Source organism: Babylonia areolata, chromosome 16 (genome assembly GCF_041734735.1).
Source record: "Babylonia areolata isolate BAREFJ2019XMU chromosome 16, ASM4173473v1, whole genome shotgun sequence".
Lineage (NCBI taxonomy): Eukaryota > Metazoa > Mollusca > Gastropoda > Neogastropoda > Buccinidae > Babylonia > Babylonia areolata.
In genome coordinates, this window is record NC_134891.1 from 15,165,347 (window position 1) to 15,309,525 (window position 144,179).

General features: G+C 41.4%; 2 protein-coding genes across 3 annotated transcripts; one reads left to right on the forward strand and one right to left on the reverse strand.

Moving 5' to 3' along the window:
* Window positions 1-12,870: 12,870 nt before the first annotated feature.
* LOC143291190 (peflin-like) lies at window positions 12,871-53,042 on the reverse strand. The gene is made up of 5 exons (XM_076600918.1): window positions 52,979-53,042; window positions 44,848-44,980; window positions 28,484-28,648; window positions 26,521-26,664; window positions 12,871-22,374 (listed from the first exon to the last, which is right to left on the reverse strand). The coding sequence occupies exons 1-5, from the start codon at window positions 52,997-52,999 to the stop codon at window positions 22,148-22,150; spliced, it is 690 nt and encodes a 229-aa protein (XP_076457033.1). The 5' UTR covers window positions 53,000-53,042; the 3' UTR covers window positions 12,871-22,147.
* A 144-nt stretch (window positions 53,043-53,186) lies between these two features.
* LOC143291191 (squalene synthase-like) lies at window positions 53,187-99,465 on the forward strand. 2 transcript variants are annotated; one of them, XM_076600919.1, is made up of 8 exons: window positions 53,187-53,544; window positions 77,038-77,135; window positions 79,869-80,052; window positions 90,207-90,335; window positions 91,299-91,490; window positions 93,782-93,958; window positions 96,765-96,917; window positions 97,862-99,465. In XM_076600919.1, exons 1-8 carry the CDS (start codon window positions 53,446-53,448, stop codon window positions 98,066-98,068), a joined length of 1,239 nt encoding a protein of 412 aa, XP_076457034.1. In that variant the 5' UTR covers window positions 53,187-53,445; the 3' UTR covers window positions 98,069-99,465. The 2 variants fall into 2 exon arrangements, with proteins under 2 accessions (XP_076457034.1, XP_076457035.1); XM_076600920.1 differs by lacking the exon at window positions 97,862-99,465 and adding an exon at window positions 97,274-97,855.
* The last annotated feature ends 44,714 nt before the right edge of the window (window positions 99,466-144,179 follow it).

Consider the following 144,179-nt stretch of genomic DNA (forward strand, 5'->3'; position numbering starts at 1 on the left):
GGGAAAAACAAAACAAAATATTATTATTATTATTATTATTATTATTATTATTATTATTATTATTATATAATACCAATAATATAATAATAATCATCATCATCATAATAATCATAATAATGAAATAATAATCAAAATAATAATTATTATTATTAGATAATAATAAAATAATAATTCTTCTTATTATTATAATTATTATTATAATTATAATTACTATTACTACTATGTTCATATTATTATTATTATTGTTATTATTGTTATTATTATTATTATTATTATTATTAGATTATAATCATCATCGTCATCACTATTCTTAATGATAATAATAGTAGCAGTAGTAGTTCTAGTAGTATAATCTAAAAATGATGATGATAATAATAATAACAAGAGAGGCAAGGCGTTCAAGACTCACTTGTGATACACTTTAAAAAAAAAAAAACAAAAAAAAAACCAAGCTTTTTATGTATTGAGTATAATGCATTTACTGTTATATTTATATTTTTTGTATTCTCTAAACTTGGCACTTTGATCTGATATTCGACCCAACAAAAAATCTGTCATTATTATCATTTTTTGTCCAAACAGACACTTCTTTTGCTTATTTATATTGTTTGTATTCTCTGAACTTGGCACTTTGATCTGATATTCGACCCAACAAGAGAAGTCATAATTATCATTTTTTGTTCAAACAGGAACTTCTTTTGCTAAGCATGGAAGTTTTGTTTATTGCAAACGTTTTGGTGCAGACAGTAAAATAAGGGAAATTACTCTGTAATTAATGTTGGGGGACTTAGTTTGCTTTAAACTGATCTTTCTCATCTTAAACATTACATTTTGAAATTATACTCAATACATAAAAAGCTTGGATTTTTTTTTTAAAGTGCATCACAAGTGAGTCTTGAAGGCCTTGCCTCTCTTGTTTCAAAATGTAATGTTTAAGATGAGAAAGATCAGTTCCCCTAGCATTAATTAGAGAAATTTCCCTTTTTTACTATCTTCACCAAAACTTAGCAAAAGAAAATCCTAAGAAATTTATTATCATTATCATCTAATAAAAATAATAAATAAATAAAAATAAAAATAATAATAATGATCATGATGATGATTATTTTTATTTTTTGATTATTATCATGTAATGATAATACTCATAATAATAATAATGATAATAATAATAATAATAATAATAATTTGAAAATGATAATTATTAATGTAATAATAATAATAATACAAAAATAGTGATAATAATGATACTAACAATAATAATAATAATAATAATGATGATGATTCTTCTTCTTCTTCTTCTGATTATTATTATTATTATCATTATCATCTAATAAAAAATAAATAAATAAAAATAATAATAATGATCATGATGATGATTATTTTTTTTATTTTTTTTATTATCATGTAATAATAATAATAATAATAATAATAATACAAAAATAGTGATAATAATGATAATAATGATGATGATGATAATAATAATAATAATAATAATAATAATAATAATAATAATAATGATTCTTCTTCTTCTTCTTCTTCTTCTTCTTCTTATTATTATTATTATTATCATTATTATCATTATCATTATCATCTAATAAAATAAAATAATAATAATAATAATAATGATCATGATGATGATTATTTTTATTTTTTTGATTATTATCATGTAATAATAATTATAATTATAATAATTTGAAAATAATAATTATTAATGTAATAATAATAATAATAATAATAATAATAATAATAATACAAATATAGTGATAATAATGATAATAATGATGATGATGATGATGATAATAATAATAATTATCATAATAATAATAATGATAATTACAATAATAATAATAATAATTGTTATAATAATTTGAAAATAATAATTATTAATGTAATAATAATAATAATAATAATAATAATACAAAAATAGTGATAATAATAATAATAATAATGATGACAATGATAATAATCATGATGATTTGAAAATAACTGTTATTATTTTAATAATAATAAACTGTTATTATTTTAATAATAATAATGATGATGATGATGATGATGATTATTATTCTTATTATTATTACTATCATGATCTATTATATATGCTATTATAAATATTAATAATAATAATAATAATAATAATAATAATAATCTGTGAAGGGAGAAAGAATGGAACACAAAAAAAAAGGAAGGAAAAAAAAGGAGAGAGCGCCTATCAAAAAGTCGCAAGGCAAGAACATGTGACGGTTACGCAAACGCGTAAGGGGTCGCCAGAGGAAAGCGTTCAGCGCGGAACAGTGCAACTGCTGCCGCGCTGATGCTGATATGTGAGCAGGTCACTGCGGCAGACAACTGATTCTAAACAGAAAGCTTGGAACAGAGCTCTTTGGGGTCAAAAGGAAACAAACATTTTCAATCTTTATTTCGTCAAGTTGTCACGCCTCCTTCATGAGGGTAAAGCACTGTGTAGAAAGTTGAATCATTCTGATTATAATAATAATAATAATAATAATAATAATAATAATAAGAAGAAGAAGAAGAAGAAGAAGAAGAAGAAGATGAAGAAGAAGAAGAAGAAGAAGAAGAAGAAGAAGAAGAATGTGAAAATAATTATTAATTTAATAATAATAATAACAATAATAATAATAATCATGATCATAATAATAATAATAATAATAATAATAATGATTATTCTTATTATTATAACTATTATCTATTATATATACTATTATAAATAATAATAATAATAATAATAATAATAATAATAATAATAATGATAATAATAATAATAATAATCTGTGAAGGGAGAAAGAATGGAACAAAAAAAAAAAAAAAAAAAAGGAAGGAAAAAAAAGGAGAAAAGAAAGTAAGAAAAAAAAAAAAGAACAAGCAGAGAGACTGCTTGAGCGGTAGTTCAGATTATTTCTCGGTTTTTTTCAGTGTATATCATGTGTCATTTTCTTTACATGTGTATACATTTTTATTGTTTAGTGATATTTATTGTACATTATCTGATGTCCATTTTCCCAGGCCACAAATATGTGCATTTGTGGACCTACATAGTATACTGCTTTTGTTACCCAATGTTGTACCAATATCGCTTTAGTATAGTGGCTGTGAAAACAATGAAGGCATCACCATTGAGTCTTGTCAGTTAAAGAAAATATTAGCATTATATATGAAAATATCCTTACTGTGTAATTAAGCTGATTATTATCATACAACTATAATTAGCTAAATATGACAAACATAACGATATCGTCCCTGAATTGTCAGAGACTAGGAGATCTGAAGAAAAGAAGAGATGTGTTTCATTTCCTTAGAAATAAATCATACAATATCTACTGCTTACAAGATACACATTTTACTACAAAAACAGAAACATATATCAAATCAGAATGGGGATATGAATGCTTTTTTGCATCCTATAAATCAAATGCAAGGGGAGTGGCAATACTGTTGAATAACAATTTTGAATTTGAAATCAACAAAATAGAAAGAGGTACAAATGGAAACTTTATAATGATATCCCTAAAAACTATGGAAAAAGATATTTTGTTGGTAAACGTCTACGGTCCAAATAAAGATGATCCAAACTTTTATGAAATTTTAAAGGAAAAAATATTGACATATGACAATCATGCTACAATGTTCGTGGGTGACTGGAATTTGGTTCTTGATCCTTATCTAGATTACGACAATTATAGTAACATCAATAACCCAAAAGCAAAGAATAGTGTAGAAAACATGATTACAGAACTTAACTTAACAGATGTTTGGAGAGAAAATAACCCACAGCTTAAGCGTTTTACATTGGAGAAGAAGCTCACCTATAAAACAAAGTAGACTTGATTTTTTTCTTATATCAGAAGATATTTTGTATAATTTTGAAGACACAGATATTATACCAGGGTATAGAACAGACCACTCAATGATTATTTTGAAACTAAGATTTGGTGAAAATATAAAACGTAATACATTTTGGAAATTTAACTGTAGTTTACTCAGAGATAAGCAGTTTATACACGAAATTAATAAACTAATAGATGAAATTATATGCGAATATTCTACAGAACAGTACGATACGGAGACCCTTCACATAATTTCGTCTATGAACATTGAATTCATAGTCTCAGATAAGGTATTCATAGACTTCATGCTCATGAAAATAAGATCTAAAACTATAGCTTATGCCACAATGAAGAAAAAAAATGCAAAAGAAAAAGAAGAAGAAATATTAAAAGGAATTGATCTTTTGGGAAAAAAAAAGAAAACAGAACAGAAGAAGATATGAAATTATTAAAAGAAAAACATCAGGAATTAGTCTTTGAGAGAGAAAAAGATACAAGGCATTATATTGAGATCAAGAGCAAAATGGATAGCAGAAGGAGAAAAGGTAAGCAATTATTTTTGTAATTTAGAAAAAAGACATTATGTGAATAAGAGCATAAAAATAAAAATAATCATCATCATGATCATTTTTTTTAAATTAGATTATAATAATAATAATAATAATTAGTAGTATTATTATCATTATCATTATCATCTAATAATAATAATAATAATAATAACCATAATAATAATCATCATCATAATAATAATAATAATTGAAAAAAAAAATTAATGAAATAATAATAATAATAATAATAATAACAACAACAACAACAATAATAATAATAATAATAATTATTATTATTATAATGTGAAAATAATAATTATTATTATGATACTACTACTACTACTACTACTACTACTACTACTACTACTACTACTGTATTTAATAATCATAATAATAATAATGTGAAAATAATTATTAATCTAATAATAATAATAATAATGATAATAATGATAATAATGATAATAATGATGATGATTTCAAAATAACTATTATTATTTTAATAATAATAATAATAATAATAATAATGATTATTATTATTCTTATTACTATCATGATCATCTAATAATAATAATAATAATAGTAATAATAATAATAATGATCATGATGATGATGATTCTTCTTATTATTATAATTATCATTATCATCTAATACCAAAAAAAAGAGTAAATAATAATAATAATAATAAAAATAATAATAATGATCATGATGATGATTATTTTTATTTTTATTATTATCATCAAAATTTATTCCCAACATCCCTCTGGGAAGATTCGGTTCAAGTTTTATCATATATTATATAATATTACATCATATTATATCATATCATATTTTATTTCTGTTTGATTAATATGCATTGCCTGAATTTCATTGTTTGCTATTCATTCCAATGTTGAATTTGAGCTCGATACATTCCGATCAGGTCATGTTATATCATATGAAGTAATGTCATGTCATGTTATGTCAAATCAGATTATGGTGTTTAGAGCCTCGGCAATCACTGAGGCCATCTCAAGGCAATCGCCACGTTAATACCTACAAGTCAAGGGTTTAAAACAAATTACAATAAAAACTAGTCACTGCTTTAAGCTTTCCACTCAAAGTTTAAAAACCTTCCATAGTTTAAAACCTTCAAATCTGATTAAAAATGTTCACTTTTTTCAAGAAGTCCATCAGCGTCCACAGAAGGACATCACGAAACAGTCTTCAGAGAACCCGACGTGTAATGTCTGTGTCTAACGTCATGCAGATCCCAACAGTCAAGGAGCACGTGTTTCACGGCGAGAGGCTCATCACAGGGAATACATCGAGGGGCCTCATCCCCCTTCAACAAGTAAGAATGAGTAAAAAAAAAAAATAATAAATAAAAAATAAATTAAAAAAGTATGCCCCGAACGCAGTCTGCACAGCACAGACTCCTTTCTGTTCTTCACCACCGATGGGAGGGTCACTGGACGGATTTGGAACAGCTTGTTGTCCGTCTGGGTGATCCACTCCTCTTGCCCAAGATCCTTAATGTAAGTGTCCACCTTCTGCTTCAGGTACGAGGATCTAGATAATTCTTTCTTTGCAGCGTTCTTGGCCAGCTGGTTTGCCCTTTCGTTACCATGAATGCCAACATGTCCAGGAACCCAGGCCAACACAACTTCATATCCTTTCTTCGTTACGAGAATAAAAGCTTCATAGAATTCCAGCAGTATGGGATGAGTCGTATACTTATATCAATTCTGAATATGGGAAAGGATATTTCACATGCAATATGTTCGAGAAACTTTATTTCATATCCCTTTGATATACAGGACAGTTTATTTTCAATCATCGAGGAAAGGAGAAAAGGCTATTTTATATGTACCCTTTCTGGAAAGTCTTACTCGCTATGCTCTTTGTACGGGACAGGTTATCTAACATCCCCATGGTAAGGGAAAGATTATGGCACAAACGGAATATATATGCCAGATTGTTTCACACACTCGTCATAGGGGGAAGGTTCTTTCAAATCCCTGTTGTAAGGGAATGGTCATCTCACATCGAGAACGTGTGAAAATTCATCTCGTCGGTTAACGAGACAGTATCTTTCACTTCCCTGTGATAATGGACGAGTTATCTAACATTCATGGCATATTAAAAAGGACATTTCACATGCAGTATGTTCCAGAAAGCTTATTTCCTATCCTTGAGGTATACAGGACAGGTTATTTGCAATCATCTAGGTAAGGGACAGACTATTTGAAATGTAGCCTTTCTGGAAAATCTTACTTCCTATTCTCGTAATACTGGACAGGTTATCTAACATCGTCATGGTAAGGGAAAGGATATGACATGACCGGAATATGTGCCAGAGCTTTTTTGAAACCCTTGGTATACGTGGATGGTTGTTTCATATTCCTGTTGAAATGGAGAGGTCATCTCATCATCGAGGAAAGGAGACGTCTATTTCACATGTGCCCTTTCTGGAAAGTCTTGCTTGCTATGCTCGTTATGCAGGGCAGGTTATCTAACATCTCCATGGTAAGTGAAAGGTTATGGCACAACCGGAATATATGCCAGAGCTTGTTTCACACACTCGGTATGGTTGGGGGGTGGGGATGGGGGGTGCGGGGGGGTTATTTCAGATCCCTGTTGTAAGGGAAAAGTCATCTCACATCGAGAACGTGGGAAAAAGTTTATTTCATCGCCTCGGTTTATGGGACAGTTTCTTTCACATCCCTGTGATAATGGGCGAGTTATCTAACATCCAATAATTAGGGAAAGGACATTTTACATGCAATATGTTCAAGAAAGCTTATTTCATATCCCTCTGATACACATGACACCCTCGGTATACAATGAAGTTTATTTAAAATCCCTGTTGAAAGGGATGGTTATCTCGCATCGAGAACGTGTGGAAAAGCTTATTTCACATCCTCGGTTTACGGGACAGTTTATTTCACACACCCCTGTGGTAATGGACGAGTTATCTAACATCCATGGCCTATGGGAAAGGATATTTCACATACAATATGGCTGATAAAGCTTTCATATACCTGTGGTATACAGAACATGTTTGGCAATCATCGTGATAAGAGACAGGCTATTTCACATGTACCCTTTCTGGATAGACTTACTTCCTATCCTCGTAATAGGGGACAGGTTATCAAACATCTCCATGGTAAAAGAAAGGATATGACGTAACTAGAATATATACCATAGCATGTTTCACACAGTCGGTATATGGAGAATGTTATTTCAGATCCCTGTTGTCATGGAAAAGGTCATCTCACATCCAGAACGTGAGAAAAAGCTTATTTCGCATCCTCGGTTTACGGGACAGTTTATTTCACACCCCTGTGGTAATGGACGAGTTATCTAACATCCATGGCATATGCAATATGCAATATGGTTGAGAAAGCTTTCATATACCTGTGGTATACAGGACATGTTATTGGCAATCATTGTGGTAAGAGACAGGCTATTTCACATGTACCCTTTCTGGATAGACTTACTTCCTGTCCTCGTAATAGGGGACAGGTTATCAAACATCTCCATGGTAAAGAAAGGATATGACGTAACTAGAATATATACCATAGCATGTTTCACGCAGTCGGTATACGGAGAATGTTATTTCAGATCCCTGTTGTCATGGAAAAGGTCATCTCACATCCAGAACGTGAGAAAAAGCTTATTTCACATTCTCGGTTTACGGGACAGTTTATTTCACATCCCTTTGGTATTGGACATGTTATCTAACTTCCACAGAATATGGGAAAGGATATTTCACATGCAATATGTTCGAGAAACTTTATTTCATATCCCTTTGATATACAGGACAGTTTATTTTCAATCATCGAGGAAAGGAGAAAAGGCTATTTCATATGTACCCTTTCTGGAAAGTCTTACTAGCTATGCTCTTTGTACGGGACAGGTTATCTAACATCCTCATGGTAAGGGAAAGATTATGGCACAACCGCAATATATATGCCAGATTGTTTCACACAATCGTTATAGGGGGAAGGTTCTTTCCAATCCCTGTTGTAAGGGAATGGTCATCTCACATCGAGAACGTGTGAAAATTCATCTCGTCGGTTAACGAGACAGTATCTTTCACTTCCCTGTGATAATGGACGAGTTATCTAACATTCATGGCATATTAAAAAGGACATTTCACATGCAGTATGTTCCAGAAAGCTTATTTCCTATCCTTGAGGTATACAGGACAGGTTATTTGCAATCATCTAGGTAAGGGACAGACTATTTGAAATGTAGCCTTTCTGGAAAATCTTACTTCCTATTCTCGTAATACTGGACAGGTTATCTAACATCGTCATGGTAAGGGAAAGGATATGACATGACCGGAATATGTGCCAGAGCTTTTTTGAAACCCTTGGTATACGTGGATGGTTGTTTCATATTCCTGTTGAAATGGAGAGGTCATCTCATCATCGAGGAAAGGAGACGTCTATTTCACATGTGCCCTTTCTGGAAAGTCTTGCTTGCTATGCTCGTTATGCAGGGCAGGTTATCTAACATCTCCATGGTAAGTGAAAGGTTATGGCACAACCGGAATATATGCCAGAGCTTGTTTCACACACTCGGTATGGTTGGGGGGTGGGGATGGGGGGTGCGGGGGGGTTATTTCAGATCCCTGTTGTAAGGGAAAAGTCATCTCACATCGAGAACGTGGGAAAAAGTTTATTTCATCGCCTCGGTTTATGGGACAGTTTCTTTCACATCCCTGTGATAATGGGCGAGTTATCTAACATCCAATAATTAGGGAAAGGACATTTTACATGCAATATGTTCAAGAAAGCTTATTTCATATCCCTCTGATACACATGACACCCTCGGTATACAATGAAGTTTATTTAAAATCCCTGTTGAAAGGGATGGTTATCTCGCATCGAGAACGTGTGGAAAAGCTTATTTCACATCCTCGGTTTACGGGACAGTTTATTTCACACACCCCTGTGGTAATGGACGAGTTATCTAACATCCATGGCCTATGGGAAAGGATATTTCACATACAATATGGCTGATAAAGCTTTCATATACCTGTGGTATACAGAACATGTTTGGCAATCATCGTGATAAGAGACAGGCTATTTCACATGTACCCTTTCTGGATAGACTTACTTCCTATCCTCGTAATAGGGGACAGGTTATCAAACATCTCCATGGTAAAAGAAAGGATATGACGTAACTAGAATATATACCATAGCATGTTTCACACAGTCGGTATATGGAGAATGTTATTTCAGATCCCTGTTGTCATGGAAAAGGTCATCTCACATCCAGAACGTGAGAAAAAGCTTATTTCGCATCCTCGGTTTACGGGACAGTTTATTTCACACCCCTGTGGTAATGGACGAGTTATCTAACATCCATGGCATATGGGAAGGATATTTCACATGCAATATGGTTGAGAAAGCTTTCATATACCTGTGGTATACAGGACATGTTATTGGCAATCATTGTGGTAAGAGACAGGCTATTTCACATGTACCCTTTCTGGATAGACTTACTTCCTGTCCTCGTAATAGGGGACAGGTTATCAAACATCTCCATGGTAAAGAAAGGATATGACGTAACTAGAATATATACCATAGCATGTTTCACGCAGTCGGTATACGGAGAATGTTATTTCAGATCCCTGTTGTCATGGAAAAGGTCATCTCACATCCAGAACGTGAGAAAAAGCTTATTTCACATTCTCGGTTTACGGGACAGTTTATTTCACACCCCTTTGGTATTGGACATGTTATCTAACTTCCACAGAATATGGGAAAGGATATTTCACATGCAATATGTTCGAGAAACTTTATTTCATATCCCTTTGATATACAGGACAGTTTATTTTCAATCATCGAGGAAAGGAGAAAAGGCTATTTCATATGTACCCTTTCTGGAAAGTCTTACTAGCTATGCTCTTTGTACGGGACAGGTTATCTAACATCCTCATGGTAAGGGAAAGATTATGGCACAACCGCAATATATATGCCAGATTGTTTCACACAATCGTTATAGGGGGAAGGTTCTTTCAAATCCCTGTTGTAAGGGAATGGTCATCTCACATCGAGAACGTGTGAAAATTCATCTCCTCGGTTTACGGGACAGTTTCTTTCACTTCCCTGTGATAATGGATGAGTTATCTAACATTCATGGCATATTAAAAAGGACATTTCACATGCAATATGTTCCAGAAAGCTTATTTCATATCCCTGTGACATACAGGATATTTTATTTGCAATCATCAAGGAAAGGAAAAGGCTATTTCACATGTACCTTTTCTGGAAAGTCTTACTTGCTATGCTCGTTATACGGGACAGGTTATATAACATCCCCATGGTAAGAGAAAGGTTATATGACTTAACCGGAATATATGCCAGAACTTGTTTGACACCCTCGGTATCAGAGGAAGGTTATTTCAGATCCCTGTTGAAAGGGAAGGGTTATCTCGCATCGAGAAAGGCTTATTTCGAATCCTCGGTTTACGGGACAGTTTATTTCACATCCCTTTGGTAATGGATGAGTTATCTAACTTCCATGGCTTTTGGGAAAGGATATTTTACATGCAATGTGTTCGAGAAAGCTGATTTCATATCCCTGTTCTATACAGGACAGCTTATTTGCAGTCATTGGGGTAAGGGAAAGGCTTTTCACATGTACTCTTTTAAGCCTGGGAATTTAGTTTAAAATTTGCGTTAGGTCAAAATGTGTGGAACAAAACCGTTTTTTTGGGGGTTTTTTTTTTTACGATAAAATAGAATAAATCATACTGATCACACTGATATAAAGTTGACCACTGTAGGGGGGTGGGAACATAAGTAGATTTTGATTTTTAATGTCCAGAATCAAATGCTTTTATTACTTCTGCTTGTGTGAGAGCGCCTATCAAAAAGTCGCAAGGCAAGAACGTGACGGTTACGCAAACGCGTAAGGGGTCGCCAGAGTAAAGCGTTCAGCGCGGAACAGTACATGTGACAAACTGCTGCCGCGCTATGCTGATATGTGAGCAGGTCACTGCGGCAGACAACTGATTCTAAACAGAAAGCTTGGAACAGAGCTCTTTGGGGTCAAAAGGAAACAAACATTTTCAATCTTTATTTGGTCAAGTTGTCACGCCTCCTACATGAGGGTAAAGCACTGTGTAGAAAGTTGAATCATTCTGATTATATTCCCAACATCCCTCTGGGAAGATTCGGTTCAAGTCTTATATATTATATAATATTACATCATATTATATCATATCATATTTTATTTCTGTTTGATTAATATGCATTGCCTGAATTTCATTGTTTGCTATTCATTCCAATGTTGAATTTGAGCTCGATACATTCCGATCAGGTCATGTTATATCATATGAAGTAATGTCATGTCATGTCATGTCAAATCAAATTATGGTGCTTAGAGCCTCGCCAATCACTAAGGCCATCTCAAGGCAATCGCCACGTTAACACCTACAAGTCAAGGGTTAAAAAAAATTACAATAAAAACTAGTCACTGCTTTAAGCTTTCCACTCAAAGTTTAAAAACCTTCCATAGTTTAAAACCTTCAAATCTGATTAAAAATGTTCACTTTTTTCAAGAAGTCCATCAGCGTCCACAGAAGGACACCACGAAACAAAGTCTTCAGAGAAACCGCCGTGTAATGTCTGTGTCTACCGTCATGCAGATCCCAACAGTCAAGGAGCACGTGTTTCATGGCGAGAGGCCCATCACAGGGAATACATCGAGAGGCCTCATCCCCCTTCAACAAGAATGAGTAAAAAAAAAAAAAGTGTGCCCCGAACGCAGTCTGCACAGCACAGACTCCTTTCTGTTCTTCACCACCGATGGGAGGGTCACTGGACGGATTTGGAACAGCTTGTTGTCCATCTGGGTGATCCACTCCTCTTGCCCAAGATCCTTAATGTAAGTGTCCACCTTCTGCTTCATGTACGAAGGATCTCGATAATTCTTTCTCTACAGCGTTCTTGGCCAGCTGGTCTGCCCTTTCGTTACCATGAATGCCAACATGTCCAGGAACCCAGGCCAACACAACTTCATATCCTTTCTTCGTTACGAGAGTAAAAGCTTCGTAGAATTCCAGCTGTTTGGGACGAGTCATATACTTATGTCAGTTTTGTTAAGTTTTTTATTTTGTCAGTTAACAAGTCTGGTGTGACCCTCAATGTCAGGTGGCCAACAAACAATAGGACCAAAACAACTAATTTCTTGGCACAGATAATCTTTTCTTTTTCTGTTTTTTTTTTTAAATGAGTTTTTCAGCGTTAAGTGTGTGTGTTGTGCATGTGTGTCTGAGAGAATAAATATTTTCTTTCATTTTGATTTTTTTTTCTTCTGGTCAAGAGTCAAACACAAGACAAAAAAAGAATACAATCAATAATAAATCCATGAACCACCTTAACATATTTAAAAACAACAACAACAAATAAACAAACAAAAACAAACAATCATACACTGAAACAGCCTCCTGCTCACCTGTTGCACCACATGAAAATGAATGCAGTTATCAAACAAAAGTTTATTTGCTAAAAATTGGACTGCAGTCATATAACTAGGCACCCTCAATATAGGGAAGCACAATAGATACAACTATCAAACAATACAGTTTTCTTCTTTAATCTACACCCATGCCCACAGCAGCTGAAACTACCAGAAACGCTGATAAAAAAAAGTATAACGATCTTAACAACAATATGTTATTATAAACTATTATGTCAGTCTTGTAAAATGTCAAATATCTTATTCATTCTTATTCTTGTTGCTTATAGTCCAGCCGACCGCACAGGGCCAAATAAGGACTGTCAAACCATATGAATGCTCAACTGTGTCAACACAAAACTGTCACATTTACACAAAAACACTAAGACAAACCCATAAGACACAGTTCATGACAGTATCCCAACCATTTAGCTCCTAATTGCAAAAAAGACTAGGCCATGCTGAGGATGCCAGCCATTCCGATTAATTTATCATCCCCAGATTACAAAAAATCATAAAAAAGGGAAAAAAACAAAACAAAAAAAAACCCAACAACAATACTTCAAAGCCAAACAAAAAATACATAAAAAGGCCATATAGGCAAATAACACTGCAGAATGGACAGCTAGTGCCCATCCCAGTGTTTACATCTCATTACCTAATCGCCAGAGCAAAACAGCACAGATAGTACATCATACACTGCGGAAAAGAGAAAAAAGTGCCAAGGTTTGCTTGAAAAAAGAAAAGGGAATAGATGGAAAGGCAGAAAAAGGAGACAACAGTGAAGATAGAAAAAAGGCTGAAACAAAGAGTGACAGAAAAGAGGAAATTTCCAGCACAGAATTTCCAGAAGGCGGGTATGCTATTTATACTGAAAGACCCCCAGCATCCCCACGGGGGTGGGGTGGGGGGTCAAATATCTTAAATGTATTAATAATTGAAAGGTTACATCTTGGTAAGGTAACAATGCTTACTTTAAATAACATTATATGATCAAGACACATAATAAGGTTCACACATACATGCTCACACATACCCACACAGAAGGGAGGTGTAAAATGATCCAAGAAATCCATCAACACCAAACCCATGTGAGGAAATACACACACAAACTTGTGAATGCATACACATACATGCAAATGTGAAGATCAAACATACACATACAGAGTTGTAACGTAATCACACACAAAAACAATTCCAAGTGTGAATAAACATACACTTATGCATACATGTATACACATAACATGCAGACTCGTCTAATATAGCTCCATGGAGGAATTTGACAGTTTACATTGTTGCTTATAGTCTAGCTGAACACAGGACAATATAAAACTGTCCAACTAAATACACAATTCAACCACATATGAACATGTACCTGTCGTGTCTCGAAAAAAACAACAACTGCAAAACAAATCGGTCCATGACAAATCATCTTAACCATTAAAATCCTTAAGGTAAATAAGACTATGCTGTGCTAAAGAGTGTGGGGGTGGTGTGGGGGTGGGGAGGGGGTTTGAGATGGGGGTGGGAGAGAGAGAAAAAACAGATGGGGGTGGGAGAGAGAGAAAAAACAAAGTTTTCCTTACCTGTAGAAACTCGATAATGTGCATTTGAAAATCTTTTTGTTTAATCCACAAGGTGTAGATCTTGTTGCAAGCCGAGTTGCAAGGAAAATGGTGACAGTTTTGAGTGAGTTCTGTTCATGTCTCCAAGAAGCCAGAACTTTTAAGGTCAAGGTATTCGTATTGGGGTTATGCATCTCATCAGGGCCATAACTCTCTAACTTCATGTTCTCACGGTGAGCCGTGCAAGCTGTCAAATGAAACATGTATCTACTTTAATGTCTTCCTTGTTTTGCAGACACTTTTGTATTGTTATTGTCATTGTAATCTTAAATTGCCATGCTTGTTCAGTATTCACTCATTCTGGTGAAAAAGAGATGCATAGTTTAAAAACAACAACAAAAAAAACCCCTAAAAAATCCTAACAGATTGTTAAAACATTTCTTTAACCCCTAGGCTGCCTATATGATGAGATAACTCGTCATTGCAAGCATGTATGCTTCGCTGCCACAATGACGAGATAACTCATCATCAAAATATTCTGTTTTTTCCCTGGTTTGCATTCAGTTCTTTGACAAAAATACTGGCAGCTTTAGGTTGGGGAATCTTTCTAGATTCTATTCATAGCTAGAAACAACATCTACGTCATGAAGTAGTCCTTTATTTGAACGTTTTGGTTGGGTTACTGGCCGCAGTGTTTGCCTGACTCCTCTCCTCGCTCGCTCAACAAAATGTCGGACTGACGCTGTGCTCAAGATATGCGATCGTGGCGAACAAAATCAACCAAGATTGCTTTCTTCAGCTGATGCTCAGAAAGAATTGAAGCCTAAATTTGAAGAAGACAGTGATGAACATTTATAGGACTTTTTGATAGAAAAAAAGGGAGCAATCAAGACAGTGGCCAATACATGACTATCAGTAAGTGTCGCCAGCTGTGCAGATGTAGCAGATGACAGAAAGTGACCGAATTATTAGCAGGACACCGAGTGAGAGATTTTCTTGGCACTCAGCCAACGCGGTCTGATGAGAACTGGATAAATTGACCGTGTGAGAGGGTGAAGAGGACTGGGGTGGAGACTGAGGGGGCATGGCCTCACATCTATATTATCACTTGGAGAGGTCCCAATGCATTGTGTATCTGTCTCTTTAAAAAAAAAAAAAAATTATTGTGGTTGTTCTAGTATGATTTTGTATGTGCAGATATCCATTTGTCCAGAAAATATGATACTTTAGTGCAAATTACCTGACTAATGTTTGTAATGAACAAGTTGAAAATGTGACAAAAAAACAAAACACTGATTTCAAAACAACAGCATGTCACTGAAAATATATAAAATGGGAAAACATCACGTGTTTTGTATTCTTTATTCATTTACCTTTCAGAAAATATATACTTTCATGGGTCTTTCTCCAGTAACAAAGAGCACAGAATTTTTTTGAAAACTTATACCCGTTTTTTGTGAAAAAACCCTGGCAAACAGATTTCACTTAAATCTTATTTTCCTGGCAGCGAAAGGGTTAATAAGACTGTGAACACATCTATCACATGACTTGTATGTCCGTACTGCCTCAAGAAAAATGTCATTGCAAATATTGTCTGTTGGATGTTTCCATGACAATTTTCTTTTCTTGTTTCCTGTCCATTTGCAGGTAACCCTGTATAATGACCACAAAAGAAAGATGTTAATGAATGAATGCAGGATTTGCTGAATGGATGGGTGAGAGGAGGAATTAAAAGAGGATGTGAAAAAAAAAGACTACGCTGTGCTGAGGACATCAGCCCTATCACTTTATTCATCATCCTCAGATTACAAAAAATATTGTAAAAGGTATCAGATACAAATTAGCTTAGTTTATTGTTGCATATAGTCTCGCCGTCAGTATGGCCATATCAGGACTGTCCAAATATACAAACGTTCAACTGCATTCAAACAAAACTGTCACATCTATAAAAAAAAAAATTTTTAAACACACAGTTCATGACACTTTATCTGAACCATTTAGCTTCTTAAGGCAGATAAGACTGCTGTGCTGAGGACATCAACCCTTCTGCTTAATTTATCATCCCCAGAGTACAAAAAATCATAAAAAGGAAAACCAACAAAAAAACTTCAAAGCCAAACAAACAATACATAAAAAGGCCATATAGGCAAACACAGCAGAACAGACAGCTAGTGCCCATCCCAGCATTTACAATCTCATAATCTAACTACTAGAGCAAACAGCACAGACAGTGCATCATAGACTGCGGAAAAGAGAAAAAAAGTGTCAAGGCTTGCTTGAAAAAAGAAAAGTGAATGGACTTGGAAGGCTGAAAAAGAGACAACTGTAAAGAAAGAAAAAAGGCAGAATTATTATTATTACTAATGATGCTTATAGTCCAGCCAGCCACACAGGGCCATATCAGGACTGCCCAACTACACAAATGTCCAAATGCAAAACTGTCACATAGAAAAAAAATCATTAAGATAAAAACCTACAAAACACAGTTTGTAACACTTTATACTAACTAGATGGTAAATAAGATTAGGCCGTGCTAAGGTTGTCAGCCCTTCCGCTAAATCTATCAAGAAGAAAAAATAACAACAAACTTCAAAGCCAAACAAAAAATACATAAAAAGGCCATAGAGGCAAATAACACTGCAGAATGGACAGCTAGTACCCATCCCAGAATTTTACAATTTCACTTCCTAATTGCCAGTGCAAAACAGCACATACAGTATATCATAGACAAGGCTTGCCCAAAAAACAAAAGGGGAATGCATTGGGAAGGCAGAAAATGGAGACAACAGTAAAATTTCTAGCACAGAATTTCCAGGTGAGAAGGATACAAATACTTCAAAGCCACAAAAATATACAAAAAAGGCCAGCATAAGGCAAATACCACTGCTGAATGGATAGCTAGTACCCATCCCAGCGTTAACAATTTCACAGACAGTACTTGGGCTTGCAGGAAAAAAGAAAGGGAAAAAGAGAAAAGAGAAAATTTCTAGAAAATAATTTCCAGAAGATGTAGATACTATTTATACTGAAAAAAAACAACATAAAACACTCTGCATTCCACAGGGAACTCTAATGAGGAACAGCAGTTACTTATGACAGCAGTTACCAATGACAAATTTGCTGGAAAAAACAAAAAACAAAAAAACTCTCTACACACAAAAAAGTTAAAATATATAAAGGTAAAAAATAAAAACAAGAAAGCTCAGGATATGAATCCCTTAATAAGATCTGAAATACACAATTACATCTTTTGTTTGCAACAAAAAAAAAGAAAAAAATATTGTAAAGGTATTAAAAAAAAACAAAAAAACACCTTAAAAAAAACCTTGTACAATGTTCCTTGCACCAATACTAAGGGTCACTTGACCACTGGGTCAAATGTCAAAGGGTCATTTCATGAAATCTGGTGGTCAACAGTGAAAAAAAAATCTTATAAATACACCGTGTTCTGGAAAGATGCATTGTTTTGAACCTCCAAGGGCTTGAAAGTCAAGTTTTGGAATTTGCTCTTCAGTTACCCCAGTTGTGCTTTATATAGAACACTGACTGTGGCAAACATGAAATACACTGATCTCAAATATGTGACCTCAAAATGAAGAAAGTCATCATTCTTTATACAAATTCATAAACAACCATTCATAGAGTAAACCCCCCCCCCCCACACACACACACACACGAAATAAACAAAAAACAGCAACAATTGAACACTAGTTTCTGTGTGTGTGTGTATGAATATGCATTTGTATGTCAAAGTGTGTGTATGTGTGTGGCTGAATATTTGTATTTCTTTTTTTCTTTTTTATATCACAACAGATTTCTCTGTGGGAAATTCGGGCTGCTCCCCCCAGGGAGAGCACATCGCTACACTAAAGCGCCATCCTTTTTTTTTTTTGCATTTTTTTCCTGCATGCAGTTTTATTTGTTTTTCCTATCGAAGTGGATTTTCCTACAGAATTTTGCCAGGAACAACCCTTTTGTTGCCATGGGTTCTTTTATGTGCGCTAAGTGCATGCTGCACACAGGACCTCGGTTTATCGCCTCATCCGTGGAGGGGGAGAAAATATCGGCAACTGAGCCATGATTCGAACCAGCCGCTCAGATTCTCTTGCTTCCTAGGTGGACGCGTTACCTCTAGGCCATCACTCCAAATGCCCACATTGCGCACATACTGGACTGTGTGTTTTATCATCATTCCTTCAAAATGGATCAGTTTATAAAAATAAAGAACCAACAAAACAATCCATTCTATTCAAATCCCCGAATTGATTTATCATGTGTATATTATTATGTATGCAAGAACTGTTAAGTTATAACATTTTTTTTAAAAACCTTACAGCTAATCAAAATTTGTCAACAAAACCCATCTAAATAAGTCTAAAAGACATTAATGCAAAGAATTCACTGACAGAAATATGGAAATGGAAAAATATCAGAAAACTTTTATCACAGAATAAGAAGTACATGCCATTCTAAACATAATCAGAAGACTCCCATTCCAATCAAATTCTTTGATAAACCTTCAGAACATGCAGCATAATGATCATCAGTACAAATGTGCAGAGTTTTCAGTCAAGAAGTATGCAGATATCAAACTGCAATTTGAAACAGAAACAAAAATATCCAGTTTTCCAGATTCCTGTGAACAATGAAAATGAAATAACCAAAGTAATATAAACTGCCTTCAGTATTTCCTTGATATAAACCAGTTGAAGGTCCCACACATGTTACACCGCTAGTGAGAAGACCTTCACACAAGATCCTGATCCTCTGAATATTCTCTCCCCCTATTGTTGAAATCAGATTCCATACCTCGTTACTCATTTGTGTAAGTCTGACCTGCTCTCTCTCTTTCTCTCTCCTGTTTTTCGTCTTTCACAACAAAAATGCATGCATGCATATGAACCCACACATACACACATGCACATGAACAAATACTAAGTTTTGTTGCTACTGCTATTTGTACAATGAGAAAACTCATTTCAATGGGAGAAGGTGGTGGGGAGGGTATGGGGCTGGAAATTAGGGGTGGCGGAGAGGGGAGAGAGACAGAGAGAGAGAGAGAGAGAGAGACAGAGAGTGAGAGAGAAAGAAAAAGATTTTTTTTTCAAATGAAATACATGTTGATTAGATATGCAATCAGATCAATAACAAATACAATAAATTTTGTTAAGAATAGTAACAGACTGCATATACTACTTGAATTTTTTTCTTTTAATCATACACAAGTCACCACATTCTGAAACAATGCTAAACATATACATTTACGTTATACATCAAATATCTTCTTTCCAGTTGTCATCTTTTTTCCTAACTATATTACAAAATATATTATAATTCATACCATTATCCATTTTAAAACTGTATTTATTATGGTCTTGATTACATTAAATCACTGAGGTATCTAACTGAAACGTAAATGTGCAAGTGTCTATGTAGAAGCATGAGAGAATACGTTTTATTATTGTGTCTGCATGTTATTCTGTTGTGTGCCTGTGGGGGAAAAGCTGGTCAGTATAGTTACAAGTGTGGGGGAAGATGTGTGCATTTGAACTGCAAGATGTGTTTGCAGTCCAGTTGAAGTATCTAATAATGTTGTTATTTGCTTTCAGGATGGGATCAGGGAAAGAAAATGCAGAAGAGAGAGAGAGAGAGAGAACAAGAACAAGAGAGAGAGAAATTCAGGAAGATTTTTCCACTGAAGTGGTAAGCGGATATTCTGATTTCTTGTAAATAAAAAAAGTAAATAACTGAACAAATGATAAAATATATTTTGAAATAATTTCAGGAAGAAGATATTTATTGACGATTCTGAGTCAGTTTTCCAAGTGGGGAGTTGCGTCTCAGCGGTAATAGGAAAACTGAAGAAGACAAAAAACTTTTATTTTTTAATGTCTCATTATTGGCTTGCCCTATATAAAAGGAAATAGTCTTTTCATACGAGCAATCAAGGAGAAAAGTTGACTGTTTATGATTGTGTATTTGTTGTTGACGGGTTAGAAGTGGAATCCTTGGTTGTTTTAGTAATGATTGTTTAAAAGTTTAAGGAAACCACTAAATGTGAATTCATATGGATTAAATTTCTTTAAATATGACTTATGAAATAATTATATTGTGATTTATAAAAGACTAAACGGTGATTTTCTGACTTATTACAATTTCGGGGGTGAAGTCAAATTGCAAAGTACAAGGGAGATGGTTTCAGTCAGAGTGGACTTTATGATGATGTGAGTCTGATGTTGTGGTTTATTGAGATTTTGGTGCCTTTATGAGTTTATGACAAAAGGAAAGATTAATGTATTAAAAGATATCTCGAAATATTCTTCTGAAAATTTTTTTGAAATAAATATTTATTTCAATGTAAATAAATAAATTCTATTTCAGCTTTTTTTTTATATATAATGTCAATTATAATGCTAGGATAGTGACTTTGTAATAACGTGACTGTATTCATGCTGTTCAGTCTTTGTAAATTAGGAAATGTAGGGGAAGTGAAATAACAAAGGAAATCAAAAACAGACAGAGAATATATCCTTTACAAAAACACAGGAGAACATTTACGTTATACAGGGATCAAGCCTTGAGTTAAGATGCAGATATGGAACATTGACGACCAGAGAGAGAAAGGAAGAAACAAAAAAAAAACAAGAAGAGGAAGAAGAAGAAAAAACAAAAAACAACGAAAATACTGGAACTTGGAGTGCTTCAGTGACAAATATTTTGCGTGTGTAAATAAAAGTTTGAAGTGGTTATTGTTGTACAAGTTTTTATTATTAGTAGTAGTAGTTCTTTTTTATGTATTTATCTATTATTATTATTTATTTAAAAAAATTTTTTTTCTAGGCCTGACTAAGCGCGTTGGGTTACACTGCCGGTCAGGCATCTGCTGGGCAGATGTGGTGTAGCGTATATGGATTTGTCCGAACGCAGTGACGCCTCCTTGAGCTACTGAAACTGAAACTTTCCCCAGATCGAACCCATGTGACAGAGAAAGCAACTGAGTTGTTTGTCTCTTTCTTCTTATCTGCCTACTTTTCTTTACATTGACCAAATCATTTTGTATGCCAAATACCTGCTTATGAATACTGATTCAACAGCATTAAACCTAACTTTTTCTTTCTTTTTTTTCAAATAGCAAATTACAGTAAAAACTATATATCTGAAAAATATGTACACAACAAGAAATAATGTACATAGCTCATAAAAAAATCTATCCATAAAATAGAAATTATTGATATCTATGTCTGTGGACTTGAATGTTTGAAGATGCTAATATTCATTTCAATAATGGTATGAAATACCATTGTAATTTCTATATGTTCAAAGCTGAATTATTTTTCAATTGTGAAATGTATTGAACAACTGTACCATATCTCTTCTTAAAAGTAAAATTATCAATTGAAAGGCCTGTATCAAGAGGTGTTTTTTTTAAAATTCTAATACTGATATACAAACCAAACATTTCAAACTTTTATTTTATTTTTTTTTAAAGGTGAACATACAATTCAACTGAAAAACAATAACAAGTAAGCAATTGTACAGAATAATACAATCAACACACTACACTGTTAATTTTATGCAAACATGAATCCATATACATGAACAGAAATTGGAAAGAAAAAAGTCTCATATTTTACTTGAGCATTAAAAATACCACTTCCAAGCATTACACTTAAATTGTGAATAACACAGCAGAACATGAAGCCAAACCAGACACTTTCACATCACCAGCGATTTATGGTTTGTACAGAACAGCCATGGTCAGGAAGTCTTCATATGCCATGTTGACAGTGCCCACATTGGCTGCATCCCGCTGCCTGAAGGCATCTGTCAAAGACTTGAGCATGACGCAAGACTGTATGAAATTGTCAAGGGTCAAAGAGCGCCTGCCAAAATGGTCAAACTTGTAGAGCACAGTCTGCACGAAGCGTGGGGAAACATTGAATCCCATCTGCTGGTATGCTAGAATGATACAAAAACAAATTTGTTAGATCATTAAAATGTACTATGAACAAATAAATGAAGAAGTGAACATACTCCTGAACAATAACCTTATAGTATCGAACATGAACCTACCGGTATATCTATGTATCAATTTATCGAGTTATACATTTACTGGGTGATCCTATCGCATGACAATAGAATGAAGAATTCTGATATTATGCACAAATAAAACAAAAAACACCAGCCGCCATGGCGAAGTGGTTAGGGTACGTTCACACTAGGCTGTAACCACGATCTAACCAAATGGTTACATTGAGGGATGTAACTACCATGAGACAAACTCTAGATTTTTCATACAGCATGTGTGAACGGAAAGCGTCTAACCACTGTCTAACTATTAGGCTCCGCCCCTTTTCCCGCGCGTTTTTTGACTGAGAGCAGCAGTTCTCGCTCGCTGGCTGGGTTTTGTTTTGCGCTGAAGTTAGACTGGTGGCATCTAACTACCGTTGTAACTTCGTTCTAACTTGAACAAGTTACAAGCCAAGTTACAGGGGTGCTGTGGCTGAGGCGTCATGTACAGATTGGGGTATACTTTTGTTTTCTGTGGTTCCCGTGGGTTTCCATGAGGTGGGGGGTCTTGAGGTTGTGCATCTCCACCAGCCTGCTGTGACCTGCTGCAACCTGTTGGAACTTGGGTCTTGTAACTCCCTTGTAACTCCCTTTGAAAGTATAAAACCCCCTTGTTTCAGGGGGGTCTCTTCATTCCGTCTTGACCTGTCATCATGAATCGTGGATTCGTGTAGACGCAGCAAGAAGAACGAAAAAAATGAGTCAGCCAGCTTAAATACATTCACACTGTGACTGATCAAGTTACAACACGCGTCGATGTAACTCACTATAACTGACCCCAACCATGCAAAGAAGGTTGCAATCACTTGCAGTCGGTTAGATGTGTCGGGCCAGACAATTTGCATACCGTACGCAGCGTGCGTGCAAGGCATGCTATTTTGTTTTGACGTCGGAGTTTTTTTTCAAACTCGGCTCCGCCTCTATTTTCTGCTCTAACTCACTGGAACCGACGGGGACTAGTGTGAATGCCTTTGTAACCGTTTATAACTTGATCGGGCGATGTAACCTCGAAAAATTTTTTATCTCCCGAGTCATATTTTTGGGGGCCATCTAACCACCTATCTAACCAAAAATCGGGTCTTCCCGAAAAATCGTCTAACCGATGGGAACCCACTGCAACCAAAAATTCGTGGTTCCAGTGAGTTAGAGAGCGATGTAACCATTTGGTTAGATTGTGGTTACAGCCTAGTGTGAACGTAGCATTAGCGTTGCAGACTGACGGCTGGGAGGACGCGGGTTCGAATCCCATCATCGTCATCCTCCTGCTCCTCCATCGTCATCAATATAAACAAAGTAGTCTCAAAGTCTGTGGCCTTTCATGCCCTGCTCTCATGGTGACCTCAGTTTCGATACCACTCCACTTCCGTGCTTGGGGTGAGTCCTGTCAATGTCGTCAGTGTTGGCAGATTCATGGGGGGCTGTTGTTTGAGGGACATGGTGGCGGTCTCCACTCTGGGAGGGACGCTCACTCAGTCTGGCTCCGCGACTAAGCCATTATTGTCGTTAGTAGAGGGCTTAGTAGGTGGTGTCCTAAGTACGTTAAAACAGAACAGGCACCACTGAACACACCTAAGTGACTCAGCAGCAGTGCAGGGTCTCCTCTGGTGTGTGGCCACCTGGCGACCTAACATTGATGGTTCCCTGTGGACTGCCGACGCTGGAACTGCAATGGACGAACCCGGGTGTGGCTGTGTATGGGGGAATCTAAATGAGCGGCGTGGGAGTAATGCCACTGAAACGGTGCAGATGATGGGGCAGGAAAAACCCCCACAAAAAACAAAAAACAACAACAACTAAAAACAGAATTAAATGGCTAAAAGGTGAAGCAAAGTATGAGAGACGGAGACCGAGAGAGAGGGTAAGACAGAAAGTAAAACAGAGAGAGTGAAAGAGTGAGTAAAAATGTGTGATACCAAACACACTCATGCTGATTTAGTCAACTTAACAAAAAAAACCATCCAGCCAGAGCAAATTTTGTGTCCTGTCATGGAATTTCATTGAAATGGCCTGCTATGATGAGAGCACTGTGAAGTCATAGACCATCGGAATGTGCATGGCCGAAACAAAACAAGGCACTATCATCTATTTACAACTCGTCAAAAAATGCTAAAAAAAAGTGTGTAGCAGATGGATGCACAGAAATGACAATGTAATGGGTTTCATTTCATCACCAAATGGCTATATTACTGGATCATTTCTTCTCCTGTGTTCATTCACTTGTATGTACATGAATGGGCTTTTACGTGTATGACTATTTTTCCCCGCCATGTAGGCAATCATACTCTGTTTTCAGAGGTGTGCATACTGGGTATGTTCTTGTTTAACTCACTGAACGTTGACATGGATTACAGGATCTTTAATGTGCGTATCTGATCTTCTGCTCAGGCACTAGCAGGTCTGCACATATGCTGACCTGGGAAAACAGAAAAATCTCCATCCTTTACCCACCAGGCACCGTTACGGAGATTCGAACCCAGGACCTCAGAGTGAAAGTCCAATGCTTTAACCACGCGGCTATTGTGTCCATCATTGGATCATTTGAATTTACTGCTATATTTTCTCAGTAATAAATCTATCATTCCTACCTGTCACTCACACACACTTTGAGATGGTTCAAGACATGTCAGGCATGTGTCTACGAGATGAGTCATTGAGTGCATGTGATTGTGTGTGCGTGCAGATAGAGAATGGCATCAGGGTATGTACATTCCTGGGTAAAGGGTGTCTATGCAAATCAGTGCATGTCTGTAATGTATGTATGTATATGTGTGCACGCATATGTGTGCATGCATGTGAGTAAGCAAAAGCTCCATTTTCTTTCTTATTTTAACTACTTGCCTTGTGCTTCTTTTTAATGTATTTTTATTCCTATTCATTTACCTGTTTGTTTACTTGTTTGTATAAGTATCTTTTATTTAGTCTGATTTATGCTTTTGCATGCACACACACACACATACATGAGTCAACGTCTTAATAAAGTGTAAAAGTGAAAGCACTCTCTCTCTCAATTGTGTGTGTGTGTGTGTTTACTCTTCTTTTTTATCCTTTTGTTTTTTCCCTTTCAGGACTGGGTGTACAACAACTACAAAAAAAGTAAGCTTGTTCCACTACCCTTGTGAAATGAGGTTGTGTGTCATTAATTTCAGACATATGTCTCTGGCAAACAGTGAAGCATTTTAGTGGATGTACGTAAGTGTCTTTGACAGTCAAAAGGTTAAATACTGAATCATAGGATGCCCACGTCTTGTTTTCAGAATCATGGCAACTGGTCAAGAGTATCACTGCTCACTAGCACATGAACAAATCAACTGTAGGTTATGCAACTGAATGTGCATGAGTATGGGAGTTTTTGTTTACTTCCATGTGGCGACCTCTAATCACTTTTCAGCTACACTTTTCAACACCCCAATACTAAATTATCCTGTTTTTCTTTATCAGTGTTATTTTTGTGAGCTTGTGCTATTCAATGCTATGTGAAAGATAAGTGCTGGCTTGTTCTGTTGCTGATTTTATCCAAGTATAATGCAAAGGGGTCAAGGCTGAGGAAAATACTGCCTTATGGTATGAGAGTCAGAGTAATCAGTCTAAAGTATAAGTAGTAAAATCAGTTGTTCAATTCTAGTATCTGAAAACAGATCAATCATTCATATTCACACCCTTATTTTTACTACAACAACACTTCACCCTCTTTTTCATTGTATTGTACTGCATTGTATTGTATTCTCTTGTCACAACAGATTTCTCTATTTCTCCCCAGGGAGAACATGTCTCTACAGTGAGAGCACTACCCATTTTTAGAGTGTTTTTTTTTCTGCCTGCAAATGTATTTGTTTTCCTACCAAAATAGATTTTTCTAAAGAATGTTGCTAGGGACAACCCTTTTATTGCCATGGGTTCTTTATGTGTGTTAAGTGCATACTGCATATGGAACCTTCATTCATCATCTAATTCAAATCACTGGCGTCTAGACCACTACTCAAGATTTAGTGGAGGGGTAGAAAATACTGGTGATTCATCTATCCACTGTGCCATTACCTGCTTGCAGTTCAGAGCCTTCAATAGAACCTGAGCGATTAGAGTCATATCGCTCAAAAGTACTCCTCCACTGCTGGATGTAGTGCCACAGCGACTGGAACTCGTTGATATCGATAGTACCACTCATGTCACGATCAAACATACCTGACAGACAGAAAGACACAGTAATTAAGTTGGCTTGGTCCTCACAGCATTTTCTCCCCATGATCTGCTGTTCTATTTGCTGCCTTATTTTGATGGATCAAAGGAGTAATGGATGGAGCCATGGATGGATGAACTGGTATGTGTAATGTATAGTGTGCGTGCGCATGCTTGTAGGTGTACTACACACACAAGCATGGAGCGAAAGCATCAAAATGTCTAAGAGAGGTTGACCTTGCTGGCAGAATATAAAAAAATCTTCACCCAGGTTAACCCATAGGATTTTCAACATATAAAACGCTGACCTCATATGTATACCTTTATTACAGTCCCACACTACATATGTCCATCAAACAGGACAAATGACAATATCAAGAAGAACTTTTAAGCAACTAATTCACACTCAAAGTGAATCAAACAAGAGGCAAAAACAAAAAAAGGGAAAAAAGGCTCACATGTGATTCCAAAAACAACAAGAACGAAAGCAAAAACACAGATGGAAGTGAAGGGGCAAGGGAGTGGTGAGGGGCTTTGAGGGCGTATCAATACTTCTAAAATGAAGACCATTGATCTAAATAATATTTTTGCTTACATAAGCCAAAAATCGGTTTGAGTCAGCTATCCACAGATAAAAAGGTAAAATTACTGAAACAAATGAAAGCTTCTGAGAAAGATTACAGCTGCAAATAATAATAATAATAATAATGTACACTAATTTTGTATAGTGCCCTTTCTTTCTAAGAGCTATGGTGCTTTACATGAAAGAAAAAAGTTAAACTACATGAATCATTCATGACCACTCTTACTCCATTTCCCCACCCCCCACTCTTCCTCTCTCATTCATCATGCATACAACGTGAACTGACAAGTATTGGGTGATGTTGGAGAAGAAGGACACAGACAGTGCTTATGGATAGGTTTTAAAAGAATGAGTTTTTTGTGAAGAGCGAAAGGCAGAGATAAAATCATGGATATGATGAGGAAGATGTTCTAGATATGAGGAGCAGCAAAAAGAAAAGAACATTCACCATAGGTTCTTGTACTGACATGAAGTTTCAGAAGGTAACAGCAGAGTTCATGAGGGAGCGTAAGCACTGATAATGTAAGCAACACTCCCAAAAACAAGTCCATGAAGTGGTATGGTTCCAGTCTTCCGGCTGAGTCCATTGCACAATCATATGTGGGTAGGACCCAACCACAGTGTGAAAATCCACTTCTGCTGGGACTCAAACCAACATTCTCCCAGATGCCAGTCCATGATTCTAAACAATTCATCCAGCTGCTGATTATCCTTGGAAAGTTTGTTTTTAAAAGCTAAGAATTCAGAGTGTATTCATATTTTTAGGCTTCTATATATATATTTTTTTTTGTAGCACTAATGAAGGCATGTCACTGATGCCAACACACTAATTGTTGACTGGTCACTTCACTTAACTAATTCAATCTGCAAATACATATATTATCCATCACCCTCTACCCATTTATTCTTTTAATTAACAGCTGGGGACAGGGGCAGCAATATGTACAGCTAAATAAAAATGCAAAATGAAAACAGAAATTGGTTCTTTCACTGCACAAAAAAACTGGAACTGGCTGCAATCCAGTTTGCACAACAATCCAACTGTGGTTAAAAAAATAGTCTTAAAACATACCTTTTTTTGCCAGGCACTGCCTAGTTCATTTGTATATGCTCTGTGTCAGCCCATATGTGCATGCGAAAGCATGTGTGTGTGATTGCATACCTGCACAACATGACTCCTCAATTTGCCTTTTTCCCCCACTAAGATCTCAGGACATAGTCAGCATAATGTACAGAAATTACCAATCATAAGACGGCAGGTTTCCTGATTGAACTGTGACCAGTTGGCATTGACCAGAGCTTGCTGCAGCTCCCTTGCTGTGATACGACCAGAGCGATCAGTGTCCACCGTCTGAAACCACTGTGCTACTTGTGGGTCAACTGCTCCAGGGGCACCTCCCCACTGACCTGGAAGAATCAAAGGCAACACTTTTACCATCCTATTACTGTACTTCAGAAAGCATAACTCTCTCCTTGTTCATTATTATTGTCAATTAAAAAAAAAAAAATCATTTTACTTCCAGAGGCAATGTGCATGCATGAGAGCTTCCTCATTAAATGCTAGTCAGCAGAGAGTACAGCTAGTATGGTGGTGATGTCATTTATTTGTCACACAATGTCATAAAATGAAGCTAATCAGCAAGCATAAAGACAATCATAGGATATTAAATATGGCCTAACTAGCCGCCACGGCGAAGTGGTTAGCGTCGCAGACTGATGCCTGGGAGGATGCGGGTTCGAATCCCAGCGGAGGTGGGTTTTTTGGCCCGTGGCCAGCTCCTACCCAGAGATGAGTGTGCTGTGGGCTTAAATGGGGAGACTGGGACCACACAGTCAGGTGTCATCCACCTCAAAGAAGCGACTTTGGGTGTGTTGCTCTAATTATCTGACCAACACTGCAAGTGTCTGTATCTCTCAGGCCTGGTTAACGCCAGGATATCATTTTGACAGGAAGCGTAGAGTACAGCCTTGTCAAGCCATCCCAAACCAAAATGGACCTCCATAGCAACATCGTCATCCTCATCCTCCATCATCATCAATATAAACAAAACAGTCTCAAAGTCTGTGGCCTTTCATGCCCTGCTCTCATGGTGACCTCAGTTTCGATACCCCTACACTTCTGTGCTTAGGGTGAGTCCTGTCATTGTCTTCAGTGTCTGCAGATTCATGGGGGGCTGTTGTTTGAGGGACATGGTGGCGGTCTCCACTCTGGGAGGGACGCTCACTCAGTCTGGCTCTGTGACTAAGCGATTATTGTTGTTAGTAGGGGGCTTAGTAGGTGGTGTCCTAAGGATGTTAAATCAGAACAGACGCCACTGAACACCACCTAAGTGACTCAGCAGCAGTGCAGGGTCTCCTCTGGTGTGTGGCCTGGTGACCTGACATTGATGGTTCCCTGTGGACTGCCGACGCCGGAACTGTGACAGACGAACCTGGGTGTGGCCATGTATGGGGGAATCAAAATGAGCGGCGTGGGAGTAATGCCACTGAAACGGTGCAGGTGATGGGACAGCAACAACAAAAAATAATTTTAAAATATGGCCTTTGTTTGATTAGTGTTTGTTTGTTTATATGACTTTTCTGCCAAAATGACACAGTCACTGACCACCTGACCTTTGCAGACGACCAATGTGCACCATCTCGGCCAGCACACTACTGATATTCATTATTAGACTGGTGCTGACCCACCATTCACAATGTCAAACATCACCATTTGCATAAAGACCACAAATTGTTTATGAAACAAAATCTATGTATCCTTCACTGTTAACCAGTTGAGTTCTTAAAAGACGTCAGCTGACATCCTGCAAAAAGTATTGCCATTGTGCCTATTGTGATATTGGGAATAGTTTTAAGGATTGTGATAGGGTTTTTGAATATTGTGCTGTAAAGGGCTATGCATGCAATAATTATGATAATAAAATGGCGGCTTATATAGCGCAGTACCCCCATCTCAGATTAAGACTGAATGATGTAAAATATGTACAAAGTCAATACAGTCTCGCTAAAATATACATATAAAACTAAGTGACTAAAAAAAAAATGCAAATCAACACAGGCACCATCAGTCTCAAATCACATAGACCCAAATCACAGCAAAACAAAGCACATCACAATCAGATTCACCATAGTCAAAAACAAACACCAAGGAACTTGGCATCACACGCATTCAAATCATCACAAATGTATACAAATCAACACAAAGAGCAACACATTCAGCAGTAAGATCACAGCAACTGAGCAAGCATGTGCAGACGTGAAAAGTTTCAGTGAGAAAAGTACAGTCTGAAAAGATACGTTCTGAGTGCTCATTTGAATGCGGTGTTGGGGGTGTAGCAGAGGCGTGAGGGTAATGAATTCCACTGTTTAGGTGCAATAAAAGAAAAGGAACGTTCACTATAAGTTTTTGTACAAATTTTTGGAATAGACAGTGTGTGCTTGTCATCTGAAGAACGGAGTTGTCTGGATGGTGATTAGACAGAAAGTAGATCTAAGATAGACAGGACAAGAATCAGTGAAGAAATTGTGACAGAGGACTAAGAGTGTGTATTGAATTCATGCTTGAATGGGGAGCCAGTGAAGGTATGCAAGTAGGGGAGTGACGTGGTAATGTTTCTTAGCTTTGAAAGTGAGTCGTGCTGCAGTGTTTTGAACTTTTTAAAGTTTGTCAACACAGTGTTTGGGCAGCTAGCAAGAAGAGCATTTCCATGATCTAATCTAGACAGAACAAAATAACAAACCAAAGTCTTAGTGGTTTCTGTGGTTAAATATTGGCGAATGGAGCTGATAATAATAATAATAATAATGGTACTTATATAGCGCTAAATCTTGTGCATAAACAAATCAAAGCACTTTCGCACCAGTCATTCTCACGCAAGCATAACTCTAAAACTGAAAAAAACTAAAAAGACAAGGAAGAGGCAGGGAAGGGAGGCTACTTTGGGAAGAGGTGGGTTTTAAGGCCAGACTTGAAAGAGCTGAGTGTGGAGACTTGACGAAGCGAAAGAGGAAGTTCATTCCAACTGCAAGGTCCAGAGACAGAGAAAGAACGGTGGCCAACAGTCGAGAGTTTGAATCTGGGTATATGTAAGTGGAGTGGATCCGAAGCTGATCGTAGTGAGCGAGATGGAGTGTAGAGGTGAAGGCAGCCACAGAGATAGGAAGGGGCTGATTTGTGAATACATTTGTAGCATAGAGTGCTGATCTTGTACTTTATTCGGTGTGAGACAGGGAGCCAGTGGAGATGTTGCAAAAGAGGAGTGGTGTGCTCAGATCTTTTCTTTCTGAGGACGAGTTGGGCAGCAGAATTTTGTATGCGCTGAAGGGACTGAATGGATGAAGCAGGCAAACCAGACAATAGAGAGTTACAGTAGTCAAGGCGAGAGAGAATGAGAGAAACGACAAGTCTAGATGTTGCGTCAGTGGACAGATATTTCCGGATGGAACTGATGCGCCGCAGTTGACAGTAGCAGGATTGACATGTCTGATTGATAAATGTTTGCATGGACAGTGTGTTGTCAAGGACAACACCAAGGTTCCTGACTGAAGTGGACAGAGGGATGGATTTACTGCCAAGTTTGATTGTATTAGTTGTAATGGAAGAGAGTTTTTGTTTAGTTCCTATGATCATTGCTTCAGTTTTGTCCGCGTTCAATTGTAACTTATTTAGAGTCATCCAATTTTGAATATCCAGGAAGCAGTTAGATGTTTCTTGCAAGAGCGACAACAGTTTTTCAGGTGTATCACTCTTCTGGAGTTGAGTGTCATCAGCATAAGAATGATGACTGACATTATGGCGGTTGATAATTTCAGCGAGAGGAGGAGTGTACAGTGTGAAGAGCACTGGGTCTAAAACAGATCCCTGTGGGACTCCATGTTCAATTTTAACGGGTTCAGACTGGAAATTATCAACAATGACAGACTGGAATCGATCAGTGAGATAAGATTTGAACCAGTTTAGAACAGTGCTCTGACAGAGTGCTGCACATGCTGACCTACAAATGTGGTTGATATGTATATCAAGTGTCATGTCATCTCAAAGCATAAACCCTAAACTGCCAGCAGATGCTGAGAAGGGTATGTCTGAGGTTCCTACCAGGATTGATGAAGGCTTAGGCAAGTCAGAAAAAGGAGTGCTTTGAGTGGATGAGAAGTGCCTCAGAAGAAACTGAATCAGCTGCTTGATTCGAACTGATCACAGATAATGCAGCAGTTGTCATACGATCAAGTTCTTGTCTGATGTCAGTGACTTTCTTTGAAAAATAATCTGAAAACACTTGACGTAACTGATGAGTGGGGTACAAAGTGGAAGAGGAGATTATTTCATATTACCAGTCAACTTTCCAGAAATATAAAACAATTTTCCAGCAGACGTACCACCACTGATCTGATAATCATAGCAAGCTGTTTTTGCTTGCTGGACAATGCGAGTGACATATTTCTTAGCTCTGATAAAAAACAGTAAGGCCAGTTGATACCCATTTCTTCTCAGCGATGTGTCTTTTAACCTTAGCTTCTTTTAATTCACTTTTAACATCACCATACCACAGAACTGACCGACGGGGGCATGCCTGTTAAGGACTTCACGCAAACTAATGTCCAGCTTGTCTACTGTAGAGCAGACAGTGGGGGATACATTGGTGTGCAAGTCCTGTCTAAAGGTTTCTCTGTTTAAAGATCGAAAGTTATGGACCTCTTTGTTCTCAGGTGATGGTAAAGGAGCGTCTATACGAAGGTCACACACTAAACAGAAATTATCAGAACTTAGCTCCTGCATCACTAAAGTAGACCTGATGATGTTGTCTTGAGGCCTATAAATAACCCCATCTAAAATATGTCCACGTATGTGAGTTGCTTGAGAAAATGACTGACCAAAACCAAATAAGGAGGAGGAATTTTTTGTTTAATGTCCCATCACACATATTGGTGACTGAAGACATTTTGTTAAAGTATTTATGAATATATTTGAGTATTTTGATTATCATTGAAAATTTTGATTATCATTTAAAAGTTTACACTGATGGCTCGGTCCTGGATGATAGCAGTGCAGGATCTGCTTTTGTCATTCCTGACCTAAAAACAGAAAAATCATATTATTTAGGTAAGGGACATTCAATTTTTACAGCTGAATTGGTGGCCATCCTTATGGCTTTAAATCATCTTGTTGATATACCAATCATAGTAAGTAATATCCTATTTTGTGTTGATTCTCAATCTGTCTTAAAAAGTTTGCTCCATTTTGAGAATAATCAAAGAGAAGATTTATTGTTTGAAATTAGGTATTTATTGCACTCCCTATTTGTGAAGGGTACAAATGTTGATTTTTGTTGGATACCATCCCACACTGGATTCCGTTATAATGACCAAGCAGACAGGACAGCAAAAAGGGGAGCAAAAAATCATATAGATAGTATAAAATTATATTGCCCATTGTCATACAAGGAAATAAGCAATATACTAGAAAGAGACTTTTATAGGTGCTTGAATTCAAGTCTAAAACCTCGTCAGTTGACTCTCTCAGACTTTGGTCCGATCGCAGACCAATTCTGAGTTTAGCTCTCAGACTATTATCAAATTCATTACGGACCAAGTATTGTTCTAATGTCAAGTGCATATGCTTTAGTAACCTGACAATTCAGCATATAATTTTTCACTGTAGTTTGATGAAGCCTTTTGTACACGAAAGTGTGTCTTCACAAGTGACTGAGAACGTTGATGTTTTTGACTTTTTGCATTCATTATCAGTTGTTTTGCTTGTCAGTTTAACGACTTCTCTTTTACGAAGGCCTTTAAGTAATTTCCTGTAACTGTATTTAGAGTTGTTTTGTTGTTTGTTTGTTTTTCTTCCAAATTTCACCCACATTTTTACCCTCATTTGCCCAGTTTCTCCCAACCCTCCATTCATCCACATCTCCCACCCCTTCTAACCGATAATACTCAGATGTATTCATAAATACTTTAACAAAATGTCTTCAGTCACCGATATGTGTGACGGGACATTAAACAAAATTCCTCCTCCACATTTGAGTATTATCGGTTAGAATGGGTGGGAGATGTGAATGAATGGAAAGTTGGGGGAAACTGGGCAAATGAGGGTGAAATGAGGGTGAAATTTGAAGAAAAAAAAGTCTAAATACAACTACAGGAAATTACCTAAAGGACTTCGTAAAAGAGAAGTCGTTAAACTGACAAGCAAAACAACTGATAATGAATGCAAAAAGTCAAAAACATCAACGTTCTCAGTCACCTGTGAAGACACACTTTCGTGTACATAAGGCTTCATCAAGCTACAGTCAAAAATTATATGCTTAATCGCCAGGTTACTGAAGCATATGCACTTGACATTAGAACAATACTTCGTCCGTAATGAATTTGATAATAGTCTGAGAGCTAAACTCAGAATTGGTCTGCGAATCAGACTAAAGACTGAGAGAGTCAACTGACGAGGTTTTAGACTTGAATTCAAGCACCTATAAAAGTCTCTTTCTAGTATATTGCTTATTTCCTTGTATGACAATGGGCAATATACTTTTATACTATCTGTATGATTCTTTGCTCCCCTTTTTGCTCCCCTGTCTGCTTGGTCATTATAAAAGAATCCAGTGTGGGATGGTATCCAACAAAAATCAACATTTGTACCCTTCACAAATAGGGAGTGCAATAAATAACTGATTTCAAACAATAAATCTTCTCTTTGATTATTCTCAAAAAGGAGCAAACTTTTTAAAACAGATTGAGAATCAACACAAAATAGGATATTACTTACTATAATTGGTATATCAACAAGATGATTTAAAGCCATAAGGATGGCCACCAATTCAGCTGTAAAAATTGAATGTCCCTTACCTAAATAATATGATTTTTCTGTTTTTAGGTCAGGAATGACAAAAGCAGATCCTGCATTGCTATCATCCAGGACAGAGCCATCGGTGTAAACTTTTAAATGATAATAAAAATTTTCTTCTAATTGAATTCTGACAGATGCTGCTATTACATGTGAAGATTCTCCTTTTGTTGTGTCAGAAGCACATATGTTGACCTTTGCTTTTGTTAACTCCCAATGAGGGGCAGGTGGTACCAGAACACGAGGTGCCATATCATGTAAATCAATGTCTGAAGAATTTAAAATATCTGACACATACGTGCGAATGGTTTGTAGATTTGAATTATTTTGTGCATTTTTTTGGAAAATCAATATCAGACCTAATATCTAATTCCTCAAAATCATCCACTGCTGTACATCTCACAATGTATTTAGCAGAACTTAATTTTCTGACTTCATCTAGTGGTAGAATACCCGCAAGCTTATAAGGCTTCTGAGGTCTTAGTATGCACAGGTACCCCTAAAGCCAGTTTTACAGCTTTACTGTCAATTATTAGCAGCTTCTTTAGAAACGTCGGCGGAGCAGAAAAGATGATTTCTTGACCATAGGTCAATCTTGATCTTATGAGAGATGCTGCTAAATGTAAAAGAATTTTGGAGTCTTGTCCCCAAGGAGAGTGACTTACAATTTTTAAGAACCAAATATTTTTAGCATATCATTCATTTTCACAGTACTGGGACAAGTTGGAACATCAAAGTGAAAGTTTGTGTCACCCAAAATGACTGAACTGCTGGTGGTAGTCTTATTGCACAGGTCGAGCAATTCAGGGAATTCCCCAAAGAACACACTGTCAGTAGTTTGTTTTTATCACTGGGACTGGTGCAGCAGATATTTCAAAAGTTGACACTACGGTGTTGTGATGAGACAGTTACTTGCACTGCTTCAAAAGACGTGTGTGGGAAATAAAAGTTCGTGTTAAAAGTGATTAAACTGGTCAAAGTGTTTATGAAAACCATGGCAAGGCCCCCACCGTGATGGGAGCAAGGGAACGACCTGGCAGTAAACCCTGATGGGGTCAGTTCAGCGCACTTTCCCTCTTCACCCTTTTCTTTGAACCACGTTTCCTGGATAAATAAAATGTCAATCTGATTGTCACTGATAAATTCATTCACTGCTAAACATTTGTCTTGGCAATGAGGGCCGAGTGACTGTGCGTTGAATGAAGCAATCTTAAGTTTCTTTGCAAGTATAGTGGGCTGTGTGTGGGAAACGTGAATGAGGTTACTTTGAGTCCCGCCATGGGGCTTACAGTGCGGCATACACACATCAACAGTCCATGGCTCATAACTTTTACTTGTTTCAGTGTAGTGTTTTAATGCATGTTTTAAACATCATTATTTACATTGTACAGTGCAACTGAGAATGTTTTATATGGAAAGGTTAAATTATCATCATCATTATTATTATAAGAAGTCCACTGATGTCCTGCATATGTTCAAATTTTGCCTTCGATGGAATTCGGTTCAATGCACATGAACAGACTCTGCACGGTTAGTTTGATGTGTTTGTATTATCAAAATACTACTCAAATGAGCATATGCCAGGAAGAAGTCCCCTTTCTTATCTACAATTTGTTAACTGGACCCCAGGGAACACACATGGAAATGGGGTTGCATCATACGCAATAAATACTGAATTAAAAACCTTGTCCAGTAAAGAAAGTGGTCCCAATCTGTAGATTCACACGGAAGCTGTGCTTATGATTAAGGACAACTATAATGATAGAGAAGAATCTCTTTTGACTGATGACTGGTTTGAACACGAAGGCTAATAACAACAGTGATGAAACTGACGTCCCATTTGATGTTAATTCAGTCCATCTATCCAGTCAGACAGCATTTTTGAGCAGGTGACTATGACAGTGTGGGTTTCGGGCAGGCAGATCTACCACTGGCATGGTATTCTCTGTAAGACAGCTGCAGGAGAAACGCTGAGAGCAAAATCAACCACTCTACCTTGCCTTCATTGACCTGACAAAGGCCTTTGATCAAATGAGCAGAAGCGGACTGTTCTCACTCATGAGAATGTTAGGCTGTCCCCCGAAATTACAGGCCATTGTCGAATCCTTTCACAAGGACATGTACAGCACGGTGTGCTACAATGGAGCAGTGTCTGACCCGTTCCAAATAAGCAGTGGTGTCAAGCAGGGTCGCGTGCTCGCCCCAACACTTTTTGGCATATTTTTCTCCATGCTTCTGTCATATACATTCGCAAACAATTCAAATTTTTCCCTCAAGCCAGAGATCAACTCAAGACTTGCGGGGGCTGCCGGGGTCATGTCCAAACTTCACAAAAGGATGTGGTCAAACAAAAATTTGACGGTGAACACCAAGATGCAGGTGTACAGAACTTGCATTCTAAGCACCCTACTCCACTCGAGTGAAACAGGGACCACATATTCCGCCCAAGAGAAGAAACTAAACGGTTTCCATCTCCGATGCCTCAGACGCATTCTTGGAATCAAATGGCAGGACAAGATACTAAACACTGAAGTGCTTGAGCGTGCATGCTTGCCAACTGTCTTAGCCCTTCTTGAGTCAATGCCAGCTTCGCTGGCTCAGTCATGTTTGCCAAATGGATGAAGGCCACATCACTAAAGATCTGCTGTACAGCCAACTATCAGAGGGATCTACGTCCCAAAGCCACCCACAACTAAGATTCAAATACACTTGCAAACAGGACCTGAAAAGTACAGGTACTGATGTGCTGTCCTGGGAAAGCCTTGCAGACTCAGGTGGACCCTGGAAATCTGCCATTCAAATAGGGGTGAAACAAGCTGAGAGAAGCCGCATTGACTCGCTGAGGAGAAAAAGAGCCAAATTCCGCAAACCAGACAGCATCAACCTATATCTGTCCACATGCAGTAGAGATTGCCACTCCAGCAACAGTCTACACAGCCACAGCAGAATGTGCAATGCCTGGCAGTGACTACATTTCTGGTGCAGCCATCGTCTCTCGAGATGGAAGGAGGTCAACGACAATGACGACTATGACTGACAGAATAGGTGCAGTGAGCATTGGAAGAGGGGGAGAAGAGGGACAGGAGTGATGTAAGACGATAGGTCGAATGCCAGCCAGAGGGTGAGGAAGTGGGCGTGGTAGTTGGACGTCAGTGAACTGTTATTCAATGCGTACTAAACTGCCAATGCTCCACGATTTTCATGAAACACACGGTTGAAAGCGCACTGGATGTTTTAGTGCTTTTTGTCACTGAATCAGATGGTTGACTTGTTTGAAGAGGATGCAAGCAGATGTACAGCAGACACTTGAATCGGCCCAGGTGCAACCTGGAGGGAGTGTCATCTGAGAACTTCACCTTCTAACTGGGGAAAACTCTCAGCTATCAAAAAGCTTGACTGCTCAGTTTATGGGAACAAGATTGACTTTTTATGTTGACTGCACCCAGGTTTGTCATTGTTGGGACAGTTATTCACTTACATGTCTACATGAGTTGTGAATTGTTTTTAAAAACTTGTTATAGCCTGTTTTTCTTTGTTCTGCAGGTATAATCTGACAATAGGCATGCTATTTCCAGCTGTATTTTGTTTTTCTTTATGGATGCCATTCTGTGGAGGTGGCAAGACTTTTTGTTGCACAAAAATTATCATCTTTACTTCAGATGACTGAACAGTTATCTACAATCAACCTGACTGGGGGAAAAAAAGCCCAGATTCAGAATCTACATTCATTTTCCTTCACAAAAACATTTACTTTCTTTCTGTATCTCCATAAGTTTTTTGTACTAGATCCCCCCCTCCCCCAATTTCATGGCAGTATGCGAACACAGCATGTAATCTTCTGATCAAAATGTCATGGTCTATTGTGTCAAATGCTGCAGGAAGGTCCAATAATGATAGAATGGATACCTTGCCTGCATCAGATGTTTGCAAAATGTCATTGTCCACATGCAATAGAGCTGTTTCCATGCTGTGTCCCTTTCTGCACACCAGCTGAACTGGCTCCAACAGATTAGTGGATCGCAAGGTGTTTCATCAGCTGGTTAAACACAATGCGCTCAAGAACTCTGGCTAGAAATAGGAGGTTTGAGAGTGGTATATAGTTTTTAAGGTTTTCTAGATCAAGACTGGTTTTCTTTAGAAGGGGACATACCAAGACATACTTGAAGGACTGTGGGACAACACCTGAGGTCAGCAATGTGTTCATGATATCAGTTATGGTAGGTAACAATTCATCTAAACACTGACAAAAAATAAAATGTTGGATAGGATCAAGACTGCAAGATTTCTCTGGCATCTTGAGAATCTCTAATGTGTTCATTTGTGACTGTCTGAAAAGTAGTGAAATATGTTACATTAAAAGTATCAATATCTTCAAAATCAGCAGGAGAAACTAAATCATATCTAATTGTTTCTATCTTACTGGCAAAATAATCGATAAGCTTATCACCTTGGTCATCAGATAGAATACTGCTGGGAAGAACAGCAGCTAGGGACCTGAAAGCACCTCAGTTCTGACCTGTAGGCATTCCAACCAGGCTTTCCAAACAACATTGGATAGGACTGGGAAGGGAGGAAAAGCACAAGCGAAGGTTGCTCCAGTCCAGACACAAGGCATCCACTGCCCAAGCTTCCAGGTCTGGAACCAGTGAGACAAAAATCGGGGGTCTTCTGTTGACCCTGTGGCAAAGAGGACCGCCATAAATGAAAACCACAAACACCACACCCCTTAAAGGGTGACCATGTCTAGGGTCCACTCCATGCAGACTGCTGACAGCATCTGCCCAAAGGTTGGCAATGGGCAATGGTGGCATTGCCTGCTGTGTGTCTCACTGAGAGTGCAATGCCCTTGTTGTGGCATGAACGAAGGAGAGCCATGGCCCGCAGTGTGAGGTTCTCAAAGTGTGCATCGCTCCCCCCAAGCCCCCCCTGCCCCCCACCTCCTTTTTTTTCACATAACATGCAACAGTTGTGTTCTCCATGACCAAATGGATAGTTTTGCTGGCGGCCTCCCCTGAGGAGTGAAGTAGAGCCTTGTGAACTGCTTGAAAATCCAGAAGATTGATGCTCCACTGAGAGCCACTTGAAGTGTAGAGGGCTATGGGCACTCCTTGAGCCAGAAGAGAGGAGAGAAACCATTCTGATGTCATTTTGAGGAGCCACTCTCTCAGACAGATGTGTGTGTCCTTGGGCTGAGTTCTCTTGGACCAGCATAGCCTCAGTGTTTTCTGAAGAGGGTGCTTGAGGACCTGACCCACAGGGATGATGGGTGCCAGTGACTTATCATGCCCAGAGGGAAAGACAGAGTGTGCATTGTTAGCTGGGAGGAACAGCGCCAGTGCAGGAGAAGATCTGCTAACCAGTTAAAGTGAACTTGTGTCAGCAAGACTGTCATGGACCACGTGTCAAATCTCATCCCTAACAAGCGCATTTATCCTTGTTGTGACAAACCCCAGTCAGACGCACAGATTCAGAATTCTGAACATGTGATTTGACACAGGGCCTGCGACTGGGCCAAGATTTGCCATATGTGCAGGTACACAAAGAGAGGAATGGACCCTGATCTGACCTTGGATACCAATTCCCTTCCCATCTTGAAGAAGAGGAAGGGGGTAAAAGACAAAAGGGGAGAGCAGAGAACTGGAACATCCTGTCCCTCCACCCAAACCTCAAGTTATGGCAGGATGCCGGATGAATGAGGATGTGGAAACACGCATACTTGAGGTCGATAGTGGTAGCCCCATCACTCTGGTGAATGGTCTCTCGAATGTGTGCCTGTGTGTTCATCTTGAATTTGACCCTGGGATAGGAACTGTTGAGGGGGACAAGTCTAGGGTTGGACGCCACCCTCCAAGGACCTTTGGAATCACAAACAGGCAACCACAAACCCCATGGCCTGGGTTCGTGAGTTCTGATATCACACCTTTGAGAAGCAGTTGTGATATCCCCATCTCTAAAATACTCTCCTGTTCCTCTGAGTTGGGTATGTAAAGAGGAAAAGTGAATCTTAGAGGAGGGTGGTTTTCCACCCAATGCAGCATGCACCTTTGAGTACCATGCTGCCCCTCTGTTGCACACACTGGGAGAGACTCCCTACTTGCAGGGGGTGAATGACTTGAGGTGCTAAATTGGGGCCGAGTCATTGGGGGTGCTGTTTTTTAGGCCTTGGCTCTCTCGGATTGACATGGACCAAAGAAGGAGTGCTGCTGGGTGGGAAGTGTGTTTGTTGTAGAGGTGGAGGACAGCATCCCTTCTGGTGAGCACGGAGTTGTAGTGCAGACTGGTACTTGTATCAGTCACAGCTGTCAGACCCAAAGCCACTCTGTTGCCAAATGTATTCAGTCTTTGGTAGCTGAAGAGTCACTGAGATTCGGAAGAAGAGTACCCCGAACCTTACAGAACCAGATGCTCTTCCCACAACTGATTGGTCTTGCAGAGGAAAGCATCGAAGGTGTACACTACGGAGACATGTTGCAGGCATTGAGGGATCAATTTGGCCCAATCAGCCAATAGGCCTAGTTTGCATCAGTATGACATGACACAGTACATGATGCCAAATGTGTTCATATACGTATGTTTTTATATGTATAATGTGTATGCATATGCATGTACATATGTAGGAATATATTATCCATGTGTGTGTACATATATATGTACCTGTCATTAATTGATTATGATACTGATAGTGACCATACGCTGTCTCTGGATGCAAAGTCGTTCCTATGCTCGGGGCTGGTTGTGGCGGTGGGGGAGGGGGATGAGAGAAAAAGAAAAAAAAAGATAACATTCCTGAAACCTGTCTCTGATGTTTTTCACAACACACATATAGGTGTGTACACGAACACACACACACAGTCCTGGACATAGCATAATCTTGAGGCCTGACTAATTGGAAACAGCGTTTTGTAACTGCAGTCTATATAGCAGCTCACTGTAATACAACTGAGTCCCACTCATACCTGAATATACTGATCATTCAATATTGCACTCCTTTTCTTCTTTCTTTTCATACATTTATGTACTAGCACCCCCACTCCCATCCTTTTTTCTCCCCTTATAATAGTGGAGTGATGGCCTAGAGGTGACGCATCTGTCTAGGTAGCGAGATAATCTGAGTGCACTGGTTCGAATCACGGCTCAGCTGCCGATATTTTCTCCCCTTCCACTAGACCTCGAGTGGTGGTCTTGACGCTGGTCATTCGGATGAGACGATAAACCGAGGCCCCGTGTGCATCATACACTTAGCGCATGTAAAAGAACCCATGGCAACAAAAGGGTTGTTCCTGGCAAAATTCTGTAGAAAAATCCACTGCGATAGGAAAAAACAAATAAAATTGCACGCAGGAAAAAATACAAAAAAAATGGGTGGCAGTGTAGTGTAGCAACGCGCTCTCCATGCGGAGAGCAGCCCAAATTTCACACAGAGAAATCTGTTCTGATAAAAAGAAATACAGAAAACCAAACTCCGCATCTTCAACTCCAATGTAAAGTCAATTCTGCTTTATGAATGCGAGACATGGCGGACAACACAGACGATGCAGCAGAAGATTCAGACATTCTTCAACACTTGTCTGAGGCGCATCTACAAGATCAGATGGCAGGAGAAGATCTGAAACGAAGATCTGTGGGAGTGAGCAGGACAGGAACCAGTGGCCAAGCAGATACTACGGAGGAAGTGGGGCTGGATCGGACACACCCTCAGGAAGCCAGCTGGAGGTGAGACACCGAGGCAGAGCTGAAGCAGCAAGCGACCAAATGGACTGGAATGGCCAGAACAGCCCAGAACAGAGTGCGATGGCGAGGGATCGTCTATGGCCTATGCTCCACCAGGAGCGATGGGCAAAATGAATGAATGAATGAAAAAAGAAATACAAATACAAATATGTCTGAATATCTTTATTATGTTTTTTCTGTGTGTGTGTTTTTGTTTTCAAAAAGAATCCAAATATTAAGCCTGAGAATGTGATTGCTTACTATGCCTTGGATTTGAATAAATAAGTTGGGTTTTTTTTTATCCTGCAGCAAAAACATAAAAAAGAAATATTTTGAAAAAATGAATGTAACAAAACTGGCAACGTCGGTTGAGGTGATGACCCACTGGGTGCAAAAGCCGAGTGATTGAAGCGTTAGACTTTCAATCTGAGGGTCCTCGAATCGAATCTCAATAATTGCACCTGGGGGTAAAGAGTGGAGATCTTTCTGATTTCCAAGGTCAACATATGTGCATATGATTGTCATTGTGTCCAGACCTGCTAACCCCCTTCGTGTGTATAAGCATGCAAAAGATCAAATAAATACATTAAAGATCCTGTAATCCATGTCAACATTCCATGGGTTATGGAAACAAGAACACACCCAGCATGCACACCCCTGAAAACAGAGTATGTCTGCTTACATGGTGGGGTAATCAAGAAATAGAGCTTGGTCTCCAACTGAGGATAGGGACTAAGTATCCATATCATTCATTCATAAACATCTGTATGGATCACTATACATTCTGGAGTGTGGAAAATGTCTTAAAAGTTTGCTTTATGATCAACCATCATCTCTCAAAGTTAATTATTTTCACTATCTCATTCATGAAGTTTTTAATGTCACATTCAGTCTGATCATTCTTTCCATCCACAAGTTATCTGCACCTGACCCAGCATGCAGGTCCATGTACTGTATGCAAGAAAAGTATGTAATCCTGATCATGCTTATTCATTTGTTTACTTATTTATCTGTTGCTTTTGGCCCAGCCAACCATACAGAGCCATTTCAGAGCTGAAAAACTGTCAATACTGGTCATACAGGATTTGAAACAACTAAATAAAAAATAACATCACCCCCTACCAAAATAGCAACAACAACAACAACAACAATTTGGCAAAGTAGTATCACATTCATGCACATAAATCTTGGACATGCAACTGATGTTGACCATTTTGTCAATTTTTCAAAGGAGGATTAAACAGACATAAACATATGGGTAATCATACACAATAAATGAAAATATGTATAGCAACAGGCATACAAAACAAGAGAATACAACAGAGAGCCCAATTATGAAGTCCAGAAAGACAACAAATATTTTAGACTTTCTAAAATAAATAGAGGTGAATGCAACAACAAATCAGAAAATAAGAAAGGGAGAGATGACAGAGAGAAAAAGCCAGAAACAGTGAGAGCAATAAAAAAAAAAAAATAAAAAGATGGAATTTCTTGTGCACAATTTCCAGAAGGTGGTGATACAATTCAAACTTTAAAAAAAAACTCCTGCAAGCCCATGGGGGACTGATCATACCTGTGCACACTGAGCTAGAGCACTTCTTGTGGACGATACACTAACTGATGTACATGCTGGAAGCTAAAGCCTTGAGCTGTGTTGTCAGAGTTGACCCCAAACTCTTGATCTGTGCCATAATGGAGCAGTTGGGTGCCAACAATTTTTATTCAAAAATAAAATTTTCAATACACAGGACGTTTAAACTGTGTGAGCTAACTTTTTAAGCACTGCACTGTGCTGCAGTAGTTTGAAAATTACAACAGGTTTTGTTGGTTTGAAGCCAAAGAAGCAATCATCTTTCCAGCTCTTAAACTCTGTTTTGTAAAACTGATGACTGCTGGTGTTAACAAAGTAAGCAAGCTGAAGGTAAACAGCCATCAGGTCAAGGCTTTCATCTCAACCCTTACCACTACTGATTAAAGAATTTTTTAAAGACATTGATTTAAATTAAACATTACTTCACCCCTATAAAATAAAGTAGAATAATTCAACACTCACCGGGGACACCTGCGTATCCAGCAGGTGGAGCCCCATAGCCTCCAGGGGCAGGAGCACCAGCATACCCTGCAGGATAAGCAGTTCCTGGGACACCTGGCTGAGGGTAACCAGGTGGGGCTCCATATCCAGGTTGCTGTTGTGTACATGTTAAGTCAGTCAAACAAGTGGTCTTTCAATGAGAAAATAGATTAGGAGAGAGGACAGCAAAGTATACAAATTCAATCACAGAGATGAAAGACAGACTTGACTGCCCCTGGCAGAGCATGTACACACGATATATGCACCATCCACATGGTGTGTGTGTGTGTATATATATATATATATATATATATATATATATATATATATATATATATATATATATATATATATATATATATGTATGTATTCCCCACACCCAGACATATATATTATATATATATATATATATGTTCAAACATGCCTTTAGGTGTGATGAAGCATAGCTCTGTCTGCACTATTCCTCCTTCCTACTCCACTTTACCCTCTACTGAAATCATCATGTAGTGTGTGTGTCGTGGGTGGGTGTTCACTCTTGTGTGTGTGCTCTGTGTGTGTGTGCATGTTCCATGTGCATGTGTAGGACATTTTTTGTGGTATGCGTGCGTGTGTGCATGCGTGTGTCTGTGTGTCTGTGTGTGTCTGAGTCTGTGTAGTCTTCAGTTTAACGTCTTCCACTTTAAGTGATATTAGACGGAGAAAAAAAAAAAAGGGGGGAGGGGGGTGTGCGTGGTGGAGGGAACAGTATTGGGCAGAGGGTGAAAAATGGTGTGTGTGTATGTGTGTGTGCGCGTGTGCGCACATGTGTGTGTGTGTGTGTGTGTGTGTGTGTGTGTGTGTGTGTGGTGGGGAAAGATACAGAGCATTGGAAAAAATAAAGCATTAAAACGGGAGACATAGGCACAATATAGAAGGAAACGCTAACATCAAACAACTGTAACAACTATAACAAATGTCCAATTGGACTATGCAGCAAACCTTCTGCAATAGCAGATAGCATCTTGAAATTATCAAAAATACATTCAAAAGAATTTTCCGAGAAGTTTGGTAAAAACGATTTCAGACTCTGACATTCAAAGAGTATGTATTTTCTAGAAATAGATTCTCCACATATGCATTTAACATCTCTGCTGAACTTTGTTATAAAAGCATTCAGCTTTATCCTGTTTGATAATGCCTGAATTTGCCTTAATCTGAATAAATTACTGAATGTACTTGATTGATTGATAGATTCCGGTTGTTGAATATTATTTATACTTTTATTTAAAACTTTGCCATTTTGCTGGTATACTTCCATGACTTTGCTCCATGATGCTTTTTCTAGTAAGCGGTACCCCTCTTGTACAGACAAAGGTGCATAAAGGTATGTGGCTCCCTGTTGGTGTTTTGCACCTTTTCTTGCAACCCTGTCAGCCCATTCATTATATAGGAGACCAAGGTGAGAAGGAACCCAACAAAAAGTTATACGTGTTCCTCTCAAATTCATAAGATGTACCATGTGACTTATTTCTATTATTATTTTGGACTTGTTCTTACAATTTGATGAGTTTAAAGCGTTTAATACAGATTTTGAATCAACACAAAATAAGACTTGTGGAAGGCAAACTGGAAGATCAAGAATATAATTTAAAGCCATAAGAACAGCGGTAAGTTCAGCTGTGAATATTGACCGATCTTTACCAATATAGTATGATCGTTCAGTTTTCAGTTTTGGTATAACGAAAGCTGAACCTGCTTGGCCATTGTCTAGGAGTGAGCCGTCTGTGTAAATATGTAAGTGGTCACGGTATCGATTCTGAAGGTGTAATCAGACTTCTGTTGCCATGATATTTGGATTTTCGTTTTTTGCAATGTCAGTATGATTGATATCAAACTGTGCTTTACTCATCCCCCAAATGGAGCATGGACTTAATGTTTTCTGCGTGTCTACATTATCAGGATTAATTTCGGACTTTTGGAAAAGGTTTGACACAAACGTGCTAATTGGTGTTAGATAAGATATCGTTTTAGCTCTTTTTGGGAAGTTGTTTTCAGATGTAATTCTTACTTCCTCCAATGTAAAATTTTCAGTTGTTGAGCTTCTCAATACATATTTAGCACATGCCAGGTTTCGGTATTCATCCAAAGGTAATTCTCCTATTTATTTATATGTTCCGAGGGTTGATGCGTGGAAAGGTATGCCAAGGGCAAGTCTATATGCTTTATAGTCAATGCTTTGAAGTTTCTTTAACAAATACTTTGGAGCATTGAAAAAGACTTCTTGTCCATACGATAGTTTGGATCGAATAAGTGATCATGATAAATGTTTCAATATCGTTGTATCTTGTCCCCACTACTCTTTACTTATAACTTTGAGCAAGTTTAAACATTTTCTTGCTTTTGTTATTATATATTCGATATTGGCATCCCAAGCTAGTTTTGAAGTAAGCATTAAGCCTAAAATTTTTTTCATATCTCTGTACTGAATGGGCTCGTTTTCAATTTTAAATGTTGGTAACTTTTCTGGATTATTACCATTGTTAAAAAGCATAATGTGAGTTTTTTCTGCTGATAATGTAAGACCATTGTCGACAATATACTTATTCAGTTTATCTATTTCTCTTTGGTATGTTTTCTTAATATAGTTTAATGCCCTTTTTGATGTATTTCTTTTCATAGTTACATTCATCCACATACATATATCATCTGTGTATTGCACTAGGATCACGTCTTTTAATAAATGTTGGGGTAAGTCGTTCAGCAAGATGTTGAATAGAACAGGGGCAATAACAGAACCTTGGGGTAATCCCATGTGAAGAGTCTTAGGATTTGAGTGCGTATTTCCAACTCGTACTTGTATACGTCTTTTAGTCAGGAAATCTTTGATATAATTATAGAGACACCCTGAAAAGCCAACGGATTTCAGTTTAAAGAGTAACTTTGCATGCCAAACTTGATCACAGGCTTTCTTTATATCAAAGAAAGTTGCAAGAACATTTTTTCTTCTACCAAATTGTTGTTTTACATGTGTTGTAAGTTTAACCAAATTATCAATTGCAGATCTACCTCTCTGAAAGCCTGCTTGATTAATTAGGATAATTCTATTTTTATGGCAATAGTACATCAGTCTTCTCAAAATTATTCTTTCCATCAGCTTACCAGTATGTGATGTTAGCGCAATTGGCCTGTAACTGTTCTTATCTGTTTTACATTTTCCTTGTTTATGAACTGGTATTACAATAGACTGTTTCCATTGTGCTGGCATTAAACCATCAATCCAGCACTTTTGAAAAAGCTCAAATAACAAAACAAAAAAATTTTCTGGTAAGTGTCTAAGCATCTCATTTGAGACCGCGTCAAGTCCTACAGATGTTTTCTTTTTAGGGAGGGATAGTAATGCGTCTTTAACCTCACTGAGTGTGAGTGGAGCATTGATGTATTGACTGTTAGTATTATCGGGACTTGGATCTGTATAATCACTTTTGCTCTCTTCTTCAGTTCTGTGTTTACTTTTTAGGCGATAGACCTTCCAATCGCATAGACTCTGAGAACATTTCCACAAATGTTTCTGCTTTCTCTCTTTGTCTTCTATCTTAATTGGGCAAGATGGCAAATTTATACCTTCTTTCATTTCATTGAATTTTGTCCAAAACTTTTTAGTATCTTTATGACTGGATATCTCATTATTACAGAATGAGGACCAATATTGTCTTTTAGCCTGTGCAATGATCATGTTACTATAATGGTTTGCCCTTTTTTTTCAATAAGATTTTCTTGTGACTAGTTTTTCATATAAATTATAAACTTCATTTTTTTATCGTTTACTGCTACTTCACAGGCTGGCGTCCACTAAATATTTCCTAAATGCTTGTTTGATTTAAGCGAATTACATTTTGGGATTGATATATTTGCGGCTTGTAATATGATGTCAGTAAAGAAAGAACAAAAATTATTATGAGTCTGTGTGTGTGTGTGTGTGTGTGTGTGTGTGTGTGTGTGTGTGTGTGTGTCTCTGTCTGTCTGTGTGTGTCTGTGTCTGTGTGTGTCTGTGTGTATGATTGTTCATATCTGCAATTTGTAGTATTGTCTTGGTGTATATAGATACGCATGTTATTTCATGTCCAGAGGCATCTTATTACGCACTCTTGAATATGTTTTGTTTTTTGTGAGGTGCTTAGAGCCCATTTCATGGAGAGTTTGCACCATGTAAGTACAGAGTACAATCTTATATATATGTGTGTGTGTGTGTGTGTGTGTGTGTGTGTGTGTGTGTGTGTGTTAATGTTATGTATCACAGTACCTATACAACATATAAAAATGCATCTCAGTATGTATGTAGGTAGGTAGGTAGGTATAATAATGAATCATTGTATACAAAAAAAATGCATCCATGCATGTATGTAAGTGGACAGGTTTATGTATACATAAGCATCCATGAGATAGGTACTATAATATAAGCATCCATGTATATGTATGTATGTTATGTACATGTCAGATACAGAAATGTGTGTGGTATGTATATGTGTTAATCTTCAGTCACAACAGATAGCTCTGTGTGAATTTTCTCCCATAGGAAAATGCATTCCCATAAATCCAGGGCCACATTTTTTTTCCTGCCCCATCATCAGCACCGTTTCAGTGGCATTACTCCCACACCGCTCATTTAGATTCCCCCATACACGGCCACACCCAGGTTCGTCCGTCACAGTTCCAGCATCGGCAGTCTGCAGGGAATCATCAATGTTAGGTCACCAAGAGGCCACACACCACAGGAGACCCTGCACTGCTGCTGAGTCACTTCGGTGGTGTTCAGTGGTGTCTGTTCTGATTTAATGTACTTAGGACACCACCTACTAAGCCCCCTACTAATGACAATAATGGCTTAGTCCCTCCCAGAGTGGAGACCACCACCACATTCCCCAAACAACAGCCCCCCAGGAATCTGCCATATTTTTGTCTGCATGTATACTAAAATGTATAGAGATAGATAGACAGACAGATAGATAGATATTATATATAGATATATATGTATATATATATATTTTTTTTTTAAATTTTATTCCATCTTTGGGCTCACAATTTTATCACAGTGATGTAAGAGGTCATCACTTAAGTGATTTTATACCACATTATTTTATATTCATTCTGAGATAATGTATAAAGATGGATTGTTCTTTTGTTATAGGATGCATACGTACATAAACTAAATCAAGACATACACAAAGCCAAACACATACAATCACACACACGCACACGCAAAAACACACACACACACACGCAAGTGTAGCATATCTGCACATGGGAAAACACTGATAGCACAAAAAAGGGGAAAAAAATTGTGGAATTTTTACCGCCTTTTCATGAAAAAAAACCAAAAAAACTTGTGCATACTGTTATATTTTGTGTTCAGCTGTGTATGGGGTTTTTAACGATTTGGTTAACATAGTTCTTCTAAGTCATGGTCAGTTCTTGTTTCATCTTTTAAGTTGTTTCTTTGTTTAACATGCACATCATCAAACAACGGTGTGTAGAGGAACCAATCTTGATAAATTTGTTATAATCTAAGTTAATTACGATAATGTGCTTTCCAGTATGAAACTGGGGTCTTAACCTATTCAGTGCCTATAAGACATCAGCTAATGTCCTGCACAAAGTTAAGTGTTGCAATAGAGTCTGTAAGGCATCCACTGATGTCCTGCATCTATTTCGAGTTTTCCTTGATCAGAGTTTGGTATGATGAACATAGATATACCTGGATACCCTGACTGGTTAGTTTAATGTGTCTAGATTATAAACATAATATTTATGTGAGCAATTGTCAGGTGGAAAAGAGCTTTCTTCTAAAATAATGATTTGCTAACAGGACCACTCGCAGCGCACATGTAAAGAGGGTTTGTCTCACATGCCAAAAAGGTGTCTGAAACTTTGTAAACTGAAGACAGTGGTCCCAGTCAGCGGATTTACACAACTTTGCAAGCTGTGCTGATGATCATGTATGAGTATAATGATGAGAGGTGGATCTGTCTTATGATTTGTTCAGACTCAAAGGTGATGACAATGACAAAACTGACAGCATCATATGACATTTTCTTCAGTCCATCTACCCAGTCAGACATTATTTCTAAGCAAGTGACCATGACTGATAGTGAAAGTGTGGTACTTTCACATAATTTGAGAAGAGGGGGAGGAGAGAAAGAAGAGTTGAGGAAGACAACAGGTCAAAGACCAGACAGAGGGCGAGGTAAGGAAGAGTGGCTCCAACCTATCATGTAACTGTCTTTTAACAGTGATCAGCAGTGGGAATGGTAAAAGCCAATAATCCACAATTTTCTTGAGACCCAGGCTTGACAAGATGATAGGAATCATGTGTTGTTTTTTTTACTTTTTGAAGCTTTTTACGACTGTCAGTTGACAGGGTTCTTTACAGAGGAGACAAACCAGACGCACAGCAGACACATTGTCAGATCAGTTACAACCAGGAGGAAGGGGATATCACAAAAGTGCTCTATTCTCAACAGGGGGATGTTCTTTGGTATAAGAAAAGCTTGACAGCTCAATATCTGAGAACATGATTGACTTTCTATCTTGACCAAACCCATGTATGTCGTTGGGACAGTTATTCGACTTCCCTTTTACAATTCCTGTCTGATCTTTGATTATGAGATATGGCAGTACTCATATTCTAGAAGCAATACAAGAACCATTTTTTTCAATAATGAGATGGGTTGCTAGTTTTTGATGTATTCTTTTCGTTTGCCTTCTTTTGGTATATATATCATGATACTTTCTTTTTGAGTAATTGGTAGTTCTTTTTCATTGAACTGACAATATAAAAACAACAACAACCCCATCTTAACTCTTTCTAATAAAAAAAAAATTTAATTTACAAAGAAATAATAATAATAATATTTACATAGCCTCCCTTGCATTGGGCGACTGCCTTGACGAACGTTTAAAGCAATTTCTCAGCAAGCTTTGGCTTGATTTTGATGCAGTGTTTTGCATTTTCTAAAGTGAAAAGCTATTGAGCATGTCAACATGGCTGCCAGAACGTACAGTACAAAACAGGTGGCTAGAATTTTGTTTGCTTTTCTCCACAACATCAACAATAGCAACAACGAAAACGTGATATACAACATAAGTAATGTTGTTGTTGATCAACTGACATGATTCTGGTAATCCTGATGATGATTACATGCATCAAGGTACATCAACAGGAAGAAGGCGGAATCATGTCAGAAGTGGGAAAAGTAAAAACCCAGTATTTTAGCATGAAACCTTCATTTTCGGGTTTTCATCTACTATGAAACTCTCCAGATTAAAGCTTCCAGCCGAAATATTGCTTACAGTGAGTTTTTGTGTTGTAATATTGTGTGATTGTATTTGTGGTTGTCTGGGTGGGAGGGCGTGGATGTGGGTGTATGTGAATGGTGATGTACTGTGTTGTTTAAAACAACATGATTGTGCAGGAAGCAACATAACTGCACTTGGTTGTTGTTTCTAATACATTTGCTAATATTTTAGCACTATTTCCACCCATAAAATGAACAAACTTGAATTTTCTTCTTCTTTTTTTCAAATATCCTGGGTATCTTTTTTTTCTAAAAATCCGAGTTATCTTCCCCTGATTGCGAGTTATCTCATTCTGTCAACACTGAAATTATGATAATTATATTTTCCATTCATTTTCCTTCAAGTAAACATATACTTTTAGTTTTACATACTTTTGAGCAAAAATTTAAATTTGTGATTAAAAAAAAATTATAGGTTGGTTATTATTTTGCAAAAATCACAAATAGTTCCGGAAGTGAAAGCTCCGAAATGTTGCTCCTTTCTTCAGACCTCTGTTCGAAACATTATTTCAATTTCATCTGCCAGTATCTCAGTGCCATTATGTCAATGAAGCGTAGAAAAATGAGTTGAATGACGACAGGAATAACCGGAAACTCATTCTTCTTCTTTGACAGTCTCCCAACACGACCAACATCAACTTGATAAATTGATAATTCTGTTATTGTACATGTGTTTCTTGCTATTTTTTACCTGAAAATCCAATAGGGATGCATACTCATACAACATCAAGCAATGATTTTTTTTTTAAACTGCGTCAAACATACAAAAGCTCGTGCATTACCTGTCCGTATGGATATGCCATTTCGCTATACCTTAGTTGTCGTTCTTCTGTCCAACCACCAAGAGTAATGTTCCCTTAGGATTGCCGATTTCCGGAATATCATGTAACATGATTGGACGGTTTTGGGAATCTCCTGTTCCAGATAATCCAATAGTTTTCGTCATTTAACCGACCAAGTAAAATCAGCTGTTTGCTCGGACCATGTGTCTCAGGCGACCACTCAACCTCACAACAAAAAGAGTCAATCGAAGTCGGTGACAGGTCTCTTACAGTATTGGAACGCCTCAGTAGACTTAAATCAGATTAATCTTAAATACGCAAAGTTGTTTTGTATAGTTTATTTGATTTCTTTTTCTTGAAAAAGGAGCAGATGACTTTACTGTGTTTTTGACAGTGTTTTTGTTGGACAAAAAGTTGCAAACGATTTTACTGTGTCTAGCGCGTGTGCGTCAGTTTGTTTCACAAGCATGGATATTTTGAAGTCTTTTGCCCATCCAGATGAAGTATATGCTCTTTTGCGTTTCAAATTTGGAGGCTGTGAGGCAGTGATGCCAAAATGTGACCAAGTAAGCTACGTTTTTTGTTTTAATGAAGACAAATTAATGTTTAAATGGGGGTTAGAGATTATTGTGACCTCGATCAAGAGGTCATGATGGGCTGATTGGAAGAGAGCAAAAGCTAAATAATATTATTAATATTGAACAGTCATGTGTATGTGTAAGTTTCGGTCACAAATGTTCAGATTTTGATTTTTTTTTTAAATAGAATTTTTATTTTTTTTTTTTCGGGGGGGGGGGGGGGGGGGGGATAGCTTGTCCATTTCGAAGAGCTCGAAATCATTATAATTATGGTCCAGCAGAAAAGAAAATCTGAAAATGTACAGGAAAAATCAATGCCAGTTTTCAAACGAAAATTGGTCGTTTTACTGTCATGACATTTCTTCTTCGTGTTCTTCTTCTCGTGATGATAATGATGATTACAATTACTATTAGTTTGATCATCTTTTAAGGTTAATTATGTATTATGTTCCTCTGCTTGTACCACACAAAAAAAGAAGAAATTTAAAAAAAAGAAAAAAAAAAGACTGAAAAAATAATTTCAATGGCAGTAAAAACACAACAACTAAATCAGTCAAAAAAGCAACAAAAACAAACTGATTAAAAACATGAGCAGTTCCAGGAACTGGTATTACACAATAAAGTTGAACAGCAGTTTATCACATTCATGATTCACATATGTCGCTACTTTGTACCATCTCTCTCTCTCTCTTTGATGGTATAGAATAGAACAGAATGTCTTTATTACCAAGTGTATCGGGGTCACAATGAATATTGGGGAGTGGGGGGGGATAGTACATAAGAAGATACGAACATAAATCAAAAATCATACACACTGAAATACAGATACAGTAGAAATTAGGATACATACAAGTGCATATATATCAATATAAAAACTTGTGTGCGCGTGCACACACACACACACACATACACACACGTTTGAACAGAAGCTGCATATTACATATGGATGGGGCTGATGACTAGATCAGGTAGATGGTTGTTGATTGCACAATTCTGTTTATCATATCGGATTCAGTTGTTCGAGAGACAGGGCATTGACTGCTTTGGGGAAAAAGCTATTGGCAAAGCAAATGGTTTTTGTCCATATACCAGAGGGGAGCATCTCAAAAATCCCAACAGCTGGATATGATTCGTCCTGGCTGATTGATTTTGCTTTTTTGAGTAGCTGCTTATATGTCTTCTAGAGAAGGTAGATCAGCCCTGTGGGTAATCTTGGTGGCAGTTTTTACGATTCTGTTAAGGCCTGCAACTTTTGCCTTGGAAATGTTTCCATACCAAACTAATAGTGAAGGTTAGCACACTTTCAGTGACTGCTTGGTAGAAATCAACTATGATTTCTTTTTTAATTCTGAACTTTTTGAGGCACCGAAGAAAGTACAGGCGCTGTTGTGCTTTCTTAACAATTTTGTCCATATTTTTCTCCCATTTCAAATCGTTGGAAATGATCAGTCCAAGAAATTTGAAGTCGCTGATGATCTCTACTTGCTTGTCTTTAATGACAAGTGGTAAGGGGTCAGATCTGGTCTTCCTGAAATCTAAAATTAATTCTTTGGTTTTTGATACATTGAGTTCTAACTTGTTTTGATTACACTATAGCTGACAAGTTCCAGTACTTCTTCCCTATATTTTGACTCATCACTGTTTGTAATCAGCCCTTCTAGAGTAGTATCGTCGGCAAACTTGACCATGGTGTTCATTTTGAGTTGCACAGTCATGTGTGAACAGCGAGTACAACAGTGGGGATAGAACACTTCCCTGTGGGGTGCTTATGTTGAGAATGCATGTGGAGGAGGTGAGGTCACCAACTTTAACAACTTGCGGTCTGCATCTTAGAAAATTTAGGATCCATGCACAAAATGATTCAGGCAGCAAGAGGTCTTTCAGTTTAAAATATAGTTTTCATGGCACTATTGTGTTGAACGCAGAGCTGTAGTCAATGAAAAGGATCCTGGCATAGCTGTTAGGATTTTCGAGATGTCTGAGGACATGGTAGAGACCTATGCTAAAGGCATCTTCAATGATCTATTAGCTCTATAGGCGTACTGAAAGGGATCAAAAGATGGAGGAATACATACATACATACATATATATATATATATATATAGTAGATACCACGATCACATGTGTCATTTTATTATAATTTACCAAATTTTGTCTTTTGACAAACTGTATTTTTCAATTACAAAACGATGCTTATCTGGAGCAGTCGAGCCACCGAGGAATTTTAAAACCTCAAGCTCTGTCATTTTCGTCTCTTGACTGGTTTAGTTTGCCAACCAGTCTTTCAATCACAAATGAATCAGGGTGGGTGGTCGACTGAAAACTGAAGTGGGCAAAAGGGGCAGGGATGGGTGGGGGTGATGAAAGAGGGTGGGTTACAGGTTACACATCCCCATCACTGACAACAACAAACGACCCCCCAAACAAATACAAACCCGAAGAAAACACCACGAATAACAACCCCCCACCAGACAACACTTAAGACCACACAACACAAACCTTACTACCAAAACCACCCCCAACGAAACAACTTGACCTTTAGGGCACAACCAAAATGTCGTTAAACTCCACTAATGAATGGAAGACTGGGACAAGACTCAAGCCCTTAAGAACTTGCGGGTAAGGGGGGCAAGAAGTCATTGAACTCAGCTCTATCGCTGTACGAAATTTAATATGAATGCAGGACTCACCACCTCAAACAATACAAACATCACCGCCGGAACAAAGACCAAAACACTGTCGAACAACTTCACCTATAAAGGGCTGTATTTGCCTCGTGTATGGACTGTTTCGCCGCCAGTCAATTTAGGGTGCAAATTCCCTTGTGCAATAAACACAGGAAAGAAAAGATGGTGTCTAAGAATAGCTGGGATTCCCCGCACGATGTGTAGTAAATATGGACTGTCGGACCACCGAACATAAAGAGTACTGAGTAAGTTCATGGATAACAGACCCATGATCTGGTCACCATTCAGTGACATGGTTGTTTTTGGTTTTTTTTAAACCGGTACTCACCGAGTAGTGACCACTGACAAAGATAACCGTGCACAACAACAACCCCAGACATGGTAGACACTGACGGAACCAAGCTTAAGACAAACGAAGAAAAAGGATCCGCCCTGCTCAAACGTTTCATACAACAGATAGAACAAAGAAACTTAGATGAGAAAAAGAAATATGTTGAGGAGTTAAATCAAATCCTTATGCAGACTGGACCTGATGATGACTTGACAATAGATGATCTAAACGAAGCAATAGCTAAATGCAAGAAAGAATCAGCTCCTGGCCCAGACAAAGTTCGCTACTCGGACATCAAGGAACTATCGGAAGAAGACAGAAGCAACCTTTTCAATCTATATCAAAACAGTTTCCACAATGGACATGTGCCGGAGGACTGGACACACAGCTTCTTAAAACCCATACCAAAACCAGGAAAGGACCATCATCAGGTAAGCGGCTACCGGATCCTAACCATGCAAAACATTGCCGGAAAGCTCATGGAACGCATGATAGCCAGGAAACTTGCAAGGGATCTTGAACACAGGCACATTCTCCCTTCAAATCAAGGTGGTTACAGAACAGGCAAGTCCACATGGGAAAACGCAGCTGCTTTTGCATATGAGGTGTATGAAGGATTTCAAAGAAAAGAAGAAACACTAGCAGTAGCAATCGATCTTGAAGATGCCTACAATAAGGTCCAGTTTGCGCACCTCATGGAGCTGCTACTAAGGTATGAAGTAAGTTTGACACTGACAAGATGGATAGCAGCAGCGCTTCAGGAAAGAACCGTCGTCCTACGCCTCGGAGATTGGATGTCTACACCTTCTTAACTATCCATGGGACTGCCACAAGGGTCTCCGCTTTCTCCTGTCCTCTACAATGTCTACACGAAGGGTCTTGCAGACTTAAACAACAATGGAATAGCTCGGGTGCTTACTCTTGCGGATGATGGCCTGGTCTTCAAAACTTCGAAAGATGCTCAGGAAAGAACTAAAGCCGTCCAGAAACAACTAAACAATATTGCTCAATGGTGCAAAGACACAGGATCTTCCATCAATCCAGCGAAAGCCCAAACGTTCCTGTGCACCCTCAACAACAGAACCGCGAGCAAATCACCACCTTCTGTGTCACTCGATGGGATTCAGATCGAGAAAACTGAATGCCTACGCTACCTAGGAATACACTTCGACAGGATGCTGACCTTCAGAAAACATACGGAAAATACTGTTCTCAAATGCAAAAAGGGCCTTTCAGTCTTAAAAGCAATGGCAACCAAAGGTATTGAACAACGCCACCTCTTCCTGCTATACCAATCACTCGTCCTCAGTGTGATCGACTACGGACTTGGGCTAACAACACCGTCTCAAAGCAACCTCCTAAAATTAGAAAGAGTCCAAAATGAAGCTATGAGGCTGATCCTTGGAACAACAAAAGACACGCCCACAGAAACCATGCGATACCTGCTTGACCTTCCTTCAGTGCAGGCCAGAAACAAGTTAGAACAGGTCAAGACCTACTTCAAAGCATTAGAAAACCCTAAAAACCCACTGCATGACGCAGTCAAAGAACCAAAAGGCAGCCGCCTAGGACGAGGAAGATCATGGATGGGGCAAGCAGAAGACACAATCCAGCTAGTATGCTGACTACAAGACCTGAAAGAAACAAAAGAATGGGAGAAAACCCCCGAAAACCTCAACCATCTATTCAACACAGCCATTTCACCCACTCTAGGAAGACATTGTCGGGAATGGCCAGAGGGCAAAACTGATGCAGAAGTGAAACTACTCATAAAAGAAAACAGTAAAGAAGAGGACATCATCATATACACAGATGGCTCAGTCACTAAAGACCAATCCGGTTGGGGATTCACTGCGAAACAAAATGGAAAAACAGTTAGGGAAGAGAATGCTGCCTACAAAGTCACAACCTCCAGCCTAACGATGGAAGTTGAAGCTGTGACACATGCCCTCCAGTGGCTATCGTCCATCCATACGCCCGGAAACCAACATGCCATGATTCTAACCGACTCGATGAACCTCATACAGAAAATTGAAAACGGAATGGGAAGCCCAGAGTGGCATAAGGCAATGCGCAACTTTCAGATTAAAAAACTCACATGGTCATACTGCCCGGGACATGCAGGTGTTAAGGGAAATGAGCGAGCTGACAGACTTGCTGGTAACGCAACACCAACGAGCGGCCTACATCTAGGAAAATCGGAAATCCTCAGAAAAGTCAAAGAATATCAAAAAGAACAGGTACAAGGCCATCACACCATCGATCGCCTCAAAGAAATAAAAGCAGAGAGAGGGAGTGGCCGTAAGTCTAACATGAAAGGTAGAGCACGATGCTTTCCTAATCAAACAAATATCGGCATCATTTCCAAACCAACATTGCGCAAATTTCTTCAAAACGGAACAGAGTCTCTGTGGGCTTTTCCAAATACAATAGACTGAGCAACACACTAGACGCCACTTTCTTGGCATCAGAGATCTTTTCCCATCCCTCTTGCGGCCAATCAGCCTCTGTGCGTGTGTGTATGTGTGTGTTTGTGTGCATGTGTGGGTCTGTATTTTTGAGTGCGTTTGTGCATGCGCGAGAGTGTAAGTGTACACAAGTGTCAGTAGAGTTCTGTGCACGTGCGTGTGTGTGTGTGTGTGTGTGTGTGTGTGTGTGTGTGTGTGTGTGTGTGTGTGTGAGGGGGAGGTGGGGGTGCGGGGGGAGGTGGGGTAGAGGATGAGGTATGTGAGTATGCATGCCTACACTGTGGGAGCAACAGGATATTGGAACGTATATATATATATATATATATATATATATATATATATATATATATATATATCTTTGTACATATGTGTGTGGAGATATGGGCATATGTGTGTGCGCTTGTACAAGTAAGTGTTCATCTGTGTGTGTGTGTGTGTGTGTATGTATGTGTGTGTGTGCCGTGGAAGCTGTGATACGTAGACTAGAAATGAGTGTGTGGAGGAGGGGGGTAGAGGAGGTTCAGGGTAACGTGTGTGATGTGTGTGTGTGTGTTGGAGCTCATGTACGTTTATATGTATTTGACTGTGCTTTCATATCTGTGAAACTGCATGTTCGGTGCATATCTGTTATGCATGTGTGGGTGTATATGTGAATGTGTGTCTTCATGTTTTACCCTCTTTTTTTTTCTTTCTTTTTTTTTTTACATTATAGTTATTATTTATTTATTTGTGTAAGTTTATCTATCATTTATTCACCTTTTTTTTTCTTTTTCTTTTTTCTCAAGGCCTGACTAAGCGCGTTGGGTTACGCTGCTGGTCAGGCATCTGCTTGGCAGATGTGGTGTAGCGTATATGGATTTGTCCGAACGCAGTGACGCCTCCTTGAGCTACTGAAACTGAAACTGACAAAGATATTTTTAGATGAGTTGGAGTGGACTGGTTCTGTAGCCACCACTCTCAAGCTTGGAATGGGCAGCCTGCCAAACGACGGCTACACAGTGTGATCAGTGACTGGTTATAAGGGAATTACTCCTTCATTATTTTCTTGTAATTTCAATCAGTGGCAGTAGTCAGGGCTCGTGACTGTCGTTCTAACCTCCTTTTGCGGGATGAAGAGGTCGCCGACACACTCAGTAGCAGCCTGGTGGTCCTAACCGTTACCTACATATTGTATAAAAGTCACTGATCCTGAATGGACATATTAATTTACTTCAAGGCAGGCAGACGTAACAGAACAACGGATTATCTCGCTATCTTGTACTTCGCGACTTGGACCAAAACAACTGAACCTGACAGCACGCCTTACTATACCGTCAACACTGAATAATCAATCATCCTGTTGTTTTGTTATCACTAAAACCGAACACGTATTTCATGCCATGTTTGTTTGGAATTTGGTTGAATGTTTTACAGAATAGTATCAATCTATATTGATTTTACCACTATATTTATTTGATCATGTGAATATACAGTAAGTGTGCATGGGTGCTTGCATACGGGCGGGTGTGTGCGTGCGCGCGTGTTTATGTGTGTTTTAAATAATGGAAAGTTATCGGACTTGCTTTGCTATGACTGAGTTGACGGAGCGTTATTTTGTTGTGCATCTGTTGTATGTCAAATTTTACCGTTTTGCTTATAATTTGTATGTACCACAGACTTCACCACACTTAATTTCTCTACGAGATAATAAAGGTATTCTGATTCTGATTCTGATCATTTTTAGATACCACACTGCATGGACTACCACACCTCGGAACAACATAACGCCGGACGTTTCAATTTCAGATATTTCTGAAGGAGGCATCACGCTATACCGTATCTGCTAGGCAGATACTGAACAGCAGCACAACCCAGCGCGCTAGTCAGGTCTTGAGTGCATGCATACATGTATATTTATGTACCTATCAGGGTGGGTTTCTTCTGAAAAAAATTTGCCAGAGGACAACACTTTTTTTTTTTCTTTTTTTTTTGCCATGGGTTCTTTTTCAGCGCACCAAGTGCATGATGCGCACAGGGCCTCGTTTTATCGTCTCATCCGAATGACTAGATGCTCAGTTTGATTTTCCAGTCAAAGTAGGAAACTAAAGGGCACTGAGCTGGAATCGACACACCGTCGCTCACACGGACACTGTATAGTGGCAGAACGCCAGACGAACATTATCCTCCAAACCACAGAACCTTACTGCCGCTGCGAACAGCAGCAGTTCTACGAAGCTGTGAACAACAGCCCCAACGTAGAAGCCTTAACCTCGTGAACAACTTGAACAACTTGATTCAGTTGCTGAGGACAACAGAATCGGTCGTTTGCACTCAGTTCTTGGGGGACTGACGTCGACACAAGCTCTTTGGCTCAGTAGCTTAGTAGCCTACAGTTTTGAGAGCAAGTTGATCGTTCGGCCTCAGTTTCTTAGATGATCTGTGCGAAGAAAGACATCTGTCTCTACTGGGTCCTGCAGTCTGGAATGTGGACTCTTTTGGACCTGGTTAGACGGGCGCAATAGCCGAGTGGTTAAAGCGTTGGACTTACAATCTGAGGGTCCCGGGTTCGAATCACGGTGACGGCGCCTGGTGGGTAAAGGATGGAGATTTTTCCGATCTCCCAGGTCAACATGCGTGCAGACCGGCTGTTAGTGCCTGAACCCCCCTTCGTGTGTATACGCAAGCAGAAGATCAAATACGCACGATAAAGATCCTGTAATCAATGTCAGCGTTCGGTGGATTATGGAAACAAGAACATACCAAGCATGCACGTATGCATGAACGTAGAAGAAGGACCCGGTCAAATTACTTAAAAGTAGAACATCAATACTCAGTTTCCCAGCCTTTCAGGTTGTGCTTTCAAACTCAGTCTCGGTTATTTGAGATGAAAAGTAAGCCAATAAAGTCTTGCCAGCAGTGAATTGAGCATACATATCGCATATCGCACGGCAATTTTTTAGACATCACACACACACACACACACACACACACACACACACTGACACACACACACACACACACACACACACACACACACACACATACATACACACCGCGAGTTATAGCGTGTTTCTTCTGTTGCGGTTTGATTCAAAGGCATGAATATCAGTTTATTATTTTCCTATTATTTGAGTACTTGTCACAGATACGTTTTTGTGTACTTGTTGAGTATCAAATTCTCTGAACGAACAAAAACTTGCTTGTGTGAGTTATCGGGTTCCACTCTCTGTAATCCCCTGCTTATTATATAACTGAAATACTGGAATAAACTGTTGGGAGAAGTAACTGATGCAGACACACACGGAGTCAGGTGGGGATAGTAATTATTATCTCTCAAAGACTATCATTAGTCTCATACTATTGCAGGCCTCATGGTGAGTTACTCATTGAAGAAAGAAGAAAAGACGGAAAACTCCCTTAAATGACAAAATTAATTCAATTTCGCATTAAGCAATTAGATAATTCCGTTGTCTGTCTCACTGTCTCTGTCTCTCTCTTTCCGTCTGTCGCTCTGTCTGTCTGTCTCTGTCTGTCAAATCGAATGAACTTTATTTGTTGTGGATATAAACTACTTCTTCTTCTTCGTTTGTGGGCTGCAACTCCCACGTTCACTCGTATGTACACGAGTGGGCTTTTACGTGTATTCATGACAGTTTTTACCCCGTGGATATAAATAAAGCGACCACAGTAAAAGATTATTAAAATCAGAAACAAACTAATAACTCCATAAACACAAGTATACCGCTCTCAACTGTTCTGAAGCAATTGTAGAACAGCTCTCTCTCTCTCTCTCTCTCTCTCTCTGGCCCTGACAACATCCGAGGCTTCTTCAAATGTCAGGCACCTCGCTGTGACACCTGCAGTCATGGCCACTTCACAGACCATGTCATTTCTCCTTGGGATGGAAGGCGCTGGCAGATCAACCAACACCTCTCCCGCACCACGCCAAACTTGGTCTATCTATTGATCTCCAACCGAGCCAACAAGACCTTAGGCCTACTGAGACGGAACCTGAAAGTAGGCTCCCAGCGCATCAAACAGCAAGCCTACCAAACACTGGTCCGCCCAACCCTGGAGTATGCCAGCTCTGTGTGGGACCCCCTCAAAGAGCGAAGGAGAAAGGCAAGACTGGTTAACTTTTATAAGTTCCACAGCGGCAGTCTTATCATCAACACATGCCACAAGCCCTCTCAAAATCCTTCAGCATCCACGGGGACCCGAGGATCGCACCCAGCAGAGTACCATCTCTCCAACTGCAGGACGCTGTACAGACAAAAATCTTTCTTTCCCCGAACCATAGCAAACTGGAACAGCCTTCCTGCTGAGATTGCCCTCAGCCCAACCCTGGAAGGCTTCAAATCCCGAATCTGATCCCCCCCACCCCCACCCCCCCCCCTATCCCCTGGCCCAGCAACCTCTGCCTCAGGAAACTTCAAAAACACGCAAACCCCCCTTATAGTCTACAGAATCTTCACAATGATGAAGGCGTTAGTCAAGGGAAAGAAGAAGACGACCTGTAGACTTCACCCGGAGGCACAATATGTGGGATGCTCCTACGATCTTAACAAAAGATGGGCAAACCACAAAAGCGACTGCAAACTGAGGAAAGGCACCAAGTGTTCGGTTGCTGCCCATGTTTCTTCCACCCCTCACCCTTCTGAAGTGGAGAAGCTGAAAAGAAGAGAACTATTCTGGATGTGTAACCTTGGGACAGTTTTTGTTGGACTGAACTTGAGAAGCGACATCCACGGGTTTTCATTGTGAACTCTGATTCGTGGAGTTGCCAGTCCGGTTTGTCGTAGTGGTGGTTACATACGATCACTGAAATACAGTGATAGAGTGAGAGTGAAAAAGAGTGATGTGAACATAGACAATTGAAGGAACATTTAGAACATGATAACTTTACGTAGTGGAAGACGTCATGTAAAGTCAGAAAGATGACGTAAAAAATAGCATAACGTCACCTATTATAAGTGTTGTCTGTGACCAAGCTGCCGGGTGGCAGCGAAAATTCAGATTTTATTATTTTGTTTAACAAAATAGGTGTTGTTTTTCAACTTTGTTTTATTATATATATATATATATATATATATATATATATATATATATATATATATATATATTATAATATGTAGTGATTAGATTATTACAGTGCATGTTACCTTGTTTTTATTGCCTTGGCCTGCTGTTCTCTATAATATGTTCTCTACAATATGAGGATATCTGTCCATTAGCTGATATTGTTTTATTTCCGATCTCTCTCTCTCATTCTCCCTCTCCCTTTGCCTGTCTGTCTGTGTCTTTATCTTTCTCTCTCTCTCGTTTACCTGTGACATTTTATTTTCATATATATACTATCTTATATGTATATGGAATTGTGCTCCCTTCGGCCGGCAAAGAGCATTTCCCTCCATTATTGCTATGTGCATCTCTTCTAGACTTACTGTTTTATATTCACATCAGTAAAGTATTTGATAACATTCACAATGTATGTACATGTGTGTGTGCGTGTGCGTGTGCGTGAGATGTTTTTGTGTAATATTGAGTAGCGCATGCTTATGACTTCATGTAGTATTGTGTAGTGCATGCTATGATATAAATGTAGCATTGTGTATTGTAGACCCTGTTTCAGGGCGGGGACTGGATTTAAAAAAATAAATTAATTAATTAAAAGCGCACCAGCGCTTATCTATTACCGTCGTTGGATTTCAAAGTAGTAGCTTGCTACCAGAAACAATCTCTCCTGACAACATCATTCTTCACTCCTACTGGGACAAATTTTTATTCACAGGAAGAGACGGTATCAGGACCTAGCACATGGTGGTGGTGTGTCCATCGAGATCGATGATGACCATCGATGTCATCCAGATTGGGGATGGGGGGAGGGTGGTGGTGGGGTGGGGGGAAGGATGCTCATGAGTCTATCTGTGAGTGCGCAGATGGCTGAATAGTCCAATCTGCGCACGAAATGTTCGCTGACAGTTGGGGCAGACAAAGACAGGCATATCATTGTCAGGGAGCTTGTTTGCCCGTGACTTTCTGGCCTGCCTCTTCTGAACAGCTGCAGCAGTCCTGTTGGCCTCGCACAACTTGGCGCCTTTGTGCACAGCAGCGCGCTATTTGTTACGGTCCACTGCAGATTCCTCCCAGGAGTCAGGGTTGATATCAAACGCTTTCAGAGAGACTTTCAGAGTATCTCTGAAGCGCTTCTTCTGACCTCCATGTGATCTCTTCCCTTGTTGCAGCTCGCCATAGAAGAGCCTTTTGGGCAGCCGATGGTCTGGCATGCGTGCCACGTGTCCAGCCCAGCGAAGCTGGGACTGCATCAGGATGGTGAAGATGCTGGGAAGGGTGGCTTTTGCGAGCACCTCTGTGTCTGGGGTCCTGTCTTCCCACTTGATGTTCAGTAGCTTCCTGAGGCATGTTGTGTGGAAGTGGTTCAGCTTCTTGGCATGTCGTTGGTACACTGTCCAAGTTTCGCAGCTGTACAGTAGTGTGGGGAGAACTACTGCTCTGTAGACCTTTAGCTTGGTCTCAAGACTAATGCCTCTTCTGTTCCAGACATTTGCACTGAGTCTACCAAAAGTTGCACTTGCTCTTGCAATCCTGACATTCACTTCATCGTCGATGGTCGCATTTCGTGACAGTGTGCTGCCAAGGTATGTGAACCGCTCCACCGCACTGAGTCTCTGACCGTTGACTGTGATGTTGGGCTCAACGTAGGGTTTCCCTGGGGCTGGCTGATGGAGAACTTCAGTTTTCCTCGTGCTGATGGTAAGGCCGAAGTTCCTGCTGGCAGTGGCAAACTTGTCGACGCTGAGTTGCATGACAGCTTCAGATCCAGCGTTGAGGGCACAGTCATCAGCAAACAAAAAGTCTCTGATGATGTCTGTCATGACCTTCGTTTTTGCTTGAAGCCTTCTGAGGTTAAACAGCTTGCCATCTGTTCGGTACTTTAGGCCGATTCCAACATCGCCATCTCTGAAGGCATCAGTAAGCATTGCAGAGAACATGAGGCTGAACAGCGTTGGAGCCAGGACGCAGCCTTGCTTGACACCATTTGTGACAGCAAAAGGAGCAGATGTTTCGCCATTGTCCTGGACTCGAGCCTGCATGCCTTCATGGAATTGGCTGACCAAGGAAATAAATTTCCGAGGGCATCCGTACTTGGCCATGATCTTCCACAGTCCCTCTCTACTCACGGTGTCAAAGGCCTTAGTGAGGTCGACATAGGTGGAGAACAGATCAGCATTTTGCTCCTGACATTTCTCTTGCAGCTGCCTTGCAGCAAACACCATGTCCGTGGTTCCGCGCTCTTTCCGGAATCCACATTGGCTCTCAGGCAAATGACCTTGGTCAAGGTGTGCTGTGAGGCGGTTTAGTAGGATCCTGGCAAGTATCTTGCCTGCGATGGAGAGCAAGGAAATGCCCCGATGGTTATCACAGGCTTGCCGGTTCCCCTTTCGCTTGTACAAGTGAATGATAGATGCATCTTTGAAATCCTGGGGGATCGTCTCTTCTTTCCACATGAGTGAGTACAGCTGATGAAGCTTCTCAGTCAGCACAGTGCCTCCATCCTTGTAGACCTCTGCTGGTATGGAGTCTGAGCCAGGTGCTTTGCCACTGGATAGCAGACGGATTGCTTTCTGGGTCTCAAGAAGTGTTGGCGGATCGTCCAGTGCTTCGTTGGTGGGGACTTGTGGGAGACGGTCTATGGCTTCATCATTTATGGAGGAAGGGCGATTTAAGACACTGTTGAAGTGCTCAGCCCATCGTTCGAGAATGTTCTCCTTCTCTGTGATCAAGGTATTCCCATCTGCACTGAGGAGGGGGGATGATCCTGAGGATGTGGGGCCGTAGACTTCTTTTAAGGCATCATAGAACCTCTTCATATCATGCCTGTCAGCATATCCCTGGATCTCATCAGCTTTGTCACTCAGCCACTTATCCTGCATCTGGCGTAACTTTTGCTGAACAGTCCTGCGGATGGCATTGTACGCATCCTTTTTTGATGTGGATTTTGGGTTGCTCAGGTGGACTTGATGCAGACGGCGTTTCTCATCCAGAAGCTGCTTGATTTCATCACAGTTTTCATCAAACCAGTCTTTGTGCTTTCTGGTCATGGGTCCCAGGGTCTCTGAAGCTGTACTATAGATCAGCTCACGCAGGGTCCTCCAGTCAGACTCCACATTCTGGTTGTTCAGAGAGGCGGATTCCAGACGATCTTCCAGCAGCTCCACAAAGGACTGTTTGATGGTGATGTTTTTCAGCTTAGCGATGTTGAGCCGTTTTGGAGCCTTCTGGCCTTGGGGGCGTCTCTTGGGCTGGATTCGAATATTCAGCTTCGAGACTACAAGGCGATGGTCTGTCCAACACTCGGCGCCGCACATGGTCTTTGTTACACGTACATCTTGCCTATCCCTTTTCCTGACGATGACATAATCGATGAGATGCCAATGCTTTGAGCGAGGGTGCATCCATGACGTCCTGTTACGGGTAGGGAGGCAGAAAACTGTGTTGGTTATCAGCAGTTCGTGCTCTGCACATGTCTGAAGCAAAAGCAATCCATTTGGGTTGCAGTGGCCCACACCGTGCTTTCCAATCACTCCATCCCAGGAGATGTAGTCAGAGCCAACTCTAGCATTGAAGTCCCCAAGAATGATGAGCTTGTCTGCTTTAGGGATGGCAGCAATGACAGAGTGAAGGTCCTCGTAGAACTTCGCCTTCACTTCATCCGGGTTGGTCATGGTTGGGGCATAGGCACTGACAATGGTGAGGTGCTTCTGGCCAGATGCCAGTGGGAGTTTCATGGTCATAAGCCTATCGTTGACTCCCTTTGGGATTCCAGCTAGCTTGCTGACAAGTGCTGTTTTTACTGCAAAACCAACACCAGCCTCACGTCGCTCTTCGCTTCCTCGTCCACTCCAGAAGAAGGTGTAACCAGATCCCCGTTCACAGAGCTCGCCTTCGCCTGCAAGCCGAGTCTCACTCAAGGCTGCGATGTCGATATTGTATCTGGCGAGTTCGGATGCAACTAGTGCTGTTCTCCTTTGGGGTCTGTCCGCGTTATCTCTGTCCAGGAGAGTCCTTATGTTCCAAGCACCAATGGTGAGAGGAACGATCCTTGCTTTTTTCTTTTCTTTCTCTTTGTTTCGACCGCTGATGTAGGGTCCCCGCCAGCCGCGGTATGCTGGCCAGGGTGATATGGAGCAGGCAATTTTTAGGGCACCTTTTCTAGCCCCTTCCTCATGCCAGGGAGGTGAGCAGTGCATTCCTAAAGAGGGCTGCTCAGACGCTCAGACGGCTGCCGAGCTCCATCGCTGCTCCTGTCGACGAAGAACGACCCTATGGCCTGAGCCGCCTGCGTGCAGGTCTGCGGCTGCGACTGCCAGTGTACCCACACCTGTCGTTTCGTCGCTCGCCTGTCGCCACAGGACTTGGGGGTGATGAAATGATGAAGGATGAAAGGTCATTTTGGATGACTGATGACTTACGCGATGAGTTTGTTTAAAGTGAAGAGGAGTTGCGCAACGTCGACCTCACTCTCTCGTCCGGGTCCACCAATTTCCAGTGGCAAGACTAAGTCGAGACGACTGGAGGATGAGCACGGATGCAGTGGATGACCAAGATATCCTTTCGGTGTCTCATCTTGCTCTCTGCACTCCACAGTGCGTTGCTGTAACCGCCTTCCTCTCCGTTGAACCGATAGGTTTCTTCCGCAGATTCTGCCGGATCCAGACTTCGCATGCATGGGTAGACACACCCCGGAGGCCAACTGCGTGTGGCATGCACACAGCACGGTGGAGCTAGATGGCCGTCGGTGGCTCTCCTGAGCCGACGCCCTTTTATGGATCTCCATAAGGGTGTCTAGCCACCCGCCTCACCAGTCCCAGAAGGGAGTGGTGGGAGTGCCGGTTTAGTCGTCGGCAACCCGACCCTGAACAGGTTGTACTGGATTACAGGTTACCAGTAGCAGATCTAATGACCTGACCTAGCACATAATCAGATCATGGAACTGCCGTTCAAGAAGTGACAAGAAACTGACAACCAGGCCCAGACATTGGACAGCCATCATCGACACATCCACTTAGCTTTCAGTATCGATGGAGCCTGTACTCAACACCAGTGACACTCGTTCCCGCAGTGTGTTTAAAAACCAGTTCAGTGCCAGAGAATTTTGTTAAAAAAAAAAAAAAAAAAAAAAAAAAGGTACTGTCCCCTTGCCAGGGAATTTTGAGGATTCGGGGGTAGAAAATCACAAAAAAATTCTAGCACAAAAGCGATGGTCGACACAGAAAGTAAGTAAACGTTTTTGTGAAGGAAAATGGGTGGAGATTATGCTTCTGGGCTTTTTTTCCAATTAGGTTGATTGCAGGTAACTGTTCAGGCATGTAAAGTCAAGATAATAATTTTTGTGCAACAAAATAGTCTATTTCCACCTCTACATAATGACATCCGTAAAGAAAAGAAAAACAAAATCAGCTAGAAATAGCAGGTCTATTGTCAGATTATACCTGTAGAAGAAATTAAAACAGGCTATAAGCTTATGAAAACAAATCACAGCTCTTGCAGACATGTAAGTAAATCACTGTCCCATTCTATTCATTTCATTATGCCCATCGCTCCTGGTGGAGCACAGGCCATTGACGACCCCTCGCCATCGCACTCTGTTCTGGGCTTTTCTGGCCATTCCAGTGCAGTTGGTCCCTTGCTGCTTCAGCTCTGCCTCGGTATCTCGCCTCCAGTTCTTGCGAGGCCGGCCTCTCTTCCTCTTTCCCTGCGGGTTCCAGGTCAGTGCTTGCCGTGTGATGCTGGACGCTGGCTTCCTGAGGTGTGTCCAATCCAGTCCCACTTCCTCCACAGTATCTGCTTGGCCACTGGTTCCTGTCCCGCTCGCTCCCACAGATCTTCGTTTCAGATCTTCTCCTGCCATCGGATCTTGTAGATGCGCCTCAGACAGGTGTTGAAGAATGTCTGAATCTTCTGCTGTATCGTCTGTGTTGTCTCGCATGTCTCGCATCCGTAGAGCAGAATTGACTTCACATTGGAGTTGAAGATGCAGAGTTTGGTTTTCATACTGATCGCTGCAGATGCCCAGATGTTTTTGAGCATGATGAAAGCTGTTCTTGCTTTGCCGATTCTAGCTGTGACGTCTCAGTCCGTGCCCCCCTGTCGGTCAATCACGCTTCCCAAGTAGATGAAAGACTCCACCTCCCTGATGGGCTCTCCACTGACTGTGACTGGTGTGTAGGCAGTGGTGTTAATCTTCATCAGCTCGGTCTTCTTCTTGTTGATCTTGAGCCCTGTCCTGGCTGACATAGTCTCCAGGCGAGTGGTCTTGTCCTGCATCTGGCTGTGGTTGTGCGACAGGAGCACCAGTTCGTCAGCGAAGTCGAGGTCGTCCAGTTGTGTCCAGAGTGTCCACTGTATACCGTTGTTCCTGCCTGTTGTAGTGGTCTTCATGATCCAGTCGATGACCAGGAGGAAGAGGAACGGTGACAGCAGGCACCCCTGGCGAACTCCGGTCTTCACCTCGAAACTTTCGGACAGCTGGCCTGCGTGGGCAATCCTGCAGCTCATGTCCTGGTAGGTGCACCGGATGAGGGAGATGATCTTCTTTGGGACTCTGTAGTGCCTCGGCAGCTTCCACAGTGTCTCTCTGACCACACTGTCGAAGGCCTTCTCATAATCTATGAAGTTGATGTAGAGGGGGGAGTTCCACTCCAGCGACTGCTCCACGATGATGCGCAGGTTGGCGATCTGGTCGGCACAGGATTTGTTCCGCCGGAAGCTTGCCTGCTGGTCTCTGAGCTTGGGGTCGACGGCCTCTTTCATCCTTTCCAATAGAACCCTGTTGAGAACCTTGCCTGGCGTTGACAGGAGCATGATCCCTCGGTAGTTGCTGCAGTCCCTGAGGTCTCCTTTCTTCGGCAGCTTGATGATGATTCCTTCTTCCACTGGACCGGTACTTCCTCCTCCCAGATCTTGCTGAAGAGGCTGTATAGCATGTTGACAGCTGTCTCCATGTCTGCTTTGATGGCTTCTGCTGGTATCTCGTCCGGCCCTGCCACCTTCCCATTTCTCAGAGTCATGATGGCCTTCTTGATCTCTACCTTTGAGGGTTTGTTGCAGCTGATGGGCAGTTCTGTCTCTGCGGGTGGAATGTCTGGTGGTGCGTCAGGGGCGGGGCGGTTCAGCAGCTTCCTGAAGTGTTCTTCCCATCGTTTCAGCTGTTCCTCGGTTGTTGTCAGTGGGTTCCCGTTCTTGTCCTTCACTGGCTTGTCTGTCTGCTGGAACTTGCCCGTCAGCTTCTTGGTCACCAGGTACAGGTCCTTCAGATTCCCCTGTCCGGCTGCTGCCTCTGCTTGACTGGCCAGGTCGTCGATGTAGTCCCTCTTGTCCTTCTTGATGCTCCTCTTTACATCTCTGTCTGCTGCTGTGTACTCTTCCTGTGCCTTTGCCTTAGTTGCTCTTGTTCTGCTCGTGTTCAGCAAAGTTTTCTTCTCTTTCCTTGTTTCCAGCTTGTGGATGGTGTCGGCAGAGATCCATTCTTTGTGCTGAGTTTTCTTCTTGCCAAGGACCTCTTCACATGTGTCGTGCCAGAGCTTCTTGCTGTGTTCCCACTGTGTCTCGATGTCCATCGCTCTTGTAGTGGCTGGAACCTGTTGGAAAGGCTGATCTGGAATGCTGCTTGTGTGTCCTTGTTTCTGTGCTGTCCAACATGTACCTTGTCCGCGTGTTGTTGGCGTTGGTGAATCTCTTGAATCGAAGTCTCACTGTCGTCGTAAGAAGGTGGTGGTCTGATGACACATCAGCTCCTCTCATCACTTGTACATCCTGCCATGATCTCTTGAACTTGCGGCTAATGCAGATGTGGTCGATCTGGTTCTCTGTGACGTGATTCGGGGATCTCCATGTGGCCTTGTGGATGCGCTTGTGTGGGAAGATACTTCCTCCTATCACCAGCTAGTTCATGGTGCACAGGTCTGCAAAGCGCTCACCATTCTCGTTCATCTGTCCCAGTCCGTGTGTCCCAATGGTGTCCTCGAAGCCGGTGTTGTCCCTTCCGATCTTGGCGTTGAAATCTCCCATCAGTATTGTTATGTCTTTGGCTCCTCTTCTGTCTGTCACTGTCTGTAGTTGTTGGCAGAAGTCATCTTTCTTCTCTTCTTCCGCATCATTGGTGGGAGCATAGCACTGGATGATGTTCAGCCTGATGTCATTTTTCTTGGTGGTAAACTTGGCTGTGATGATGCAGGAGTTGACAGGTTCCCAGCCGATGAGTGCCCCCTGTGCCTCCGGTGCCAGCATCAGGGCCACACCCTCAGTGTGGGGGGCTCCATCCTCTGTGTGTCCTGAATACAGCAGTTGCTCTCCAGATGAAAGTCTCATCTGTCCTGACTGTAGCCACCTTGTCTCACTCAATCCTAGCACTCCGATCTTGTAGTTTTTTCATCTCTCTCGCTACTTGGATGGTTCTTCCTGCTTCATACATCGTCCTGATGTTCCATGTGGCTATTCGCGTTGTCGTCCTGGGTGTCAGAAGGGGAGTCAGCCTTGCAGCTTCCTTTCGGCTTTCACTGCACCGCGTTATAAGTCTCCGGGACGGAGACCTTTCCTTGCCCAGGTGAATGTTTTGGTTCTTTGTCGTGGATGCTTCTGTAACTGGTCTTTTTTACAGGCAGGGTAGTTAACCCTAAGCAAACCCCTTTATCCTCTGGGCGAGGTGGTCCTGCCTTAGTCGCCTCTTACAACATGCATGGCAGGGCAATGGGTCTATTCTATCAGTGCCCAACCCACAGGGCAAAAGTCACTGTCCCAGTAGTGACAAAAGTGAGTAACGTCAACGTAAGAGGTCAATCACAACCCAGAAACAGAACTGGCAAACTTTTTTTTACACCAAAGAGCGTTTGCAAGTGAGAGGGTGAAGTTCTTTGTTGACACTCACTCCTTTCAAGTTGCACGTGGGCCGATTAAAGTGGCTGCTGTGCACCGGCTTGCCACCTCTTCAAACAAATCATCCCTCTGATTCAGTGGAAAAAAGCGTTAAAAAAACAAAAGCACGTGTTTCACGGCCAGTGCAGGTTCAGCACTGCGTTTCGTGAAAATCGTTGGGCGTTGGCAGTTGTCGATTGCCTTCTGTCTTCTTTGAAATGTGAGTAAACTCTTCCCAAAAGCCATGCCCCCTTGATGGCCTCTGGTTGGCATTCGACCGATTGTCTTACATCACTCCTCTCCCTCTCCTTCTTTTCTTCCAACACTGGCTGTAAGCATTCTGTCAGTCATAGCCAGTTGTTCAAAAACGCTGTCTGATTGTATGGACGGACTGAATTGCCATAAAATGGGCTGTTAGTTTCATAATTGTCAATCACCTTCATTTTCAAACCAATCATCAGACAAGAGAGATCCTTCTCAATCGCGAAAGCTGTTCATAATCACGAGCAGATCTTTCAGAATTGTGTAAAACTGCTGACAGGGACTATTTGCTTCACTGGACACAGTTTTCAATGCATTTGTTTGCACATGATGCAACTCCTTTTTCTACACGCATATCACGTGGTCAGTTAGCAAATTATTATCCAGTAGAAAGAGGTTTTCTACCTGATGTAAGTTCATTTAAATAGTATTTTTATAATCCAGCCACATCAGACTATTCAGAGTCTGTTTATGTGAATTGAACCAAACTCCAATGAAAGAAAATCGGAACATATGCAGGACGTCAGTGGACGTCTTATTGGCACTATGGCAATACTTTTTGTAGTACGTCAGCTGACGTCTTATAGGCACTCTGCTGGTTAAGTGACTGCAGATGAGGCTGCTATGTTCAGCTTTATGTGGATTCTGACCAGTTACACATTTTTATAAGCAACTCATTCCAGAATGAGCAAGTTGGGTGTCACTCACAGGAACAAATCTGGCCAATGTGCCGCAAGACAAGTCAACGGTTGACAGTATGCAATCTGTTCTTATCCTGCTCAGACAGTGTAACCTTTCAACACATTCTGCACTGGCTGCATCTATACAACTAGGTTAAGAACATGCATATGTCACGTTTGACCTTGCAAAGTGAACAGTGATGATCATGGCATATTGAACCGTCCCAGAATGATGTAGTGCGTCTTGGTGCATTTCACTCCACTTGTCAGGCACCGCTGCGGACTCACCTGAAGCCGTAATGGTCGAGAAACACAGTAACCGTGTCAAGATAGTACACAACAGTGCTGGAAACGATGCGCAGAGGTTTCTTCTGGGACAGTTTCTCAGTCTCACTAGGTTCAAATAAACACTTCTGTGACGCAAGGGGCATCTTGGAGTCCCCAGCTAGCGGAACCTACACAAAAAAAAGATGCAAAAGAAGCCTATTAACCAATTATGCAAAATGCAAGAAAGTTTTTTGATGGCAAGAAAGGAAAGACAGTGCAGTTTGGCAGTGTGCATGAAAAACTCAGCTGTAACTCGAGAGGGATGACTAGAGTCAATTTTTGAATTGATTCTAAACTGTCTGCTTCAAAGTTGTCACAGGTTCTGCTTTTCAATATATATCTGAACTCTTCCATATATGTTCATTCCATCCAGGACCTTCGATTCTCTGCAGACACCAGGTTCTCTCAGCAAACAGTATGGCCAACGAGCTATTTCTTTCTCAGCAGCTATAAGTTCTGAAACTCTCATTCGTACTCTCTCCGACATAGTCAGTCCATAGAGTCTTTCAGGTCAGGCCTGAAAAATATCTTCTTACTCATGAATATGATTAACCTATCCCCTCCCTGCCATTTGAAAACGTGCTCCATCAATCTATATTGATTACTTGATTGTGTTTGTGTGCTTGAGGAGGGAGAGGGAGTAATGTGTGTGTGCGTGCGTGCGTGTGTTTGTGTGTGTTTGTGCGCGCTCGCGTGTGTGTGTGCACACGTGTGTGTGAATGCTTTTATGTGTGCATGCGTGCGTGCGCCCAGTGTGTGTGTGTGTATGTGTTGTTGTTGTCATTGTTATCTCTTTTATGCGTAAAAACCATACCTTTTTTGATAAAAGTATAATAAAAAAAACAACCCAACATGTTTGCAGTTATTGTAAAACACCTAAAGCGTTGGAAAGGCTAGCGCATTATTGTTATTATTATTTGTGTTAGCTGAACCCTATCACCATAGCACAAGAGAGGATTTGAGGAGTTCTTTATGTAAAATTGTCTTGATTCTCCAAACCGTACCCTGACGTTATGTAAGACGGATAATTATGGACAGAAAAACAGACAAAACAATATGCAAATATTGTAAATAAAATTTTTAAAAAAAATCCTCATGCTGATGTACTATGGCAGACCAAAAAGCTTAGCTGGAGAAACTTGACTCTTTCCTACTTTTCAGCAACTGACGGCAATGCTTTTTGTTCAGCGGTGTTCAAGCATAGCGCATTGCTATCCCTTTGTGGAAGGACGTTGCATCTTATGCCTCCAAAAATACCTCAACGACACGAATAACGTAATCACTCTCAAAATGGCGCCCACGAAGATGGAATAATTTTAGTTTTGGGAATGGGAAGAAATCAGATGAAGACAGGTCTGGAGAATATGTGGCAAAAGTTTAAACCCACAAATAGCAGCCGCAGTCACTGCCACTTGCACAGTGACGAGTGCATTGTCCTGCAGATAAAGGACCCCTGCTTGGAGCTTTCCTCTGCGTTTTTCATTGATGGCTTATTTAGGCGCAGTTCTGAGGCATTGTATTCTCCTGTGATGGCGTGACCCTTTTGCTGGTTGCGATTCCCTCGCAACCCCAGAAAACAGAAGCCATGACCTTTCCAACAGATGCCACCTTTTGAATTTTCGTGGGAAGGGTGTAAGGTGCTTCCATTGCTTACTTTGCTTATTTGATTCAAGCTCAAACTGGTGAACCCACGTTTCATCTTGGGTGACAATTCTCCGAAAGAAATTGGCTGAGTCGGCCTGGAAACGCGTCAGAAGATCCCTTGAAGTTTCAAGTCTGGACAGCTTCTGATCTGGCGGCAGCATTTTGGGCAACCATCTTGTAGACAGCTTACTCCGAAGATGTCAGCGGCCAAAATCGTTTGCACTGAACCACATCTGATGCTCACAGTGTTGGCTATTCGTGCAATAGACACATGCCTGTCATCCAAGACATGTGATGAATGGCTTCCACTTGATCATCAGTAGTTGAGGATTTGGGGCGGCCGGACCGTGGGTCATCTTTTGTGCTCTCCCTGACCCGCTTTAAGTCAGCAGCCCACAAATTGATTGTTGAATAAGAAGGGCAGTCGTCACCAAGTGTCTTTACCATGTCTTCAAGGATGGCCATGGGTGTCATGCCCTTTTTCTGCAAATACATGATAACCGCGTGGGTTTCCTTTCTGTCCATATCTGCTCTTTCGCTACCCTTAGCAACTTTCAAAGACCCTCACCTGCAAACAGAATTTGATATGGACAGATACTTGTGATTCTGTGAATAACCTTTGAAGACGTTCTGGTTTATGAATGTGCTCATGTTTTGCAGTTATTGCGTTGCCTTTAGGTAGGCCGAAAACATTTTGATCCATTTTCGTAAACATGGTGTATGGACACCCGAATCAACTGATGGTGCCTTTTTCCAGAATGAAACGTTGCTGTAAATTGTGGTTATGCGACCCATGAAAGTGGTGGGGTGTGGGTCATCATTTGGTCTGAAATGCTCTTGTAGTTGCACATTTTAGCTGGTCTTTCGAGATAGTAGAAGGATGTGTAATATAATATGAAGCTTCACAAACATTTGTTTAGTCAAATAGGTATTGTGCATTTCATGATAACACACTGTCACGACATTACAAAATCGGTGTATTTTGTAATCATACTCTGGTGTATTCATACACGGTCTGGAGGTGACTAAATTCATGATCAGTCTGGAGGTGACTAAAAATTGTCAGTTTGTAGGCCTGTAAAAATGCCATGAAAGAACCAGACCAATTATGATTTAGAAATGTAACTATATAATTTGAAAATATATACATGTTATATATATTGTTACAGAAGAAGTTGAGGCCCACACTGAATAAGTGCTACACCTACCTGAACCAAACGAGCCGCAGTTTTGCTGCTGTCATACAGGCTCTGGATGGAGATCTGAGGTATGGAGGAATTGTATATTGTGTATGTAGTATATAATACGTGCAGAAGTAAATGTTTTGTTTTTTATCTGTTCGTTTGGAAAGTGACCCTCAGATTCAGAGAAGATTGAGCATGTATTTTGAAAAGGTCAGATTGTTAATAAATATTTTTGTTTTTGTTTTTCGTTTGTTTAGTTAATGATTTGGGTGGGGTTTTTAGTATGAACGAAGATGATTATGGAGTGAGTTGAAGAAAGTTTTTGTCTTGCTTTTTGTTTGTGTACCACTTTGTATGAGTGAAGGATGGGTGTTTTGTCATTGTTAACTGTATTGTTCATTTTGTGCGTTGTTACATTTGTCTGGTCGTGACATGCATGAACATGGGTTTAAATTTTGGAGGGGGTTGGGGGCATTTCTTGCTGTTTATAAACATTTGTTGCCTTTTTTTTGCGCAGAAATTGCTGATTTTGAATAAAGATTTTGTATGTGGGTTGACCTCAGTTGTTTGGTTTTAGTATGTCTTTAATCGGAAACCATGAAATACAAATCATCACAATTATGTCAGTCAGATCGGCAACAAATCGAGAGTTTATTGTGCGTTCAAACATGCACAGAATTCATTCATGTGATGAATGGTGAGCCAGCTAATCATTTCGGTGTTTTGTTTTATATGTTTGCTTCTTTGTTACTTTTGCCAATCAGGAATGCGTAAAGGTTTTATACATGAGTTGGAATTGTTCTTTGTTGTTATGTTGTTTGCAGTATTGTTATTGATTGTTACGATTGTTTGTGTTTCTGTTAATGTAAATGCAGATTGTATGGGAATGATAGGTGTTTGTTGTGGGTTGGTGGTATAGTTGATTGTTTTGCTTGTTGTTACTTATTTGGTTCTTGAGCTTAGGCACAATATGAAAAAGTGAATGTGGCTAAAAGTGGATAGCTGTTTGTTTGAGTGGTTGGTCAGGTTTACTAGTTTATTATGTTGCTTTTGACAAAAGCTGAGATGTGACTGAAGATCATGTACTTGAGCAGGAGAAAGTCAGCTGTGTATTTTGTCTGTTTATTGCTTTCTTTGCCAGTTTGTTGTTTTTATATGTTAACCATTTGGATTGTGAGGTCAGATGTGCAGGGCGAGATTGCACATACGATGGAGAAAGACTGCGAAAAGTTGGGGGTGGGGGGGGTGGGGGGGGTTGTGTGTGTGTGTGGGTTTTTTTTTTATCCCCCTTGGGGATGCCAGGGTCTCTTACATTATAAAAAGTATTCCCAGCTTAATGGAAACCCTGTGCTATATTTTTCCAAATTTCCAGTTTTCCCGTATTATTAACGGTTGATTTCGTTGAGGCCATTTCCGAGATTCCGAAAACACTATATTACCGCATCCCAGTTGCAGTAGCGTTGGCGATGCTTAGTAAGAATACTGTGTGACCTCGTTTTTCTTGTTCGCAATTAAATGGAAAGAAATACGAATTCTGGACAGAATATACAATGACACAGACTACATCTTCGACGTGTTTACTGCATATGAATCTTTTAAAGTGGATTCTTGTTTTTTTTAACTAGAATGAACATGAAAGAGAAATTGAATCCACCGTATCGTACTTTCCCGGCGAGTGTAACTAAAACTTGTACATATATCTAGATCCAGAGAAAACGGCTGAATGTTGCAGTGTGATTGCGGCGATGGCAACGTCTCCTTCACCACGGACTTTTAAAGAATTCTTAAATGCCCAAGATACACCAAAATAATGTGATTTAAACAGCGTTATGACTTCAAATACCGCAATCGATTTATCGCCCTTAAACGTCATTCATGGATCCGCAACAATGCAGTGACTAAGACCATTTCTTCCCACACGAACATGCGGGGTTCGAATCTGCGCTCAGGCCTTTTTTTATTTTTATTTTTTAATTTTTTTAACAAATACAGTGCACATTTTAACGATTAAATTCATTGAATTTGTTTTTTAAACGTGTTTCACAAGTGATTCTTGAAGGCCTTGCCTCTCTTGTTTCTATAATCATCTGGTGAAAAATTTACATCAAGTGCATGTCCTAGGTTTATATAAATGAATATGACATTACTTATACTTTATTATATTTTCAAGGTGTTTCTTTCCCCTCAGATTCGACAGGATCAATGTTTACAGTTTTTCAGCCTCAGTATGGCCTTGTTTGGTTGGCTGAGCGATAAAAAATTTTTTAAGGTAGATAGATGAATAATAATTTTTAGCTTATAGTAACTAATTCCTGTCGTATCTTCAGAGCATTAAATACTCACACATACAGTTTGCGAATACTGCAGAGCTATTCTTCAGCAAGTAAACATGTGATTGACTTTTGGAATTCAGTTATTTTTGCCTTAAGTTATTGTAATGGAGGTAATTGTTTACAAAACTGATGATGATCTTCAACTTATACCACATTACACCGTTAACATGTGTGATTTAAACTACATTTGAATGTTCTCCTGAAAACTGTCCATTTTGGGGGAGCAAACCAAGCCGTCATTTTATCAAGCAGTTGCATTTAGAATAGATAATAAGAATTAGCCCATAAGATTGCCATGCATAGCCTTCAGTCCTGGTTGCTGAATGGTTTGGTGAAAAAAAGAAGTAAGAATGGAGATTGTCGTGGAAAGGGTGAGGGAGAAGGGTGCGGGAGAAGTAGTTTGTGGGGTCGGTGGGTATCACCCATATTAATATCTGCTGGATACATAATGTTGAATATACACCAACTGTTTCGACTTCACAGAAATGCCATCTGCATTTTCTACTTGGTGCTGAGAGCTCTGGACACAGTGGAAGATGACATGACAATTCCCAACGACATCAAAATTCCCATGCTGAAGTCTTTCTACAGAAATCTGCAGGACAAAACGTGGTGCTTCAATCACAGCAAAGAAAAGGATAGGATTGTTCTGGAAGATTTTCCGACAGTAAGTATACATAGTAATGGTGAAAAGTACCCCCGAAAATGGAGTATGGCTGCCAACAAGGGGTAAAAACGGTCATACACGTAAAAGCCCACTCGTGTACATACGAGTGAACGTGGGAGTTGCAGCCCACTATGAACGAAGAGGATAATGAAAAGTGTTTCTCTCTCTCTCTCTCTCTCTCTCTCTCTCTCTCTCTCTCACACACACACACACACACACACACACACACACACACACACAGAGTTTATGTGAGAAACAGTTTGTCTTTTTACACTTAGTCATTGGAAACTGGGATGTGAGAGAGACATGGTTATGTGTGAAATCATTTTTCCCTCTTAAAATAATGTTATGAATCGTTCATTAGGTACGAAGATGTGTGTGTGTGTGTGTGTGTGTGTGTGTGTGTGTGTGTGTGTGTGTGTGTACTGAATAGAATACAAGGCTGTTCCGTGTTCGTTAGCAGAACAGCTGTAGTGCTGCGTCAATATATATATATATATGTATATATATATATATATATGTGTGTGTGTGTGTGTGTGTGTGTGTGTGTGTGTGTGTGTGTAAAGGGGAATAAGAGAGGTCATTTTCGCCCATGATTACTCCATAATAGAGACAGGTCTGTCCCCCAAAGCGGAGTATGGCTAGACGGGCTACAAATGGTCCACACACGTAAAAACCCACACGCGTGAACGTGGCAGCTGAAGCCCACAAAAGCGGAAGAAGAAGAGACAGGTATATGGCTGTTGCTCTATGTCGTAACATTACCGTCATTCAGAAGATGTAACGATACATCCACTACATTTTCAACAGAGCGATTGTAGAGGACTATTTTGTGGTCTGTCTCGGAATGGGGAATAAGCATTAATGCCACCGTCAGCCATTTTTCATTATCGTCCTGTAGGATTCTTAACCATTCTGTTTCAGTGCATGTGTCTGTGTGTGTGTGTGTGTGTGCGCGCGCAATGACGGGCTGGTAAATCGTACCATCTGCCCAATATTTCATCCTTTGCAATATCAAAATTACACTCTGCAAAAGTTTTTACTGCTATGTTGCAGTTTCCGTTAATTCGCACCACATTTCTCATAGTGAAATTAAAAGCAAAGGTCACACGGAATTCTAAGCATGCAAGACAAAACTACACTGAAAGAGCATAGGCCTACACATTTTTCTCTGCAATGTTTCCGCCACTTTGTGATGTCCGCGGCGCAAAAGAAGTTAACAACCCAAGGAATGATCAGTCTACATACATTCAGATTCGTCGAAAACAGCCAAAGAAGGAAATTTCTAATCCTTTAACCTATAACCCTACCACAGCACATTCACTCATGTATATTGACGCAAACATGTTAACACAACACACACACACACTTTCATTTATCGTTAACTTAGTTTTATGTGTGTGATATGTGTGACTGCGTATGTGTCTTTTATTAACCTCGTTAAGGTTTAAGCTTAATATCTTAAAGTGTATTTCAGGTCAGGGACATAGCCCTTGCTACTGGTACCGTGTAACCCAGTACTACCCGCCGCATGTGAAGTCTCCCAACGACGGACCAGGCGGAGGAGGAAACCTTTCCCAACGGCTGTGAAGACGGAAGAGGATGACCAAAGGGCAGGGGGAGGTCTTATCCTTGGCTGGAAGTCCCCGTAGGAGACGGAGCTCCGACGAAAAAACCTGCACCTGCCGAGGCCGTCCTACACGTGGCAGTATCTGCACCTGTGGGACTGTGAGCGTCGGTAGGCGAGAGAGTGGGGAAGGGACTGCACAACTCCTCCTCACTAAAAAAAAGTCACCTGTGCTGGTCAGGCAACCAGGCTAATGTCGGAACGACGAGCTAGCCCTTCAACACCCAGCTTTCCCAAGCCCTGCGGCAATGGAGAAGTGGTAACGGGGACAGGCAGAGGATGCTGCTGGCAGTTCCTTGTCACGACTCTGCACGCAGGCGGCTGTGGGGTGATGGTTGTCCGCCGTAGACTGGGGCAGATGCGGCACCCGTATCCTCCCACAGTGTCAGAGCAGCCCTTTTCAGGGACAGCACTGCTCACTCCACATGGGGAAGGGGAGATAAAAGGATCCCCAAACAAAGCCTGCCTCACCTAGTACCTAGTAGGAAACCACACCTACTTGGACATCCAACAATAGCAGTCGAAAACAACAGAAGAAAAGAACTAGGAGCCATGCCCTGACTCTGGGTGCCTGGAATGTTCGCATCCTCTTAGAGACGACAGACCAGAAAGACGCACAGCGCTCATTGCTAGAATGCTTGATCGCTACCAGGTGGACATAGCAGCCCTGAGAGAAACCAGGTTTGCCGGTGAAACCCAGCAGGAGGAAGTTGGAGGGGGCTACACCTTCTACTGCATTGGGAAGCCAGATGGCACCCCAAGAACCTCAGGCGTGGGCTTTGCCATACGAACCAAACTTGCACGACAGCTTGACAGCCTTCCACGTGGGATAAACGACAGGCTGATGACCCTGCGTCTGAAGCTGTCCAATGATCGCTTCGCCACAGTCATCAGCTGCTATGCCCCGACGAAGACCAACCCTGATGACATCAAAGAAGCTTTCTACGTGGAGTTGAGCCGCACCATTTCAGCGGTAGACAGAAAGGACAGGCTGATCATCCTTGGGGATTTCAGTGCCCGCGTCGGCATGGACTTCTCCTCGTGGCCAAAAGTCCTAGGACAGCACAGCACTGGCAAGTGCAACTCCAATGGACTGCTTTTGCCCTCGCTCTGTGCGCAGCATGGACTGACCATCACCAACACCCTCTTCCAACAAGTGGACAAGTACAAGAACACATGGATGCACCCCTGCTCCAAGCAATGGCACATGCTGGACTATGTGATTGTCCGGCAGAGGGACAGAAGTGATGTTTCTATTACACGCTGCATGAGAGGAGCAGTCTGTTGGTCGGACCATCTCCTGGTACGCACCAAGATGAACATACTTGCACGCAAGCTCCAAGCAGCCAGGCAGAAACCCCCTAGGAAGCTGAACATCCACCACCTCCCTATCACCAAGGACGTGCTGGAGCAGCAAATCCAAGTAGCTCTCCAAGAAATTCCTGCATCGACTGATGTAGAAGGGGTATGGAGCACCTTTAGAGATGCTGTGTACACAGCAGCAGCTGACACACTCGCCTTTGTACAGAGGAGCCACAAAGACTGGTTTGATGAGAACGACTGAACCTCTGCATATACGGCATCAGGATCACATTTCCGATAAAGACTGCCAGAGGAAGGAGAACCAGTTCTTGCAAACCAAGCAACTCGTACAGAAGAGGCTGCGTGAGATGAAGAACACCTGGTGGGAGAGAAAGTCCGAAGAGCTTCAGTCTGCTGCTGATGCTCACGACATGAAGACCTTCCATGATGGTCTCCGAGCTGTCTATGGGCCGAGAGTCACAGGATCAACCCCTGTCTGAGCCTTGGACCAGACCACCCTCCTGACAGGCAAGAAAGACATCCTTGCCCGCTGGGCAGAGCACTTCAACACCCTCCTCAACAGGGACTCGTCCGTATCTGACGAGGCAATTGCAGCCCTCCCACAGCCACCAGTCAATGACTCGCTAGCTGCCCCTCCCACCAAGGTCGAGACCCAGAAGGCCCTGAAGCTGACAATGTCAGGAAAAGCACCAGGAGCGGATGGAATCCAGGCTGACATCTACAAGTATAGAGGCGAGGTGCTGACAGACAAGCTGACCGCCCTGTTCCAATCTATCTGGGAGAGAGAGGAGGTCCCCCAGGATTTCAAGGATGCTTCTATTGTCCACATTTACAAACGGAAGGGAGACAAAATATCCTGCGATAACCACCGTGGAATCTCTCTCCTCTGCATTGCTGGCAAGATCTTCGCTCGCATCATACTGAACAGACTGGTTGACCATGTCTCCAACACAGTCATCCCTGGAGCACAGTGTGGCTTCCACTCAGGCAGGGGAACATGTGACATGGTGTTTGCCGTACGCCAGATGCAAGAGAAGTGCCGTGAGCAGAACAAGGAGATCCACATGGTCTTTGTAGACCTGACTAAGGCCTTCGACACGATGAACCGCCATGGTCTGTGGAAGATCCTCCTAAAGTTCGGCTGCCCAGAGAGCCTAATCCGGCTGATTGCGTTTTTCCACGATGGCATGCAAAAAGAGTACAGGAAAATAGTGACATGTCGGATCCGTTCCCTGTGGTAAATGGAGTGAAGCAGGGCTGCGTCCTGGCACCCACAGTGTTCTCCATTCTCTTCTCTGCCATGCTGATTGACGCCTTCCAAGACTGTGACCGGGGCATCTACATTCAGTCTCGCACAGATGGCAAACTTTTCAACTTGCGGCGACTCCACGCCAGGTCCAGGGTGTTTGAGGCACTGATGAGAGAGTTCCTCTTCGCTGATGACTGCGCGCTTGCTACACACACCCATGAGGACATGCAGTTCATTATGGACAGGTTCTCAACCCCCTGCAGACTCTTTGGACTCACCATCAGCCTCAGCAAGACCGAGTCCATGTACCAACCAGCTAGCTCACAGAACGCCAGTGCCTCCCCCCACCTGCAATCAAGATCAGTGACACAGAGATCAAGTCAGTCGACAAGTTTTGCTACCTGGGCAGCACCCTATGCAGCAACGGAGCCCTTGATGCAGAAGTGACGCTGCGCATCGCCAAGGCAAGCTCCGCCTTTGGCAGACTCAACAACAGGCTGTGGAAAAACAAAGGCATCAGGCTCAGCACCAAAATCAAAACCTACAGAGCTGTTGTGCTGACCACCTTGTTGTACTGCTGTGAAACATGGACGACGTATCACTGTCACATTCAACAACTTGAGCAGTTTCATCAGAGATGTCTACGAAAGATCCTCGGCATAAAGTGGCAAGACAGAGTCTCCAACCTCCAGGTTCTAGAGAGGAGCGGCCTGCCCAGTATCGACAGCCTGCTGATCCAGTGCCAGCTACGCTGGACAGGACACGTTGTCCGCATGACAGACAGCAGGATCCCGAAGATGCTTTTGTATGACCAGCTGAAGGAAGACCACCGTGAACTTGGAAGACCTGGAAGTGCTTCAAGGACACCTTGAAGACAACCTCAAAGCCTGTGACATAGACATCACTTCCTGGGAAACTGATGCCCTTGACCGCTCTCGCTGGAGGATGCTGTGCTCTAGTGGCATAAAGACGTTTGAAAACAAGAGAACGCTGGCCATTAAGGAGAAGCGTGAGCGAAGGAAGCAGGGCTCAACTTCTGGACACGTTTTCCCTTGCAACACCTGTGGGAAGTGCTGCGCATCCAGAATCGGCCTCTTCTCCCATATGAGGACACACACCGACAGATAAGCCTGCCTGCCTACTCATCCGTCGGACCGACGGGAGACTCCATCATCATCAAGGTTTAAGGTCGCGCGCGCACGCACGCACGCACACTAACACACACACACATACATTATCGCACATACACACCCACACTATCACATACCTCTTAATTCAGTTGTGTGTGTGTGCGTGTGTGTGTGTGTGTGTGTGTGTGTGTGTGTGTGTGTGTGTGTACACCAAACAAAACTTAACATTGTAACATAGATTACAGGTTACAAAACACTTTATTATCTCAACAAGAGAAATTCATTTGTGGTGTAAAACACATGAACAATAAATGGAAATCACAATCATTCAACATGTACACATAAAAGACATAAAATGTTTAGATGGCAATCCACGTGTACAATAAATAATCACAGTAGGTAACAACACAACAGAAACCTTTACTGGGTAACTTAGAGCAAATCATACATACATACATCATCACAGCCATTCATGTGCAATACAAAATCAGTTAAAGGATATGAATAAAATAGGCATGAAATAGCATACTAAAAGTATGCATAAGACATAAAAAGATGATAACAATGCAATTCAAATATACTTTGATTTAAGCTGTCACATTCCACACTCTGGCATATATTTTATTTATTTATATATATATTTTTTTATCACGGATCTGATTATCAATTATTGTTGTTTAATAGCTGAATTGAGGTTGTTATAAAGCTGCATTTTGGTTCTGATTGTTTTAAATTTTGGAACACAGAAACATTTGCCTGAAGGTAAGAGTTGGTAATAATTTGCAAGCGAATGGCTGCTGTCACTTAAAATGCATTTGGCTTTCTGTCGTACTCTGACATTGCACAGTTTGCTTAAGCTATCCAGTCTCACTCCCACGACTGCACACATTCACAGTCTTGTTCAGTGTATTCTTATTCTTCACAGTTAGACCACCATACCAGCATATAAAAGAAAAGTTAAAACAGATTCAATAAAACATATATAAAACCCTTGAAGTACTTTCGAATTTACTCTGATGTTTCTGAGTTTCTGCAGACAATAGATGCGAGACTGGCAACATAAGTGTGTCCTCTGGCAAAATTCTCAAGAAGAAATCCACTCTGATACACAACTATATACGCATGCACTCAAGGGCTGACTAGCGCTGTGGGTTATGCTGCTGGTCAGGTATCAGCATTGCAGATGTGTCGCGTGTTTGTCCAAGCGCAGTGACGCCTCCTGAAGAAACTGAAACTCATATATATTTTGTGTATGTATGTAGTAGAGTGAAACTGAGAGACTATTGAAGAGAGAAATGCAAAAGAAAAATAAGAAACTAGTAATGAAGAATAACACAAATAAATAAAAATAGTTATTGATAAATTATTACTATATTTTATAAATGTGCATAGCTTCATATTGTTAGAATGCACAATTCAAGTTTTTGCAAAACAGATGACGTATTTGGAATAGAGTTAGGCTACTTCCCTTGATCTTTTTTTTTTTTTTTTTTTTGAAGAGTTCACTGATGCTGTGTTCGGTGAGCCAGATGACAGTTGTGCAAGTTGCTCAGCTTGTAATATACACTGTCACTGTGTAAAGCCTTTGAGCACACTGCTTAGGTGGGTGTTTCTTCATATTTTTTTTAAAGTATCTTTTTACATATGTACATGTTTAGTTATTTTTGGAAGTTTTATATTTTAGATTTGTACAAGGCTGAACAGACGCCATTGTTGAGCATGTTATCTATAACATTTCTTTCTTTCAGTTCTTAGTGAACTGGCTTAGTGCATGGTGCTGAATGAATTACTAGTAGTGTGACCATCTGTTAGGATTATTGTACATTGAATCAAATGGTCTGTCGATAACTAAGCCATTTGAGGATTACTGTTGTTTTTCAAAGATAACGTTTCCCAAGCATGAAGGGGAGAGATTCTGCTGACGCGGTTTTGGTGTTCTTCCGCTTGTTGGGGATGGGAAACACCTCTTGGGGAGTTGTTTTCAGGAATATTGTTGTTGAAACTTGAATTGTGCATTCTAACAATATGAAGCTATGCACATTTATAAAACACAGTAATTATTAATAACTTTTTATTTATGTTATTCTTCATTACTAGATCTAGTTTCTTATTTTTTCTTTTATATTTTTCTCTTCAGTAGTCTCTCAGTTTCACTCTGCTACATGTATGTGCGTTGATTTGTACACACAGACTCAGGATAATGAATTAAGCTGCATGACTTCATAACTGAACCATCAAGCAAATATTAAAGGCAATATTAACATTTTTACCCGTCTACTCTTCGATGTTGAAGTCAGAAATAAAATCTACCCAAATGGGTATACCTGTTTCTGATGAACTTGTCCACCATCTCTGGTTTGACATTCTTATATTCTAATTAACATTTTTACCCGTCTGCAGTACAAAACATACGTGAAAAACTCCAAAATGGGTAAAAATGTTTATTGTGTATATATAAGTTTGTCGACTATAGTAGAGGATTTTAAAATGAACTTGTCCAGATTAGAAAAGTGTCTAAAAAGGGATGCTTTTTGGGGCATTCCATGCACCTAGCAAGGGGCTTGGAATAGAAGGGGGGACACGCAAAGTGAAAGAAAAAATTGGACAGACGGGTAATTTCGAATTTACCCGTCTGTGGTACAAAACATACATGAAAACGAGTAAGACGGGAGTGTGTATGTATACACAAGTTTGTGTCAGTTCTCGTAATGAAACTTGTCTCAATTCTAAACCCCGGTATGTCTTTGTGGGGCACTCCATACATCAAGCAATGGGCTTGAAATAAAAACGTGAATTTCGCAAAGTGAAAGAAAAATTCATAAAGAAATCGGGAACCTTGTCGCTGTCGATCTCCAGGAGCGGACATGTGCGAACGGGACGTATAAGGCAGTTTGATCGAAAGCGGTCAGTGTACGTAATCACCAGGTTATTTACAGTGAAGACGGAATGAACTGTATCATGCTTCGCGAGAGGATGAAAATCAGAGTGGGAGATAAGACAATAGGTTCCGATCCTAACATGAACAACTGAGTGCTTACGGAGAGGATGTATAATATGTTTATGTCCCAGGTTTGATAACGGGTGCATGACTGGAGCCACTGTTTTGACAGAATGAACTGCAGTTTTACAGGAACACTTGTTTGGCAGTTGATGTGTTACTGGGGCCACCGTTTATGATGGAATGAACTGGAACGTTTATGGGACAGACTTGGCAACATGTTACCCAATGGGTGCTCCGGTCAGAGAAGCAACTCCACAGCAGGGTTCCTGTCCTGTGTCATCATGACAGCACGGCACTGACCGGGTACATGTGGAGATCGCACACCATTCCCTGTATTGCAGTGCTCAAATGCGTTGCACAGAGGACTTCACATTAAAAATGAGTGGGACTGGTTGAACCTTCCTAAACAACATGCTGTGCAGAAGAGTCACATACCGAAATAGGAAAATGCATTTTAATGGCCGAGTCCGTGTCCGTGCTGAACTTGAACCGATTCAGTTAGACAGCTGGATGTCGCTTTCTCGTGATGCTTGTGCTGGCTGTGAATGTTAAAGTCAGCGATTTCGTGTGCGTGTGTGTGTGCGTGTGTGCATGTGTGTGTGTGTTGAGAACTTCATTCCATTCATTTCCCGTGGTGTGTGTTAGGAAGCTTGTTTCTTTGACAGCATGCGTCACATGTGTGTGCTGTGCCCTGTGTTGCATGTCAGTGTGCTCCTGACCTTCTGTGGAAAACTGAGGACGAGACATAAAATATTTAGCTCCACAGATGGCCATTCTTTCCATACGCTCACAGTTGTTAATGTTACGTTCTGAACCCATTGTTCAGTCCTCCACTCTGGTTTTCATCCTCGCGCGAAGCACGGTGCAGTTCATTCCGTCTTCACTTTAAGTGCAAGATTGTGCACAATGACCTCTTGCCTACGCCCCCTTTGTGCACATTCTGGCAGGTGGGACAGGTCATGCATGTACAATTACAACATTCCTTTAACATGTGTTTGTGTATACAGTGACAGCTTCATTCCGTGTTTGTGTGTCCGTATAGTTGCCGTGGCTCAGGCTGACTTCATTCCGTGACTTATGATGTTGTGCGTGCCAGTGTACACTCACAAGTTCATTCCGTGATAGTGTGTGCCGGGCTGACTTCATTCCGGCCGGGATTGTGTGTGTATTGCTGACAACTGATTTCATTCCATAGTTTGGTGTGTGTACACTGACAACTTCATTCCGTCAAAGTGTGTGTGGGGCTCCATGCAAAACATGTGGATTCATGTACCACATAGGTAAGTACAATCGCAAACCCTTGTGTCGTCGTACACTTTCGTTTTCAGCCTCGCGCGAAAGACACCACACTTCATTCCATTTACAGTTTCGAAGAGCACAACTCAATACTGTGACCCCGAAAAGCATCCATTTTTAGACACCTCCATTTTAAAATCCTCTACTATAGTTGACAAACTTTTATATATATATATATATATATGTATATATATATAATTAACATTTTTACCCGTTTTGGAGTTTTTCACGTATGTTTTGTACTGCCGACGGGTAAAAATGTTAATTAAAATGTAAGAATGTCGAACCAGAGATGGTGGACAAGTTCGTCAGAAACAGGTATACCCATTTGGGTAGATTTTATTTCTGACTTCAACATCGAAGAGTAGACAGGTAAAAATGTTAATATTGCCTTATTAAACATCAGTTATTAAATATCAGTTGCACTGTCTTCGGTAATGTATATTTCACGTGTTGGCACCAGAAATATTGCTTCGCTTTTTCCATTACTTTGTGAACAATCCCAATAAGACTATTCCTTTTCTGCAGATCAGCCATGAATTCCGGGAGCTGAGGCCGGTGTTTCAAGAGGTGATCGCAGACATTTGCCGCAAGATGGGGTCAGGGATGACAGTCTTTTTGGACAGAGGGGTTGGGTCTTTGGAGGAGTGGGATGAGGTAGGTTTCATGACTGACTGGAATTCTCCATGACTGCTTCCAAATGCACACACATAAACACGTTAACAGTCAGTTTTAACAGATAACCAGTTAAACAATCAGCCTTCCAAAATCAAACAGTGAAGGAGACAAAGTGATACTAAATATTGTAGAGGTCATCTTTCATCTTTGTTGCATTTTTTCTTGTGATAATTTGGTATTGTCTTCAAACTGCATGTCAGGTCCATTTTTGTCTGATCATGTCACTCTTAACACTCCAGGGTGGAAACTGGAAGATCATCCCATTTGATAAGCTGATCGTGTAACTTTGTTTTCCAGCCAGACAGCATTGAAAGGCACTGCATTAAATCAATGGATGATTTAGTATTTATTGTAACTGTTACACAGAGCACAGAAAAGAAATGCTGACAAATTTCTTCATGATAAGCTCCACCTCATTTTCTTGGCCTCCTGCAAGAATAGCGCAGGATACTTGTTCCCTGTATATTGTTCATGTGCTGAGCGTGTCTTGTCGAGGCTCAAAAAAAAAGTAACATGATTGCAATAATATGAAAATAATTTTTTTACGAAGCTACATTTAAGGCTTGCTAAGGTTTGATGCATCAGCAGATGGAGAATTTTCATGCAATATCACAAAAGTGTTTACATTTGTCCACTCCTGAAGCTGAGCATCATTTTGAATGAGCACACACATGCACACGCACACACGCGCACGCGCGCGCGCACACACACACACACACACACACACACACACACACACACACAAGCGAGTGTACATGCACATGGATAAATGCACATGAATTATGTGCGTGCATAATTACGTACATCAGCATGCTTACACACACACACACACACACACACACACACACACACACACACAAAGAGTACACATATACGCCTATACACAGACATTAGAGTTATTTGAAATAGTAAAGGAGCACTTGATTTTTTTGTTCTTCCCAGTACTGTCACTATGTAGCTGGTCTGGTTGGGATCGGTTTGTCCCGCCTGTTTTCCGCTTCCCAGCTTGAATCGGAGGAAGTGGGTTTGGACGAGCGTCTGGCCAACAGCATGGGGCTGTTTCTGCAGAAAACCAACATCATCAGGGACTACCTGGAGGATGTGCAGCAGGGCCGCGAATTCTGGCCTAAAGAAGTAATGGCCCAGACAGGGGGAGAGGGGTTGGGAGGGGAGGGGGTAGGGAAGAAGGGAAGACAGGGGCTGTGGAGGAAGAGAGAGTGGTGAGATGCATGTACATGATAATGGTAATGGCGATAGGGATGGTGAGTGTAATCGGACCTCTGGTTTGGTGTGTGTGTGCATGTGTGTGCGCGCGTTTGCTTACGTTCGCAATTCCAGTTTCAGTTTCTTGAGTTCAGACAAATCCATTTACGCTACACATCATCTGCTAGGCAGATGCCTGACCAGCAGCATAACCCAAAGTGATTAATCGGGCCTGGAGTGCATGCATATATATATTGTGAACCTATCACAGTAGATTTCTGCTACAGAATTTTGCCAGAGGACAACACTGTCGTTGTCATGGATACTTTTTCAGTGCGCCAAGTGCGTGCTGCACACGGAACCACGATTTACCGTCTCATCGGAATGACTAGATGCTCAGTTTGATTTTCCAAAACTGGGAGAAAGGGTGAAAGCGGGATTCAAACCCAGACGCTCACGGACTCTCTGTATTGGCAGATGAGTGTCTTAACCATTCTGCACTTTCTCCGTATGTGCTTTCTTAAGTCATTCATTTGGTCCTGCAGTTCCATAATTTGTCAGTTTGTTGAAGGTGAGGTACATTATCAACTGAAGTATGAAAGTACCAGGATGTTTACATTTTATTTGACTTGACTGTGGATTGAGTGAAATAGGCTGACTCCGTATTCACTGATCATTGTATTTGAAAGCTTCGTGTCGTGCCCTTCTTTGAGTTTCAATGAAGGAAACACACAGGGTTTTATTGCATGTCACTAAATCTTTAAATCTATTCACATTTTATGTTCCTAAGATCACAAAGGAATTTTCAAAAATAAAATAGAATAAATAGATCAATGAATGATAATATAAAAAATGTAAAATATAAAAAAGTAAACAAATAAATAAATAAATAGATACATAAAACTGTAGAGATCAAGGACACATCTACCACATCTGTGTGGACTTAAAGTTGTTTGATAGGGCATGGCATGCTGCCATATGGTCGACCATGAGATTCTACGACATCAACCTGAACATAGCCATAGAGCACATTTGCAACAAGGCACCCAGTGCAGAATGCTTCAATGAAAGCATGGGGGACTGGTTGAAGACAAGTCTTCTCTCACCTACTGACTTTTTAACACCTTCCTCGAGAGAATCATGACTGATATATGGGAAGAATGTAAAGGAAAGTCAGCATCGGAGGTAGAACAAATCACCAACTTGCGCATTGCTGCCGATACCAATGGCCTAGCAAGGAAAGAAAAAGAGTTAACAAGATTGGTGGAATGCCTGCACAAGACCTCTGCGGCCTATGGCACGGAGACCAGTGCAGATAAGACCAAGCTGACGACCAACAACACCAACAGCATCAGCACTCACATCAGAGTCAACGTCGAGAAACAGTCCACAGTACCCAAGAGCAGTAATAATAGATTGGGGATAAAAGCCTGAAATATTTTCCAGGATTGCACCAATAACAGTACTGACAAAACCGAAGACCATTTGGAGTAAACAGGACATCACTCTGAGCTCAAAGATCAGATTGATGCGCCCTGTGGTCATCTCAACATTCCTGTATGCTTGTTAGTCATGTACTTTGACAACTGACATGGAGAAGAGGATACAAGCCACAGATGAGATGCTTCCGAAAGCATCTTTGACAGAGATCTCCTCAGCATCTCCGACCGAGATCACACCACCAAAGAAGTGAGAAGCGGGCAGGGTCCTATGAAGATCTGTCAACCGTGAAGAGATGCAAACTAAAGTGGAAAGGGCATGTATCATGATCATCATGGCTTGCCAAAGACAATCTTGCAAGGCAGGGTGAAAGAAAGGAAAAGGAGAGGCAGACAGAAACAGACTTGGGATGACAATATCCCAGGATGGACAGGCCTGAGTTTGAGCGATGCACTGAGAGAGATGAGGAAAATAGATGGAGATAACTGGTTGCAAGCTCATAAGTAGTGTCTCTTTGGCATACAAGAAGTGTAGGTGTGTGCACGTGTGCGTGCATGTACATGTACATGTGTGTTGTTTGGTGTGTGTGTGTGTGTGTGTGTGTTGTCTCTTTACTCAGTAATTCACTAATACAAACATGACTTATCCTGATATATACGTATTACATGATCATACAAGCGCAAAAGCAGATTAGAAATAACCAAAATATGACAGATGTGTGATAAACATGTGAAGATAGTGCCTGTTCTGCGCAAAAAATTATCATCATACATTGTTTGCAGGTGTGGAGCAAGTATGGTGATAAACTGAGTGATCTGGCTCCAGAAAAAAACCGACAGAAGGCAATGCAGTGTCTGAATGAACTGATCACTAACGCCTTAGAGCTCCTGCCTGACTGTGTCACCTACATGTCGAGACTTCGCAACCAGTCTGTCTTCCATTTCTGTGCTATTCCACAGGTATACTGGTCTGAATGTGGGAGAGAGGAAGAACTGAGGGAAGGAAGAGAGTGAGACAGGGAGAAATATAGTTTTAAGAGGTCAAAACCAGCACAAAGCAGTTATCTCATAAAACTGTATCAATGTCACAAGATGTTCTTCAGTACAGTGACTGAGGTGTTTTCTGTCAGCTATGATGAGTTTTGACACATTTGTATTGTCTCATGTACATATATTAAACTTTGTGTGTCAAAACAGATATGATGCACATGCTTGTGTGTGTGTCTTTGTGTCTCTATGGGGTCTCTGTATGTGCACACATGTATGTGTGTGCATGCATGTTTGTGTGAGAGAAAGAGTCAAGAGCATACTGCACACATACCTTAGTTCATCATCCATTGGAAATATTAGCATCTGGATTACTACAACTCAAATTCAGTTCAAAATACTTTATGAAATCATTCAGAGCAATTGCACAATGATTAGAAACTGATGTCACGTCAGTCAGAGGGAGTAGAAAAAAGTAAAACAAAAACTAAACTGCCAACAAGAGTGTAACAGAGAAGAGAAATTTTATTTGGGATACTATTAAAATGCCTCTAATATCACTTTGGGCGATAATACAATGATTTGTATGTTTATGTCAATGTCAGTGGTTATTTTCAAGACAGTATTGATGACAATTGAATCCATGTCTGTCCTCTTATCCAATGGTTAAGCAAGCGAAAATACTGCTAGTGCCACAAAAAAATAATAAATAAACACAACAAAAATAAGATCCATAATTTAGGGCTAGTCACATTTATTCAATGTCATCCTGCTCACTGAATCCACTAAAATCTTCGTCTTCAGTGTCCGAGTTGGAGAACCAGCACAGCTTCCTCCACCATCTTCTCATTGACTTTGCCTCGCTTTCACTTCATGAATGTGGAGGTCGCTGCTGGTTCGTCGCTTGCACTGTCGTCTGTTAGGTCGATCGCCTTCAATTTGAAGGCTGCATCATAGGCATAACGTCACATTTTCGGCATGATGAGGGTGTACGCTTGAGCAGAGTAGAACTGAATGCTGATCTGAAGGCTTTAATGTGTGCGGATTTGATTTATAAAACATGAACAGTTAGCACACAATCCTGAAGCTCATCCAAAAATTCATGGATAGAAATCATGATTTTAGTGAGTTGAAGGGCAAGGAGTTTTATTGAGTTGAGGTACAAGGCCATCACACCATCGATCGCCTCAAATAAAAGCAGAGAGAGGGAGTGGCCGTAAGTCTAACATGAAAGGTAGAGCACGATGCTTTGCAAATCAAACAAATATCGGCATCATTTCCAAACCAACATTGCGCAAATTTCTTCAAAACGGAACAGAGTCTCTGTGGGCTTTTCCAAATACAATAGACTGAGCAACACACTAGACGCCACGTTCTTGGCATCAGAGATCTTTTTCCATCCCTCTTGCGGCCAATCAGTGGCAGCCTCTGTGCGTGTGTGTATGTGTGGGTCTTTGTTTTTGAGTGCGTTTGTGCATGCGTGAGAGTGTAAGTGTACACAAGTGTCAGGAGAGTTCTGTGCATGTGTGTGTGTGTGTGTGAGGGGGAGGTGGGGGTGCAGGGAGGTGAGGTAGAGGATGAGGTATGTGAGTGTATGCATGCCTACACTGTGGGAGCAACAGGATATTGGAACGTATATATTATATATATATATCTTTGTATATATGTGTGTGGGGTTGGGGGTGGGAGATATGGGCGTGTATGTGTGCTTGTACAAGTAAGCGTTCATCTGTGTGTGTGCGTGTGCGTGTTTGTGTGTGTGTGTGTGTGTGTGCCGTGGAAGCTGCGATACATAGACTAGAAATGAGTGTGTGGAGGAGGGGGTAGAGGAGGTGCAGGGTAATTTGCGGTGTGTGTGTGTTGGAGCTCATGTACGTTTATATGTATTTGACTGTGCTTTCATATCTGTGAAACTGCGTTTTGGGGGCATATCTGTTATGCATGTGTGGGTGTATGTGTGAATGTGTGTCTTCATGTTTTATATTTATTTGCTTATTTATCATCATTGTTGTCTTATTTATTTAATTATTTATTTATTATTATTATTTTATCATTATTTTCATTACTACTACCTTTTTTTTAATTTTTTTTATAAAATATCATAATTATTATTTATTTATTTATTTATGTAAGCTTATATATATATATATATATATAATTTTTTTTTTTCTCTCAAGGCCTGACTAAGCGCGTTGGGTTACGCTGCTGGTCAGGCATCTGCTTGGCAGATGTGGTGTAGCGTATATGGATTTGTCCGAACGCAGTGACGCCTCCTTGAGCTACTGAAACTGAAGGGCAGCTAAGAATAGACGAGAACGTGACACTCCCGGGATCGTTAAAATCTGCAAATAAACCCCATCATTGTATAAGCCGCAGAGGTTGAAGCTGGGGTAAAAAGTCGCGGCTTATAGACCCAACTTTACAGTATTTATCCCTTCAGTGCCGAGGTTACAGTTGAGGGTGTCTTGTCCAAGTTACAGTCGGCACTGGGATGGTTTCCAAAGGCCAACTGGCCCCCAAAAGCTTGCCTTCTAGTTTGAGAGTCATAGTCCTTCACAAAAGACCAATCTGCAAATTACCTCCCATTGCAGTGGAGAAACCATTGATAATACAGCTCTCACTTTGCTGTTGGCCCAACTGTAAGCTCATGTCTATCTGTGATATAAGCCAAGAGTTGAGCCGATCATGCTGTGAATATGTTGACACACATTTCTCTGCATTTCTTTTTCAGTGGCAACATCAAGTGACAGTAAACTGATGACTTCTTCCAATGTGTTAGGTAATGGCCATTGCGACCTTGGAGCGGTGCTACAACAATCCTGCTGTCTTTACTGGAGTGGTGAAAATCCGCAAAGGAGAAGCAGTCAAAATGATGATGGGAGTCTCCAACATTGAAAAGGTCAAGGCCATCATGCATCACTTCACAGAAGAGGTAGGTCTGACCTCAGAGAGAGAGGAAGGCAAATAGAGAGATAGGGATGAGAGGCCAGCAGGCGAGCAGACAGAAACACAGTTTCAGTTTCTTGTTGAGTCGTCACTGCGTTTGGACAAATCCATATACGCTACACCTCGTCTGCTAGGAAGATGTCTGACAGCAGCATAACCAAGCTTGCTGGTACATGCATATCTTGTTATATGTTCCCATTTGGGTGGATTTCTTCTGCAGGATTTTGCCAGAAGACAACACTTATGTTGCGATGGGTTCTTCTTCAGTGTACTAGTGTGATGCACATGGGACCTCAGTTCATTGTTTATCCGAATGACTAGATGCTCAGTTTGATTTTCCAGACAAACCTGGGAGAAGGGTGAAACCGGGATTTGAACGCAGACCCTCATGGACACTGTACTGGCAGATAAGCGTCTTAACCTTTCTACTACCTTCCTCCATAGACAGACAACATTCAGGCAAGCAAACGACACAGAGTTAGAAATGGACAGATGCATTATTATAGGCAAGCCAGAAAGGTTAACAAAAATCAAAGCCATAATTCCAGGATTTACTTTGAAAAATCACAGGGGTTTGGGAAAAGTGGAAGGTTTCTCTTGTAAAAAGGGCAGGAGGTGGGGCAGACAGCCATGTGAACAAACCTGCAATGATGATTTAGAATACTTTACACTAACATATACTTCAGCAATTAATTTCAGTGTTACTTATCCGTTTTAGATGTAAGTATATGTGTGAATTATGTATAACCTTTGTTCTTATTGTAGTTTAATATAACCTTTGTTCTTCTTGTAGTTTAATCAGGCTGGTCCACTCAACATACACAAAAAACCAACAGAATTATTTTTCTCCAAACTTGTGTGTGTGCGTGCATTTAAAAATGTTTTGGTTTTTTTGTATGTATGTTTTTATGGTGGGTTTTTTTTTTTCAGATCACAAGTCGCATTCCCAAAAATGATCTCAGCGCAGAATATACACATGAAATTTGCAAAAAAGCCTTGTCATGCACGCAGACAACTCAGGAATACACAACATCCAGCATCTACCCTCCCCTCTACGTCTCCTTTGCCATGATAGTGGGAGCCATTGCTTACAACTACTGGACACAAATTTCCACATTTTACTCAAATTTTCTTTAATTGTGTAATGTCACTTTGCACAAAGTTCACTGGTTCAAATGTTTGATCTCAATTACCATGTCATGGAAATGGAGGTGCTGCTAGCATGTATTACTATGAAAACAACAACAAACTATACTGTTCGAAACAGCCGTTTGATCTCAGTAACCATATCATGTGTTGTTAGCATGTAATAATCACAAAAAAACAACTATACTGACGTCATTTTGCACAACGCTTACTGTTTCAGCCATTTGATCTCAATAACCATATCATGAAAATGTCATGGGAATACAGGTGTTGTTGTATTAATCATTAAAAAAAACCCTGTACTGACTGCACTTTCCATTATTGATATCATTCACAGATCCCTTTACATTGTTGACATTGTTATATTGACATCAGACACTTTTTGATTAGGAACTTGCCATTCCACCTTTTTAAGTGTTCATTTTCAATAAGATGCATTGCTAGTCTGTATTGAATGGCATAAGCCAATGAGTAATATTAATTTGAAGATTATTTATTTTCTGTGTGGTTAATACACTGTTGGAAAACTCAGAGATTGTGAAATGTCCTAAGAGAACATAGAATGTGAATTTCATGTAGGCTAAAAACTCAGAGATTGTGAAATGTCCTAAGAGAACATAAAATGTGAATTTCATGTAGGCTAAATGTGTTCATTCCAATTCATAGAAACTCAGGTTGTGAAGTTTTCATTCCAGTGTGTACAGTGCATGTTCAACAGTGACTGAAATAAAAATACACGAGTTGTGAAGTTTCATTCCGTCTTTCGATTTGTTATGTTATTTTAAAAAAACACAAAAAAAATAGGGTGTACAAAGACCTACAATCGATAGGCAAAATGTCTGTCTCATGTTTGAACGACCAAGATAAAGCACTAGCTGTGTTCGTCTGTTCGCTACCAACAATCTGATACAGTGACTACAGTGCTGACACAGTGACTGATCAAATGATCTCATTCCAGACGTCATGTCTTGCAAAGCAAAATTCCAGTCATCACCCATCTGTATAACACCCCCACATATAATAAATAAAACCAATTATGTGTATCAATCACTGTCCAGTGGCAGCCTGTTTAATATGCATATGTTGTTTTCATAACCTTACGGCATATTTTATTTTCATCTAAAATTGTTCACCAGTTTACCTAAAAGTTCAGTGTTGTGGTTAAGTCATTTCTCTATTCGTCACATATATTCCTAGATTCTATATGTTTTTATGTAATCGCATCTTTAATTTGCCTATAATGTCACTACTACAGGTAGGTAGGTCCGATATGTAATGCTGTGAAACAGTGGCTGACAGATCGTATATTCACTTCGCCCTAGCAAGCACAATACTGCATACATCGAGCTGAAAAATATATCAGAAAGTAAAACCACCTTGTTTCATTCCTCTGAGTGTTTCTTTTTTGTGTGTGTAACTGCAAGGCAGTGTGAGCGAAACCATGCGCCCGGAGTGGAATAACCTTCGTTCTTCAAACGCAGCATGGTAAAACAACCATAACAAAAAGAAAAAAAAGAAAAAAAAAAGTTTGCCTTGTCTGCTTTTTGTCTGAGAGGGTTGGTGACAAAAATAGGTCGCGGACATTGCTGCTCTTAACCAGTCAACTTAATAGACCCATCAAATGAAAGATCACGTTCTCTATTTTTATGTAGGCTAAGTTTTGGTTTGATATCTTTTAATTCGATTCATAAAAAATAATGTGGCTCAAAATTTACCTTTTTTTTTTTTTTTTTTTGATGCTCTAGCTACTGCACTTCCAAACACAAAATAAATCTTTCCATTGAACGCACCACTGAAAAGTTAATAATAATAATAATAATGGATACTTATATAGCACACTATCCAGAAATCTGCTCTAGGTGCTTCACAAAAACACTTTGTTAACATAAAACATTACATCTATGTTACATACACATACCAAAATATGACTACACACACACACACACACACACACACACACACACACACTGCATACATACATTTTAACAATACATGTGTATCTAACAGCTACCCTAACACATACGCACACATAGGCAGGCACAAACTTAATGCACGCACACACAATACACATTCATATACATGCATGTAGTTATGTAAACATACATATGTATACATACATGGTCGAGCACAGCTAACGCAAAGAAAGTGGACCTGCCACAATTGAACTTACGCTGAGGGAAAAGGTCAGTTTTGAGACGAAATTTAAAAGATGCGAGGGAATCAGAATGACGGAGGTTATCAGGGAGCTTGTTCCACGTCTTTGGCGATTGAAAAGAAAACGATCTGTGTCTTACTTCTGACGTGAGGTCTCCTGAGAAGTCGAGTATCAGAGGAAGAACGGAGCTGGCGAGACAGGGTATAGATATGGAGGAGTTCAGAAAGATACTTGGGGCCAGATCCATTGACTGCAGAAAAGGTCAGAGTGGATAGCTTATAGTCTATTCGATCAGAAATAGGCAACCAGCGGAGAGATTGAAGGAGAGGAGAAACATGGTCAAATTTAGAAGCTCTGCAAATGAGTGGCAGCGTCATTCTGAATTCGTTGGAGTCTATCAGATATTTGGGAAGGCCGGCCAAAAGAGAGTTGCAGTTATCCAGTCTTGAGAGAACCAGAGAGCATACAAGTGTCTTGGTTGCATCGGTTGAGAGATAGTGGCGGATAGAGCTGATTCTACGCAGTTCCAAATAGGCAACTTTACAGATATTCGAAATGTGCTGTTGGAAGGAAAGAGACTGGTCTAGGATTACACCAAGAAGGAGAAAGTGAACCAGGTGTGCTATTGATAGAACAGAGTCAGGAAAGGAAGGATGTTGACGAAACTTCTTTGGACAGGTTATCATAAATTCAGTCTTACCATCATTTAGTTGCAGCTTGTTGAGAGTCATCCAGTCCTTTAGGCCAGCAATGCACTCCTGTGTTCGAGTCACCAGTGCATCAAATTCAGCTATGGAAGCCGACTGATAAAGTTGTGTGTCATCAGCAAAGCTCTCGTGTGACATCGCATGATGACTGATGACATCCGACACAGGAGACGCATACAGCACGAAAAGAACAAGACCTAGAACGGACCCCTGTGGGACACCATATTTTAAGGCAGATACTCTAGAGTATCTACCATTTACACACACTTTCTGTGTATGGTCTGACAGGTAAGACGTGATCCATGCTAGTGCAGTGTCACGAATACCAAAGGAAGTTTTAAGTCTGTTCAAGAGGATAGAGTGGTCGATGGTGTTAAAAGCTGCTGACAAATCTAAGAGAGCGAGAACAGATATCTTATCCTCATCAAATCCCAAAAGCAAATCATTCACTATTCTAAGAAGGGCCGTTTCGCAACTATGACCACGTCTATAAGCTGACTGGTGGGAATTGAGTAAACCATTTTGTTCAGATGAGCTAAGAGTGGAGACAATTTGATCTTTTCTAGCAGCTTTGATAAAAATGACAGATTAGAGACAGGTCGATAATTTTTCAAACAGTTATGATCCAAAGATGGTTTCTTGATGAGTGGACGTACAAACAGCAGATTTGAAGCTTTCAGGGAAACAACCAGACAGTAAGGAAGAATTAATGACATGAGTAATATGTGGGGGTAGAACATCAATACATTCAACCAACAAAGAAGACGGGACAGGGTCAAGCTCACAGGATTTCGGACAAGCGCTCAGACACACTTCATTCTTTCTTTTTTAAAATGACCTGAAAGCCTTAAAGAGCAACGTCCGTTTGATGAAAAAGTGGAGACCTCGTATTTATGAGCCACTGATCAAGTTGATCTATGTTTTGATCTGTGGTTTCAATGCCCGGTGTAACAGGTCGAACTCTATCTGTGGCTAGTTTTTAACATGGGTTTAAACCAGCCTAGGCCATCTCATACCTCTCCTGGCCGAAACATATCCCCTGTGTACACTTCGCTCACCTAACCAGTCTAATCACATTTACATTACTGATGATGATAATGATGATAATCATCATCATGGGAATGTATATAACTCCTTCCAACGCTCAAGCCGCTTTACAATTAATGCAAAAAAGTGAGGTGATGATGTTCGTCCTTCGGATTCGAAGTTGACCATGGCTTCAAGAGTCAGATGGAAGATCGGTGGCTGTTGGTCCGGAGGTGACTGGTGAGGCCAGAGGCCACTCCGGGCCCTGAAGTCTCGCCCACATGTGGGACACAAGTGAGTGGGTGCTGTTGTGGACGTGGATGCTGCTCGGGCCTTGCGCACAGCACGCTTTTGTTGCACCTCGGTGATGCGCCTGGTTTCAGCTGCACAGGCTCCTGTGGTGGACTTGCTGCGCCAAGCTGGACGGTCCAGAGCAAGTGTCTCCCACATGTTTATGACGACGCCAGGACTGAGGGACGCTTTGTAGCGTTTTTCTGCCCTCCAACTGAGCGCTTGCCCTGACACAGTGCTTAGACAGTCGGCTGTCTGGCATTCTGACCATATGTCCAGCCCACCTAGCTTTGGCTTTTTGCAGGAGGTTATAGGCGCTGCAGAGGCCAGCTCGTTCTAGGACTTCCGTGTCGGGGACTTTGTCCTGCCACCTGATGTGGAGGAGTCTACAGAGACAGCCCTGCGGTTGAGCTGTTAGGTGTGTCTGCTGTAGACAGTCCAGGTCTTGCTGGCGTAAAGGATGGCGGTAAGGACCACTGCACAGTAGACCTACATGTGGTGGCAGCACTGAGTCGTCTCTGCTCCCAGACATTCTCACGGAGTCTCCCAAATGTGGCGCTGGCTTTTGCAATCCTGTCGTTGACCTTAGCGTCTATGTTCACACACACACACACCCTCACCACCACCACCCCCACACAAACACACATGTAGTCCTTCACATGCCGTGCCACGCCCACTCACATCATGCTCACTTTCAGACAACATCAGAGAGGTTAACAGTGACCAAGTTGGCATGCAGTGGACCACTGACCACTGCTGACAAACACTCAAAAGTGTATGTATGATTATTTTTTATTTATTTATTCAGACTTCTTACTATAGCGCATATTCTTGAAGCTCTATGCGCTTTACAATAGCACTAAAAACATTCACTCAAACATCCCCACACAAACATATGCATATAATTTGAAATACAGGCGAGAGAGAAAAATTAAAATAGATCATGTCAGTTGATTAAATCAAGAAATGCAACAGGTATTTAAAAAAAAAAAAAAGAAATTGAAAGAACACAAGCACGTATACGCATGCATATATACGTAGGCACATACATACATACATACAAACACACAAAACACACAGCGTGTGCACACACACAACACACACATACACGCACGCGCGCGCGCGCGCGCACACTCACACATGCACCAACGAACACAAGCCGCATACCCAAACACATTACTCACGCACTCACTCAGTGACAAACACACATACACGCACCTACAGGCACAATACACACACGAACACAGATCAACAATCGAATAATGCAAACTACTGCGACATTACATATATATATATACACACACATACATACATATACACACACATATATATAATAAAATAAAAGTTCCTGCTAAGCATTTCCCTGAAGAAACACCCCGCATTACACACACAGATCAAAACTAGAAAGATGAAACAAATGTTCACACACACACACACACACACACACACGAATGACAAACAATTGAAACACACAGGCTACAACATCACATGATAAAGCAATATTCATCAAACATTTCAAGTAAGAACGTATGTACATCATTACATTTAAGAAATTAAACCTGAAAATGTAAAAATGTACGTATTGTTAAACAAACAAACAAAAAAAACACAAAAAACCTCACACCTCCACCACGTCCACATACACTAGCACACACACACACACACACACACACACACAAAACTCATCAACAACAACAAAAGCACAACAGATGGACAACTGAGTAAACAAACTACAACATTACTTCAAAAAACAGTTCGTGTTAAAATCTCTCACATACATATTTATACATTAAAAAACACAACAACACACACACGCGCGCGCACGCACACACACACACACACACACACACACGTACCAACTCACCCACCCGCACACCCGCAACACACAGACACAAGCTCGCGCGTGTGGACGTGCAAACACCCGCCACCACCTCTCCCCCCTCGTCCCCCTCCGCCCCCCACCCCAACCCTCCCCACACACACACAACACAACACAACCACACACCTCTATTTCATTTCAATTTCATACAACATTGTTTGACTGTCTGAACAGGTGTGTCTTCAGGGCAGTTTTAAACTGTGAGGGGGTTTCAGAGTAACGAGTTGTGAGTGGAAGCTGGTTCCAAACAGTTGTCGCAAAGTGAGAAAAAGATCGCTTGCCATAAGTCTTTGTTTTGATTCGAGGGACAGTAAAGGTTCTATTGTCTGAAGAAGAGCGGAGTTGTCTATGGCCTGAGCCGCCTGCGTGCAGGTCTGCGGCTGCGACTGCCAGTGTACCCACACCTGTCGTTTCGTCGCTCGCCTGTCGCCACAGGACTTGGGGGTGATGAAATGATGAAGGATGAAAGGTCATTTTGGATGACTGATGACTTGCGCGATGAGTTTGTTTAAAGTGAAGAGGAGTTGCGCAACGTCGACCTCACTCTCTCGTCCGGGTCCACCAATTTCCAGTGGCAAGACTAAGTCGAGACGACTGGAGGATGAGCACGGATGCAGTGGATGACCAAGATATCCTTTCGGTGTCTCATCTTGCTCTCTGCACTCCACAGTGCGTTGCTGTAACCGCCTTCCTCTCCGTTGAACCGATAGGTTTCTTCCGCAGATTCTGCCGGATCCAGACTTCGCATGCATGGGTAGACACACCCCGGGGGCCAACTGCGTGTGGCATGCACACAGCACAGTGGAGCTAGATGGCCGTCGGTGGCTCTCCTGAGCCGACGCCCTTTTATGGACCTCCATAAGGGTGTCTAGCCACCCGCCTCACCAGTCCCGGAAGGGAGCAGTGGGAGTGCCGGTTTAGTCGCCGGCAACCCGACCCTGAACAGGTTGTACTGGATTACAGGTTACCAGTAGCAGATCTAATGACCTGACCTGACCTATCCAGTTGGTGGGATACAGACTTGGGGGAACATAGACCTGGAGGAATATAGACCAGGGGGAACATAGACCTACCAAAACGTTTTTTGGGGGAACATAGACCTTGGGGGAATATAGACTGGGAGAACCAAGACCCAGAAAATGTAAATGTGGGGGAACATCGACCCATGGGAACATAGACCTGGGGGAATATAGTCCTGTAAGAACGTGTAGACTGAAGGAAAATTTTTGGGAACACAGATCTTAGGGAACATAGAGCTGACCCCCAAAATCACTTTAACATTGCCATTTTCTCTGGAAATACTTTGTCTGTCAATACCAAATTTGATTTAAACATAGTATGAAAAAAAATCTTCACAGTCATACCAATAACAGGTTGTAAGTCTCCCGAAATAAGCCGTTTTTTTCCGAATCATTAACGGTTTATTTCGTTGAGGTTTGTTCCGAAATCTGAAAATTCTAAAAACTGCTTCCCACTGCGTTAGGCCTACTAGAAGGTAGGTTGTATTCGAAGACAACATGACCTTATTTTTCTTCACAATTAAAAGGAAAGAAATACAAATTCTGGACAGAACACATACTACACCATGGACATGTTTACTGCAAATAAATATTCTAAAGTGGACACTGAATTAACTGGAATGAACACAAAAGAAAAATTGAACTGATCATTTCTTTCAGCTCATTGTAGGCCAGGACTGGTTCGTGCAGATCTAGAGATCTACCATGTGTTGTGGTGTGCTTGAAGGAATGGCAAAGTCTCCTTTACCACCGAAATAAAAGAATCATCAAGATATAATAAAATACACAAAAAAACATGATTTAAACGGCGTTATTATGTCTACTATAATCACATCAATTTATCACAAATGACATCAGATGCGCCACAGCAGTGGGGATGAGTCTGCTTGCTTCGGAAATGTACATGCGTGGTTCGATCCCACTCACATGCCTTTTTTTTCTTTTTATTTATTCTCCCAATCTTATTTCACATATCGTATTTAATACAGAGCACTTTCAATCATTTTTTTAAATATCTTTTTTTCTGCTCGTGATTCTTTTACTGGATAAAGCGCAGCACAAGTGAGTATTGAAGGCTTTGCCTTTTGTTCTTTCTTGTTTCTCTTCTTAGTTTCATCTTTCTTCCATGTTTATTATATAAATTATATATTCAAGTTTTTTTCATCCTTTCACACCAATTGCGTATGTAGGACTGCTATCAAATGACACTTCTACACCCAAAAGAAGACATTCAAACTCTCAACACTATAACTTAATAAGAAAACGTCAAACACTCAACAGTATAACGTAATAAGAAAACGCAAGCCCATATGTTTCAAATAACAATTAGCATTTGAATAAACCACTTCTGTTAATTTGATAAACGTACTAATAGCTAACAAATTTCATCAGCTTCCTATGAACAAAAAACAAAAATGAATATAAAAAAACAAAACAACCGACTTCAGAGACAAATATTTTTTATGCACACGCTTGTTGTGGAAGTGGTTATACTTTGTGCATTCCATTATGAAATATCTCTAATCACAGCTATATATACCTTGCATAACCGCAACTCTCGTGGTGTGCCACTACGTCCGTCTCTTTCTATTTCCAAATCGAGATTACCAAGAATAATTCATCAAAAGCAGTAAATGTACATTTGAGCAACTGAACGTCTCCAGGAACAAACTTCACGTTCAAACATATCAGTAAAAACACGCATTTCATATCGAAAATCTTAATTGCAAATAAGACAACAGTTTTATCCAAGCAACAAGTACATTGATTACTTTCCACTGAGTTAGTAAAAGCCCAATGGTAATAGATATTGTGTAAAATAAATTCCTCGCAGTTCACATACCCTTCATTCTAAGGTTGTTAATCTTTTAAGTCTTGTCGCCAGCAGAACTCGAAGTTCAGGTTTTGCTCAGATCTACCAAATATCAAATTCTGTCCTGTGAATTTCAGTTTGGTTGTTGAAGTTCAATTTTCTTAAGATACTGAAGGGGGGAAAATGTAAGTTTTGATCGCAGTGGTTAAATTGGAAGTAGCTTTTAGAATGATGAAGATGTTTTACAAATTCCACCACGGTCTCATCTCCATTAACTCCACGTACCTGCTCAAGCCATCTGACAGCAGGCTGAGCTCTAGGACAAACGACCTGAGCTACGACATCCCCACCTGCATGACACGGTACAGGCAGATGACGTTCTTCCCGAGGACCATACCAGAATGGAACAAGTTGCCTCAGGAGGTTGTGACGGCTGAGTCACTGGACTGCTTCAAGTCCAGGCTGGCCTCCCATCTCTAGAACCTGGAACAACCCCCCCCCTTCCCCATCACCCCCAACCCTCCCCCTTACCCTCCTCCTGACCACCGTTCCCCACAATCCCCCCCTTGCCCTCCTTGCCACCCCTCCCAGTTACTTTTCTACTCCATCCACGGCTGCTGCAGAGGCTTGGCATCATGTCGGTGCACGCTGAACATGCACTGGCTGGCCAGGCCACCAAACAAATTTTTTTTTTTTTTTTTTTTGAATCCTCACAATTGCGCAATCTTCGGCAATCTCCCCAAACTACGACAGAATCATCATTAAAATGATTTTGGTCGCATAACGGAAGAAGAAGAGAAGCAGTATCGAGTGATTCAAGTACAGGGGAAATAATATTACTTATTTTAGTAAGTATTTGAATGACAGGTTTCATAATTTTATTTAATATCATCGTTTTCTGTTGTGAAACAATTTTCTTTCCGACAATGAAAAACAGCCAAGAACTCTGTCAAAATAGCAGAAGAATTTTTCAGTTATGTCAGGATCAGGATTTGGGACGTTGTTTTATACAACTTAGCCATTTTTGGCTTTTTATGCCCCTTCAGATTTACTCCTTTACATTGTTGGTCAGGTCGTTGACTAGCTCAGTCATTTTATCCATCAAAGTCATATTTTGTTTTTGTCAATAACTCGTGTTTATCTATGAGGTTCTTAAAAGTATTTATACAAAGTGCATGTTTGATATTGTTAATTTATTCCAATAATTTGTTACTAAATGTAAACTTTCTGAGATTTGTTCTGGAATACTGTTTCAATATTTTGTCTGTACTGTTTTTTGTAGTGTCTACCTTTGGAGTACAAAAAAAGTATGCTTTGTTTACATCGTCAAACCAATTTAATATTTTTTACGTCTGTATCAAGTCCCCTCTTACTCTTCTTGCTTTAAGTGATGGTAGTTGTAAGTACTTTAATCTTTCTTGATATGAATAATCTTTTATGCTATAGACCAGCTTTGTTGCTCTTCTTTGAGCCCTTTTTATGGCTTGTGACTGCTTTATTTGCGTTGGGTACCATACAGTGTTTCCATATTCTAGGATAGGTCTAACTAATGTTTTATATAACCGTAAGAAAGTAACCTTATCTAAAAATGTAAATGCTCTTTTTATTATTCCAATCATTCTGTTTGTTTTGTTTATACTATTTGTTATACGTTTGTCAAATGATAAATTTTTGTCAAATGTGACACCTAAGTCTTTTTCCTCATCACATTTTGATACTTTTTTTTCTTTGTCTCCGATTTTCATTATGTATTCTTTCTCTGGGTTTGATTTCCCAATATGAAGTACTTTACATTTTTTAGCATTAAAATATAGATTCCATGTGTCTGACCATTTTACTAAAGTTTCAATATCTTTTTGTAAATCCTGATAGAATTTTGGAGAGTTGTATAATTTTGTGTCATCTGCAAAAAAATTTACATGTACTCTTTAGTTCGCAAGGGAGATCATTTATGAATAAAGTAAATAGTACAGGTCCTAATATACTACCTTGTGGTATGCCACTTATAACATCAGCTTTACTGGAGAAGGAACTACCAATCCTAACCCTTTGAGTTCTTTTTGTTAGAAAGTCCCTTATCCACCCAAGTATGTTTCCTGTTATTCCATAACATTCCAGTTTCTTTAGTAATCTTTCATGTGGTACAGAGTCAAATGCTTTTTGGAAGTCTAAGTATAACACATCTATGTTTTCTCCCTTATCTATCTCTTTTGTAAAGTCCTCCATCACTTCCAGAAGTTGAGTCACACATGACCTATTTTTGCAGAGTCCATGTTGGCATTCGCATACAATTTATTATCAGTCATAAGCCTAACAGTAGCCTCTCTTATGAATGATTCTAATAATTTACATATGATACATGTTAAGCTCACTGGCCTGTAATTCCCTGGGTCTGTTCTTGTTCCTTTTTTGAAAATTGGTATAACTGTTGCTGTTTTCCAGTCTATGGGCACAGTCTTCTCCTCAATTGATTTGTAAAAGAGTATGTATAATAGGACTGCAATCTCTTCACTCAGCTCTTTTAGTATTTTTGAAGGAATGGTATCAGGACCACAAACTTGGTTTGGATTCAGTTTGAAGTTTCTTTTTTTCAACTGAAACATCTACACTATCCAAAATCTTACCATTTGACTTTGAAGCTGCACTTAGAGAAGGTACAGTACTTATAACTTCTTTTGTGAAAACACTAGAACAAAATGAATTCAAAATATCTGTTTTTCCACTGTCTGTTTCTACTGTGTCTCCATCTTTACCTATAGGGGCTAGATGTTCTGTATCTGATATTTTGTCTTCATCACTAACTATTACCAAATCCAGTATATTTGCTTTTTGTCCTTTTCTTTGTCTTGTTGTTTGTTTTACTGCTTGAGTCAAGAATGCATCATGTAAACAGTTTATGAATTTCTGTCCTCTTTCGTCAGAACATGTGCCTTTCCAACTGATATTTGGGAAGTTAAAAATCACCTGTAATGCAGACAAAGTCAAACTGCTTCAATCTTTGCTCACTCAACCGATCAAACATTTTTTCTTCATTTTCAATTGTTGTACTTGGGTTTTTGTATATAGTTCCAATCAATATCTTCTGTCTATCTTTAGTTGTAAAAGTAATCCACAAGCTTTCTTCAAAGTTATTTTCCATTAGTGTGTGTTCTTTAGCATTTATGGTATCCTTAACATACATTACTATGCCTCTTTTGGGTTTCTCATTAAAAAAATAGTTCATAGCTTGGAACTGAATATTCTTGTAAGTTTACTTCTGTTTGGTTCTTTGTTATAGATTCTGTTACTATAATGATATGTGGTTTACTCTCTTCTATCAAAGCAAGTAGTTCATCTTTCTTGTTTAGAAGGCCATCTGCATTTGTATACAAAAGTGAATAAGAAACTTCATGTACAGTTTTTCTAACATTAACAAACTTCTTTTTACAACTATGTACATGGTCTTGTGCTTTGGGGTTAAGTCAATTTTTTCCCTGGTCTCCCTGGCCAGGCCTGGGTTTCCATTGGACATGCACTATCTTCCTACCTCGGATTCCAATGTCCTTCTCTCCCTTCTCTATTCTCTGTCGGAGTTCTTCCCTCAATTCTTTGTTCTCTTTTCTTTCTGATGGTGTATAGTCTGGATTGATGTACACCCTTTCTTTCTTTCTGGTCAGTCACTCCTTGGTTCAGTTTCCGAGCGTTCCTCAGGATCTCTCTCTTTGCCTCATTCGTACTGACTTTGACCTTAACAAGCCTAAGTTTGGACCCTAAATTGAAGTTTCCAAGTCTCTCTGGTTCTTTGACAGTATCTTCTTTCAGTTCAGGGCAGATCTTCCCCACTACTTTCTTTATCTTTGACATGTCCTCTTTCACTCTATCCTCACTATTCTCACCACTACTTTCTGGGATGTTTGTAAAAATCAAGTTTAGCTCTCTTTTTTCTTTCTCTACCTTCTCTTCACAAATTTCTGTCACCTTCTTCTCTACAACCTCCTCTATCTTCTCTTCCAGAGCCTTTCCGCTACACCCCTCCTCTAGTCTTTCTAGCCTTCATCTACTTTCTCAAACAGTCTGATCAGTCGGTCGATCTTTGCTTCTACTTCACCCTCCCCCGAGTAGCATTCCTGACAGATACATTCTATCCCTTCTTCTGTATCAGCTTTCTCACTCAGATAGCTGAAGTCCCGGTCTGTGAGTGAAGTACATTCTTTGTGAGACCATTGTTTGCAGTCGTGACATTGGATACTCATTTCATCTTCTTCTACTCCCACCTCACAAATGAAGAATTTTGCCCTCTCCTCCAATGCACTTCGACCTTCCTTTTTTTTTGTTTTCATCTTTTTGTGAGTTTCTCCCGTCTTTCACCCCCCCAGTCGATCCTCTTCCTCTGGTACCGGTCTTCCCCCCTCCCCTAGAACCTTTTCCAGACATAATTTGTTATTAAGTAATTATGACTGTTTTCTGATTAGGATTTGGTGATAATTGAAATGAACTTTTTAAGCTAATTATTTACAGTTTACTTGTACACACAAAAACTGGAAAACATGCGGTTTTGTTTGTGTGAGAGTCAAATCAAAACAATGCTGCCATTTTTTTTTTCAAGGTAGTGGGTACCAACTTGGAAGAAGTCGAAGAAGTTCTTCTTGTTCAGCTTTGTGATCGCACAACATAGGGTAGGTACTAGTATGCGAACGATGCAGTCGAAGCAACCAGCTCAATGTGTTAACATGTCGTCCGATAGTCAAACATAGTTCTTTTGTTTTTGAAGGCTTTCTCCGACTGGTTGCACCAAAAGTTCGTCTGCTCATTCTTTAAAACGTTTTGACGACGTTTGAAATAGCATGGGTGCCTGAGGGTAAATTCGAACGGGCAAGTCTAATTGTGAACGGTGCTTCGGGTACATGTAGACAAATAAAACAGAAGCAGGCCTTTTAATTCATTAGACATAACATATTGGAACATCGCACCCGACTGTTGCATTATTGGTTTTGATCACACATGCATACAAACACACAGACAGACATTTAAACACAGACACCCCACACCGCACTCAAAGACACTCTTCTGAGAGTGCTCAGTAACTGAAATTATGGTGCTTAGAGCCTCGCCGACCACTAAGGCCATCTCAAGGCTATCGCCGCGTCAATAACTACTACAAGGATAAAAAAACAACCAATTAAAACGAGTCACCACTTCAAACTTTCCACTCCAAAGTTAAAAAAACTTCCATAGTTTAAAACCTTCAAATCTGGTTAAAAATGTTCACTTCTTTTAAGAAGTCCATCAGCGCCCACGGAGGGACATCACGAAACAAAGTCTTCAAAGAAAGCGCCGTGTAATGTCTGCGTCTAACGTCATGCAGATCCCAACAATCAAGGAGCACGTGTTTCACGGTGAGAGGCTCGTCACAGGGAATGCATCGAGGGGCCTCTTCCCCCTTCAACAAGTAAGAATGAGTAAAAAAAAGTGTGCCCCGTACGCAGTCTGCACAGCACAGACACCTTTTTTCTGTTCTTCACCCCCGAAGGAGGGTCTCTTTTAGGTCTGGACGGATCTGGAAGAGCTTGTTGTCCGTCTGGGTGTTCCACTCCTCTTGCCAAAGATCCTTAACGTAAGTGTTCACCTTCCGCTTCATGTCTGTGTATGGTACAAAGGATCTGGATAATTCTTTCTTTACAGCGTTCCTGGCCAGCAGGTCCGCCCTTTCGTTACCACGAATGCCAACATGTCCGGGAACCCAGGCCAACACAACCTCGTATCCTTTCTTCGTTGCGAGAGTAAAATCTTCATAAAATTCCAGCAGTTTGGGATGAGTGATATTCCTGCAGGCGATCGCCTCCAGGGCTGACAAGGAGTCGGAAAAGATCATGAATCTCTTTTGTTTCGAAGAGAGAACCATTTTTACCGCCAGAACCAGTGCGGTCAGTTCCGCAGTGTACACCGAGCTGTCAGACAGGATGTGTTCCGTTGAGGGCCGGTCAGGAAAGGCGGGACAGAACGCAGATGCAGCGACTCCGTCCTCCGACTTGGAACCGTCAGTGAAGATGCTTTGAAAAGTGGGGAATTTGTGGCAGAGTTCCGAATAGTAAGTTCTGAAGGCCAGAGAACTGGTGGAGTCTTTACGGTATGAGGCCAGATTGAATCGGACCTCAGGTGTTGTAAAGGTCCACGGAGGGCTGTCAGGGAACTTAGAGAAATATGAGATGCCACCGACATCCAGATCGGCATTTTCTAAGTGCAGCTGAATGCGGAGTCCGAGAGGAGGTATGCAGTTTGGGTTGTCTTTAAATTTCTTACCGAAAGGGTTGTTGAATACAGCGTCATAAGCAGGGTTTGTAGGTTCAGAAAACAATTACAAATAATAGTTTAGGGTCAGCTTCAGTCTGCGGTTGGAGAGAAGCGGTTCCCCCGCCTCTGCGTACAGGCTGTGCACAGGGGTGGTGCGGAAAGCACCTAAGCTGAGACGGAGCCCTTGGTGGTGTACAGGGTCCAACAGTTTCAGGTAGGACGGTCTGGCCGAGCCGTATACTACACTTCCATAATCCAGTTTGGACCGGACCAGGGCTCTGTAGAGGTGCAAGAGAGTTCTCTTATCAGCACCCCAGTTCGTGTGTGCCACAACTCGGATGATGTTCAGGGGTTTTTGGCAAGATACTTTCAGCTGTTTAATATGGCTGAGGAAGTTCAGCTTCTGATCAAAGACGACCCCTAAAAATTTGGCTTCCTTGACCGCCGGGATGGTGGATTTTCCCAGACGGATTTCAGGGTCCGGATAGAACTGGCGAAAATTATGAAAATGGATGCATTCAGTTTTGGAGGACGAAAATGTGAAGCCATTCTCCTCTGCCCAACACTGGATTTTGTTGACGCAGAGCTGAAGCCGTCGCTGGATGCTGGCATACGTGCTGCCAGTTGCATATAAGGCAAAATCGTCCACGAACAGCGAGCTGTCCGATCCCTTCTGAATGGATTGAACGATGTCATTAATTTTGATGCTGAAAAGAGCCGGCGACAGGATGCTCCCTTGCGGGACGCCCAGCTCCTGCTCGTGAATGTCGGACAGGGTGGTGCCGACTCTCACCTGGAATTGTCTGTCTTGTAAAAAATTGTGGATGAACTGAGGCAGGTGTCCTCGGAAGCCAAGCTTGTGCAAGTCCGAGAGAATACCAAATTTCCGGGTGGTATCATAAGCTTTCTCCAAGTCAAAAAATATGGCCACCACATGTTGTTTGTTTACAAAGGCATTTCTTACAGTGGTTTCCAGACGAACCAGATGGTCAACGGTAGAGCGATGCTTGCGGAAACCGCACTGTTCTTTCGCCAGAAGGCCATCGGTCTCTATTTTCCACATCAGTCTACCGTTGACCATCTTCTCCATCAGTTTGCAGATGCAGCTGGTCAGTGCTATTGGGCGGTAGTTGGAGGGGTTCGAGGGGTCTTTTCCCGGTTTCGGCAGCGGGATTATGAGGGCTTTCGGCCAGGAGGGTGGAAAAAAGCCTGTGACCCAGATGTGGTTATAAACTTCAAGCAGGGTGTCCAGACAGGTTTGGGGAAGATGCTTTAAGAGTTTATAATGGACCTCGTCCATTCCTGGACAGGAATCCGTACAGGTCTGAAGGGCAGATTTAAGTTCATTCATTGTGAAAGGAAGGTTGTAATTCTCTGTGTTGTCGGAAGAGAAGTTACATGGTGTTTTTTTCTGACAGGTTTTTGGTTTTAAGAAACCGAGCAGATTTGTTAGCAGATCTCGAGTTCTGTTTAATTGTGGAGGCAAGCAAATTGGCAACTGCTTTCTTCTCTGTGACCAGAGCGTCTGAAAGTTTAAGATGATGAAAGGTTGGGCATACGTTTTTTCCCTTAATTCTTTTTAAAACCCTCCACACTTTCTTCTTGGGTGTGTTGGAGGTTAAGGAAGAGCAAAAATCTCTCCATGACTTCCTCTGGCTCTTTTTAAAAACATACCTGGCTTTCGCCCTCAGCTGTTGATGGGTTCGAACGCTATCGGTCTCCGGTCTCCGAAAGACGCGTCGCTGCGCTCTCTTCCGAGACTTACGGGCCTCCCGACATTCCGCGTTAAACCAGGGCGTTCTAGGCACCTGAGGCTTGGAGGTAGACGATGGGACTGCTGCTTTGGCACAATCTAAAACGATCCGAGTCAGAGTGTCAGCAGGGTCCTTGCTTTTCAATACTGTTTCTTCCTGCAGCTCCGCTCTTATCTTCGTGGTAAAAAAAACTCCAGTCTGCTTTGTCATAGTTCAGGCGGTCAGGCAGAGAGTCACCTTCTCCATCTGTGGGGCGGAGGACGACAGGAAACTGGTCACTCCCGTGCAGATCGTCGTGCACTTTCCACTCGTAGTCCAGGACCAACGATGGATCGCAGACCGACAGATCTAAACACGAGAGCTTTCCAGAGGACAGATGAAGGTAAGTGGGAGACTTGTTGTTAAGACAGCACAAGTCCATGTCGGAAAGAAAGTTTTCCAAGAGAAGACCTCGGGCTGATGTCATCTCACTTCCCCAGAGCGGGGAGTGTCCATTGAAGTCGCCCAACAGTAAAAACGGACGTGGGAGCTGGTCGACCAGGTTCATGAGGTCCTGCCTCAGAACACGGACGGCAGGAGGAAGGTACAGAGAGCAGACAGTGATGGTTTTCTCAAGTGTGACTCTGACTGCCACTGCCTGTAAAGGGGTGCTTAAAAGAACTGTACTGTATAAAAGGGACTTGTGAATAAAAAGAGCGACACCTCCCGTCAATCCCTCTTGCTTCGGCTGAGCGGGTTTAAAAATGGAGTTAAAACCAGAGAGAGATAAAACCTTGCCATCTCTTTGCAGAGTCTCCTGCAGCGCCAGCACTGAAGGTTTCAAAGCACGACAAAGCAATTGAACTGACTCTCACAAAAGAAGCTCAGTGAGACTCACAGAGCATACTGCATGATCTGCTTTAAATTCATTTTTAGTGTGTATCTAGATGGAAATGAACAGTACCCCACACAAAAAAGGGGAGTTGGAGTATAATGCATGCGTTTGTAGTGCTTTGTGTATCGAGACGAGTTAAGGGAAATAACTCTGGTTGATCTGAACTTGGCGGAATAAACATGGCTTACATAGAAACACTCTGTCTGGACTCCATTTGTCCCTTTACATAATATTACAGCAACCACATACTTCTAAGCAAGATGTGTTCATGAAATTTGGCACACATATACTTAGTGGCAATATCCACAATTGCACAAAGTTTGAAAGAAAAATATTGAGTATACTTGATTTTATTCAAATAAGAATTTTCTGATTTTTATGGAAAGAATTGCGACTGAGGTGCAAGTATACTTATTTTTTAATCAGCTTAACATGACTAAAAACCTTCCAGTTTTAAGATTAGTTTTGTTGTGTTGTTTGTGGTTCAATTACAATGAAACGTTTGCATTGTATAGTATCTGTACTAAACTTTATAACAGATTAAAGGGGAAAAAATGCTAAATCATGATGCCGAATCATGTAATTGTTGTAATTCAATGTGCTCACTGATTACTGTGCTTGTGATATTACCACAATCCATGCAACAAGCACAACAAAATAACAAAAAAGATCCATACAACAAAACTGCTCACACAAAAGGTACAAGTTCACGTGAGTTTTATCCCAGCATAGCATCAAATGAAATACACTTCATAATCCAAATAAACACTTCAAACACTTCATCTGCAAAACAAACCTACTTGCCAAACCCATACTTCACACAATAAAGACACACAACCTCATCAGTCAAACACTCAATCTGCAAAAAAATGTGCAGATAAGTGGCACAGGTAATCAATTCTTGTGGTACAAAGTGTTAATCATCTGGGTGGATGGTGTTGATGTTGAACCTTTTCCTCCACTCTTTTTTCTCCACCGGTGGTATCAGTATGTTCCAAAAATGCACGGTTTATCCTGAAACAGTTTGTTATGTAATACTTCATAATCTTCTTTTATTATCTTTGTTTTGAATTATTTTCTATATGTTATGAAGTGTATTCATTAATGCTAATGTTAGATTAAATATCAACAGTAATTTCAGTTTTGTACATCTACATCACAGTTTTCATTCTTTACACAGAACTTTGCAAAACACTTTACTTCTATGTATATTTTATCAGAAAATAAAAAAAAGAATACACTTATATGTCTATATATATATGTGTGTGTGTGTGTGTGTGTGTGTGTGTGTGTGTGTGTGTGTGTGTGTGTATAATTTCTTTCATAATATAATCAGATAAAACAGTTTACTAATAATAAAAGTATAAAATAATGATTATTAATGCTGTATCATTATGAGTATCAGTGTGCATATCAGTGTGCACACTTTATGCATACTGGCATGTCAAGCACATGCACACTGATATCATTTATGTAAATGTCTATGCAAAACTTTACAATTCCATACATGTACATCTATACAAAGTTTGTAAACAGAAACTGAGTTTCCACACTTAATGGTAAATTTATACTATAAATCAAAGTACATTCACAGTTGACCACAAATCACTCGCTCATAGATAGGAGTTCACCAGCAGACAATTCTTTACTTGACAGTGTAATGTGGTGGTGTTGCCTGTCCTGCTAATGACATGACTTGCCAGCAGTGATCTCAGAATTATTCACTGGTGTACAGGCAGGCATATAAAGTACCATCATATCTTTCAGGGCTGAAAAAGAAATTGAACAATTAGTAATACTGTTAGCATTTACTGTTGACACAACTCTATATTTATTTACCTCAAAACAATACACACACAGACACAGAAACACACACACACACACACACACACACACCAACCTGACACACATACACATAAAATTTCCATTGAAGCAAATTCTGTGAAACTAAAAACTATTCATAATGTCATGCCCTTGTTCCTCCCCATGCTCAGTTACATGTAATGGTTAAACTGAAGGGGTCGTGTGTGTGTGTGTGTGTGTGTGTGTGACTGACATGTATTCACATTGTGTCACACAGTGTGTGTGTGTATGTGTGTGTGTGTGTGTGTGTGTGACATATTGTGTGTATGTGACATATTGATTTTCTTTCAATTTACACTCTTAATTTCCTCAGATTCACTTTATTCTTTTAATCATTTTTATTCCACATGTCAAACAGTGAATTTCTGTACCAATGTAGAGACAATAAATCAGTCTTGAGTCAATCATTGTTAAATAAATTATTATCAATTGATTATACCATCATTACATTTCAATAATTGTCAGACACTTGAGCTATATCCAGTCCCCCAGTCACTTTGCTTGCATTTTCCTTGTGTGAACTTTTAGAAACACATTTCCCTCACTTCAGTGCAGCAAGTCAGTTTCACTCGTTTCCATGTCAGTGACACCACTGATGGAACCTGGCGCATGTTGATTTCGGCAATTACAGGCGAAGGCTTCCAACCTGTGTGTATCTAGTCCAAATGTTGATTCGTCATCTACATCAAAATTAATTATTGATGATGAAAGCTGAACAACAATCCTGCGTCGTCTGCTTTCGAAATCAGCGTCGCCTTCGTATTCACTGAGATCGATTTCATGACCATCAGCATAGTTAGAATGGTCAGTTCGATCAATGAAGTATTGGGTTAGAAACTCACAAATGTCGTCTGCTTCACTTAATGGCAAAATGTGTGCAACGCAAGTGTATCTTGTCAGGAAATTGCCAAATCTCTCTTGAAATGCGAAGATCCCTTCCTTCTATTAAGAAAGAGTGAATACCGTAGTCGCACCTTCTCGCCACGTTAATTAATGTGGGTGTTTCCTCAGGGGGACACGGTGCAGGTTGTTTCAACCGACGCGGCACGGGAGCGAGCAACTGGCGCTATATCAAAACTAGATCTCGGCCTCTCCAATCAAGGAAAGCCGCAGCTAGACCAGTTTAGCATGGAGAGGGATGGGCTCCGCCATGCTTTTCTGCCCAAAACTCACCGCATGAATGACGACCACTACTCAACCCATACCGGCTCGGTCGTCGCCCGGGTCAACAAGGACCGCGCCTTCCATTGCAAACCAGGGTGGAGGTGACAAATGTGCTACTGGTGGACCACACAACAACAAGCTCCGGGCCAGGAACAACATCTCTATTCAATCTTCAATCTTCAATCTTCAAATTGGAAGGTCAGCCGTCATTACTGACTATTAATGACCTGTGTGCGCAGAGGCGTAAATACCTAACTAAAACCTAATTAGACCTATCTTTTCCTCCGGAGGGGGTGACAATGAGAAAGAGCATGTATACATACTCTCACCCACCGTCACTCGCAGCGTCCCTCCGGGGGAAAAAAAAAAAAAAAAAAAAAAAAAAAAAGGGGGGGGGACTAAACTGTGATCTTGTTCAGCTCCCTCTTGAAAGCTGCCAAGGAGGGAGCCTCTGCTGCTGTTGCAGGCAGGGAGTTCCAGACGGGGATGATTGATGGGAAAAAACTGTATTTATAAGGGTCAGAGGAGGAGCTAAGATGGACAAATTTGTGTCGATGATTTGATCTTGTTCTGCCGGATCCTTTCTTGAGAAATTTGTCTGGAGGGATGTCTACAATGCCGTTGACCATTTTATACATCAGGGTCAGCCTTTGTCTGTTCCGCCGTGATTCGAGGGATTCCCATCTTAGTTCTTGCAGCATGTGTGTTACGCTGCTGGTCCGCCCGTAGTCACTGTGTACATAACGTGCTGCTCTTCTTTGCACCATTTCAATCTTGTTCTTTTGACCTTCTTTGTACGGGCTCCAGACTGATGAACAATACTCCAGGTGCGGGCGTACAAGAGTTTGGTAGGCATTGGCTTTGGTGGTTTTATTGGATGTTTTTAGATTCCTTTTTAGGAAGCCTACCATGCTATTGGCTTTGTTGGTGACTCTTGTAACATGTTCTTTCCAGTTTAGATCATTTCTTATGTCGACGCCGAGATATTTTGCGCTGTCAACATGCTCGAGGGTGTGTCCTTTTAATTTGTAGTTGTAGCTGATGGGGTTCCTTGATGTTGTACAGGTAAGGACATTACATTTTTCTGGGTGGAATTCCATTCCCCAACGCTGTTCCCAGTCAGACAGGGTGTTGAGGTCTCGTTGGAGCATTTTACAGTCTTGGATTGTCTTGATGGTGGAGTAGACTATACAGTCATCAGCGAACAATCTAATATTGGCCTTGATGTTCTGAGGCAGATCGTTGATGTAAATCAGAAATAGGATGGGGCCTAGAACTGTCCCCTGTGGGACTCCGCTGATGACAGGTGCTGGCTCAGATTTTTCGCCGTCAACTACGACGATTTGGGTGCGGTCAGAAAGGTATGCCTTGATCCAGTCTAACGTCGATCCTCGTATACCATAATGGTCTAGCTTACGGAGGAGGCGTTTGTGGGGGACCTTGTCAAAGGCTTTGGAGAAGTCCAGGATTACCATGTCGGTCTGCTGTCTGTTGTCCTGGTTTTTGGCGATGTCTTGGAACAATGTTAGCAGTTGAGTTTCGCAACTCCTTCTGGCTCTAAACCCATGTTGTGCGTTGTCAAGTATTTCATGTTGGGTCAGATGGCGCATGATGTTGCTTGCTAGGATGTGTTCTTGCATCTTACAGCATATGCTGGTGAGGGAGACCGGTCTGTAGTTAGCAGCAGAGTTACGATTGCCCTTTTTGAAAACTGCTGTCACGTTCGCCATTTTCCAGTCGTCTGGTACACATCCATCTGCCAGTGATTTGGTGAAGATAATAGAGAGCAGGGGCGCGATCTCATCTGCGCACTCTTTCAACACTTTTGCTGGAATCTCATCAGGTCCTGCTGCTTTATATGGGTTGATGTTCTTCAGCAATTTGCGTACCCCTTCCTTGTCGATCGTGATCTCGGCCATTGCAGGGTAGGACACTCCCGATGGTGTTGGGATTTTGCTGCTTTTTTCTCTCGTGAAGACTGACTTGTACTGGTGGTTTAGAATGTTGGCCTTTTCTTTTGGGGATGCAAATAATCTTCCTTGGTCTCGAAGTGGAGATACCCCTGTACTGTCACGTCTGAGAGATTTGATGTAATTCCAGAATCGCTTTTGGTTGCTCCCTTTCAACTGCTCATCATCGCTTTTGGGAGGATCAATGATGTTGTTGATGTAAGTCCAGTATGCATGACGTTGTTCCCGCTGTACTTTGCCCTTCATCTGTAGGTACTGTCGTCTTACTGAGGGGTCAGATGAGGTTTTGCTCTTTCTAAATTTCCGAGCGAGTTTTCTTTTCATTGACTTGATGTGGGGGGTAATCCAGGGTTTATGGCTGGATTTGTTTCGGACAGTTTTTGAGGGGATGTGTTCCTTCACGAGGGAGTGGATTATGGTTTTAAACCTTTCCCAAAGTTCGCAAACGCTAAGCGTGGCTGATGTCTCGATGAAGGAGTCTTGGGCGTCAGACAATTTTTCTTTTATTATGTTGAAGTCTGCTTTTTGGAAATTTGGTACTATTCTGGAGGGATGTTTCGTGTAGTATGGTCGGAGAGATGACTCGATGAAGATTGCTTCATGATCCGACACTCCTGGCACGACTCTTGCATTGTTGATTAGGGTACTGTTGTTTGTTAAGAAAATGTCAGGGGTGGTAGCAGTGTCCTGAGTTATTCTAGTTGGTTCATGGATCATCTGTTCTAGATGCGCGTCAGCCGCTACTTGGAGGAGTTCTTTGCATATTTTGCCATCTTGTGCGTACTTGGGTACCAATCCAGCTTTCCAGTTGATGTCATCTAGATTAAAGTCTCCTCCAATCCAGATGTGTCCATCGGCAGGCAGTTTCTGGAGACAAGTTTCCAAGTCAGTGAAGAGGCCAGATTTGTTGTCAGATTGAGGTCTATAATATGCACAGACATACAGTTTTTTTGCTCCTTTGATGGAGATTTCTACCCAGATCATCTCTTTGGTGGTTTTGATTTGGAGTTTTTCAGGTTGGCAGCTTTGAAGTTTAGATGAGACTAATATAAATACGCCTCCATGAGGATTTTCTGGTCTGTCTCGTCTATAGGCTACAAAGTCATTTGGAAACATTTCGCTTGATTTGATGGAACTGTCAAGCCAGGACTCTGTGCCTATGATGATGTCAGGGGAATACCAGTCTACTAGCCCTTCTATTAGATGTTTCTTCCCACGGGCCGATTGAAAGTTAGCAACCACTACTCTCACTGGTAAATCTTTCCTCATGGTAGTGTGGGTGGTAGCAGAGGATTTCTGAGATGAGGAGCTCGAGGGTCTTTGACGAGCAGTATTTCTTGGGGAGGACGTTGCATTTGGTGTCGTAAAGCTGAGACTAGAATCACTTGATGGTGAGAGGGGGTCGAAGTGATTTGATATTTCAAACGTTGATGTGTCAAAGAGGGTGGATGCAAAGTTTGGTAGGCCGCATTTACAGCACTCCCAGCTCACGTTATTCAGGGCTCCAAAGACTGCATCCGGCATACGCATACAATGCTGATGATACCAGGTGTCACAGGAGTCACAGCAGACGCTAGGGGCCTTGGGGTCAAACTTGCATGCCTTTGCACACACTCCGCATGGGTATTTGAGGGGTCTAGGTCCTGGGTTTGGAGATATGTCACCAGCCAGTATAAGGAGTAGGAGAAACGTTGTTTTAGAGGGCATCTGAGTCGATGTTTGAGTTGGGTAGGACTTGAAAGCTTTCTTAAAAGATCGAAGAAAAAGCATTACACCACCGGTGTTGGTGTCAACTCGGTGGAAGTCTTGAAAAGCTAGCATGGCGAGGAACAAGAGAAAAACACACATACCTCTCATTGCGTTGGCAGCCTTCTGGTTCTAGCACAAGTAGCAGTATCCTATAGCCTTGTTGATTACGTAAATTGTTGGCAGTAGGGTGTTATTTAGGCCAAGCCAACAGTGTTCTCATTCGAAAGATAACATCCGGCACGTGGAATGTCAGAACACTAAGGACGCCAGGAAAATTGGAAGAACTGACACATGCAATGAACAAATATCGCTGGCACATCCTAGGACTCTGTGAAACACGATGGAAAAACATCGGTGAAATACCCACACTTGAAGGCCACAGACTATTTTACAGTGGTAGAGAGGACAAACACGAACACGGAGTAGGGTTCCTGATCCACAAAAATACTGCTAACACTGTCATGGGCTGCCGACCAATATCCAGCAGGCTCACTACCATCCGCCTGAGGGCATCCCCATTCAACATCACCATCATACAAGCATATGCTCCAACATCTGATTACAGCGATGATGAAGTTGAGGAGTTCTACGAACAACTACAAGAAACCCTTGATCAGACACCAAAGAAAGACATCATAGTAGTACAAGGTGACTGGAACGCCAAGATCGGAGAAGACTCCTACAACACCTGGAAGGGCACATGTGGACGATATGGTAACAACGCTACAAATGAAAGAGGTTTGAGACTCCTGGAATTTGCCTGCTTCAACAACCTGAAGATAACAAACACATTTGGACCACACAAAGCATCCAGAAGATGGACATGGCACAGCCCTGGAGGAGATCACCACAACCAAATAGACTACATCATGGTAAAGAAGCGTTTCCAGTCTAGCGTGAACATTGCCAAGACAAGAAGTTTCCCAGGAGCTGACATTGCAAGTGACCATGACTTGGTAATGATGACCTTCAAACTCCAACTGAAGAAAACAAAGAAACAAAGCTTCTCAAGACTGAAGTTCGACCTGGAAAAATTGAAAGATCCTGAAGTACAAGAGGCATTCCAAGCCATGATTGGTGGGAAATTCGCGCCACTCATCACTCTCGATGCAGATGACGCCGACCTGGGTACACTCGTAAGCGACTTCAACGCAGCTGTAACTGAAACAGCCCAAACAACTCTTGGAAAACAACGCATCAAAAAGAAGCCCTGGGTCACGGACGACATCCTACAGCTGTGTGACAAACGTAGAGACCTGAAAAAGAAAAAGAATGAAGAAGAAGGGGCAAAACAGTACAAAGCAGTTAACACTGAAATCAAGAGAAGCATGAAGAAGGCAAAGGAGAATTGGATTCAAGGAAAATGCCAGGACATAGAGGAAAACCTGACAAGAAACAACAGCAAGAAAGCCTACCAAGTTGTGAAAGAACTTACCAACACAAGGCAAGGTAGAACTATGTCCAACATCCAGACCAAGGATGGAAAATGTCTAACAGAAGAACAAGACATCCTAAAGCGATGGACAGAATACTGCTCAGAGCTATACAACATACAGACCACAGGTGATCCAGCAATACTGAATGTTCCACCAGCCACTGATAACAGTAATCACCCCATACTCCGTGAAGAAATAGAGGCAGCAATAGCATCGCTGAAAAAAGGGAAATCGGCAGGAGTGGACAACATCCCATCAGAACTGGTCCAAGCATGGGGTGAAGTTATGATAGATGTGCTACTGAAAATCTGCAACAAGATCTGTCAAACAGGGGAATGGCCCACACCGTGGACACAATCACTGATCATCACCCTTCCCAAAAAGGGCAATCTCCAGCAGTGTCAAAACTACCGCACCATCAGCCTGATTAGTCATCCCAGCAAAGTCATGTTGAAGATCCTGCTTAACAGACTGAAACCACAAGCAGAAAACATCATTGCTGAAGAACAGGCAGGTTTCAGACCAGGAAGGAGCACAACTGAACAAATCTTCAACTTGAGGTTGCTATGTGAGAGGTACCATCAACACCAACAAGACCTCTACCACGTCTTCATTGACTTTAAGAAGGCATTTGACAGGGTCTGGCATGCAGCTTTGTGGGCTACCATGAATCTGTACAACATCAACGCCAACCTGATCAGACTGATACAGCACCTCTATGACAAAGCCACCAGCGCCGTCTACCTCAACAATAGCATCGGGGACTGGTTCAGAACCACAGTCGGAGTGAGACAAGGCTGTCTACTCTCCCCAACACTCTTCAACATCTTCTTAGAAAGAATAATGACTGACGCACTGGAAGAGCATGAAGGAACAGTCAGCATAGGCGGCAGAACAATCACAAACCTAAGTTTTGCCGACGACATTGATGGACTGGCTGGAAAAGAAGAACTGGCAAGCCTGGTCAAACATCTGGACAAAGGCTCCACATCGTATGGAATGCAAATCAGTGCGGAGAAAACCAAACTGATGACTAACAACACCAACGGCATCAGCATTGACATCAAAGTCAACGACGAAAAGCTTAAAACAGTCCACAGCTTCAAATATCTGGGAGCAATCGTGTCAGATGAAGGATCTAAACCAGAAGTACTCTCGAGAATTGCCCAAACAACAACGGCACTCAACAAGCTGAACACCATCTGGAACAACAAAAACATCGCTCTCAGCTCAAAAATCAGACTGATGCGTTCCCTGGTTATATCAATATTGCTCTACGCCTGCGAGACTTGGACCCTGACTGCAGACATCGAGAGAAGAATCCAAGCTGTTGAGATGAGATGCTTTCGTAGACTACTTGGCATCTCCTACAGAGACCACATCACTAACACGGAAGTGAAGAACAGAATCAAGCAAAGTATTGGACCCTACGAAGACCTTCTGTCCATAGTGAAGAAACGCAAACTTAGGTGGTATGGACACATCTCCCGATCATCTGGTCTTGCCAAAACGTTCCTGCAAGGCACCGTACAAGGAGGCAGAAGGAGAGGACGGCAGAAGAAGAGATGGGAAGACAACATCCGGGGGTGGACAGGCTTGACGCTCGGTGACGCCCTGAGGAAATCAGAAAACCGTGAAGAGTGGAGAGGGGTGGTGGTCAGGTCAGCAGCGGTGCCCCAACGGTCTGAACCCAGACTACGGGAGAGGTTCAGGTTCAGGAGGTTCTTGAAATGCGTGCTTCCGTACACTGCGACCATGTTTATTAGAGCTAGCGTGCTGAATGGCTGGTTTCGTCACGTGGTCTCTCTTCGGCCAATGACAGAGGGGGTTTTCCTTCATCATGACGCATTGTTTACGTAGTGTATCCGACTGGTCGATTCCAAGAGATAGGGAGGGCAAGCTTGTCATCAAAGTTGATCGATTTTGCGAAGTCATAGGTGATCAGAATGATGGGTTAGGTATTTCAAGCACACTTTTAAGGCAAAAGAAGACACAATTATGCCTAGATACTTCAATATGAGATAAAAGAAAGCCTAAAGTTTACTATGAAGTCAAAATCTGAAAATCGACAACTTGACCCCCACCCGCCTAAAATCGCCGCTAGCGGCAGTATATATATATATATATATATATATATATATATATATATATATATATATTACACACAAATTGAGAGAGCATACAACACACACACAGATAGACCACAAAGACAAAGATGGCTGTATACAATGCCTGCATCCTCAGCACCTTGCTGTATGGCAGTGAGGCGTGGATCACACATGCTCATCAGGAGAAAGGCTCAATACCTTCCACCTGAGAAGCCTACAGCACATACTCGGCATCTCCTGGCAAGACAGGGTGACAAACACTGAAATCCTGACTCGCGTTGGCATCCCGACCATGTATACCATGCTGAGACAGCGTTGGCTGCGCTGGCTGGGCCACGTTCGCCGCGTGGAAGATGGTTGCATCCCAAAAGACATCCTTTATAGAGAGCTCGCCGCGGGGCAAAGAAGCATCGGCCTCCCATGCTGAGATACAAAGACGTTTGCAAACGTGACATGAAGGCGCTTGAGATCAACAGTGAGTCCTGGGAGGACCTTGCAGATGACCGCAATAGATGGAGAAGCACTCTCAAGAATCAGCGACGGATTGGCGAGGACAAACTGTCAGCTGCTGCAGCAGAAAAGCGAGCTCGCAAAAAAGGGACGGCAGCCAAAAAAGCAGCATCAGCTTACAAATGTGACCGCTGCGACAGAGACTGTTTCTCTCGCATCGGTCTCAATACTAGTCACAGGCGACGCTGCTTGGTCCAAGCAGACAGCCCAATTAGACATTAGGTCGGATATACTCTATCCATGGTCAGCCATGACTAAAGGAGGCCTACTAGTGAGAGAATGAATGAATGAATGAATGGTTTATTCATATATTGGCCATTGCCCCTCATGAAAGGGTGTCATTAAAAACATATTTGAGAAGAAAAAATAGTATAAAATAAGCAAGACAAATATACTTTGTCATGCAGTATACACTTAGCTAAGTAGTAAGTAGTACACAGCAGATAAATAACACGCCTATTTAACTAAATTCAATAAAATAATCGTGTCATCAGAAGTGGCACAAGCTTAATAAATCAATTTTACGACGTAATAGTGGATTGAGGCTTAAACGCTTTGTACAGATAAATTGAGAAATTTCTGATAGTTTGTTCGTGTGTAAATGCCGTAAGTAGCGATAATCTAAACTGACTAGGGAAATTAAAAAATTTCAATGGTATGTATTGTATTCTTAAGTCATACATAACAGGACAGGATAGAACAAAGTGCACTTCATTTTCCTTCCCCTTCTTACAAAGTGGACATAATAAATCAGATTCATCATGTACTTTATAACGGTGACTATGTTCTTCAATTTCCGAAATACCAAGTCTAAATCTAGTCATTGTATACTTTAAATGTTTATCTATGTTCATCAATAAATAGGTTTTGACATCGGGTATAGTACAAAAGGTTTTATAGGCATTAAATCTTTCACTGTTGTTAACATGGAAATCCCATTCTTGCCATCTACAAACAATGTCTTTCTTTAAAAGTCCAAAGAAACTCATCAATCTCCTCTACACCTTGATTAAGCCATACATACCCAAATCCAAACATAAACAGTTTACAGCGTATACTTGTAGCCCAATTTCTTTTGCCACGCGCATCAAGATCAAATAACATTTTATAGGCTTTGTGAGGCAGTCTAGACTCATGCATTTTCAGTAACTTTAACCAATACTTAATGCATTTTATAACTGAATTTATATAGATAGGATATCTGTTTGTTTCCCCGTATATCAAATCATTGGGAGTTCGCTCTTCTACGCCTAAGAATTTCTTGAGTGCAAATAAATGTATCTTTTCACACTGAAATGCAGCTTTATCGAGTCCCCATAATTCGGCACCATATTGGACTATTCGTTTCGATAATTTTTGTAAAATATACAATAAAGCATTTTTTCCCCTACTGTTAAGATCGCTACAGGCTGCCCCAAAACTCAACCTTGTGGAAAAGTAAATTCCTAAGTATTTATATGCATTAATAACTGGCATTACAACGCCATCATAAAACCATCTTTCCCTGGCAGCTAAATACCCTCCTTTCCTGAATACAATGATATTGCTTTTATTCATGTTTACTTTTAAAAGTACAGCTGAAGCCGCATGATATAGATTGTTAAGCTGTGTTTGTAAACTTACCACAGTTTCGGATAATAGAGCAACATCATCAGCTAATAACAGTATAAATAATTCAAAATATTTAGGCATAAATGTTGCTCCATGTCTGCCTTCTCTGATTACTTTTAATGCTATCTCATTAATAAATAAGGAATACAGAACAGGACTGCAGACATCACCTTGCTTTACACCACGGGTACAATTAATGTGTGACCAAGCGCGCTATGCTTGCTCCAACACTATTCATGCACAAGCCAGAGCAGACGACGTTTCTTGTCCTAACCCTTGCACAGAATATGTGACGTCACTCTGCTTACATCATTTTGTCCTGGCCAGACCACCTGCTGACTGCTCGACCAGTGTCGCGTCGCGATACGTCATTGGCTGAGAGCAAACTTGTGTTTCTGTTCCACAGTATTTAATTAATAGCTCTTTTGTCAGATCAGTAAACTACTAGTATTATATACTGGCAGAATCGTCTTAATTCCATCTTTAAATCTATTCCATTTATGTTTGCCTACGTGAAACTGATTTAACGCAGTTTGTAATTTTCAGCGACGAGCTCGTTAAAACTGATCCTGTCGGCGACGCCACTTTTGTAGCCGTGTACCGAGTGGTTACTGAAGGGTACGGCACAAAAGACTTAACTAAATGATTGATTGAATGAAAGGATAGACAAGATCCCACGCACAGGCCAGGAACATATAGAGGCCAGTCACAAATGGGTTTTTCTATTGTTTTATTTACAATATTAGATGAGAAGAAAACCTAAGAGAAGAGAAGAGAAGATAAGAGAAGATAAAAAGAGAAGAAGACTAGAAGAGAACTAGTCTAAGAAAAGACAGTGCCTGGAATGACACAAACAAATGTCATTAGCACAACATGTCTGCACAAGTGAATAATAAAGCGCATGTATACATATCACATGGAAAGACTATTCACTCGGGTTTGGGATACGCAACAACATAATGCAAATGTATGAAGACCAAACGCTGACATCAAATGACATTCCTAATACATTTGAATAGCTCAGTTAAAGTGATTGAAACAATTAATCCAACACTATCTTGTAATCACAACAGCAGAATACTACACACCTCTTAGAGTACTGAGCACACTGTAGCAGTACAATTGATATCAGCATGTAAAATAATACATGAATAATAAACAAGATAGAGAATCAGTGGCTCAGATATAATACTGGCAAACTGATAGACCAGATAGTAAGTGAAGCACCATCATGGTTTAACCATTAAGTGGTGAATGAACTTTACGAACTCACTAGAACATTCTGGAACAAACACTAGTGTCCAGAGACGTCACTGACTGTGACGTTAAGAATCAAATGGAACACCGCTACGAGCATATGACGACATGGCAATTTTCTAGATCAATCATAGCCGAGCTGTGACTAACATGTCAAAGCAATAACTGAACAAAGCATTAACTGAACAAAGCAATAACTGAACATACTCATATGAACACAAGTACTGTGTCGAATAATACAATTTACAAATCAACACAGTGGGCAGTTTTCGGGTCCGCTAAAACTTGGAAGGCAAAGATAGACACCCCTTCATGGGAGGGCTGGCTAGGATGTAGGGCCCGTGTGGAGCTGTTGTCACAACCACAGTGGTGCAAACTAAGGGTTGTTGCAGACAAGGGGGGGAAGAAGGGATGCCTTACAAACTTGGAAGGAATGAAAGGCATGTGTGTCCGGAGTGGCACCTCTAAGTTGGACTGCCTCATCCCTCCTTGTACCAAGTTCGGGCATCTCCAGCCCTATGGGTGATTGTTGTAGGCAAATGAGTTGGGTTGCCTTGTCCCTCCTTGCACCAAGAGAGGGCATTCTTAGCCCTGTGGGTGGGAAGGGAGTACATTCAGGCGTGAATGAGGCAGTTTTGTATGTGAGTACAGTCATCCTCCGAAAGCAAGGTATGGATGAATTTATGAAAATGAATACGTATATGTGCAAAGGGATTATGAACTTCCATCAACTCAAGTGATGATGTCAGGAATATGGCAATGACAAGAGATTGAGTCACAAGAAATAAGTGGCTGTATAAGCATACATGTAGCGTGCACAGATATACCCAAGTAAACTGGTAAGTGTGCATAATCAGTAATGGAAAGGAGTCTGTGTATCCACCTATATACGAGATGTACATACACATATGAATAAAGTGCCAGTACATAGACGCAGAGAGTTCTGGGCATTGAAGGACGCAAATGCAAGTGCGCCTATATTGCTATGTAGGAATCTCAATGATTAGGTGTCAATGAATAGAGATAGAAATATAATTGTACATGTTAATACGAAAGTCGTATGAACCTACCCCGTAAGCGCACACACATGTGTATACCGAGGGATAAGTATACATCTATAAGTGTAAACAGAAATGTGTATAAACGTATCAAGATATCTCATAGATAAATATATAGATATACATATATATATATTTAGATTTTTTTTGGTGGTATATATATATATATATATATATATATATATATATATGTTAAAAGGGGGTGGTGGGGTAGGGGTTATAATAATAATAATAATGGATACTTATATAGCACACTATCCAGAAATCTGCTCTAGGTGCTTTACAAAAACGCTTTTGATAACATAAAACATTATATCTATGTTACATACACACACCAAAATGTGACCACACACACACACACACACACACGCGCGCGCGCGCGCACGCACGCACGCACACACACACTGCATACATACATTTTAACATACATGTGTATCTAACAGCTACCCTAACACATACGCACACATAGGCAGGCACAAACTTACATAAACACACGCACACACAATACACATTCATATACATGCATGTAATTATGTACACATACATATGTATACACACATAGTCAAGCACACCTAACGAAAAGGAAGTGGACCTGCCACAATTGAATTTATTGCTGAGGGAAAAGGTGAGTTTTGAGACGAGATTTAAAAGATGTGAGGGAATCAGAATGACGGAGGTTATCAGGGAGCTTGTTCCACGTCTTTGGCGATTGAAAAGAAAACGATCTGTGTCCATAGGTCTTACTTCTGACGTGAGGTATCCTGAGAAGTCGAGTATCAGAAGAAGAACGGAGCTGGCGAGACGGGGTATAGATATGGATGAGTTCAGAAAGATACTTGGGGCCAGATCCATTGACTGCAGAAAAGGTCAGAGTGGATAGCTTATAGTCTATTCGATCAGAAACAGGCAACCAGTGGAGAGACTGAAGGAGAAGAGAAACATGGTCAAATTTAGAAGCTCTGCAAATGAGTCTGGCAGCGTTATTCTGAATTCGTTGGAGTCTGTCTAACAGGTATTTGGGAATGCCGGCCAAAAGAGAGTTGCAGTAATCCAATCTTGAGAGAACCAGAGAGCATACAAGTGTCTTGGTTGCATCGGTTGAGAGATAGTGGCGGATAGAGCTGATTCTGCGCAGTTCCAAATAGGCAACTTTACAGATATTCGAAATGTGCTGTTGGAAGGAAAGAGACTGGTCCAGGATTACACCAAGACTGCGAACAGAGGGAGAAAGTGAAACAGGTGTGCTATTGATCAGAACAGAGTCAGGAAAGGAAGGATGTTGACGAAACTTCTTTGGACAGGTTATCATAAATTCAGTCTTATCATCATTTAATTGCAGCTTGTTGAGAGTCATCCAGTCCTTTAGGCCAGCAATGCACTCCTGTGTTTGAGTCACCAGTGCATCAAATTCAGCTATGGAAGCCGACTGATAAAGTTGTGTGTCATCAGCAAAGCTCTCATGCGACATTGCATGATGACTGATGACATCCGACACAGGGGGTTGTATGGGTAGGTGTAGAAGGTGAAGGGGTAGAGTAGGATAACAGGCAGAGGATAGGTGCACAATCCACTCTCTCCTCGTACCACAGCAGGGTCTTTTAGAAAGATGAATTGAGGTGTTTATTTCTCTAACTTTAAACAGCACACAGCCCCCATGGTACTGCCTTGTCCGTCTTGCTCTCCTGGCCTGCTCCAAGCAAGGAAGAGAAAGAAACCCCACTTGCCTATTCATTTTATCCTCTTCACAAGTTGGTGCTGTATGCAAACTATCTTCCGACCCAGAACGTTTCCAATTGGCTGAAGTAAACAGACCAATCTGGGACCAACAGTGCTAGACTTGCACATCCAGCACTTTTCTCACAGAACCCAGCATTGTGAAGGAGGAGTGGAGGGGAGGGGAGGGGAGGGGGGGTGATGAAAAAAGGAAGGGAAGGAGGAGGATAAGCACACCACACCATGTGGCGACCATTGAGGCAGATGCCATCTTGCCAGAGATCGACATGGGGGATAAAAGAAGGGGGTTGGGGGGCCGGGGGGGGGGGGGGGGGTGGGAACGGGGTTGAGGGTGATGGAAATGGAAGGGAAAAGGGCAGGGGAGTGTATAGGAAGAGAATGGTCAGAGGAGATACCATCTTTACCTAGTACTTCTTGATAACATGCTCCCTCTGCACTTGGCCAAGGGAAGGGGGGGCGGGGTGAGGGAGAGAGGGTATGGGGAGGGGTGTTGGTGGGGATAGATGCCATGGAAGGGGGGTGGGGGGAGAAGAGTAGGGAGGTAGGAAGGAGGGGTCCATCAGTGAGCAGTGTGTCTGAGAAAATCCCATGCTTCCACCATAGGCGCCTGACACACTATAACATCCACCCCTTGCTTTTGAAAGCAATGTCCTCATTGCTGCAAATCGCATACCAATCAATTGCTTCATGCAAACGGTGAGACAAATTCTCCAACGAAGAGTATTAGCAAAACATTAATACATGAGGATCTTACAGGAATCCCTGTCATCATACGTTATCTGATGTATGTCACCCTTACATATTGCAAATAAATGCAGAACATTGTCAGCAACAAAAAAGCAATACCTAAAAACCTTCAAACAAGAAAGGCCAGTATAGAAATTGTAACTTCAACAGACTGAATAACCATAAAACATGAAAAGCAGCATTAAACTTCCAGCTAAAACACCACCCTGTACGTAAAATACCAGATCCACTAGCAGGCTACAGCAGCAAGTCTACTCACTGAAATGTGGTTCACATTAGTCTTGTACATAGCACTACATTTTGGGAGTATTGACCCTGTCAGTCTCCCATCCCAGTTCCTATCCATTTGAGCCGACATTCTAGCACCTTTTGAGCCACAAGACATGTGCATTTCAGGCTTCAGATGAGACCTGGTGCTAGTCTCACACAAACCAGTGCACACTGATTTGCGTGATGGTCTGGGAGTCTTGACTGCAGCTTGGCAGTCTACATCATTCTCCCTCTTCCAACATTGACCAGGAATCCCTGGATCAGGTGGCATGGGCAGCAGCACCCATTCATCCCGGCATGGATCATCACCATTGCAGTCACCTACTGAATGGCTCTTCATCAGTTTATCTGAAATCCTTTCTTCCAGTTTGTGATCCCGTCCCTTGAGACCATTGTGGAAGTCTCTGTGTATTTCATTGTAGGAAACCTTGCTCTTTACTTTGGGGAAATCCTTACCCTTGTGGTTTGGGGAAATCCTATCCCCACTGCTGACTGCACCCTTCCACTGGCTAAGAGGAGACAACCTGACAAAAATCCCCAATCCCATGGCTTTCATACAGTACCAATGGGATGAATGGCTGTTGGGTTAAACAGTCACTAACTGTATGCAGTCTGGCCTTAGGGCGACACCAGGCTGACGGACTCCACACAGATGGACATCCATTGCCCTTCCCTGATAAGAGGCTCTGTCAGGGCGACCGAATTTTTTCCCTCACCACATAGAACACCCTTCTATGAATAATAACAAAACCCTGTCTCGCGTGCACCTCGGGGATCAGCTGCATAGCACGAGACATAAATTCAGATCCCCCAAACCCCAAAACAGGCGTGGCAAAAGGTGGGAAAAGATTGTGCTTAGGTAGCAGAATGACAAAAGCAGAGCGGCTGTCAAAGAAATTCTTTAGAATCGGCAGTTGGAATTGTTCCAGTGCGAGAATGAGAATCTCAACAATTGAGAAATTGGCATATGATTTTGACATTTTATGTCTCCAAGAGACCAGGACAAGTGCAGACAGACCAATACATTTTGAGAATTTCACAGTCTTTCAAAGGAATGAAGGAAGAGTAGCAATCATACTGAACAAAAACCTAAAAAACAAAGTTTCCACCATAAATCTAGAAAAATGGTGTAGCAACTCATGTGAACTAGCGGGGGTGCGTCTCGAAAAACCTGACGGAATTCACAAAAGCATCGTGCTCATCAATGCCTATGTTCACCCAGGAACCTGCACAACAAAAGAGGATTGGGCCTTTTTAGAGGAAATAGAGAACGCACTTAGAGACTCAGTCATTATCTGTGGAGACCTCAATGCAAAATCGAAGCTTTGGGACCAGCGGAACACCAACCCACAAGGACTTGCACTTGAAGGAATGATATGGGAAATTCTTCTTAGCCCATTAACAACCACATCCCCAACTCGCCTTGGAACAAGACAAGGGGACAGTGACAGTGTGATCGACATCGCTCTAACCTCTCCAAAATTCAGAGCATAAATGAATGCAAAGACGCTTCCACACCAAGGCAGTGACCACCTCCCGGTAGTTTTCAGTCTACAGAAACTGTCAGATAAACGCTGTATGAAACCGCGTGATCCATTTCAGTATGAAACCAAAGAGACAATCGTCATCGAAAAATTAAGACGCAAAAGAACGGCACCGAACAGGATGCAAACTATTCAGCCCCCATGGTGGAATACCAACACAGAGAGAGCCTGGATAGAAAAACATGCGGCTGTCAAACTTTGGCAAAAAGAAAGAACAAAGCCATCTCCGGACAAAGATATTGAAACAAAAAGGAAAGGAAAAACTAAACAGTTTGAAACCATTGCTCAAGAGGCCAAAAATGACAAGTGGAAACAGTTTTGCGAGGCACTCAGTTATGACTCAAAATTATCGTCGCATGGAAGGGAAAACGTGCACAACAACAACCCCAGACATGGTAGACACTGACGGAACCAAGCTTAAGACAAACGAAGAAAAAGGATCCGCCCTGCTCAAACGTTTCATACAACAGAGTGATCAAAGAAACTTAGATGAGAAAAAGAAATATGTTGAGGAGTTAAACCAAACCCTTATGCAGACTGGACCTGATGATGACTTGACAATAGATGATCTAAATGAAGCAATAGCTAAATGCAAGACAGAATCTGCCCCTGGCCCAGACAAAGTTCGCTATTCGGACATCAAGGAACTATCGGAAGAAGACAGAAGCAAACTTTTCAATCTATATCAAAACAGTTTCCACAATGGACATGTGCCGGAGGACTGGACACACAGCTTCTTAAAACCTATACCAAAACCAGGAAAGGACCATCATCAGGTAAGCGGCTACTGGATCCTAACCATGCAAAACATCGCTGGAAAGCTCATGGAACGCATGATAGCCAGGAAACTTGCAAGGGATCTTGAACACAGGCACATTCTCCCTTCAAATCAAGGTGGTTACAGAACAGGCAAGTCCACATGGGAAAATGCAGCTGCTTTTGCATATGAGGGGTATGAAGGATTTCAAAGGAAAGAAGAAACACTAGCAGTAGCAATCGACCTTGAAGATGCCTACAATAAAGTCCAGTGTGCGCACCTCATGGAGCTGCTACTAAGGTATGGAGTAAGTTTGACACTGACAAGATGGATAGCAGCAGCGCTTCAGGAAAGAACCGTCGTCCTACGCCTTGGAGATTGGATGTCTGCACCTTCTAAACTATCCATGGGACTGCCACAAGGATCTCCGCTCTCTCCTGTCCTCTACAATGTCTACACGAAGGGCCTTGCAGACTTAAACAACAATGGAATAGCTTGGGTGCTTACTCTTGCGGATGATGGCCTGGTCTTCAAAACTTTGAAAGATGCTCAGGAAAGAACTAATGCCGTCCAGAAACAACTAAACAATATTGCTCAATGGTGCAAAGACACAGTATCTGCCATCAATCCAGCGAAAGCCCAAACGTTGCTGTGCACCCTCAACAACAGAACCGCCAACAAATCACCACCTTCTGTGTCATTCGATGGGATTCAGATCGAGAAAACTGAATGCCTACGCTACCTAGGAATATACTTCGACAGGATGCTGACCTTCAGAAAACATATGGAAAATACTGTTCTCAAATGCAAAAAGGGCCTTTCAGTCTTAAAGGCAATGGCAACCAAAGGTATTGAACAACGCCACCTCTTCCTGCTATACCAATCACTCGTTCTCAGTGTGATCGACTACGGACTTGGGCTAACAACACCGTCTCAAAGCAACCTCTTAAAATTAGAAAGAGTTCAAAATGAAGCTATGAGGCTGATCCTTGGAACAACAAAAGACACGCCCACAGAAACCATGCGATACCTGCTTGACTTTCCTTCAGTGCAGGCCAGAAACAAGATAGAACAGGTCAAGACCTACTTCAAAGCATTAGAAAACCCTCAAAACCCACTGCATGACGCAGTCAAAGAACCAAAAGGCAGCCGTCTAGGATGAGGAAGATCTTGGATGGGGCAAGCAGAAGACACAATCCAGCTAGTATGCCGACTAGAAGACCCGAAAGAAACAAAAGAATGGGAGAAAAACCCCGAAAACCTCAACCATCTATTCAGCACAGCCATTTCACCCACTCTAGGAAGACATTGTCGGGAATGGCCAGAGGGCAAAACTGATGCGGAAGTGAAGCTACTCATAGAAGAAAACAGTAAAGAAGAGGACATCATCATATACACAGATGGCTCAGTCACCAAAGACCAATCCGGTTGGGGATTCACTGCGAAACAAAATGGAAAAACAGTTTGGGAAGAGAATGCTACCTACAAAGTCACACCCTCCAGCCTAACGATGGAAGTTGAAGCTGTGACACGTGCCCTCCAGTGGCTATCGTCCATCCATACGCCCAGAAACCAACATGCCTTGATTCTAACCGACTCAGTTTCAGTTTAAGTTTCAGTTGCTCAAGGAGGCGTCACGGCGTTCGGACAAACCATATACGCTACACCACATCTGCCAAGCAGATGCCTGACCAGCAGCGTAACCCAACACGCTTAGTCAGACCTTGAGAAAAAAAACAAACAAACAAAAAACCCAAAACAACAACAACAAAAAAAACAACGGGGGAATAAATAATAGATAAGCTTACATAAATAAATAAATGAATAATAATTATAATATAGAAAAAGGTAGTAGTAATAATAATAGTAATACTAATAAAATGATTTTTAAAAAAAGAATAAAAAAAAGGACAAAAAGGACGAGGAAGATCATGGATGGGACAAGCAGAAGACACAATCCAGCTAGTATGCCGATTACAAGACCTGAAAGAAACAAAAGAATGGGAGAAAAACCCCAAAAACCTCAACCATCTATTCAACACAGTCATTTCACCCACTCTAGGAAGACATTGTCGGGAATGGCCAGAGGGCAAAACTGATGCGGAAGTGAAGCTACTCATAGAAGAAAACAGTAAAGAAGAGGACATCATCATATACACAGATGGCTCAGTCACCAAAGACCAGTCTGGTTGGGGATTCACTGCGAAACAAAATGGGAAAACAATTTGGGAAGAGAATGCTGCCTACAAAGTCACAACCTCCAGCCTAACGATGGAAGTTGAAGCTGCGACACATGCCCTCCAGTGGCTATCGTCCATCCATACGCCCGGAAACCAACATGCCATGATTCTAACCGACTCAATGAACCTCATACAGAAAATTGAAAACGGAATTGGAAGCCCAGAGTGGCATAAGGCAATGCGCAACTTTCAGATTAAAAAACTCACATGGTCATACTGCCCGGGACATGCAGGTGTTAAGGGAAATGAGCGAGCTGACAGACTTGCTGGTAACGCAACACCAACGAGCGGCCTACATCTAGGAAAATCGGAAATCCTCAGAAAAATCAAAGAATACCAAAAAGAACAGGTACAAGGCCATCACACCATCGATCGCCTCAAAGAAATAAAAGCAGAGAGAAGGAGCGGCCGCAAGTCTAACATAAAAGGTAGAGCACGATGCTTTGCAAATCAAACAAATATCGGCATCATTTCCAAACCAACATTGCGCAAATTTCTTCAAAACGGAACAGAGTCTCTGTGGGCCTTTCCAGATACAATAAACTGAGCAACACACTAGACGCCACGTTTTTGGCATCAGAGATCTTTTCCCATCCCTCTTGCGGCCAGTCAGTGGCAGCCTCTGTGTGTGTGTGTATGTGTGTTTGTGTGGATGTGTGGGTCTGTGCTTTTGAGTGCGTTTGTGAATGCGCGAGAGTGTAAGTGTACACAAGTGTCAGGAGAGATCTGTGTACGTGTGTGTGTGTGTGTGTGTGTGTGTGTGTGTGTGAGAGGAGGTGGGAGTACGGGGGGAGGTGGGGTAGAGGATGAGGTATGTGAGTATATGCATGCCTACACTGTGGGAGCAACAGGATATTGGAACGTATATATATATATATATATATATATATATATCTTTGTATATATGTGTGTGGGGTTGGGGGTGGGAGATATGGGCGTATGTGTGTGTGCTTGTACAAGTAAGTGTTCATCTCTGTGAGTGTGTGTGTGTGTGTGTGTGTGTGTGTGTGTGCCATGGAAGCTGCGATACGTAGACTAGAAATGAGTGTGTGGAGGAGGGGGGTAGAGGAGGTGCAAGGTAATGTGTGTGTGTGTGTGTGTGTGTGTGTGTGTGTGTTGGAGCTCATGTACGTTTATATGTATTTGAGTGTGCTTTCATATCTGTGAAACTGCATGTTTGGTGCATTTCTGTTGTGCATGTGTGGATGTGTGTGTGAATGTGTGTCTTCATGTTTTACATTTATTCACTTATTTATCACCATTGTTGTCTTATTCATTTATTTATTTATTTATTTTATTTTATTTTTTAATTTATTTAACCGACTCAATGAACCTCAAACAGAAAATTGAAAACGGAATGGGAAGCACAGAGTGGCAAAAGGCAATGCGCAACTTTCAGATTAATAAACTCACATGGTCATACTGCCCGGGACATGCAGGAGTTAAGGGAAATGAGCGAGCTGACAGACTTGCTGGTAACGCAACACCAACGAGCGGCCTACATCTAGGAAAATCGGAAATCCTCAGAAAAGTCAAAGAATATCAAAAAGAACAGGTGCAAGGCCATCACACCATCGATCGCCTCAAAGAAATAAAAGCAGAGAGGGAGCGGCCGTAAGTCTAACATGAAAGGTAGAGCACGATGCTTTGCAAATCAAACAAATATCGGCATCATTTCCAAACCAACATTACGCAAATTTCTTCAAAACGGAACAGCGTCTCTGTGGGCTTTTCCAAATACAATAGACTGAGCAACACACTAGACGCCACGTTCTTGGCATCAGAGATCTTTTCCCATCCCTCTTGCGGCCAGTCAGTGGCAGCCTCTGTGCGTGTGTATATGTGTGTGTTTATGTGTATGTGTGGGTCTGTGTTTTTGAGTGCGTTTGTGCATGCGTGAGAGTGTAAGTGTACACAAGTGTCAGGAGAGTTCTGTGCATGTGTGTGTGTGCGTGTGTGTGTGTGTGTGTGTGTATGTGAGGGGGAGGTGGGGATGCAGGGAGGAGGTGGGATAGAGGATGAGGTATGTGAGTGTATGCATGCCTACACTGTTGGAGCAACAGGATATTGGAACGTATATATTACATATATATATATCTTTGTATATATGTGTGTGGGGTTGGGGGTGGGAGATATGGGCGTGTGTGTGTGTGCTTGTACAAGTAAGCGTTCATCTGTGTGTGTGTGTGTGTGTGTGTGTGCCGTGGAAGCTGCGATACATAGACTAGAAATGAGTGTGTGGAGGAGGGGGGTAGAGGAGGTGCAGGGTAATGTGTGTGTGTGTGTGTGTGTGTTGGAGCTCATGTACGTTTATATGTATTTGACTGTGCTTTCATATCTGTGAGGCTGCGTGTTTGGTGCATGTCTGTTATGGATGTGTGGGTGTATGTGTGAATGTGTGTCTTCATGTTTTACATTTATTTGCTTATTTATCATCATTGTTGTCTTATTTATTTATTTAATATTATTTTAAAAAAAATATTTTCATTACTACTACCTTTTTTATATATATATATATCATAATTATTATTTATTTATTTATTTATTTATTTATGTAAGCTTATCTATAATTTATTCACCTTTTTTTTCAAGGCCTGACTAAGTGCGTTGGGTTATGCTGCTGGTCAGGCATCTGCTTGGCAGATGTGGTGTAGCGTATATGGATTTGTCCGAACGCAGTGACGCCTCCTTGAGCTACTGAAACTGAAACTGAAACTGACTGGATTTTTCCTTTCCTGACTTTCTTCTTTTTCTTTTTGCCCACAGCCCTGTTCTTAACTAAAACATCTCTCTGACCAACTAGACCTGACACTAGCCCCTGCATGGACCTGACTTTTCCCTCTAACAGCAACAGTTTGTCCCCCAGTCGTGCCATCTGTTCTCTGGCCTGTTGCTGTTGTTGGCCCACTTCCAGCTCTCTCTGAGGCCTCAGGGCTTCATCTCTTGCCTGGATGAAGGTGGTTTGAGGCTCTCGCCTCACTACCTGGCGCAGCTCCCTTTTCAACAAGGCGTTCCGGAGGCCACTGATGAAGTGGTCCCTCAGCATGTCAGTGATGAGGGCCCCAGTTGTCTTCATCTGGATGGTTCTCTCCATGCTGCGCAGAGCATGAGAGTAGTCCATGATGGACTCCTCCAGCTGCTGTACCCTGCTGAAAAGTATGGACAGCAGTGTGGTGACATCCGTCCATCACCGAACACCCCCAGCAGAATGCCGGTCACCTTCTCTGGGGTGTTGGTGTCTTCCAGGTCCCGCAGCATCAGCTCTCTGCGTGCGGTTCCCTGCAGATGGCTGTAGATGAAGTATGCAGCCATCTCGTCTCCCATGGGGTATGCAGCCAGGACCCTCTCTGCCTCAGTGATGAAGTCCTCAGCCGACGTCTCGCCTGGCTCACCAGTGAACACTGGCAGTGTGGGTGCCGCACACCACTGCATGGGGGACTGCTGTGCTGTGGTAGTAGATATGGTCATCCTCGGGCTGGGTTGGGCTGTGTTGGGCTGTGTGTTGCTAAAGCTAAGAGACACCTCACCTGTTGATCCTGTCGGCGACGCCAAGTTGTTAAAAGGGGGTGGTGGGGGTAGGGGTTGTACGGGTAGGTGTAGAAGGTGAAGGGGTAGAGTAAGATAACAGGCAGAGGATAGGTGCACAATCCACTCTCTCCTCGTACCACAGCAGGGTCTTTTAAAAGATGAATTGAGGTGTTTATTTCTCTAACTTTAAACAGCACACAGCCCCCAAGGTACTGCCTTGTCCGTCTGGCTCTCCTGTCCTGCTCCAAGCAAGGAAAAGAAAGAAACCCCACTTGCCTATTTATTTCATCCTCTTCACAAGTTGGTGCTGTATGCAAACTATCTTCCGACCCAGAATGTTTCCAATTGGCTGAAGTTAACAGACCAATCTGGGACCAACAGTGCTAGACTTGCACATCCAGCACTTTTCTCACAGAACCCAGCATTGTCAAGGAGAAGGGGAGGGGAGGGGAGGTGATGAAAAGAGGAAGGGTTGAGGGTGATGGAAGTGGAAGGGAAAAGGGCAGGGGAGTGTATAGGAAGAGAATGGTCAGAGGAGATACCATCTTTACTTGGTATTTCTTGATAACTTGCTCCCTCTGCACTTGGCCAAGGGAAGGGGGTGGAGGGAGAGAGGGTATGGGGAGGGGTGTTGGTGGGGATAGATGCCATGGAAGGGGGATGGGGGGAGAAGAGTATGGAGGTAGGAAGGAGGGTTCCATCAGTGAGCAGTGTGTCTGAGAAAATCCCATGCTTCCACCATAGGCGCCTGACACACTATAACATATATATATATATATATATATATATATATATATATATATTAGTTGTTGATTTTGATACTAAATCAAAAAGAGTAGAAGGGGAAATATTGTGATTTATTTCCTGTTATTGTGTATAACAAGAAGAGAATGGTAATAGGATTGGTTGCCTGCAGTGGGCTGTGTGCAAGTGTGGGGGGATGAAGAACCTAAAAGTTCAGTCACCAATAGCCTGAGAAACAGCAAGAAAGGTGCAGTTGCTGTGCAGGGTTGTGTAAAGTCCATGAATGGGCTTCAGGACCCAATGAAAAACCTAAGAAACATCGTTGGTGGACAGCACAGGGGGGCAGGAGTGACGTGCTGTGTCGGTTACAAATGCGGAGTTGCCTCCCTTGCCTAGAGCACATATCCCCTGGTGTGACGTTTCCTCGCTGTAGAGGGAGGAGTGTCATGCTGCGTGTGAGAGTCCGTGGTTCGATGCCACAAGGGGAATAATTAAAATGTTCCCTAGTGCCAAGGGCATCCCTACCCGAATCAGCCGCCATCGGACGCGAGACGGTCGGGACATGTGGCATGACGGCACCGTAAGCCAGTGTTATGGGCGTCGTGGACGAGGGGGTGGCAAGTCCATCGGCTTGCCGTGGGATGTGCATCCCCCTGTAGGTGAACGGTGGTCCATTGTCGCAAATGGTTCCGTGAGAGGACCGACTGTTGTGTATAGACGGATAAAGGGATAGACAAGATCGGCCCGAGCACTGCCGAGTGGCAGGATCGAGTTATCAAGAGGCACTCCGACAAGATCGGCCCGAGCACTGCCGAGTGGCAGGATCGAGTTATCAAGAGGCACTCCGACGTGGATTTGCCGATATTTAGTTTTTAGTTGTTGTTGATTTTGATACTAAATCAAAAAGAGTAGAAGGGGAAATATTGTGATTTATTTCCTGTTATTGTGTATAACAAGAAGAGAATGGTAATAGGATTGGTTGCCTGCAGTGGGCTGTGTGCAAGTGTGGGGGGATGAAGAACCTAAAAGTTCAGTCGCCAATAGCGAATGGTTCTGCGAGAGGACCGACGTTCAACTGTTGTGTGTTGACGGATAAAGGGATCGGCCCGAGCACTGCCGAATGGCAGGATCAAGTTATCAAGAGGCACTCCGACGTGGATTTGCCGATATTAGTCTGGGCAACAGTGGAGTTATGCAGTGGGGTAGAAAAAACCAGCACTGCCGAAGTTCAATGGGCCGTGCACGCATCTGCTCTGTGGGCAAGGGGCGGAGCAGGTGCTAGGTATGGCACCAGCGCATAATTGTTGCAGCAAGTTAACAATGGGTTGCTGGTTGTTTGGTCAAGCAGCTTGCTGAGACGCCATTAGTGGATGGGAAACAGCAGCAACCGGCGGTCATCACCGCAAAGCCGCTTGAAGGGACCGCGCATGCACCCGCACTGTTGGCGAGAGCCTGTGCCGGTAAAGGGAAGTAACTGCGGCGGTCACCGGCAAGGGTTTCGAAGGAGTTGTCTCCCTTGGATCGGAAAATCGGGACGAGGGGAGGGTGTACGCGCATGGGCGAGCGTGTCCCCTAGTGGTCCACCTTCCTCCCTACACCTGGGGAGGGCATCACTAAGCGCCTCGATCGCCATAGGATCTGAGACGGAAGAGGCATGCCGTGTGGGGGGCGCGTGAGCCAATGTCATGGTCGCCGCCACAGACGCATCGTACATAGGGCCCAGTCTAGCGTGTGGATCCAAAGCCAGTGTATGGTGTTGTATTCCCAAAGGGATTATGGCACATTCCATTGTTGTGATGGGGAAAGTGATAGAGGAGATCGACTCGGCTGTCCTGCCAACTGGCAGGGCCAAGAAACGCGGATCGCGTAGAGTTCGTTCGCGAATTGAAATGAATAGCATCAATGGCACCACTGACCTGAGTATGGGGTAATGTACCCCTAGAAGTCGCCGGAGAAGGTGCAGGAGGTGGTGGAGGTCTGGAGTTGAGCGGAGGGAGCGAAGGAAGTGGAGGAGGCGGCCGGTT

Coding starts and splice junctions, on each gene's coding strand:
- LOC143291190 (XM_076600918.1), bottom strand. CDS start 52,999: ATGGCATATCCATACGGACAG. Junction 28,649..44,847: donor TGGATACGCAGGTGTCCCCG/GTGAGTGTTGAA, acceptor TGATTCTTCCAG/GTCAGTGGGGAGGTGCCCCT. Junction 22,375..26,520: donor AGGCTCTGAACTGCAAGCAG/GTAATGGCACAG, acceptor GTATCATTCTAG/CATACCAGCAGATGGGATTC.
- LOC143291191 (XM_076600919.1), top strand. CDS start 53,446: ATGGATATTTTGAAGTCTTTTGCCCATCCAGATGAAGTATATGCTCTT. Junction 80,053..90,206: donor TTCTGGAAGATTTTCCGACA/GTAAGTATACAT, acceptor CCTTTTCTGCAG/ATCAGCCATGAATTCCGGGA. Junction 96,918..97,861: donor TGCATCACTTCACAGAAGAG/GTAGGTCTGACC, acceptor TTTTTTTTTCAG/ATCACAAGTCGCATTCCCAA.